This window comes from Cetorhinus maximus, chromosome 5, assembly GCF_964194155.1.
Source record: "Cetorhinus maximus chromosome 5, sCetMax3.hap1.1, whole genome shotgun sequence".
Taxonomy (NCBI): domain Eukaryota; kingdom Metazoa; phylum Chordata; class Chondrichthyes; order Lamniformes; family Cetorhinidae; genus Cetorhinus; species Cetorhinus maximus.
In genome coordinates, this window is record NC_135883.1 from 5,442,194 (window position 1) to 5,563,204 (window position 121,011).

General features: G+C 45.0%; 1 protein-coding gene across 1 annotated transcript; it reads right to left on the bottom strand.

Moving 5' to 3' along the window:
* Positions 1-23,778: 23,778 nt before the first annotated feature.
* Positions 23,779-108,882, bottom strand: LOC144680475 (sterile alpha motif domain-containing protein 12-like). The gene is made up of 5 exons (XM_078541475.1): positions 108,818-108,882; positions 100,972-101,112; positions 98,100-98,292; positions 58,712-58,852; positions 23,779-24,493 (listed from the first exon to the last, which is right to left on the bottom strand). Exons 2-5 carry the CDS (start codon positions 101,050-101,052, stop codon positions 24,483-24,485), a joined length of 426 nt encoding a protein of 141 aa, XP_078397601.1. The 5' UTR covers positions 101,053-101,112; positions 108,818-108,882; the 3' UTR covers positions 23,779-24,482.
* Positions 108,883-121,011: the final 12,129 nt, after the last annotated feature.

Below are 121,011 nucleotides of genomic sequence, written 5' to 3' on the forward strand. Positions count from 1 at the left end.
GCAGCTGCCAGGAAAGTGAGTACAAAAATAGAGGAAGCTCCTGTTGTGATCACAGACCAGCTGAACAGTGAGGGAATGGGAGCCCTTCCTGTTAATGAACCTGAATGGTCAGTCACCGGGTGCCCTGATGACTACATTGGCTGCAATAAGTGATGCCTTGTACCTGGGGGATTCCAGTATTGGTGGTGAAACCCAGTGCTCTCCGTGCTTGAAAGGCCCTATCTGTCTGGAATTGAATGTACTCTCTAATTCTCACAAATAGGGCATCATTGACCAGTGAGGTACAAATGGTGTGCAGCTGTTAGTGAGGTGCCACCAAGGTCTGCAACTGATCCTTGAAAGGCACCAGAAGTGAAGAAGTTGAAGGCCACAGTGACTTTGACAGCTACTGGCAGGGAATGTTGACCAGTGCTGTGAGGTTGAAGTCCTCATTGACAAGGGCACAGAAGTCTGGGACCAATTGCTTGCAGAGTCACAGTCGCCTGTAGCGCTGGTTCTATGCCATCTCCAAATAGTTCAATCTTCACCGGTAGATCCTGCACTGAGGTCATGGCCTCCATGTCCTTGCTACTCTTTGTCCCTCTTCCCTGCCCTCTGGATGTCCAGTGCTCTGTCCTTCCTGTGGAGGGTGTTGTTCCTTATTGCCACCTGGCCCAAAACCTGTAAGTCATGCATTGCCCCATTGCCAGCTGCAGACTTCCTGGTGCTCGGGTGCTCCCCCTCCCCCAATTGCTTGTCTACCTTGGCCTCTCCCCTTATGCCCCCACAATGCCAATAGGGCGACAACCCATTATCTGAACGCTTATTGCCCAATTCTCCCTGCCACCTGTGCCAATGGTACCTGTCTCCTAATGGACAAGTCTCCCTCTGCACCATTCACCCTTTTATGTGGCCCAGTTAATTCCCAATGGCCATGACTGGCTCTCTGCTGTGTACCTGCCTCCATTCAGCTCGTCTGCCTCAGACAGAGCGTGAAAATGGTGCACTCCGTGAAAACCACAACATCACCCTTAACAAGCTCTCTGTGAGCTCTTCAACCATCTTACCTGGCCTTCATAATGAATCGGCCAGGATCACAGGTTCTCCCCACCCTCCCATTCCCACCCTGGTGAAAATGGCTGGCGCGGGAATGGCTGTTATTTCTGACCCCTGCCCACCTTGGCTCTCACCCTGAAAATTCAGGGGTAAGATTTAAGCCCAAAAATCAAAGCTGACACTCATGTGCCTTATCGAGGAAGCGCTGAACTGTCAGAAGTGCCATCTTTCCAATGTGATGTTAACCTGAAGCCTGACTTGCTATGTCTATTATCAGAATGCTCTTTGTGGGATCTTGCTGTGCCAAAATTGGATGTTGCACTCCCTACGTTACAACAGCGACTACACTTCAAAATTATTTCATTGCCGGAAAGTACTTTGGGATATCCTGTGTTTGGGAAAGGTGCTATTTAAAGGCAAGTCTTTTTTACTTCTTGAGCTGTGTTAAAATGGTATTATTTATCACATACTTAGCCGGGATCAATCGGTTCAGAAAATCATATTCCGGCACAAACACAGTAGGCTACCGAGGCAGTTCCACAACAAAACAGGATATTTAAGCAAGTGAGTCAAAGTTCATAGTGGATTTGGTCAAAAATAAAGCCCAAGAAGAAGGTATGCACTAAGATTAAGGTCAGTGATATATTTAAAAAAACCTGAAAGCAATACCAAAAGTAATGATGAGAATCAAAAATAGTAGATAGACAAAGAAGAGGCATGGTCACTATAAAAGGTATTAATTATTTCGAAAGGACTAGAATATAAAAGCAGGGATGTGCTGCTGAGGCTTTATAAGGCTCTGGTCAGACCACATTTAGAATATTGTGAGCAATTTTGGGCCCCGTATCTCAGGAAGGATGTGCTGGCCCTGGAGAGGGTCCAGAGGAGTTCACGAGAACGATCCCAGGAATGAAAGGCTTAACATATGTTTGAGGACTCTGGGTCTATACTCGATGGAGTTTAGAAGGATGAGGGGGGATCTGATTGAAACTTACAGAATACTGAAAGGCCTGGATAGAGTGGACGTGGGGAAGATGTTTCCATTAGTAGGAGAGACTAGGACCCGAGGGCACAGCCTCAGAGTAAACAGAGATGAGGAGAAAACTCTTTAGCCAGAGAGTGGTGAATCTATGGAATTCATTGCCACAGAAGGCTGTGGAGGCCAGGTCATTGAGTGTATTTAAGACCAAGATAGGTAGGTTCTTGATTGGTAAGGGGATCAAAGGTTACGGGGAGAAGGCGGGAGAATGGGGTTGAAAAACTTATCAGCCATGATTGAATGGTTTAGCAGACTCGATGGGCCGAATGGCCTAATTTCTGCTCCTATGTCTTATGGTCTTATAATAAAGGCTTTTATAATCACATCAAAAGAAGAGCATAGTCAAATGGAATAAAGGCAGCAATTTTTCAGCAAAGAATAAAAGAATGGCCGAGGTGCAGAACAAGAATTTTGCCTCTGCACCTATAGATGAAGGTGAAGGTGAAGGTGAAGGTGAACAGTTGGTTTAGCCATTCCCCACGAGATCTGGCTGGACCACATAGAGCACTATCGGTTCCTGCTCTTATCTTCCAAAACTGCTCATCATACCAGTGAAATGCAAAAGAAATTCCAGCCTTCTTTTCTCTCCTGTAATATTAAATGCAGTGAGCTCATGGACTTTTTTGTCACAAAGATTGAGACCATCCAATCAGCTGCCTCTGCTGCTTCCCCCCACTCTGAGGTGTCAGACTGCTCATTTGACATCCTTTACAGAAGAAGCAGAAATGTCCCCGAACTAAATATTGGGAAGGCGAAAACAATTTTCTTCAGTCCGCACCACAAACTCTGTTCCCTAGCTATTGACTCCATCCCTCTGCCTGGCGACTATATGAATCTGAACCAGACTCTTCACAAACTTTGTATTATACTCACCAAGTCTCCTTCAACAGCACCTTCCAAACCCGCGATCACTGCCAGTTAGAAGGATAAAAGCAGCAGATGAATGGGAACACCACCACCTGCAAGTTCCCTTCCAAGTCACTCACCATCCTGACTTGGAACATGATTGCCGTTCCTTCACTGTTATTGGGTCAAAATCCTGGAACTCCCTCCCTAACGGCACTGTGGGTGTACCTGCACCACTTGGACTGCAGCGGTTCAAGAAGGCAGCTCACCGCCACCTTCTCAGGGGCAATTAGAGAAGGGCAATAAATACTGGCCCAGCCAGCGAAGCTCACGTCCTGTGAAAGGATAATAAAAAAAAATTTGACTCCAAGGTGAGCTTCTGAAAACATATCCACGCCATCACTAAGACCACCTATTTCCACCTCAGTAGCATTGCCCAACTCTGCCCCTGCCTCAGCACAGCTGCTGCTGAAACCCTCATTCATGGGCAGAATTTTTAGGTCTGCGCCCGGGCGTGCGCCCGACCCAATTGGACATGAAATCGCGCGAGATGATGTCGGGTGAGCGTCCCGACATCATCCCACGCTCGAGTGATATTTCAGTCGGCGGGCACACGCGAAATTCGGAAGCGCGCCCACCAACAATTAAGAGGCCCTATTAAGGTCATTAAAGTTGGAATTGTCTCCGATTTTTCCTGGTCCATCCAACTTTAGCAGACAGGCGAATCGGCCGGGCGGGCTTTGCATTTTTCATGAGACCTCATCCAAGGGCAGGATGGGGTTTCCGTTATTAAATAATAAAAAAAGATCTTTGGACAGCATTTTTATCATGGATATGTTCAGGTGACTGATTCTGATGCTTGGACATTTTTTTTCCTGATTTTAAAAACTTTATTTAATTGTTTTCAAGTCTTCAAATCCCTGAGGCAGCTCTCTGCCTTCAGGGGGTTTTCATTCAGTGCTCGCTCTTACCTCTGCCCTCCTCCCACCCTCGCCCTGGCAGCGCTGAGTATTTCAGCGCGCACTTCACGCTGGATGGCCGTTAATTGACCAGCCAGCATGAAATCAAAGACGGGGGCCGATTGCAATCAGCGGTCTGTTCCCTGGCTGATCCTGGACCCGCCGATCGCGCCCACCCGCCTGCCGACCTCAAAATTCTGCCCCATGTGTTTGTTACCGCGAGACTTGACTATTCCAGCAGACTCCTGGCCAGCATCCCATGTCTTACCATCTCTAAACCTGAGGTTATCAAAACATCTGCTGCTCATGTCCTAACTCACACCAAGCTCTGCTCACTCATCACCCAATGTTCACTGACCAACATTGACTCCTTGGCTAAGGAAAGCCTTGGTTTTAAAATTCTCATCCTTGTTTTCAATCCCTCTATGCTCCCTACCTGTGTAATCTCCTCCAGCCCCACAGCTCTCTGAGATATCTGTGCTCCTCTAGCTCTGGGGTTTTGAGCATCTCCAATTTATGGCCAAGCCTTCAGCTGCCGAGGTCCTAAGCTCTGGAATTCCTTCCCTAACTGCTTGACCTCTTTTTTCTCCTTTAAGACGCTCCTTAAAACTTATCCCTCTGAACAAGTATCTGCCCAAATAAACTCCTCATGTGGCTCAGTGTCAAAATTGATTTTATAATGCTCCTGTGAAATGCCTTGGGACATTTTACTACATAAGGTTTAAACATGTTATTGCTGTTGTGTGAAAGCAGGGCTCAAAAATAAGCAGAGAAGGCATTGAGGAACAATTAATAAATATTAACATTTTCCAAAATACTTTGGAGGCAGGAATTGTAACAAAAGAACAGAGTGGCAACCATTACACTCTTGTTGAAAAAGGGGAAAGTAACAATAGACTAATATCCCCATATCAAAAGCTAGAGATCATAATAAGAAATATTTAGGTAAACGCTTAGAAATATATGGCTAATCATCAGCAGTCAACATAAATTTGTAAAAGGCAAATCATGTTTAAAGACTTTAATAACATGCATGATGGGAATTACTGAGCTTCAAGCCAAGAGAATGCAATGTATTTAGATGTTTGACAAGCATTTGATAAAGCTTCTCAGTAGTGACCTGTTGCAAATATTAAGGCCCCCAGTGTTAAAAGTAATGTTGCATCAAAATAGGGAGATAGCTGAAGGACAGAGAGCAGAGAATGGGAGTAAATGGGTGTTCCACAGATTGGCAAAATGTAGCTACCGGCTTGGCCAAGAGATATCTGTTAGGACAAATGTTTTGATATGAGCTGCAGACAGTATTTACATTTGCTAATAATACTGAATTAAAGGTACAGCTAACTGTCAGGAAGAAAGTTGAAGACTATAGGACAAAGGGAATTGCCAAATACTTGGCAATTAGAGCTTGATGTAAGTGAAAGTGAATCAGTTTTTTTTATATAGTCTTTCACAGAATGACGCCATCGTTGAATAGGCCAGCATTTGTTGCCCATCGCTAACTATCCTTGATATGGTGGTGGTGAGCTACCTTCTTGAACTGCTGCAGTCCATGTGATGTAGGTACATGCACACTGCTGTTAGGAAGGGAATTCCAGGATTTTGACTCAGCGACAGTGAAGGAATGGTGATATAGTTCCAAGTCAGGATGGTGAGTGGCTTGGATGGGAACTTGGAGGTGGTGGTGTTCCCATCTATCTGCTGCTCTAGTCCTCCTAAGTGGTAGAGGTCATGGGTTTGGAAGGAGCCTTGGATTTTGCTGCAGTGTATCTTGTAGATGGTACAGACTGCTGCCATGGTGGTGCTGATGGTGGAGGGAATGAATGTTTAAGGTGGTGGATGGGGTATCAATCAAGCGGGCTGCTTTGTCCGGGATGGTGTTGAACTTCCTGAGTGTTGCTGGAGCTGTACTCATCTAGGCAATTGGGCAATATTCCGTTTCACTCCTGACTTGTGCCTTATAGATAGTGGACAGATTCTGGGGAGTCAGACGGTGAGTTACTCTCCACAGAATTCCAGCCTCTGACCTGTTCTTGTAGCTACAGTATTTATAAGACTGGTTCAGTTTCTGGCCATTGGTACCCGTCAGGCTGTTGATAGTGACAATGCCATTGAATATAAACGGGAAATGCTTATATTCTCTCTTTTTGGAGATGGTCATTGCCTGGCACTTGTGTGGTGCAAATGTTACTTGCCGCTCACCAGCCCAAACCTGAATGTTGTGCATGTCTTGCTGCATAAGGACAGGGACTGCTCCTGTATCTGAGGAGTCGCAAGTGGTGCTGAACATTGTGCAATCATCAGTGAACATCCCCACTTCTGAGCTTATGTTACATAGGAACATTGAAAATAGGAGCAGAAGGAGGTTATTCAGCCCTTTGAGCCTGCTCCGCCATTTCCCAATCTATCACCATTTAAGTAATACTCTGACATTCTGTTTTTCCTACCTTAAAGTGGATATTTGCCCACTCACCCAACCTGTCCAAATCACACTGAAGCCTCTTAACACCCTCCTCATCGCTCACATTCCCACCGAGTTTCATGTCATCAGCAAACTTGGAAATATTACATTTGGTTCCCTCATCCAAATCATTGATATATATTGTAAATAGGTGGGGCCCAAGCACTAATCCCTGCGGTACCCCACTAGTCACCACCTGCCACTCTGAAAAAGACCCATTTATTCCTACTCCCTGTTTCCCTGTCTGCTAACAAATTCTCAATCCATGCCAATATATTACCCCCAATCCCATGTGCATTAATTTTACACTCTGACCTCTTGTGTGGCACTTCATCAAAAGTTTTCTGAAAATCCAAATACATCACATCCACTGGTTCTCCCTTATCTATTCTGCTAGTTATGCCCTCAAAAACTCCAGTAGGTTTGTCAAACATGATTTCCCTTTCGTAAATCCATGTTGACTTTGTTTAACCCCGTTGATATTTTCTAACTGTCCTGTTGTCACAACCTTTACAATAGATTCTAGCATTTTCCCTACTACTGATATGAGGCTAACTCGTCTGTAATTCCCTGTTTTCTCCCTCCCTCCTTTTTTAAATAGTGGGGTTACATTTGCCACCCTCTGATCTGCCGGGACTGTTCCGGAATTTTGGAGGATGACAATCAATGCAACAACTATTTCCAAGGCCAACTCCTTCAGTACCCGGGGATGTAGATTATCCGGCCTTGGGGATTTATCGGCTTTCAGTCCCATTAATTTCTCCAGCACTATTTTTTTAGTAATACTAATTTCCTTCAATTCCTCCTTCTCACTTGACCCTTGGTTCCCTAGTATTTCTGAGAAGTTATTTGTGTCTTCCTCGGTGAAGACAGAGCTAAAGTACTTGTTTACTTGCTCTGCCATTTGCCTGTTCTCTATTATAAATTCTCCCATTTCAGGCTGTAAGGGACCTACATTTGTCTTCGCTAATCTTTTTATTTTTACATACTTGCCAAAGGGCAGGTCATTAATGAATCAGCTGAAGATGATTGGACCTAGGACACCACCCTGAGGAACTCCTGCTGCGATAACCTGAGACTGAGAAGATTGACCTTCAACAACCACAACCATCTTTCTTTGTGCTAGGTATGACTCCAGCCAATGGAGAGTTTACCCCCTGAATCCCATTGACTTTGGTTTTGCTAGGGCTCCTTAATGCCACACTGGGTCAAATGCTTGATGTCAAGGGCAATCACTCTCAACTACTGCAGGAAAAAGGGAAGAGAAGGCAATTTACCTAACTGGGGCAGTTCTCAATAGAGTGGGGGGATCAGAGAGTTCCTGGTATGCAGGTACTAGAGCTTTGAAAGTATAATTCTAAGTGTAAATAGCCATTAAAGGAGTAAATGGGTTTTTTCATTAAGATGCACTGACTACATAATAAGCGGCATAAAAACAGAAAATGCTGGAAATGCTCAGAAGTCATACATCATCTGTGGGGAGAAACAGAGTTAACATTTCAGGTCATGATGATCCTTTACTAGAACTTTTGTAGTAATAAATGATGTTGGATCATTGCTGTTGAATGTTTAGCTTCTGAGAACGTTAAGAAGACACTGGGTGGGATTTCCCAGCCCCAGGGATCGTCCGGTTCCCTCCGAAAGTCAATAGACTTTTGACTGGGCTGCCAAATCTCCCAGGGCAGGTCCTGCCACGATGGGGCCAAAAGATTCTGGCCATAGGAAATGAAACCAAAGCCAAGCTCACCAGAACGAAAACAAGGTATCACCAATGCCAAGATCAATTCATTAACTATTGAAGAAGGGTTGAAATATTCCTCACCTGGATCCCTAAGGATTGGAAATTGGTTGCCCACAATACAGCAGCGATTACCATTCACAAACGCATAATTGGCTGTGAAGCACTTTGCCCCGAGGTCACGAAAGGCGCTATATAAATGCAATTTATACTTTTATACTTTCTCTTATTTCTCCATCTCTTCAGATGGTATGGATTGCATTCAACTTACTTTCCAGTCTCAGGAACTAGTCCTATGAACGGAGATTCCCTGCTTAACTCTGGGAAAATGAAGAAAGTTAATGCCAAGGTTCCATGGATGCTTCAGTTGGCAGTCTGAAGAGGATTGTCAAAGGGATTTTTGACAAGCAGGTTCAGTTGTCAAAATATGTCAAGAGTAGCTCATGAGAATGCCACCTCCATCTGACATATAGTTTCATCATCTCTCAGAAAATTATGAGGCATTGGGGATTTGTCAACCAGCTAGTTTACCGAGCTTTTGTTAAAGATCTCTATTTTGTTTTATGATTAATATTAGTGCAGCATAAGTCCTTGGGTGGAATTTTCCAGGCCCACTGATGGCGGGTGTGATAGGTGGGCGTGCGCAGAAAATATGGCGGGACCCACTTCACGACAGCGTGAAGGTAGGTCACGATCTTCCGTTCAGCCCACCGATGGTGGGCCGCATTTCCCCCCGATCGGTCGGCGGGGAGCTAATTATAATACATTGGCAAATAATTAAAAGACCATCCCACCAGGCTCTTAGAATCCCACCTTATCATCCGTCCACATCGGCGGGAAAGCACATCGATGTGTTTCACACCAGCACAGAGGAGGCGTGCACTTGGCGGCCTTCACTTTGGGGGAACTGAGGTGAGTGAGCAGGAGCGTTGTTTACAGGCCTCAGGGGCGCCAGGGGGATATGGGGGAAACTGATGCCTGGCCCCGCAGGCGACTGCTGAGGGGTGGGAGGTGCCCAGGGGCAAGTGCTGACCAGCCTCGGAGGTTACTGCTGAGGGGTGGGGGGTTCAAGTGCTGCCCTGGCGCTGCATCCCGCACAGGTGGGGGTCAGGGTAAGTGAGGGACGTAGTCACACATTATGGACACCTGTATAAACTGACCAGGCCTCAGCAACTGAGACAGATCAGGCGCAGCCACAGTGATATGATTAGGGTCAGTCTCCGAGCCTGCCTGCCCATACTAGCATCGCGGAGGCAACAAAGGGCCACCAAGTGCTCCATACCATACCCCCCACCCCCAGCCCCCACCCCGGCACAGACTGCGAGTCCGCCACCACTTTATTGGACCGTGGAGCAGTTGGATTGCACACATTGTACAATCTCCTCACTAACACTGGCCATGTAACAGTCACTGCTGGAGGTGTTCACAACCCCTTGCAACCTCAGCATCCTGGTTTGGACCAGTGTCCCCCATGTCGCAGGTTGACAGGGCAGCCATGCAGAGCACTCATCTGTGGCCATCCGAGGGGTGACCAGCACTCTCCGGGAAGCATCAAGGGGCGGTCACACAGGGCCAAGAAAGGCGCTAAGTACAGCCATGATAACCACGTCTCTCTCTCTTTCATGCTGCAGGAGGACCACATCAGGATCATGGATGCTGGTGACATAGCTGTGTGCCTGATGGTCTACAGAGAGCATAGAAGATGGAGAGAGAGCGACTGAGGCTTCTGGCCGCACAAAGGCAGGAGCAGCAACCTCATGAAGGGGCAGCAGGGGCTCCCACACACTCTGCCCAGGAGTGACAGTGAGCCGTGGCTGGTCAGCACCTAGCGACACCCAGGGTCTATAGACACCGCCTGCCATTCCTGCAGATGACTGAGAACCAGTGTCACCGATGACTGCGCATGTCTAGGGACCTGGTGGCTCACACCTGCCACTTACTGCAGGACTTGTCGCCAAGGGGACATGGAGGGCATCCACTGCCAGTGTCTGTGAAAGTGATTGTGGTGCTCAATTTCTACACCAGTGGCTCCTTTCAGGGCTCCACAGGTGACCTCTGTGGGATTTCACAATCCGCCACCCACAAATGCATCTATGAGGTCACGGATGTCACCTTCTCCATTGCAACAACTTTGTGCATTTCGCCCGGGACCGGGACAGCCAGGATACCAGGGCCATTGGATTCACCCTGATCTCAGGATTCCCACAGGTGCAGGGTGCGATTGACTGCACTCATGTGGTGCTCAGGTCTCCATCACTACACTCGATGGACTTCATCAACCGCAAGGGCTTCCACTCACTGAACGTGCAGCTGGTGTGCGACATCCTGTGGGTGTGCGCACGGTTTCCAGGGAGTGTGCACGGTGGCTACATCCTGAGTCACTCGAGATCCCTGCAGTCTTCCAGGGTCCACAGAAGCTGCAGGGTTGGCTCCTTGGGGACAAGGGCTACCCACAGAGGCCGTGGCTGATGATACCCGTGTGGCGGCCTCAGACTGCAGCAGGGTGACGCTATAATGAGGCTCATGCAGCAGCTCGTAACTTGGTGGAGTAGACCATCGGGATGCTGAAGATGCGGTTCCGGTGCCTGGACCGGTCTGGTGGAGCCCTGCAATACAGTCCACAGAGAGTGTCACACATCGTCACCGTCTGCTGCGCCCTTTACAACCTGGCGCTGCAACGAGGAGAGGAGCTGGCTGAGGAGGAGATAGAGGAGCTGCATGTCTCCTCCGATGAGGAGGATGCTGACCGGGATCAGGGTGAGGGGGTCCTCGGTGGTAACGACAACAGGGATGAGGCTCTCGCACTGGCTAGACCAGGCAGGAACACCCAGGAGGCCCTCATAGCTGCCAGATTTGTCGAGGATGATGACGACATGCAGTGAGGTGTCCCCATAGATCCTCACATCACAGTTGTGAATGTTTGACTCCAGTCTGGCTTATCACAGCACAAATACCCTCCGTGAGAATGCTCATGTCTTGGAGATGCAGCTGAGGCCCTAGTAGTCGCTCGATTGCAGGAGGATGATGACAACATGCAGTGAGGACACTCCATAGATCTTCACTTAGCTTCTGAGAATGTCTGACTCCTGTCTGGCCGAGGGCAGCTCGCTTGCGCTCCATGATCAGGACCATCTCAGAGACGCAGCCATGAAACTTTAGATGCATCTGATGCTGTGTCCGCCTTCAGAACCTCAGCCCTTCAGGAGCTGGCGCACAGCATCACTGGTCACAGATGCTGGTGTGATGGGGGTCAGCCCCACCTTAAAGGTGCTGAGAGCACAGAGAGTATGAGGGAACTCTGTGGTGCCTGCCCACTACATTCTGGCAGCAAGGACCAGCACTGCCAAGGTGCAGGCATCAGTAATGTTTTCAGGGAGTGTGAGGCTGGACCAACACTGTGGTCTGAAGGCCGCACAGAGCACAGGGAAGAAACTGGACTGAGACATCTGCCTTTTATCTTGTGCAGAAAGGTTTCACATCTGAGTGACAAGAACACTGTTCATCAGAACAAGGAGCCATAGGCAGGAAGACATTCTTGGGGGTTTATTGACAATAGTGAACATTATGTACAAGTGATTTATACCCATGCCCAGGCTGTGCAACTACATCTTCTTAACTTCCTAACCCTGCTGCTACATCTTGGTGCTCCCCGGACATCCACAGGGGAGGTGGAGGCAGCCTGCTGACTGTCATGCCCTGTCTGTGATGACTTTGGTAAACATCCTCTGGTGGGCCAAGACTTGGAGGGCCCTGGCCTGCTTTCGGGGTCCTGCTGTGTGGCAGTGTCACCCTCCTCAGCCTGCGGAGCCGGAGCTGCTGAGGTCACAGGAAGAGAGGTTTCAGATGGACCGGTCACTCCCTGAGTCACCTGGATGGATGGCCCCAGAGCATGAACCTGCTGATCCTCATCCCTATGGGTGCCTGAGGGCCCCTGGCTGACTCCGTGAGCGGAAGGAGTAGCTGGAGTGAGATAAAACTGCCCAGCGCCCCTCTCATGTACACACTGTTGGAAGCCAACTATGGCATCAGCGATGGAGTTAAGCCCACGCAGCAGTGCAGCAGTGACCAAGGTCTCCATGGCGGCCACCCTGCCAGTGTTGACCTCGGTGCATTGCAATGCCAATGCTATCACCTTAGCCTGAAGATGGATGGACTCCTCCATCATGCTTTGCAATCTGAGGAGTGCAGTGGACAACCCTTCCTGATGTTCCCGAGCTTGTCTTTGCAACTCCAGCAACTGTGACACGACTGAGTCCAGAGGCTCATCATCTGACTCGGACTCAGCAATGTTTTGGCCTCCAACAGTCCTCCGAGTGCCGGGGACCTGGGAAGTCCCTGCCTCTGCCTGCTGTGGATCAGACAGTGCGATGTGCTCACCAGATTGTGATCCTGAGGCTATTCTAAAGCTAGGCCCCACCGAGGTGTGTGTCTCTGCGCTGGCGGAGGGTGTGGGTGAGCGCTGTGATGGGACTTCAGGGAGGGTGCCTTCAGATTCCTCTTTTGGGGTTTCTTCGGAGCTTGCTTGGAGGCCCTGGGTCATGGACTCTGTCAGCTGTTTCCCAGATGTGCCTGTGAAAGCAAGGGGAGATAATTAGTGCATGGCAGTGGCCTGTGAAACAGGACACATCACTCACAGCAATGGTTGTCTGATGGATGTTGCACTTGGTAAAGCAGCGCCGACCTCACCATCAGCACAAGACTGGTCCCGGTCATCGGCAGCCAGCTGGATGGCTCTGTTTTCAAATTCTGTCAGAACTTTGAATTCCAGCATCCCTCCTCCTGTCTGTGACCTCTCCCTCCTGTTGTGGGCCAGTTTGTCCTGCATGGATAGAGATGGGAGAGTGTATCAGGACACCTGCCGGGCCAGATGATAAGTATGCCTGGCCTGTGTGGGTGGTGAGTGGTCCCATGGATGGGATGAGGACAATGATGGTGAGTGTGAGAGGGTGAATGGTGATGACCCTCGCACTGGCAGTGAGTGAGGGCCCTGTGGGTGTGTGATGGGTTTGTGAGTGTGTGAGTTGGGAGTGATGAAAAGTGTGACTTACCCTGGCGGAATGGAGGAGATCATTCATCCTCTTGTGGCACTGGGTGGCTGTCCTCCTCTGCAGGGCGTTGGCACTGACCACCGCCTCCCAAGCCAGGTTGGTGATTTTGCTGCCCATCCTGCAGCCAGAGCGGAGGTACAGCACATCCGGGCGGCCTCCACGGCATCCAGCAGTCGCTTAAGGGACCTGTTGTTGAAGCCGGGAGGCGGGGCTGCAGTCATTTTGCCTTTACTGGTCATGTCTCCCAGGCAGCGGTGGTGAGTTGGTGGCGATGAACGCTTTGCTGGTGGCTGCATTTTAAAGATGGCGGCAGGTGTGATGCAACAGCGGGGCAATGGCGAGCGGGCGAATGAGAGCCAGCCCACCGTGGAAACAGCGTGTTTCACGGGAGTGAATATATAATAAGACGGGCTCGGGAATATACGGTGTGAAAACCCACCATTTTCATTGGTGGGTAGGGCCCCACTTTACCCGCCCACTACCGCATTTAGTGCAATTCTTGGAAAATTCAGCCCCTTGAGTGCTTAGTGACATTTAAAAGTTTAAGCCTTTGCAGTAACAAGCATCATACCAATTTTTACTTTTGAAAATTAAATGCATAAAAGATAAAAATGCCTGTTTTTAAAAATGGACAAAGGCTAACTCATCAACCACCTGGAATGTGACATCCCTTGCATTGCATGTACATTCCAGCCAAGCCAACACAAAGGACTAGTAGACGAGATGTCTGTACTAGCCAGCTCTGGACAAAGACTATTGATTCATCATCTCCAACATTGTGCTAATAGTTCCACAGTTACCTGCTCAAAGTACAGTGGGTTTTAACAAGGGTCCTTAAAGTACACCATTAGCTGAATGGCTCGATCCTGTCACATGACCGAGACTTGAGTTGTTTGAATTCAATTAACTATACAGCTTTTGGATTCTGTCTTCTGTTGTGGTTTAACCTCAGAATGACAATATTTACTAGTGTACAAGGTGGATCTACCAGGAAAGACAGAGGACACAAGAGGGAATGGATAATTACACATGGGTGTTCCCCATTCTGCTACACTAGTCTAACGCTAGTGACCAGAGACATGATGTTGTACAGGTACTGGCTTGGGATCTAGGCCTAGCACATGCTTATAATACATAAAATAAAGTATGAAAAATAAAGAATATGGGGGTTTTATTCAAATTGCTACCCAGGGTACCAGCTCCAAATGTAGTCAGTTGTCGGGTCCTTCTGGATTTTGGGACACCGGATAAGGGGTCCAGTACCAGTATAGCATTGAGGAATTATACTGCTTATACTGTAAGTTTACAAGCAAATTGTTGAATTTTAACATGCTAAGTTCTGAAGGTGTGCAATCTGCCTTTTAACCTAAAGTGTATTAATGTAATCAGTATATTGCACCTGATTGATTAATGTTTAGTATTAAAATGTCACTAATAGTGTTACAAGTGTTAATAAAGAAAATTAGTTCATTTTTTTGCCTGACTGTTAGTGTAACACGACAGGTTATATAAGACAGTTCAAGCAAGCAAGATCTCTGCTAATTAGCAGACTTGGATAGTAAATTCCCCAACAATTTCTTGTTGAGTTAAGGAAAAAGAGTTAATGATTCATCTATGCCTTTTAATTCCGGTTCCTTTATAAGTTTACTGACCACAGCACTCTTCTTATTTGCTGATTAACAAAGTGACCTCATGCATAATATGCGATAAGTGATAGGTACAGTGGGAGTGCACTGGGACACAGATTTATTGTGACTTAAGCTGCAGTAGCACCAAATATCTCATCAGATTATCAGAGGGAGAAAGAAATCCAATTACAGAAATGTTAAATTTTAGAGTTAGAAATTTTTGAAGGAGGAAATGCAAATATAGGGCCAAATCTCCTGTGGAATGGCAATCGCTGTCGGACTGCAACTCTGCTCCTGTTTTCTTACCTCCGACTGGAGCTCCACGTTTCGAGCCAAGTCTTCGGAAAGGACCTGCTGGGAAACGAGGAGCGCAGCTCCTCCTGGATTATTTCAGTTTGTGCAGAGTGACAGAGGAAATGAAGCCACATAACCGTTTTGTGGCACTGGCTGCCGCATACCGGTAAGTTTAAACGTCCCTTTGTTTAAAAGCCACTTTGACAAGCTACAGAGAGAAGGTAAGTGGGCGAGGGAGTAGGATGGATCCGGGCCAGGGGTGAGGGGTGGGGGGTGGGGGGAGGGGGCAGGGGTGGGGGGAGGGGGCAGGGGCAGGTGGAGGGGGCAGGGGCGGGGTTTGCATCTGGTGGTCGGGACAACGTTGGGAGGTCAGGGGGTTTGGGGTGGTCAGTGGGGTGGGGTGTGTTAAGCGGTAGTCAGGGGTTGGAGTTAGTGAGGGTGGGGCAGGGGGTAGTCGGGTTGTCAGAAGGGGTCAGTGGGTGAGGGGTAGTTGAGGGGTGGGGTTAGTTGGTGGCTGGGGGGGCAGTAGTTGTGGGGTCGGAGAATAGATGGGGAGTGGGGGCACTGGGGAGGTAGTCAGGGGTAGGGGGTGGTCAGATGGTCAGCAGAGGCCAGGGGTTGGCGGTGTAATCGGGGGCTGGGGGTAGTCGGGGAGTCTAGTAGGGTGTCCGGGGGGTGGGTGGGGGGGGATGTCAGTAGTATAGTTAACCAGGAATTAGAACTGGTTTAATGGGTCGTAGCCTCCAAGCTCCCTAGTGTCAGATTTGGGGGAACCCCAAAGATGCATGCTAACATTCTCTGGATAATTGCCATGCGCTGGAAACCATTGAAAATGTGGTTTAAATCACACACTTCGGATGCCAGGGTTACACCAATAGTTACCCAGAAAAGGTTTGAAGAATTAAAACCTCTTCTTACTTCTGGGTAACTATTGTAAAGACCCAGACCGATCCCCCCATAGCCCCCTGGCCCCAGGGGACTCCCCCCACCCTTCGCTAACCACCTACCATCCCCCTCCCACAGCATTTCCCACCTGCCAACCTCCCCATGGGATTCCCCCCACCCACATGGGACTCCACACCTGACAACACCAAACCCCACCCCACCGCAGGCCAGACTCTTACTCCCTGACCCGACCCCCCAAACTTCCAACACCCTCCAGCCCCTCGAATATCCAACCCCCCCAACCCCTTCCGATGTCCGACCCCCCCACAGCCCCCACCCCACCGAATGTCCGGCCTGCTCCACCCCGTCCCGATATCAGACACCCAGCGCATCCCTCCCGGATATCCGGCCAAGCCAGCCCCTCCCAATGTCCTAACCCCTCCCCCACCCCCTCCCAATGTCCTAACCCCTCCCCCACCCCCTCCCAATGCCCCAACCCCTCCCCCATCCCCTCCCAATGCCCCAACCCCTCCCCCACCCCCTCCCAATGTCCTAACCCCTCCCCCACCCCCTCCCAATGTCCTAACCCCTCCCCCACCCCCTCCCAATGTCCTAACCCCTCCCCCACCCCCTCCCAATGTCCTAACCCCTCCCCCACCCCCTCCCAATGTCCTAACCCCTCCTCCACCCCCTCCCAATATCCTAACCCCTCCCCACCCCCTCCCAATGTCCTAACCCCTCCTCCACCCCCTCCCAATATCCTAACCCCTCCTCCACCCCCTCCCAATATCCTAACCCCTCCCCCACCCCCTCCCAATGCCCCAACCCCTCTCCCACCCCCTCCCAATGTCCTTACCCCTCTCCCACCCCCTCCCAATGTCCTAACCCCTCCCCCACCCCCTCCCAATGCCCCAACCCCTCCCCCACCCCCTCCCAATGCCCCAACCCCTCTCCCACCCCCTCCCAATGCCCAACCCCTCTCCCACCCCCTCCCAATGCCCCAACCCTCCCCCACCCCCTCCCAATGCCCCAACCCCTCTCCCACCCCCTCCCAATGCCCCAACCCCTCTCCCACCCCCTCCCAATGCCCCAACCCCTCCCCCACCCCCTCCCAATGCCCCAACCCCTCCCCCACCCCCTCCCAATGCCCCAACCCCTCCCCCACCCCCTCCCAATGCCCCAACCCCTCCCCACCCCCTCCCAATATCCTAACCCCTCCCCCACCCCCTCCCAATGCCCCAACCCCTCCCCCACCCCCTCCCAATGCCCCAACCCCTCCCCCACCCCCTCCCAATGCCCCAACCCCTCCCCCCCCCCCTCCCAATATCCTAACCCCTCCCCCACCCCCTCCCAATATCCTAACCCCTCCCCCACCCCCTCCCAATATCCTAACCCCTCCCCCACCCCCTCCCAATGCCCCAACCCCTCCCCAACCCCTCCCAATGCCCCAACCCCTCCCCCACCCCCTCCCACCCAACCCCTCCCCCACCCCCTCCCAATATCCTAACCCCTCCCCCACCCCCTCCCAATGCCCCAACCCCTCCCCCACCCCCTCCCAATGCCCCAACCCCTCCCCCACCCCCTCCCAATGCCCCAACCCCTCCCCCACCCCCTCCCAATATCCTAACCCCTCCCCCACCCCCTCCCAATATCCTAACCCCTCCCCCACCCCCTCCCAATATCCTAACCCCTCCCCCACCCCCTCCCAATGTCCTAACCCACCACCCCCCCACAGCCCTGCCGATGTCCGAAACCCCCCAGCACCCCCCAATGTCCGACCCCCTAGCCCTCCTGATGCCCTACCCACCAACCCCCATGATTGTCCAGCCCACTGCATCGCCTCCCAATGTCCGACACCCCCAGCACCCCCCGAATGTCTGACCCCACCACCCCGCCAACCCCCCAAAATGTTCAGCTCGCTGCACCCCCATCCAATGTCCGAATCACCCCAAAACCGCCCCCAATGTCCAACCCGCTCCCCCCATCCCAGCCGGACCTCTGAACACCCCCGAAATTCCTTCTAACTTACCTCAGGCACTTACCTTCTCCCTGGCCTGTCGGTTTCTGTGGGATCTTCAGGCCAGGATTTTTACCTTGTCGGGCGGGCGTGGTGGGCGTGGTGGGCACGAGAGCGGGCACGAAGCTGACCACGGCCTGCGGTCAGGCCCCCAACACCGATTTCACGCCGGCTAGCTAATTAACGACCAACCAGCGTGAAACGCCCGCTGCAGCACTCAGCGCTTCCAGGGCTGGGGCGGGAGGAGGGCAAGCGCGAGGAAGTTCACGCAACGAAAGAAGACTTCTTTTTATTTAAATTTTTATTTAACTTTTAATTGCTGTTGGAAAACCTCAACCCGCCCATGGACGAGGTTTCCTAAAAGAAAGTCCAAAGGCCACTTGGTCTTCTCGCCTGCTCACCAGCCATAGGGTTGGACGGGCAGCGAAAAATTTCATTCAGTTAGAGCTTTAAAGGCCTGAATATGCCTGTTAATTGTCGACGGGTTCGCTGCCGATTCCAGCGCACGCCTGTCGGCCAAAATATCGCGCGGGATTTTATGCTCGAACGGCTCAGTGCAAATTCCTGCCCTTAAGCTTACCTGCTTTACAGCAACTAGTGCCGTAAGAAAGGGGGCGGGTCCTCCTTCAATTCGACAGTGGTAGGCTTCGGCGCTGGACTTTGGAGACAGGTGCACTGCCTGGATCTCCCCCGGCCTGCGGTGGTGATATTATCTCAGGAATGTACAACGCTTAATATCATTAAAACTCAACCACAAAACAAATAAGGGTAGCAAGCGGGACAAGCTAGTGGGAAAAGAAAAATATATTTGTAAAAAAATTATAAATTATTGGAAAAGGGGGGATTGGAAAGGGGGTGGGGATGAAGTTCATGGTCTGAAGTTGTTGAACTTAATATTCAGTCCGGAAGGCTGTAAAGTGCCTAAACGGAAGATGAGGTGCTGTTCCTCCAGTTTGCGTTGAGCTTCACTGGAACAATGCAGCAGGCCAAGGACGGACATGTGGGTAAGAGAGCAGGGTGGAGTGTTGAAATGGCAAGCGACAGGGAGGTCTGGGTCGTGCTTGCGGACAGACCGAAGGTGTTCTGCAAAGCGGTCACCCAGTCTGCGTTTGGTCTCTCCAATGTAGAGGAGACCGCATTGGGAGCAGCGAATGCAGTAGACTAAATTGAGAGAAGTGCAAGTGAAGTGCTGTTTCACTTGAAAGGAGTGTTTGTCCCTCCGGGACACCCTGGTCCACTCCTCCATCACCCCCTACACCTCAACCCCCTCCCACAGCACCTTCCCATGTAACCGCAGAAGGTGCAACACCTGACCCTTTACTTCCCATCTCCTCACCATCCAAAGGCCCAAACACCAGCTCAATGGTGGTTCTTACAAGCAGATTGCTTCAGCCTCTGTGCCTCTGTTTTGGGGTCACATATAGGTGTGATTAGCCACCTCTTAAAGGATCTACTTTGTGCCCTAGAAGCCATCCACAAAGTCTTGGTGGAGACTGCCAGAGGATGAAGGAAACATGGCATCTGCCAGGATAGCGAGCACACACTGTATAAAACGCTGGTTAGGCCACAGCTAGAGTACTGCGTGCGGTTCTGGAATCCGCATTATAGGAAGGATGTGATTGCACTAGAGAGAGTGCGGAGGAGATTTACCAGGATATTGCCTGGGCTGGAGAGTTTTAGTTATGAGGAGAGATTGGATAGACTGGGGTTATTTTGCCTGGAGCAGAGGAGATTGAGGGGGGACATGATTGAGATGCATAAAATGATGAGGGGTGTAGATAGGGTAGACAGGAAGGAACTTTTCCCCTTGGTGGAGGGATCAAAAACTAGGGGGCATAGATTTAAGGTAAGGGGCAGGAGGTTTAGAGGGGATGTGAGGAAGAATTTTTTCACCCAGAGGGTGGTGGGAATCTGGAACTCACTGCCTGAAAGGGTGGTAGAGGCAGAAACCCTCATAACATTTAAGAAGTATTTGGATGTGCACTTGTGATGCCATGGCATACATGGCTATGGGCCTAGTGCTGGAAAATGGGATTAGAATAGTTAGGTACTTGTTTGACCGGTGCCGAAGGGCCTTTTTCTGTGCTGTAGACCTCTATGACCCTATGACACATGCTTAAAGCATTTGTTGCCATCACATGCAGCTGAACACTTTAGGCTGTAGAGCCCTTCCTGTTGATGAATCTCACTGACTGCTCATTTGGCACCTTGATGGCCACACGGGCGCAATTGATGATGTATTGAATCTGTGGGAATCCAGCAATAGAGATGAATCACATTGCCCTTTGTGCCTGTGAGGTCCTATCTAAAATTGTACATTCTACCCTGCATTCGTAAATATAGCGTCAGCGACTGCGATATGCAATGACATACTGCCTCATAAGAGCTACCACTAAGATCTACTGCCAATCCAGATCCAACATGGATCCCATGTCTTCCCTCAAAAATTGCAGGCTAACCTATAATGTGCTGGCAAGCTCGTTACCAGGCTTAATTGGACATATGCTCAGAATTAGTTGGGTTGCCAGGTCCCATCTTCCTCCCTCGTCATAAGAAATGCTGACTATAAGGACAGCTTCAAAAGTTGGCACTGTAGTATATAGGGTTAACAGATGGGGTATGCTAATGTAAAATGTAGATGATGATGTGCTACTGACACTAGTCAGTCATGTGTTAGGCTCTCAAGGGAGAGTATGGAATCATGCCTAAGAGCTACTTGCCTACTCTGTAACCTGTTTGGAAGTAGTACTAATAAACAAGTGTTAAGCAGATACCAAAGTATGCCTACAGTGTGTTTAAGAGCCAACTCCCATGCTTAGAGTCCAAGGCACATCTCAGAACATGGTGGCAGCTCAGAGCAGGCACAACAGCCAGAAATTATACACACGCCGACCAGATCTGGCCACCAAAATCCTGCCCCATATAGTTCTAAATGTTACATGCAGCATCTTTTTTACCTACTTTGGTCATTGACTTGTGTAATTTTGCCTGTCTGAGGTTCAGACAGGAGTGTAAGAACAATTTCACACAGTTAAAAGTGGTTTCTTCCAACACTTGATTTATTTTGAAACCTTTAACATTTCTATTATAATGATCCATGAATAAAACACAAACAGACAACACTTAAGAATGGAAATTCCATCATATCCTACAACGCTTAATATCATTAAAACTCAACCACAAAACAAATGCTCCATTCTTCAGTAGGTCAGTATGCAAAAGAGCATAGGAAACATAACTTTTCATTCCATCAGCATGCCTGACCTCCTTTGACAAATGTACGTCAGGAGTAGGGGGACATGACTATATTTCCATAGTATGGTAAAGCCGATAAATCTAAACCTTTTGCTGTGCTTTATTTACAAGACAGTTTTATTGATTTCTTCGTTCAGCCAGAGCTATGAATAAATTATGAGGCAGTGACAAACAACTTACATGTGTTGATGAATGAGGAGGGAAGAAACTGGTTTTATGTGCAATTCATTTAATCTTACATTGGAAATTCTTATGGCAAGTTGGTCATTGCTTTCTGTAAACAATGCACCTCCTTCATCTCTCAGCTGCAAGATCAACAACCTCGGCAAGTTTTCCTTCTTAAAATAGATTTGATTAAACTTCTTCCTCAAGAAAAAATGCAAGTCACAAAATAGGTTATTTTTTTGAAGTATATATTTTCATCCTTTCTTGAATAAGAGTTGCTTAAGCCCTATGTTCCCCTCTGTCTATGGAAGGGGAATAAATACATCTGCTCTGGAGAAGTCACGCGGATTTGAAACATTAACTCTCCACAGATGCTGTCAAACCTGCTGAGATTTTCCAGCATTTTCTGTTTTTATTTCAGAATTCCAGAATCCGCAATACTTTGCTTTTATATTACAATAAACACATGTGGCTTGGTTCCCTCAGTATTTCTTAAACCAAGGCAACTGGATGATGGATGGAGTTCAAGTTTAAAACCTAGTAACAAATGTGAATGGAGAGTCTCATCAATTTAATTCACGTCTATAGCTAACGGAATAACTGATAACCAATAGATTAGGGCCATCCAATGGCTAGAATTTACATCAGTTTTCTGAAGGCATTTGATAAAATTTCAGAAGAATTCAAGGAGTTTGTGAAATTAATAGCAATTTGGCTGGCTGGATCAAAATGGATAAAGTGTGTCCAGTGACCAGTGATCCATGGAGGCCTACAAAGGTTCCTTGCTGTGCACATTATTTATATATTAATTGAAGGTAAGCATGTCTTTTCCGAGAATGCCAAGCTATAGGACATGGATAAACATAAAGGAAAGCAACAACATGCAACTGGATATTAATGCAAATTAATTAGATTCCATGGCTCAATTCTTCCCACTAAACATGAGGTGGTGAATATTGTAGCCACTGATGGGTACACAATGTATAAATACTACTGAACAACCTAGTGAAACTGCAAAAAAAAATGATTTGGATATAATCATTGATCGTTTGACTAAACAAATGCGGTAACTTTGCTTGATTACCAATGAGGCTACGTGTAGAATATTATACACAAGTTTAGACAGCCTTTCATCAAGAGGATTTCAGCATTAGAGGTGGTTGAGAAAAGAGTGACAAGGATGATTCCAGGATATAGAATTGTACTTGACAAATAATGGGTCAGTATGGTGGGAAAATTCAGCCTGAGTCCCACAGCAAGATACTCCAATGTGCTTGCATCATTGTGTTAACTAACACATACACATTTTTAACATCTGTCCATTGCATTTCCAAAGGGAGTATGTTGTCCTCAGGCTGGATTTTATGTGCCCCCGCTGATGAGTTTGAAGGTGGTGGGGCAAGTAAATCCACCAGGTGGCCTTCCCGCCTCCAATCTTCCACCCCTGATCTGTCTGAAATTTTACAGGGGGCTGGGGGACTGCCTGCCCACACTTGAGCCTTTTGAGGTCCTTACATGACCAATTAATAGCCACTTAAAGTTCTCATCCTGCTACCAGTAGTATTTAGTTGCACAGGCTGGTTTTAGGCTGGGTAGGAATCTCCTTTGCAGGCCCCTTGGGCCCAGTGGAAGCACCCTTGTCCAAAACCCCATTCCCCCTTTAAAAAAACGCATGGCAGATGCAGTATAATGTGGATAAATGTGAGGTTATTCACTTTGGTAGTAAAAACAGGAAGGCAGATTATTATCTGAATGGCTATAAATTGAGAGAGGGGAATGTGCACAAAGACCTGGGTGTCCTTGTACACCATTCGCTGAAGATAAGCATGCAGGTGCAGCAGGCGGTAAAGAAGGCAAATGGTATGTTGGCCTTCATAGCCAGAGGATTCGAGTATAGGAACAGGGATGTCTTACTGCAATTATACAGGGCGTTGGTGAGACCACACCTGGAATGTTGTGTGCAGTTTTGGTCTCCTTATCTGAGGAAGGATGTACTTGCTACAGAGGGAGTGCAGCGAAGGTTTACCCGACTGATTCCTGGGATGGCGGGACTGACATATGAGGAGAGATTGAGTCGGTTAGGATTATATTCGCTAGAGTTCAGAAGAATGAGGGGGGATCTCACAGAAACCTTTAAAATTCTAACAGGACTAGACAGGGTAGATGCAGGAAGGCTGTTCCTGATGGTGGGGGAGTCCAGAACCAGGGGTCTCAGTCTGAGGATACGGGGTAGACCATTTAGGACTGAGATTAGGAGAAATTTCTTCACCCAGAGAGTGGTGAGCCTGTGGAATTCGTTACCACAGAAAGTAGTTGAGGCCAAAACATTGTATGTTTTCAAGAAGGAGTTAGATATAGCTCTTGGGGCAAAAGGGATCGAAGGGTTTGGGGAGAAAGCGGAAGCAGGCTATTGAGTTGGATGATCAGCCATGATCATAATGAATAGCAGAGCAGGCTCGAAGGGCCAAATGGCCTACTCCTGCTCCTAGTTTCTATGTTTCTATGTTAACCCTCCACTCTGGCCTCTTGAGCCCAGCCCCCATGCACCTCACCATGGACCTCCATCCCCAGGTTTACCTGGGCTCCTCAGTGTGGTGGAACTGCCTGTAGTCTCAGCAGTGGGCACCGCTACTGACTGGCACTGCTGGGACTACAGAGCTGCCATCCAATCTGATTGGCTGGCCGGTCTCCAAGGCAGAACTCCCTGCCAAGAAACAGGTATGAGTCTCACCGTGAATCAATTAACGCTGCTCCCAGCATTGGGGAGGACTCCCCATCCAACTTTTTAGCCGGTGTGTTGGAGATCAGGGCATCCTTTAAAATCCAGCCCCTTGCCATGATAGTCAAGTGGAAAGTTTTATTCTAGATTGAAACCAAAACCGAAAACCTGGTCAGCGAAGGCTGTAGGTACTGATAAATCAGATTGGGAAGAAAGGAAGAGAACTGCATCTCAAAGTACTTCACAATGAATGAATGAATTTGCTTTGTAGGCAATCTGGCAGACAGTTTGTAACCAAAAATGTCCCACAGACAGTAAATGAGATGAATTACATTTTTATGTTGAGAGTCCAGGGAGAAAAGTTGGCCAGAACAGCTCCCAGGCATTGAGTCTTTAATGTCCATCTGAAAAGGCAAACAGGGATGTAGTTTAAGATTACATGTAAACTTGAAAACTTACAAAGCAATGGACCCCCCAGTATTGTACGGAAGTGGCTAGGTTAGGTAAGCAAGGCCTGAAATATAATAGTGGGTATAATACATAATATAATACATTCTGGCTGAAATAGCCTATCAAAATCTTTGTGTACATTAAAATCAAGGATATACTTATGAACCATTATATACCATTATGAACAATGGATGCATTTACTTTACTGGTTTAGTGAGGCATAATAGATACCAATTCCTATCTCATTAAAAGTTTCAAGGTAAAAAAGCTGCTAAAGCTGGAGCGATGAACACTAATTTATCCGATTGCAAATGGTGTGAAGGGTTAGTCTAGTGTTTAATATGAGCAAACGTTTAGAATGCACACGTGGAGATAAAATTACTGAACATTTGGAAATGCATGAGTTAATCAAGAGGAGCCAACAAAGATTTGTTAAATGTGTGTCATGTTTAATTACATAATGGAGATTTTTGGAAGTGACTGAATGGGCAGGTAGAAAAATTGCAGTGAGTATGGTATGTTTGCTTGTTTATGTATATATCAAATATCTTGCAACATTTTTCTATGTTAAAAATGCTATGGAAAGACAAAACACAAAGTATAGTAGGCTCTACTTATGGTTTATTCGATGCAGGAGGTGGAAGGCTAGCTCAGTCTGGATTTTGTCAACAGTGTGCTGTTCCTAAAGTCCTAACCAGAATTGCGCGCCACTTCTGCGCTCTCTCTTTCTGCTGTTTCCCACACGATTATAAATAAAATTCTAAGTGCCAATGCATGCGTTTGAAACATGTGCAATTAGATGGCAGGATAAGCTTTTCATTGGTGAAACCCACCATCAGCTGATAATGCCACATCTATGGGCATGCTAATTAAAGAGCCTGCTGTTGAAACAGGGATGCTTTGCATCACAGCCAGGACACGGCAGTGCTGGAGACTGACATATTCACCTGAGTTTGATCCCAAGACCCCATCAGACCCAATGTCTGACCATCGAACCAGACGAGTCCCAAAGTTCAGGCGATGTCTCCCTGCAGGTTCTCCTCCAGGCTGTCAGGGAAAGGCAGGGGCTGCTCTTTCCTGAAGATGGCATCAGAAGGCCCACCCGCCAGACCAAGGCGGTCTGAACAGAGGCGGCGGAGATAGGTGAGCAACTGTGGGATGACAAATCAAACCTGGGTCCAGTGCAGGAAACAGGTCAACAACCTGCTCCGAACTGCAAGGGTAAGTGCCAGTGTCTCAGGCGTCACCAGGTGTCTCCTGTGTGGTCATTAATAATATATATGTGTAAGTGGACAGCTATGCCAGAAAAGTGATTGTGTGATTAGCCTTAGTGCCACATGGCAACTGAAGCCAAAATATGTGGAAACATGTCTTTTGTATGCACTTGGATGTAATGTGTGAATGTCAGGCCAGCATGTATGATGAGGATGTATGCAGACAGATGACATTTGTTACATGTCGCTAACTCTGCACTTTGTCATACAGACCAAGCAGACCCACAATTCCCAGGAGAGGAGACGGACAGGGACAGGAGGAGGAGCTCCTCCCGTGGCTGTGGCCTGGTCCTTGGATGATGATGACCTGTAGTGGAGAAAAAAAAACACAGATGGTGAGGCTGGACAGGCCAGGTATAATGAAGACAGGCAACCATCCTGTTGTTAGCAAATGGGCACACAGAATGGATGCAATGAAATGTAAAGTGCTCAAATGGTAATCGATTCTTAATGTGACTCTTTTTGTTCTCCACTACAGGTCATCATGAATCGAAGACCAGGCAACAGCCAAGGGAGGAGCCTGAAGACTCCACCTCTGGGGACAAAGCAGCCACTGCCCCAGAGGATGCTCAGTTATCTTCCTCATCATCAACCTCCACCAGCACAATGACACCCACACAGTCTGTAGAGGGTTCACATGTAGATTGGGGAGCACAATCTGGTAAGTATACCACAGACACGTCTCAGCAGGTGCAGGGGGATGTGACAGCTGGATCCCCAGAGGATCAGTGGACTGCTGGGGACCAGGCCCCTACTGAGGCCCATGCTGACAACTGACCTCTAGTCGTGGCCACAAGAAGCCTGCTGGACATGCAGCGGAGGCTAGGGGAAAATATGTCAGATGCTAGGGATCCCGTGCAGCTATGCGTGGGTATGGACGAGTCCATTCACGTCATGAGTTCTGCCAGGCTTCAGGCATTTGAATGTATGGCTTCATCCATGGAGAGGATGTCATGGAGAGCCATGTAGCATAAAGGGTTAATGTTAAATACGTAAATAGAGCATCTAAATCATCAGTGATGTAAGATCATGTGGCAGCAGAGCATGGAGAGAGATAGTTCTATGTAGAGCCTTGTGCAGAGTCTGTTTTGAGCATAGTTAGTATAATGTTCAATAAAAAAGGTAGAATTAACCACCAGCCTTGCCTCCAGCATTATCTGTAAGTGTAGCTCATGAACAACCCCATCTGAGACCCCACAATGATGACAACAGATGGTAGCAGTGGAAAACATGAAAAAAGAAGTAACCAGTGAAGAACGCAGTGACTGGAAGAAGCAACAAGAAAAATGACTGCAGGACAAGGACAGCACAGGAAATTCTTGAACGAAACTCAAAAAAAGGTTACAGTGAAGGGAAACCATGGAGAAAATCCTACCTTTACCAGAGTGCTTTGATCACATGGAAGCCCCGATCAAGCCGAGAAGTGCACTGGCATTGTAGGTTTACTAGGTATGGAACAGCTTTGGAGCTGTTCAGAGAAGACTAGCAAGGAACAGGTCAGTGCTTTACTCTACACCATAGGCAGTAGTGCAGATGATGTAATTATCAGACAGGGCATAAAGGAAGAAAGAAGCAACATATGAAGAAGGTTTCAAAGCCTTTGATACCTATTATAGTTTTTGGAGAAACGGCATTACAAAGAGGGCAAAATTCAATAGACGCATCCAAAGACCAGGAGCGAGCGTAGATTCTTTAATTAATGATTTAGATTGATCAGCTGAGAATTCTGAATGTGGAGCCCTGAAAGTTAATTCAGGTTCTCATTGTTGTGGATGTCTTAGAAGAGGCTTCATCAGATTTCCCACGGCTGAGGGAAGATTTGACCCTATCGAAGGCTGAGCAGATAATGAGGCAAGCGGAAGAAAGATGTCAAAACCAAATTTTCATTTAAGCCACAAAAGAAATTTCGTAGACAAAAACAGCTGAGACAGTGCACTTTTCAGCACATAGAAGTGGCTGGGAACCAAAACGAAAGCCAGGAAAAAATGAAGAGGGCGAAGTAGCCCCATTATTCAGTATTCGCGTTGTGGCGGGAAGAGGCTGCATCGGTGCAAAGAATGTCCCACCAAAAATGCAGAGTGCCATTCCTGCACAATGGGCCATTTTAAATTGATATGCCACAACAAAAAGCTCTTAACACGAAAATTAAAGGAGAAGAAACTAAAATCATGTACCATCCAAGAAGTTAAAGAAGAAAAAGATAATGATGTGCCATTCATGGAAGAAATTAAGGATCCAATGGGAGCGATTGGAGCACAGATATTATGGTCAATGAACATAAAACAAATGTCTAATTAGACACTGGAACAGGTGTTTATATTCTCTCAGCACTGATCAGTGGCTAAAACAAAACTCCTTCCAGCTATTGACCATATGACTCCATGGCCTAGGAGGCATTCAACTGTGAATCAAGGGACAGTTGACTACTATACTCCAGTGCAGATCCACCACAAAGAATGATCACTGTTAAGTCAAAAAGCTTGCATAGATCTACAAGTCATCTTTTATCTTTATTCATTCATGCGATGTGGGCATCACTGGCTAGGCCAACATTTATTGCCCATCCCTAATTGCTCTTGAGGAGATGGTGGTGAGCTACCTTCTTGAAATGCTGAAGTCCATGTGGTGTAGGTACACCCAGTGCTGTTAGGGAGGGAGTTCCATGAGTTTGACCCAGCACCAGTGAAGGAACGGTGATATATTACCAAGTCAGGATGATCTGCGGCTTGGAGGGGAACTTCCAAGTGGTGGTGTTCCCATGCATCTGCTGCCCTTGTCCTTCTAGATGGTAGTGGCTGTGGGTTTGGAAGGTGCTGTCTAAGGAGCTTTGGTGAATTCCTGCACTGCATCTTGTAGACGGTACACACTGCTGCTACTGTGTTGGTGGTGGAGGGAGTGAATGTTTGTGGATGTGGTGCCAATCAAATGGGCTGCTTTGTCCTGGATGGTGTCGAGCTTCATGAGTGTTGTTGGAGCTGCGCTCATCCAGGCAAGTGGGGAGTATTCCATCACACTCCTGACTTGTGCCCTGTAGATGGTGGGCAGGCTTTGGGGAGCCAGGAGGTGAGTTAATCATCATAGGATTCCTAGCCTCTGACCTGCTCTTATAGACATAGTACTTATATGGCTAGTCCAGTTCAGTTTCTGGTCAATGGTAACCCCCAGGATGTTGATAGTGGGGGGATTCAGTGATGGTAATGCCATTGAATGTCAAGGGGCGATGGTTAAATTCTCTCTTGTTGGATGGTCATTACGTGGCACTTGTGTGGCATGAATGTTACTTGTCAGCCCAAGCCTGGATATTATCCAGGTCTTGCTGCATTTGGACATAGACTGCTTCAGTATCTGAAGAGTCATGACTAGTGCTGAACATTGTGCAATCATCAGTGAATATCACCACTTCTGACCTTATGATGGAAGGAAGGTCATTGATGAAGCAGCTGAAGATGGTTGGGCCAAGGACGCTACCCTGAGGAACTCCTACAGTGATGTCCTGAAACTGAGATGATTGACTTCCACAATCACAACCATCTTGCTTTGTGCTAGGTATAAGTCCAACCAGTGGAGAGTTTTCCCCCTGATTCCCATTAAACCCAGTTTTACTAGGGCTTCTTGATGCCATACACAGTCAAATGCTACCTTGATGTCAAGGGCAGTCACTTTCACCTCAGCTCTTGAGTTCAGTTCTTTTGTCCATGTTTGAATCAAGGCTGTAATGAGGTCAGGAGCTGTGTGACCCTGGCGGAACCCAAACTGAGTGTCAGTAAGCAGGTTATTTCTAAGCAAGTGCTGCTTGATAGCACTGTTGATGAATCCCTTCCACCGCTTTACAGATGATCAAGAGTAGACTGATGGGGCAATAACTGGCCAGGTTGGATTTGTCCTGCTTTTTGCGTGCAGGATATACGTGGGCAATTTTCCACATTGCCGGGTAGATGTCAGTGTTGTAGCTGTACTGGAACAGCTTGGCTAGGGTCGTGGCAAGTTCTGGAGCACAAGTCTTCAGTACTATAGCTGGAATATTGTCAGGGCCCATAGCCTTTGCAGTATCCAGTGCCTTTAGCCGTTTCTTGATATCACGTGGAGTGAATTGAATTGGCTGAAGCCTTGCATCTGTGATGCTGAGACCTTCGGAGGAGGCTGAGATTGATCATCCACTCAGCAATTCTGGCTGAAGATTGTTGCAAATGCTTCAGCCTTATCTTTTGCATTGATATTCTGGGCTCCCTCATTATTGAGGATGGGGATATTTGTGGAGCATCCTCCTCCAGTGAGTTGTTTAATATTCTACCACGATTCATGACTGGATCTGGCAGGACTACAGAGCTTAAATCTAATCCATTGGTTGTGGTATTGCTTAGCTCTGTCTATTGCATGATGTTTGTGTGGTTTGGCACACAAATAGTCCTGAGTTGTAGCTTCACCTGGTTGACAACTCATTTTTAGGTATGCCTGGTGTTGCTCCTGGCATGCCCTCCTGTACTCTTCTTTGAACCAACTGATTCAATGCAGAGTACAGCCAACACTAAGTGGTGTTCTACAGTTAAACACCACTTGGAGGAAGCACTGAGGGTAGCAAGGGCGCAGAACGTACTCCGGGTGGGGGATTTCAATGTCCATCACCAAGAGTGGCCCAGTAGTACCACTACGGACTGAGCTGGCCGAATCCTAAAGGACATAAATGCTAGACTGTGTCTGCGGCAAGTGGTGAGGGAGCCAACAAGAAGGAAAAACATACTTGACCTCATCCTCATCAACCTGCCTGCCGCAGATGCATCTGTCCATGACAGTATCGATAGGAGTGACCACCGCACAGTCGCTTTGGAGATGAATTCCTGCCTTCATGTTGAGAATATCCTCCATCGTGTTGTGTGGCTCTACCACCATGCTAAATGGGATAGATTTCGAACAGATCTAGCAACTCAAGACTGGGCATTCATGAGGCGCTCAAACACAATCTGTACCTCTTGGCCTGGCATATCCTCCACTCTACAATTAGCACCAAGCCAGGGGATCGACTCTGGTTCAATGAAGAGTACAGGAGGGCATGCCAGGAGCAGCACCAGACATACCTAAAAATGAGGCGTCAATCTGGTGAAGCTACAACTCAGGATTATTGCATGCCAAACACCATAAACAGCAAGTGATAGACACAGCTAAGCGATCCCATAACCAACAGATCAGATCTAAGCTCTGCAGTCCTGCCACATTCTCTGGAGGAGGAAGCTCCACAAATATCCCCATCCTCAATGATGGAGGAGCCCAGCACATCAGTGTAAATGATAAGGCTGAAGCATTTGTTACAATCTTCAGCCAGAAGTGCCGAATGGATGATCCAACTCAGCCTTCTCCGGAGGTCCGCAGCATCACAGATGCCAGTCTTCAGACAATTCGATTCACTCCACATAATATCAAGAAATGGCTGAAGGCACTGGATGCTGCAAAGGTTATGGGCCCTGACAATATTCCGGCAATAGTACTGAAGATCTGTGCTCCAGAACTTGCTGCTCCCCTAGCCAAGCTGTTCCAGTGCAGCTACAACACTAGCATCTACCCAGCTATGTGGAAAACTGCCCAGGTATGTCCTGTACACAGAGAAACAGGAAAAATCCAACCCGGCCAATTACAGTCCCATCAGCCTACTCTCGATCATCAGTAAAGTAATGGAAGGGGTCATCAAGAGTGCTATCAAGTGGCACTTGCTTATCAATAATCTGCTCACTGATGCCCAGTTTGGATTCCGCCAGGGGCACTCAGCTCCTGACTTGATTACAGCCTTGGTTTAAACATGGACAATAGAGCTGAACTCCAGAGGTGAGGCGAGAGTGACTACCCTTGATATCAAGGCAGTATTTGACCGAGTGTGGCATCAAGCAGCCCTAGCAAAACTGGAGTCAATGGGAATCAGGGGGAAAATTCTCCGCTGGTTGGAGTCATTCCTAGAACAAAGGAAGATGGTTGTGGTTGTTGGAGATCACTCATCTCAGCTGCAGGACATCACTGCAGGAGTTCCTCAGGATAGTGTCCTCGGCCTGACCATCTTCAGTTGCTTCATCAATGACCTTTCTTTCATCATAAGGTAAGATATGGGGGTGTTCGCTAGTGATTGCACAATGTTCACAAGTCCTCAGTTACTGAAGCAGTCCATGTCCCAATGCAGCAAGACCTGGACAATATCCAGGCTTGGGCTGACAAGTAGCAAGGAACATTCGCACCACACAACTGCCAGGCAATGACCATTTCCAACAAGAGAGAATCTAACTTGATGTCCCTTGATGTTCAATGTCATTGCCATCACTGAATCCCCCACTATCAACATCCTGGGGGTTACCATTGACCAGAAACTGAACTGGGCTAGCCATATAAATGCTGTGTCTATAAGAGCAGGTCAGAGGCTAGGGATCCTATGATGATTAACTCACCTCCTGGCTCCCCAAAGCCTGCCCACCATCTTCAAGGCATAAGTCAGGAGCATGATGGGATACTCCCCACTTGCCAGGATGAGTGCAGCTCCCACAACAGTCAAGAAGCTTGACACCATCCAGGACAAGCAGACCACTTGAATGGCATCACATCCACAAACATTCACTCGCTCCACAATCAACGCACAGTAGTAGCAGTGTGTACCATCTACAAGATGCACTGCAGGAATTCATCAAGGCTCCTTCGGCAGCACCTTCCAAACCCACGACCACTACCATCTAGAAGGACAAGGGCAGCAAGTAGATGGGAACACCACCATCTGGAAGTTCCCCTCCAAGTCACTCACCATCCTGACTTGGAAATATATCGCCATTCCTTCACTGTCGCTGGGTCAAAATCCTGGAACTCCTTCCTGACAGCACGGTGGGTGTATCTACACCACATGGACTACAGCGGTTCAAGAAGGCAGCTCACCACCACCTTCTCAAGGGCATTTAGGGATGGGCAATAAATGCTGGCCCAGCCAGCGAAACCCATGTCCTGTAAATGAATATATAAAAAAAGATAAAAGCAAAATACTGCGGATGCTGGAAATCTGAAACAAAAACAGAAAATACTGAAAAACTCAGCAGGTCTGACAGCATCTGTGGAGGGGAAAAAAACAGAGTTAATGTTTCGAGTCCTTACGACTCTTCTTCAGATATCCTGGCTTGCTGGTAATGGTAGAGTGGGGGATATGCTGGGCCATGAGGTTACGGATTGTTTTTGAGTACAATTCTGCTGCTGCTGATGGCCCAGAGTGCCTCATGGATGCCCAGTCTTGCGTTGCGAGATCTGTTTGAAATCTATCCCATTTAGCATGGTGGTAGTGCCACACAACAGGATGGAGGGTATCCTCAATGTGAAGACGGGACTTTGTCTCCACAACGACTGTGCGGTGGTCACTCCTACCGATGCTGTCATGGACAGATGCATCTGCGGCAGGCAGATTGGTGAGGATGTCAAGTATGTTTTTCCTTCTAGTTGGTTCCCTCACCACCTGCCACAGACCCAGTCTAGCAGCTATGTCCTTTAGGACTCAGCCAACTTGGTTATTATTGGTGCTACCGAGCCACTCTTGGCAATGGACATTGAAGTCCTCACCCAGAGTACATTCTGTGCCCTTGCCACCCTCAGTGCTTCCTCCAAGTGATGTTCAACATGGAGGAGCACCGATTCATCAGCTTTTGAATTGGAACACCTTGGGCAAACCAGGAAAGAATTCCCAAAACGCTTGAGGACTCTTCTGAAAACTGAAAACGGCCTATTGCATCACATTGAGACCAGATGCAAAACCAGTGTGCTTGTTCACCCCAAGGAAGGTTCCACACCCACTTTTACAGAAGGTGAAACAAGGAATTGAGTCAATGCTGCATCAGGGAGTCATCTCACCTGTAACCAAACCCACAAGCTGGTGTTCCGGCATGGTTCCAGGACTGAAGATTAATGGCTCAATACAAACCTGTGTTGACCTCACACAGTTAAATAAGGCAGGGAAAGGGAAATCCACCCACTGATATCTGTGGACAAGAGTCTGGCAAAGCGAGCATTTTTACAAAGTTGGATGCAAACAGTGGCTTCTGGCAACTACCTTTAGATGAGCAATCCAAACCACTGACTACATTTATTGCACACCTTGGGAGATATTGCTTCAATTGCCTACTCCTTCGAATCGCATCGGCACAAGAGGTTCATCAGAGAACAATGGCTGGCATTTTGGCAGGATTAGAAGGGGTCATCTTCCACAAAATGACATACTGATCCACGGGTCTACCACATTGGAGCAGAGTGCAAGAGTGGGAACAGTGCTGCAATGCTTGCAAGAAGCAATGAGTGTGAGTCCTCACAACTGACTATTCAATTTCTGGGATACATCGTACATACATCAGGCATCAGGGCTGATCCCCAAATGACCAAGGCAAGTTTTCCACCATCTGGCAACATTACAGAGCTCCGGCCTTTCAAACTGGCACATGTGAACAACCCACTATGATAATTGCTCAAGGACCAAGAATAGTGTTGGGAAGAACATCAACAGCTCTCATTCCAAAAATTGAAAGAGCTGCTCATTTCACCAGACATATAAGACCATCAGATGTAGGAGCAGAAATAGGCCATTCTGCCCATCGAGTCTGCTCTGCCAATCCATGAAATCATGGCTGATATGGTAATTCCTCAACTCCACTTTCCTGCCTTTGCCCCATAACCCTTCATTCCCTTACTGATTAAAAATCTGTCTATCTCAGCCTTGAATATACTTAACCACCCAGCCTCTACAGTCCTCTGTGGTAAAGAATTCCACAAATTGACTATCCTCTGAGAGATTATATAAACGACATAGAGGACTACGTGGGGGGTAGGATTAGTAAGTTTGCGGATGACACAAAGATTGGCCGGGTGGTTAACAGTGAGGTTGAGATTCTTGGGCTACAGGAAGATGTAGACGGGATGGTCAAATGGGCAGATAAGCGACAGATGGAAATTAACCCTGAAAAGTGTGAGGTGATACACTTTGGAAGGAGTAATTTGACAAGGAAGTATTCAATGAACGGCATGACACTAGGAAGTTCTGAGGAACAAAGGGACCTCGGCGTGTGTGTCCATAGATCTCTGAAGGCGGAGGGGCATGTTAGTGGGGTGGTGAAAAAGGCATATGGGACACTTACCTTTATCAATCAAGGCATAGATTACAAAAGTAGGGAGGTCATGTTGGAGTTGTATAAAACCTTGGTGAGGCCACAGCTGGAGTAGTGTGTGCAGTTCTGATCGCCACATTATAGGAAGGATGTGATTGCACTGGAGGGGGTGCAGAGGAGATTCACCAGGATGTTGCCTGGGATGAAACATTTAAGTTATGAAGAGAGGTTGGATAGACTTGGGTTGTTTTCGTTGGAGCAGAGAAGACTGAGGGGTGACCTGATTGAGGTGTACAAGATTATGAGGGGCATGAACAGGGTGGATAGGGAGCAGCTGTTCCCCTAAGTTGAAGGGTCAGTCACAAGCGGACATAAGTTCAAGGTGAGGGGCAGGAGGTTTAGGGGGGACGTGAGGAAAAACTTTTTTACCCAGAGGGTGGTGACGGTCTGGAATGCACTGCGTGGGAGGGTGGTAGAGGCGGGTTGCCTCACATCCTTTAAAAAGTACCTGGATGAGCACTTGGCACGTCATAACATTCAAGGCTATTGGCCAAGTGCTGATAAATGGGATTAAGTAGGTAGGTCAGGTGTTTCTCACGTGTCGGTGCAGACTCGATGGGCCGAAGGGCCTCTTCTGCTCATTTCCACCTCTGCCAATTTGATTTTCCCAATCTGCATGAAGATTAAAGTCACCCATGATTAATATACTGCCTTTTTTACATGCCTTCACTATCTCCTGATTTATTCTCTGTCCTACAATATAGCTACTGTTAGGGGGCCTATAGACTACTCCCACCAGTGTCTTCTTCCTCTTGTTATTCCTTACCTCCACCCATATGGATTCCACATCTTCTGATCCAAGATCCTTTCTTGCTATCGTACTTAGTCCATCTCATACTAACAAAGCTACCCCACCACCCTTTCCTTCCTGCCTGTCCTTAAAAAAGCCGCATACCCCTGAATATTTAGTTCCCAGCTTTGATCTCCTTGTAACCATGTCTCCGTAATGGCTATAAGATCATACCCATTAACCTCTATTTGTGCTGTTAATTCATTTATTTTGTTCCAAATACTACGTGCATTTAAGTAAAGAGTCATTAATTTTGCCTTTATACCATTTTTTTCCCCTTTTGACCATATTTGCTGTTTTCTAATGTTTGTACACTCTGTCCCTTCCTGTCACACTCTGGGTAACATTACCTAAATAGCTGCCCTGCAGAGCTGCCATATCCTTTTGCTTTGTAATCCTAAGTATCTCCTCTCCAGAACCCTCCACACCTCTATTTAGTTTAAAGCTCTCTCTACAGCTCTAGTTATTCAATTCACCAGGACAATGATCCCAGCATGGTTCAAGTGAAGCCCGTCCCTCCGGAACAGCTCCCTTCTACCCCAGTACTGGTGCCAATGCCACAAAAACTGAAACCCGTTCCTCCCACACCAATCTCTGAGCCATGCACTTAACCCCTCGACTTTATTTACCCTATGCCAGTTTGCCCATGGTTCAGGTGATAATCCCGAGATTATTACCTTGGAGGTTCTGGTTTTTAATTTAGCTCCTAACTGTTTAAATTCTTTCAGCAGAGCCTCCTTTCTAGTCCTATCAATGTCATTGGTACCAACGTGGATGGTCACATCTGGATCCCTCCCCTCCCACTCCAAGTTCCTCTCCAGCCCTGAGGAGATGTCCTTAACCCTGGCACCGGGCAGGCAACACAGCCTTCGGGACTCATGCTTACTGCTGCAGAGAACAGTATCTATCGCCCTAATTATACTGTCCCCTACCACTACTATATTCCCATTTTCTCCCCCCACTTGAATGGTTCCCTGTTCCATGGTACCGTGGTCAGTTCGCTCATCCTCCCTGCAGTCCCCGCTCTTGTCCACACAGCTCGCAAGAACCTAGTTGGACAGGGGCCAAGGATCTTCGAACACTACCCCCTGGGTCCCCAAACCTGTTTCACCTGCAGTCACACCCTCCTGTCCCTGATCACAGGCCAAATTTGAATGACCTAATCTGAGGGGTGTGACCACCTCCTGGAGCAAAGTGTCCAGGTAACTTTCCCCCTCCCTGATGTGGTGAAATGTCTGCAGCTCAGACTCCAGCTCCTCAACTCGGATCCGAAGTCCCTCGAGCTGCAAACACTTGGTACAGATGTGTTCACTCTGGATCACCTTGATGTCCAGCAGCGCCCACATGCTGCAGCAGCAACACATCACCCATCCTGCCATTGCTTACATATTTTATTTGCTTTATTAATTAATTACGCCAGTATCCCTACTCTTTAGACTTTATTATAATTATTTATTAAACACAGCAGTATCAATCTTATACTTAACAAGCTATCTTTAAGAAAAAGAGAAAAAAAAGACCAGTGATATTGTCACACTATGACCCAAAACTGCCCACAACAGTTGTTGCGGATGTATCAGCAACTGGAATAGGAGCAGTACTCTTTCAAATCCAGAAAGATAGAGCATGCAGACCAGTATATTATGCTTCTTGGTCATTGACTGAAATGGAACAAAGTAACTTTGTAACCGAAAAAGAGGCATTAACAGCCACATAGGTTATGAGAAGTTTACTGACTTTGTTTTAGGCCTGCAGTTCACCATCAAAGTAGACAATAAGCCATTGGTCACCTTATTAAATACCAAAGAACTAGCAAATATGACACCTAGGGTCCAGAAATTTTGGCTGAGACTCATGAGGTTCAATGCCACAACCAATTATATGCAAGGCAAACAACAAAACATCAGATGCATTGTCACGCATTCCTGTTATGAAGACTGAACAGGAGGACATAAATCTTGTTGAGGATGTAGAGTCGTTGACTACAAAACTCTTACCAGCAACAACACAGAGGTTGAATGAAATCCAACAAACACAAAAAGCGGATAAAGAATGTTAAAATTACAGAATACTGCAAAAATGGATGGCCAGAATATGTTCCAAACAATCTCATCTTGAAACAATACTTCACTCAAAGCAAATATCTGTGTCATGTATGACCTACTAGTTTATGTTGAGAGGATTGTCATACCATAGTTCTCAGACTTGAAATCCTTCAGAGAATACTCCAGGGACACTGAGGCATTATAGAAGTATGAAATTCAGTCAGGGTGCCAGGAATCTCAAAAATCACTAGAGGAAATGATTTTGAGCTGCATCACCTGTGCAATCCATCCAGCCAAGAACAAAAAGAACTATTGATGGTAGCCTCATTTCCATCTAGACCATGGGAACATCTCGGAATGGATCTATTTAACACTTAAGGGGAAGACATTCCTTGTAGTTGTTGAAAAAAACTTTTTGCCCCAAATGGCATTCCAGATCTTGTCATTTCAGGCAATGGCCCACAGTTTGCGAATGAATAGTTCAAGAAACTTACAGAAGACTATGGATTTGTCCATTCAACTAGTTCACCCAGGTACTCACAAGCAAATGGAGAGGCCGAAAGAGGAGTAAGAACAGCAAAAGCTTGTTAAGAAAGAACGATGATGTCAACTTAAACTGTTGAGCAACTCTTCCACACCACTTCAGAAGGGTTTGGCCCTGTCAGAACTTCTGATGGAATGAAACCTACAGAATCAACTTCCTATCCTTCCACATATGCTCATGTCATGTCTAAAAGCAACTGATGCAGAAAGAGTAAGGGACAAGGAGGATGAGTATTGTGAAAATTATATCAGAGACTACAATCAATGCCATTGAGTACATGATTTATCAGAACTCCAACCAGGTGAATCAGCCTGGATTAGAGACCAGAATCAAGGTCAAGTATCGGAAAAAACACAAAATCCAAGATCTTATCTTGTTGAGACTGAAAGTGGAAAAGTGAGAAGAAATAGAAGTGCACTTATCTCTACAAAAAGAAAACCATCGATGAAATGGACTTACTACCCATATGATCAGGAAGACAACCTGAGCAAAGAACTAATAGAGTCTGAAGATTCACATACTACTCTACAGAGTTCAAGTGAGAACGTAGAGAACTTGAATCCTATGCAACCTCCAAGAGAACAGAGAACAAAGGTGGGGAGATTGGTGAAACCATTACAACGCTTATCTCTGTGAGCCAGGGATGAAGGCAGAGACTTGCGGGGAGATGCAGTATAAAGGGTTAATGTTAAATATGTAAATATAGAATCTACATCATCAGGGATGTAAGATCACATGACAACAGAGCATGGAGAGAAGATAGTTTTATGTAGAGCCTCATGCCGAGTCTGTATTGTACATAGTTAGCATAATGTTCAATAAAAAAGGTAGAGCTTACCAACAGCCTTGCCTCCAGCATTATCTGTAAACCCAGAACATGAACACCCCCATCCAAGACCCACAACGACGATTACAGAAGCCAGGTCGAGCATTCAACCCATTTGTGCTCTAAACTACAATCCATTACTCCAGCCATGGGCTCAGTGCAACAATGCCTGGGCAAGAAAGGGATGAGGCCCCTGGACCTCCCTCCAGGAGCACCTTCCCCTCAGGGAAACAGGAAGGTACCATTGCGCACCGAGACGGAGGAGGAGCAATGGAGGAGTGCCAGCTGCCTCAGGGCCTTCCTCTCAGGACATCCCCAAGGTTAGCAACATCTCCTCATCCCCTCCACCATGGACCCCAATAGCTCCAGTAGGTGAGGCCAAGGGGGATGCCCCTGCACCAGTGTAGAAGACTCCAGAAAGCTGGAGCCCTCAAGGCCCCAAACATCAAGAGGACACCCGCCATGGTCATCCAAGGCAATGGGATGTCACAATGAGCAGAGAGCGTACATCTCAGCTGCTGATGTCAGGGTTGCACCTAAATATAGTGACAACAAAAGAAGTGAAAAAGTGTGAGCACAAAGGTGGCATGGGTGATTTCTCTATGTGTTTATCATTCCTAAAAATATGCACAATATAATTTATTTTCTGTAATCGCTCAGAATTATTGAAAAGTGTTGGCGCCTGTCATAGTATCAGATGTAGCAGTTGTGTCCCGCCCCATAGTTCTCATAATTTGATGGCTGGAAGGGAGATAAGAACACAGGCTTTATTCCTGAAAGAGATGTATTGCTATATTTGGATATGGACTGCTTCAGTATCTGAGGCGTCGCAAATGGTGCTGAACATTGTGCAATCATCAGCGAACATCCCCACTTCTGACCTTATGATGGAAGGAAGGTCATTGATGAAGCAGCTGAAGATGGTTGGGCCTAGGACACTACCCTGAGGAATTCCTTCAGTGATGTCCTGGAGCTGAGATGACTGACCCCCAACAACCACAACTATCTTCCTTTGTGTTAGGACTCTAAACAGTGGAGAATTTTACCCCTGATTCCCATTGACTCCAGTTTTGCTAGGGCACTGTTTCCTGATATCACGTGGCGTGAATTGAATTGGCTAAAGACTGGTATCTGTGATGATGGGGACCTCCGGAGGAGACCGAGATGGATCACCCACTCGGCACTTCTGGCTGAAGATTGTAGCAAATGTTTCAGCTTTATCTTTTGCACAGATATTCTGGGCTCCCCCATCATTGAAGATCAGGATATTTGTGAAGCCTCCTCCTCCAGTGAGTTTTTAATTGTCCACCACCATTCATGACTGGATGTAACAGGACTGGTTGGATCCCATAATCTTGGTTATGGGATCGCTTAGCTCTATCTATCACTGGAGCCCCAGGGCAACTCCCTCCCGACTGTATACCACTGTGCTGCCACCTCTGCTGGGTCTGTCCTGTCGGTGGGACAGGACATACCCAGGGATGGTGATGGTGGTGTCTGGGACATTATCTGTAACATATGATTCCATGAGCATGACTATGTCAGGCTGTTGCTTGGCTAGTCTGTGAGACAGCTCTTCCAATTTTGGCACTAGCCCCCAGATGTTAGTATAGAGGACTTTGCAGGGTCGACAAGTCTGAGTTTGCCATTGTCGCTTCCGGTGCCTAGTTTGATGCTGGGTGTACCGTCCGGTTTCATTCATCCTTGCTCCTGTACTCAAGTCCTCTTGCAATGAAGGCCAACATACCATTTGCCTTCCTAACTGCTTGCTGAACTTGCATACTTGCTTTCAGTGATTGGTGTACAAGGACATCCAGGTCCCTTTCTACATCAACATTTCCCAATCTATCACCATTTCAATAATACTCTGCCATTCTGTTTTTCCTACTGAAGTGGATAACTTCACACTTATCCAGGTTATACTGCATCTGCCATTTGTTTGCCCACTCACTTAACCTGTCCAAATCACATTGAAGCCTCTTAACACCCTCCTCATCGCTCACATTCCCACCAAGTTTCGAACTGTCAGCAAACTTGGAAATATTACATTTGGTTCCCTCATCCAAACCATTGATATGTATCAAAATAGCTGGGGCCCAAGCACTGATCCCTGGGGTACCCCACTAGTCACTGCCTGCCACTCCGAAAAAGACCCATTTATTCCTACTCTCTGTTTCCTGTCTGCTAACCAATTCTCAATCCATGCCAATATATTACCCCCAATCCCATGTGCATTAATTTTGCACACTAACCTCTTATGTGGGACTTTATCAAAACCTTTCTGAAAATCCAAATACGCCACATCCACTCATTCGTCCTTATCTATTCTGCTAGTTACGTCCTCATAAAACTCCAGTAGGATTGTCAAACATGATTTCCCTTTCATAAATCCGTATTGACTTTGTCTATTCCCATCGAAATTTTCTAAATGTTCTGTTATCACATGCTTTATAATAGACTAGCATTTTCCCTACCACTGATGTGAGGCTAACTGGTCTGTAATTCCCTGGCTTTTCCATCCCTCCTTTTTTAAATAGTGAGGTTACATTTGCCGCCCTCCAATCTGCCTGGACTATTCCAGAACCTACAGAATTTTGGAAGATGACGACCAACACATCCATTATTTCCATAGCCACCTGCTTCAGTGCCCTGGGAGGTAGTTTATCAGGCCCCCGGGGATTTATCGGATTTCAGTCCCATTAATTTCTCCAGCACTGTTTTTTCAGTAATACTAATTTCCTTCAATTCCTCCTGCTCACTAGACCCTTGGTTCCTTAGTATTTCTGGGAAGTTATTTGTGTCTTCCTCGGTGAAGACAGAACTAAAGTACTTGTTTAAGTGCTCTACCATCTCCGCCCTATATATCTTTTCCTCTTCCCTCCATTACCCTGGACTCTATTACCATTTCCTGGACATTCCATCCACCCCCCCCCCGTGCCTACACCCATGACGATCCAAATGCCCACTCTGACCTGGAATGGTCCTTCTCATTGCTTTTGTCTGTTCTGTGACCCGCCCCATGAGATCTTTGATTACCCAAACCTGAATTTGGATCTGACCCAATACCGAAAACAACTCGACCCTCTGACTGTGACTGTTCTCTCCGCCAACCAGCAACCTCACTTCAACCCTCAGGACCCCTAATTTGACGGGGTTGACCCCACCCTTTAGGCCCATCATCTATCATACAATTCCTGCCTGGAATCCTGGAACCTCGCCCCCCCTGCCAACCCCTAACCCCCCTTACAGGAACACCACGCCCAGGAGGTGAGGCCCTTTCCTTCATCACAACTCCCTGCATCCGAATACCACTCTCGGTCCACCCTCCCTTCTCTCCACCGCATCTCCCTGCACACAAACATTAAACCTTTCAACACCCACCACCTTATGCAACAGAGTTCAACATGGACAATCGTTTACCTTAGACACAACTGCACAAAGCAACGAAGGTGCATGCCACCTTTAAACGATTGTGAACCAGGTGAAACAAGATTATTGTGCACTGCTAACTTCATCTTGAGGGTAGGGCTTTATCAAAAACTGTTTCGCATAAATGAGTATTCATGGCATGCAAATATGTTACAACTATGAACCTGCAACATGCTGCAAACATACCGCTGACTTTATTCCTGCATCTCAACTTGTTGGGAAATCAAAATTTTGCATCCAGCCTAATTAAACCACCCTGCATGCCTTGTTTCTCACTCTCGTGGACTCCACAAAATACCCCACTTCCCCGTCACTCAAATATGAAATAGTTTCAGGTTTTCTTAACATGTAATCATGTTACTCATTTCAGCTCCTAAGCTGGCCGAGCCCTAAGGGACATAATTGCTAGACTGGGCAAGCCGGCCAAGCCTTAAATGACATAGCAGCTAGACGGGGTCTGAGGCAGGTGGTGAGGGAACCAACAAGAGGGAAAAGCATAACTGACCTCATCCTCACCAACCTGCCTGCCGCAGATGCATCTGTCCATGGCAGTGTTGCTAGGAGTGGTGGTGGACAATTAAACAACATACTGGAGGAGGAGGCTCCATAAATATCCCCATCCTCAATGGTGGAGGAGCCCAGCACATCAGTGCAAAAGATAAACTGAAGCATTTGCAACAATCTTCGGCCAGAAGTTCCAAGTGGATGATTCATTTCAGCCTCCTCCAGAGCTCCCCAGCTCAGATGCCAGTTCTCAGCCAACTGAATTCACTCCACGTGATGTCAAAAAATGGCTTAAGGCACTGTATACTGCAAAGGCTTTGGGTCCTGACAATATTCTGGCAATAATACTGAATATTTCCACTCCAGAACTTGCCTCGCCCCTAGCCAAGCTGTTCCAATACAGCTATTGACTACATGGCAATTGGAAAATTGCCCAGGTATGTCCTACACAGAAAAAGCAGAACAAGTCCAACCCAGTCAATTGCCGCCACATCAGTCTACTCTCAATCATCAGTAGAGTGATGGAAGGGGTCATCAACAGTGCTATCAAGCAGCACTTGCTTAGCAATAACTTGCTCATTGATGCTCAGTTTGGGTTCCGCCAGGGCCACTCAGTTCCTGGCCTCATTACAGCCTTGGTTCAAAGATGATCAAATGCTGCCTTAATGTCAAGGGCAGTCACTCTCGCCTCACCTCTTGAGTTCAGCCCTTTTGCCCGAGTGTGGCATCAAGGAGCCCTAGCAAAACTGGAGTCAATGGGAATCAGGGGGAAAACTCTCCACTGATTGGAGTCATACCCAGCACAAAGGAAGATGATTGTGGGTGGAGGTCAATCATCTCAGTTCCAGGACATCACTGCAGGAGTTCCTCAGGGTAGTGTCCTAGGCCCAGCCACCTTCAGTTTCTTCATCAATGACCTCCCTTCCATCTTAAGGTCAGTCAGAATGTTCGCTGATGATTGCACAATGTTCAGCACCATTCATGACTCCTCAGATACTGAAGCAGTCCATGTCCAAATGCAGTAAGACCTGGGCAATATCCAGGCTTGGGCTGACAAGTGGCAAATAACATGCACACCGCACAAATGCCAGGCAATGAACATCTCCAACAAGTGAGAATCTAACCATTGCCCCTTGATGTTCAATGGCATTACCATCGCTGAATCCCCCACTATCAACATCCTGGGGGGGTTACCATTGACCAGAAACTCAACTAGACTAGTAAATGCTGTGGCTACAAGAGCAGGCCAGAGGCTGGGAATCCTGTGGCGAGTAACTCATCTCCTGGCTCCCCAAAGCCTGTCTACCATCTACAAGGCACAAGTCAGAACTGTGATAGAATACTTGCCTGGATGAGTGCAGCTCTAACAACACTCAAGTACTCGACACCATCCAGGACAAAGCAACGTACTTGATTGGCACTACATCCACAAACAATCACTTACTCCACCACCAACGTACAGTGGCAGCAGTGTATACCATCCACAAAGGTGCACTGCAGGAACTCAACAAGACGGCACCTTCCACGACCACTACCATCTAGAAGGACAAGGGCAGCAGACACATGGGAACACCACCACCTGGAAGTTCCCCTCCAAGTCACTCACCATTCTCGTTTGGAAATATATCCCCATTCCTTCACTGTCACTGAGTCAAAATCCTGGAACTCCCCCTCTAGCAGCACTGTGAGTGTACCAATACCACATGGACGACAGCAGTTCAAGAAGGCAGCTCACCGTCACTTTCTCAAGGGCAATTATGGATGGGCAATAACTGCCTGCCTAGCCAGCAATGCACACATCCCATGAATGAATGTTAAAAAAAAGCTGTTCAACATTCTTTGGATAAATTTTTCAAGGTTATTGACGATCTTGCCCCTTCATCCCAATAACTCCACCAGGACTTGACTGTTCAATTTACACCGCCTTCAATCCAAAACAAAATCAATCCAACTTCAGTCATTGAGCTTCTGTATGCAGAAAATGCTTTTGTGTACGCTCACTCAGAAACCATATGAGAAAATGGGTCTTTCACTAAACACCCAGAAAACAAATGTCTCCTTCCAGCCAGCTACATATCTTGTGAGGCTCCTCTTGACAAAGTCAGACATGGACGATGAAATTCATCATCGCCTCCAATGTGTCAGTCCAGCTTTTGGCCGAGTGAGGATAAAAGCATTTGAGGACCAGGATCTCAAACCTGAGTCTAAAGTCATGGCTTACCAGGCAGCAGTGATTCCCACTCTCCAAATTATGCTTCGGAGATTTGGACGACCTACAGTTGGCAGCTCAAAGCACTGGAGAAGTACAGAAGATCCTCCAAAACCCATTGGCAAGAAGGCATTCAACACCAGCATCCTCTCCGAAGCCAACATGCCATGGACTGAGGCACTAATCACACAAAGGCAGCTTCAATGAAATGCTTTAGAGGTGCCCTCAGAGCATCCCTGAAGAGGTCAAACATCACCACTGACTCATGGGAGTCCTGTCTTGTGACTGACCAAAATGGAGAAGGCTCATTTAGAAAGGCACCAAGCACATTGAGAGACTTTGTCAGGAGCACATAGAGATGAAGTTAGGGCATTGGAGAGAGTGCACAAACACCCAAACGATTCATCTAGCTAACCTTCCAAGCACCACCCACCCTGCACGAGGCAGAGTCTACAGATCACACATTGGACTTATCAGCCATCTCAGAACCCATCCAACCAGACTGGAAACAAGACCCTAAGGGACTGCCTAAGGAGAAAGAGAGACTGATGAGTGCTGTCTAATTTAAAAGTATACAATTTTTATTTTATATTTAGTTATTTATTTTACTTTACAAGTTATTTCATTTAGTGATGTTCAGTACTGTACCAGTTTTGCACTTTGGAGGTTCTTTTGGACATTCCTTGTCTAGATAAACAGTTTATACATTGAATCCCATTGGAACTCTGATACGCTTAAATTTGCTTCACTTAAAGTCACCCCCATCCACCCCTTATGATCCCTCATACCGTCCATGCCAACTCATGCCCCTCACCCAACCCCCAATGGCGCCTCATATCCTCCATTCCAACTCTATAGCCATTCAGCCAGTATCCACCATGGGCAGGCCTCAGGAGCCATGTGGAAATGAAATTAAATACACATATAAAAATCTAAAACAGCTCTCATCATGCAGACTTAATGGTGAAAAAAGCTTCCATTCATGGAAGTATCAAAGCTTTTAAATCTCAAGCGGTTAATCTCTTTTAAAAACAAACATATGTTCGTGCCTCTAATCCTTTAATAGCCTCTTTAAGCTGTCATTCAAACTTTGAACTCAGAAACCCCTGTTGGGATAGTTGTAGCTTTTGAAACTAAGCTAAGCATGATGAAAAGCCCTTGGGGAAATATCAACAAAGGACCCCATTGAAACTGCTCAAACAGATGTTATATCAGTTAGCCTGTCAATCAAAGCAGTCTAGCAAAGAGTTTTTAACAATCCCTGATAGCTGCAACCATTTGTTTTACAGTTTAAAGCACAGAGGATTAAAAAAAAAAATCACATCATGATAGTTAAACATTAATCAGTTTTCTGCCCTTCAAGAGGATTGATATCTACTCCATAAATGTATTAATCCTGCACTGCAGGTAAGGCTCTTGCAACAGACAAAAGGGGGTCTGTTTGAACTCAACACTAATTTCAAATTATCCTGATGAATTCAGATTTCCCTCGTGTGTGAACCATTCCCCACACCCTGCCTCCTACAAGCAAAAACGGGATCTGTCGGAAATGGGAGTGGGGCTTCTGTATCTGAGTCTTGGAGTATTCCCAGCCTCACAAAGATCCAGCCCTTAACGTTATTAATGACAATATAAAAGAGCAATTTGTAGGGGGTCTTTCCCAAGGTTATCACAATTAGATTTGGAGAAGGAAAGTGAACCATAAAATACCAGGACCTGGCTGTTTACCTGGCCAAGTTACATAGGCAAGGAATGTGAGAGGGGTGGTTGGGGATTTTTATTTAGTTCTTCATAGGATGTGGGCTTCGCTGGCAGGGTCAGCATTTATTGCCCATCCCTAGTTACCCTTGAGAAGGTGGTGGTGAGCTGCCTTCTTGAACCGCTGCAGTCCCTGTGGTGTAGGTTCACCCACAGTGCTGTTAGGAAGGGAGTTCCAGGATTTTGACCCAGCGCCAGTGAAGGAACGGCGATATATTTCCAAGTCAGGATGGTGAGTGACTTGGAATGGAACTTCCAGGTGGTGGTGTTCCCATCTATCTGCTGCCCTTGTCCTTCCAGGTTGGAAGGTGCTGTCTAAGAAGCCTTGGTGAATTCCTGCAGATCATCTTGTAGATGGTACACACTGCTGCTACTGTGCATCGGTGGTGGAGCGAGTGAATGCTTGTGGATGTGGTGCCAATTAAGCGGACTGCTTTGACCTGGACGGTATCAAGATTTTTGAGTGTGGTGGGAGCTGCACTCATCCAGGCAAGTGGAGAGTATTCCATCACACTCCTGACTTGTGCCTTGTAGAGTGTGGACAGGCTTTGATGAGTCAGGAGGTGAGTTACTCATCGCAGGATTCCTAACCTCTGACCTGCTCTTGTAGCCACAGTATTTATATCGCTAGTCAAGATGTTGATAGTGGGGGATTCAGTGATGGGAATGCCATTGAACATCAAGGGCCGATGTTCTCGGTTGTAGGTTCTCTCTTGTTAGAGATGGTCATTGCCTCGCATTTGTTTGGCAGAAATGTTACTTGCCACTTGTCAGCCCAAGCCTGGATATTGTCCATGTCTTGCTGCATCTGGATATGGACTGCTTCAGTATCTGAGGAGTTGCAAATGGTGCTGAACATTGTGCAATCACCAGTAAACATCCCCACTGACCTTATGATGGAAGGAAGGTCATTAATGAAGCAGCTGAAGATGGTTGGGCCTAGGACACTACCCTGAGGGATTACTGCAGCAATGTCCTGGAGCTGAGATGACTGACCTCCAACAACCACAACAATCTTCCTTTGTGCTAGGTATGACTCCAACCAGTGGAGAGTTTTCCCCCTGATTCTCATTGACTCCAGTTTTGCTAGGGCCACATTCAGTCAAATGCAGCCTTGATGTCAAGGGCAGTCACTTTCATCTCACCTCAGGAGTTCAGCTCTTTTGCCCATGTTTAATCCAAGGCCATAATGAGGTCAGGAGCTGAGTAGCCCTGGCAGAACCCAAACTGGGCGTCACTGGACTGGAGGACGCTCACTAGAGGAGGACGTTGCACAAATATCCCCATCCTCAATGATGGAGGAGCCCAGCACATCAGTGAAAAAGATAAGGCTGAAGCATTTGCTATAATCTTCAGCCAGAAGTGCCAAGTGGATGATCCAACTCAGCCTCCTCCGGAGGTCCACAGCATCACAGATGCCAGTCTTCAGCCAATTCGATTCACTCCACGTTACATCAAGAAACAGCTAAATGCACTGGATGCTGCAAAGGCTATGGGCCCTGACAATATTCTGGCAATAGTACTGAGGACTTGTGCTCCAGAACTAGCCGCACCCCTAGCCAAGCTGTTCCAGTACAGCTACAACACTGGCTTCTACTCAGCTATATGGAAAATTGCCCAGGTATGTCCTGTACACAAAAGGCAGGATAAATCCAACCCGGCCAATTACCGCCCCATCAGTCTACACTCAATCATCAGTAAAGTAATGGAAGGGGTCATCTACAGTGCTATCAAGTGACATTTGCTTAGCAATACCTGCCCACTGATGCCCACTTTGGGTTCCGCCAGGGCCACTCACCTCTGACCTGATTACAGCCTTGGTTCAAACATGGACAAAAGAGCTGAACTCTCGAGGTGAGGTGAGAGTGGCTGCCCTTGATAGTCACTCTCGAGGCAGCATTTGACCAAGTGTGGCATCAAGGAGCCCTACCAAAACTGGAGTCAATGAGAATCAGGGGGAAAACCCTTCGCTGGTTGGAGTCATACCCAGCATAAAAGAGGATGGTTGTGGTTGTTGGAAGTCAATCATCTCAGCTCCAGGACATCACTGCAGGAGTTCCTGAGGTTAGTGTCCTAGGCCCAACCATCTTCAGCTGCTTCATCAATGACCTTCCTCCCATTATAAGGTCAGAAGTGGGGGTGTTCGCTGATGATTGCACAATGTGCAGCACCATTCGCGACTCCTCAGATACTGAAGCACTCCATGTCCAAATGGATCAAGGCCTGGACAATATCCAGGCTTGGGCTGACAAATGGCAAGTAACATTCGCACCACACAAGTGTCAGGCAATGACCAAATGTCAGGCTAGGAATCATGCAATGAGTAGCTCACCTCCATATTCTTAAAAGAGGTGACTAATGAGGTAGTCGCTACGCTGGTATTAATTTTCCAAAATTCGCTAGATTCCTGAAAGGTTCCATCAGACTGGAAAGTAGCAAATATAACCCCTCTGTTCAAAAAGGGAGGGAGGCAGAAAACATGAAACTATAGACCAGTTAACTTGCCATCTGTCTTGGTGAAGTTGTTAGAATCGATCATTAAGGAGGTTATAACTGGGCACTTAGAAGAGCTCAAGGCAATCGGAAAGGATCAGCATGGCTTTGTAAAAGGAAAATCATGTTTAACCAATTTATTGGAGTTTTTTGAAGGAGTAACATGCTCAGTGGATAAAAGGGAGCCTGTAGATGCACTGTACTTGGATTTCTAGAAGGTATGTGATCAGGTGCAACATCAAAGGTTTTAACGAAAAATAAAAGCACATGTGTAGGGAGTAACATATTAACATGGACAGAAGATTGGTTAGCCGGCAGAAAGCAGAGAGTATGCATAAATGGGTCTTTATCGGATTGGCAGGATGTGACGAGTGGAGTCCCACAGGGGTCTGTACTGGTGCCTCAACTTTTTACAATTTACATCAATGACTTAGATGAGGGGAGCGAAGACATGGTGGCTAAATTTGCAGATGACACAAAGAAAGGAAGGAAAGTATGTTGTGAAGAGGACATGAGGAGGTTGCAGATGGATATAGATAGGTTGAGTGTCATGAAGCTATTAATGTACATAATATTATTGGAAAATATTTTTCTTTTAAAATAGAGGTTTAGGCTGTGGGTGTGTTTTGATTGGATTAAAACCAGCTAGTCTGAGTGCTTTAATGTATACTAGTTTTGAGATGTAAACAGGGAGGTAGAGTGCATTTGTATTTTTTGAATAGAGCATTCAAGAAGACAAGTGAAATCTGGCACCTAGCTAGCAGAGACCAAGCAATATGTTTATATTACTCATAAAATTGGTAGAATGAAAGGGGTTTTATTGTTAGAAGAGGCTGGTGATATAATGAGAATTTACATTCAATGAGCTGTGCTAGGGTGGTCCGTCTGGTTCTATTCCTTTTAGGCTTTTTAGCATATTGATATGACTGAGTGGCTTGCTAGGCCATTTCAGAGTCAACCACATTGCTATGGGTCTGGAGTCACGTGTAGGCCAGACCGGGTAAGGACAGCAAATTTCCTTCCCTAAAGGGCATTAGTGAACCAGGTGGGTTTTTACAACAATTGCTTCATGGTCATCATTATACTTTTCATCTGCCATGGTGGGATTCGAACCCAGGCCCCTAGATCATTACCCTGGGCCTCTGGATTACTAGCCCAGAGACAATACCACTATGGCACCGCCTCTTGTCCCATTGTGATATCATGGCATCATTGAGATATAATTAGCAACCCTTGGACAATAAGGATGCTACATGAAGAGGGAGAGAGGGAGAGAGGGAAAGAGAGAGAGTGTGTGTGTGAGAGAGAGAGAGAGAGAGAGAGAGAGGGAGAAGGAGAGAGAGGGTGAGAGAAATGCTTTCCTCAATTGCAGACAGTGAAAAATGAGCATGCTTGAACTTGAAGACCTAAAGTACAGTTTTTCTTAAAATATATGTTGGCGTTCAGAATCTGTCTTTCATAGAATTGCAGCATATTAACATGGCCATCCTGAAGTTGCAATCTGTCATTCATTGCTCCAACACAGGCTGCGATGTGGAACCACACCATTCCCCCATCCCCCCCACCATCCAGAGCTTACAATCAGAAAAATCAATTGATATGGTGAAAACCTTCCCTTTTCTGCTCTCAAATCAAGTTGAAAACCCCTAAAAAGTTATTCCTTGTTCAATCACCTATCACTGGGTTTTTAATAGTGAGCTATCGACAACTAGTGCTGAACAACTGATCCAGTCCTGAAGAAATGATTTTGTATTTATGTTAAATGTCTCCATTATGATTAATTCTGGATTTTCTGAAGTAGGTTTTTAAAAAGGTTTGCTGATATTTTAGTCTCTATCGTAAACCCATGTGTATAACCCAAACATGATTTCACACTCTGTAACATTTTTAAAAGGTGGTTTAATTATTAGTGCTTTTCATTTCCTGGTTGGCAATCTGTGAGAGTTTTTTAATATAATTGACTGCTTGGACAGCTTGATGATGTCACTGCAGCTCGATGATGAGAATCCCCCTTAAACTATGTTACAATCAATTATATGGCAAGGGCAAAAGCTCTTGTCACAGAGATCACAAGGTCTCTCCATGCAGCGTTCTTCAAGGTCCATGGCAAGCTACTTTGCTTCGTCACTGACCACAGAATCCAGGGCAAAATTTCCATCTCTGCGAGCAAAGCTTTAACAATTTCATGTCAAAAAACATAACGTTAGAAACACAAAATGGTATTGTAGACAAAACAGTTTTGATCTACTGTCTTCTAACATATTGTACATCTTTCAAATGTACCTGGAAGGCCAGACAGCAGTTCCTAATTAAATATTTTACTGAATGGACTAAAGGTTTTAACAGTTTATTTATGCCTCTTTGGAGAATATATTTAGCAGATGCTTTCACTGATTAATTTTAGCAAAACCTGAAAATACTGCATTCCAGACTTCCTGCGTACACAACAGCAGTATGCTACTAATGATAATATATGAAACTCCTATGAAGATGCCTTTCCATTAGTTATTTTATCTTACAGTTCAGTCATGAATTGACTAACTCAAAGCATGACTTCTTACACATTTACCATCATCTATGTGAACTCCTGAGAGGTCAGACAGAAAATGCTCCCACCTTATGACTGTAATTATATGCCAGCAAATTAATTAACTTCCCAAGAGCTAACTTTTATAACTTTCTTCCAAGATACGCCATATATTTTCATATAGATTATACATCAAACTTAGCTAACATGCACAGTAGCAGTTTATAGTTAAAATAATATTGTTGCAAAGTCAATAATGTAATAAGTCACTCCACATTGCTAATGGATGAACTTTTCTCTTTAAAATTACTGTTAACAATGTACCAAGCATTGAAACAATTAGTACAGAACACTAGAGAACATTTACTTTTTTACCTTACCTGTAATTTAGATCTGATCTCTGTTACATACTATTAGCATGTTGATGCAAATGTTCATCAATAATGTCAAGCGCTTTATATTCTCACCCCCAGTAACATGAGGTAAAAGCACACAGGTTTATAAATCCCCAAAATTTTAATTTTATTTTCGAAAGCAAAATCCAATTAACTTGAAATTCTAACTGTTCTTCAGAGTTACTGTGTAAAATGTGTTGCTATATATATACACAAAAGTGAAATAAGTGAATTCTAATTGTACATTTGACACCTTTCATCAACCTGGATAACATATGGGAGCACTTTGCAGTTACACTGTTAATTATAAGTCACTGACAATGTTTCATTATCTTTATACATCTAAAGCTCCAATCCAACATCTGTGAGTGGATTTACTTCCCACTGACAGGTTAGCAACAGTGCAGGACTTCCTCGTGCCCATATCAATCCATCTCCAATGTGCTGAAGTTTCCTCTTCGGGCCATAATTTTACATGCAGAATGGGGTGGCAGTCATATTAATACCTTTCCCCATTGGGTTACTGCTGCTGGGAAAGGAAGCAATTCGAGTGCAGTTGCCACCTTTAAAAGGCTGCAGCCAATCAAAAGGTGGACATGGCTTTTTGCATAATAGCAGCCTTAAAGCCTCATCAGCAAGAATCACTAATACATTTATGGATATCATAAGCGCTATAGAGAATGACTATTGAGGGTTCAGGGCAGACGGCATTCAAAGGAGGAAGCTGAAGTAGTTGGTCCAACCTCCACTACCCCGCAGTCCTCACACAGCTTTAAAAGAGGTTCATTGTCTTCAAAAGAGTAGCCAAGGGAAGTCACTGTTCTCAATATACATCCTGTGCTGGTAGCAGAAGCTTCATATACCCCTTCTTTGTGCCATCAGTTTTGTGCCAGAGAAACTGACTTATTCAATGGGAATCTCTGAAAACATTAAAGGACCTCTGTAACTCAAAAGAAATCCATGACGCACACTGCCTGCCACAAGGGGTTTGTAGGGCAATTGATTTAAAGGGATAATGCAGTTAAAGAGATAATGCAATTCTCATCATGGGACGCATGTGAGGTGATGCATTTTGGTGGGAAGAACATGAACAGGTAATATAAAGTAAGGGGTGAAATTTTGAAGGGTGTGCGGGAGCAGAAAGACTTGGGTGTGAATGTGCATTGATCATTGAAGGTGGCAGGACAGGTGGCAAGAGCAGTTAATAAAGCATATGGTATCCTGGGCTTTGTTAATAGGGGCATGGAGTACAAGAGCAGGGAGGTTATGCTGAATTTATATAAGACACTTTTTAGACCTCAGCTGGAATATTGTGTACAGTTCTGGGCAGCACATTATAGGAAGGATGTGAACACATTGGAGAGAGTGCAGACGAGGTTTACAAGAATGGTTCCGGGGATGAGAGTCTTCAGGATAGATTGGAGAGGTTGGGACTGTTCTCCTTGGAGAGAAAAAGGCTGAGAGGGGATTTGATAGAGACGTTCAAAATCATGAGGGGGATGGACAGAGTGGATAGGGAGAAGCTGTTCCCACTCATAAAAGGATAAAGAACGAGGGGGCACAGATTTAAAGTGACTTGCAAAAAAAGCAAGTGTGACGTGAGAAAAAACTTTTTCACAAGGCAAGTAGTTTGGGTTTGGAATGCACGGCCTGGAAGTGTGGTGGAGGCAGGTTCAATTGAGGCATTGAAGAGGACATTAGATGATTATTTGAATAGAAACAATGTGCAGGGGTACATGGAAAAGGCAGGGCAATGGCGCTAGGTCATAATGCTCATTTGGAGAGCTGGTGCAGACATGATGGGCCACATAGCCTACTTCTGTGCTGTTAAGATTCTGTGATTGTGATTCTGTGTGTTTATAAGGGAGAAAGCAAGTGTCCTCCCACTCGCATTCCTTGAACACTGGCCAGAAGTTTTCGAATGCCAGAGTTTCCCTTCCCAACACCCAATGAGTCGGCGGCAAACACACTGTCACCAATTCTGGCTGCCTGCAGCCATTTAATGCTCCAAAGAGCATTAATTGGCTTGAGGAGGGATTTCCACCTCTCACTCGCGAGGAAGTCACACTTCAGGGAATTGCGGCCAATCTGATTGGCTGGTAGCTCTCCAATCCCAACAGTGTCGCAGATCCTGCAATGGACAGAACTGGAACTGCAAGCAGTACACAGAGTATAAGTCCTGGGAGTTCTTGACCGGGTAAGTTTGGGGTCTCAGGGTGGGGAGGGGAGGTGAAACCCGGGGGGGGTGTTGGACCGTGGGGTTGGAGTGTTGGTGAGAGGTCTGTGGTTGGGGGGGGGGGGAGGAAGCACCCTGAGGAGCCAGACATTTTGGGGCAGCACCCGAAGTTGAAAGGAGGTTGTTGATGGACGTGGCCCCCCTACTTCCTGCTCAAGGCTGGAGCAGAGTCATTTTTCGGGCATCCCCCCTGCCCTGAACTCCTCCCAGCGGCCTGAAAATTGAGTTGATTAATTGGCCAATTAAGGGCATCAATTGGGACAAGGGCAGGGGAGCCTCCCTCACCGTAAAATTGTGGAGAGGTCGGGAAGTGGGAGAAGCCCAGTGAAAAGGTCATCCGAAGATTTTTAAGGCCACCTCCCACACCCTCAAACCCATCAGCAGGGGAAGGTAAAATTACGCCAACTGTGTTTGTTGCCTGCAAAAGAAAGATGGAGAAAAGGAAGGGGAGGTTGAGAAGTGGAGACAGTAGCAACCAAGCAAATAACCATGATTTTGTTGATATCATTCACAAGCTCCTCTCTGTTAGTGTTCAAGATGAAGGTAGAAGTTGCAAGGGAGGGAAGTCTGATGAGATGGTTGTTAATGCTGAAGAGAAGTTTGGAGACACATTTTCTAAAAGGTCCTGGAATAAGAAGAATTGATGGTGTTGAGGGAGCAGCAGTATTGCTGGAGGCAGTCAGGCCAGATTGGGAGGTAAGTAGCCAAGGCAGTTGATTCCCAACAAGCTCTGTAGTCTGTAACCCAAAGACTTAAGTAGCACAGCTGTAACAAATAGCGAGGGTGCGAGACCATTACGGATATGATGGGGACAAGAATATAGATGGAAGGAAATCTTGGAAATAGCAATATTAATATGGATGTTGGCCCAGAGAGAATGTCAGAAACTTGCGGGATTGAGGATATTTTCCACCGCACAAGGGAAAAAACACGAGAGAAATGGGATTTGGAATAGGCAACAAGAAGAATCTGAGGAATGTCTGAGTGTCTGAGGAATTAGTTGCAAATTGCCTGATCACTGACTGAAAACTGCAGACAACTCAGCACTCTTGATTGGAGATTGGAGGAATTAAGTGGCAAAGTGTGTACTGTGGGACATTTAGTGAGAAGTTTGGGATTGAAAGGGAAAAGAAGGGGAGCATGAGAGAAGATGGGTCAGGGTAGAATCCTAGTGCAGGTTGTGGTCTCCACAAATGAAGATTTGTGAACGCCGAGGCTGTGTGAAAATAAGAAGGATGCTCCCAAAGGCCGGAGAAGAGTTATAGATGATTAAGGATCATGAAGGAAACAAGTCTCAGTCTTGTTTGTGAAGGAGAAGATGTTTTACAAAGTGTTTTTTTCTCACAATCTGGGACAATCCATTTCCTAAACTGCGTGATCCTAATTTTTGTGAACAAAATGATGGGCAGAATCTTCTGTGGAGATGCAATCACCGTCAGATTGCCACTCCGCTCCTTTTTACTTACATTAAACTAGAGCTTCACATTTCTCACTCGGACATCTGACCCGGGGCTACTGGGAAATGTGCAGTGTAGTTATTCGAGGAGGCCTTCAGTGCAGTGCAGGACTGTCAGAGGAAACAAAGCCACATCACCTTTTTATGGCATTACCAGTGGGTTTCAATGGCCCAGCCACTTTGACAAGCTAGGGGAGAAGGTGAGTGCTTGGGGTAAGTGGTTGAGTGGTAAGGTGGGTGGGGGTGTTGGTTATTGGCGGTCAGGTGGAAGTGGGGGGCTAGTCGGGTTGTGAGGGGCTAGTGAGGTGGTGGGGGTAAGGATCTAGTCGAGGGTATAGTCGGGGGTGCAGGGGATAGTTGGGCGGTGGTCGGGGGGAGTGGGGAGTTAGTTGGGAGGTTGGGGGTAGTTAGGGGTGGGTGGATGGGGTAAGTCAAGGGTGCAGTCAAGGCGGCAGGGGATAGTCGAGGGTTCAGGGGCGGTTAGTCGAGGGGTGGAGTTTAGTTTGGAGGGCCCAGCGGGGAAGGGGAGGGTCAGAGGGATCAGCACCATGGTTACCCAGGAATTGGAACTGGTTTTAATCCTTCTGGTAACTATTCTGCTAAGAGAGACGGAACCAGTTGAAGTCTTTGACTTTAAATCAGAGTTTCGGAGGGTTCCAGGTTTAGGGTAATTGCCCAAAGGAAGTTGAAACTTCCCGGGCAATTCCCGTGCAGTCCTTGTGTGGGGGCTTCTGAGGGATCCCCCAGCGCAGATTACGGGTACCTCCGGGCTACAACCCTCCAGAGAATGGAAGATCTGGGCCAACGTATTTTTCTTTTGTAAAATAACAACGTTGAATTAACTATTCTTATATTTTGTAAAGGAAAATAACATATTTGTGCCAATTGTATCAGCCAGAGGTGACGCAATTTCCTCAAGCAGACGGCTGTTCTCTATTGTCTAGTGTTATTCCATGCTGTTAGTGAAAGTTTAACAATTGAAGAAGGCCAAATCTAAACGAAAAAAAAGAAAACATATTAAAACTATTTCGATTTTAAAGTGTTTGGTGCTGATTACTGTGCTGATAGGTTACAAATTACATTCACCAGGTTAAAGGTATCTGTGTTTTATCAATAATAATGTTCATTTGCCTACAAAAAAATGCAACACTTCCGTAAAAAAATTAAAAGCAAGCACTTATAAGCTGCAGCACATTCTCTAAGTCCTCTTTCTGTCAGCTTTGATTAAGTGTTTCCCCCTGAGGTATATTTCCTTTTACTGCAAGTCAGCAGTTCTTTGATGCATTATTGCACCATCATGGAAAATCAAGTGCCAAGAGTTTCTGAAACAAGTTATTAATCACAATCTTTAATTCAATATCAGGTTACAAAATCCCCTCAAGATACACAATAGCTACAGCTCCAGCAATTAGTTCTGTTCATAGAGGAGAAAATGCATATATATTACACACATATAATTTAAAAAGTGTGAAACAAGTGGATTGACCTGTTAACATGAGTCACAGCTAAATGTCACCAATCATAATCATTAGTCCGAACCTTTGGTAACTTTTAAAGGAATAGTTAGAAAAACTGAAGTACATTTCCAAGTGCTTTTGTTTATATTTTGTATATTGCTGGACTACCATTATGTGCATTTAAGCTGAAAAACAGTTTTTAAAATATTAAAATTCATTGCAGAAGGATACCTCTACCTCTTCTTTGCTCCTGTCCCACCATCCACTCCAGTGTAAATTAACTTTGAACACAGGACCAAACAAGTTATATCAGCCGCTAAACCTGCAATGGTCCCAAAGCGCTGGTTCCTCAGGCAGCAATGTGTTCGTCCCAAAGACAAAATGCAGACAGGACACACAGGGCTGGATTTTACAGGGTGCTATGTTCTCTATCCCTGGCTAAAAAGTCGGTGGGGAGCCTGCCCATGGCAAGAATAGCTGCCCTGCTGTCATTTAACAGTCACTTGGCCATTAATAAGCTGGAGGACGGATTTCTGCCCCTCAGGAATAGGAAGTCATGCCTCAAAGAGTTTTTTTTTAATTCCTTCACGCGATGTGGGTGTCTCTGGCTAGGCAAGCATTTATTGCCCATCCCTAATTGCCCTTGAAATTCTCCATGGCAATGCCTTGGCCAATTAGACTTGCCTGGTTTGAGTTTAAACAAAAACTTGGTAGTTAACTGTTCCCTGGTGCATTCTCCACAACAACACCTCTATCAATCAGAGTCCACTTGCCAACCAGTCAGCGCCCTCTTCTCCTGCAGTATAAACTGCTGATGGTATTCTGTCCTAATGAGCGCAAGACGAAAAGCTTCAACAACATCTCTTTTTTCAGCAATACTCAAATACTGTACCACCAAAGGACTATTCATATTATTTTTAAAGTCCTCGCACAGATGTGATCCAAAGCATCAGCAAGCCGTGTTCATTTAACCTCATTCCTAAACCCACAAGCAGTTTGTTGGTGGTGCTTTAATTTATTTCAATAAAGAAAGAGCAATTATTTGTGCCCAGAATCCTGATTTATTCCTACCTGCAAAAGCAGCACTAAGGCTTTCCACATCATCTTGTATACGCAGTTGCAATATTTCCTTAAGCAATGATTGACGATGGTTCTCCTGGGCAATGCCCATTTGTTCCAACTTTCTAGCAGTGAGCCTCAACAAAGCACGTCCTGTTGATTATAAATTTTATAAATAAGCACTTGCTCATTGGGATGGGTTTACTTATTTATAATGGCAACTTCTGAAGAGCAATATGGAAAACTAATTCTGATTATAGTTTAATCACTGCCTTGCAGAATTAGAATTTTCATTAACTAGAAGCAAACTTAACACCAGTTTAAGAAACATCTCCATAATTTTATTTTTTTTACAAACTATGATACCAATTCCAACTTTTTCTTAAAAACTTACATGTAAAGTAAAAACAACTTTAGCCAATAATTAGCAACTATCAATTTTAATATTTGCTTTAACCAGGATTCTAGTGTGTGTGCTGTTCGAGGTCTTTTTTTTAAAAAAAAAACTTAGCTGTAAGAAAATGTGAACTTTTGGCAACGAACTGCTTATAAACAAGGAAAACGCAAATCTCATTTTCAATTTGCAGAGAAGAAAACTACACCATCTGTATCCTGACCTATTTCGGAGAATGATGTTGCAATTTCAACAAAGCAGGTAATGAACTTTCGGCCTTTCCACTTTAAAGAGCTCTGATTACATAGATCGCTCAGTTCCACACTGAAAGCTGAAAAACAAGTTAAATTCTGCAGAGTGTCAAGAAGACACATTACTCAGACAGAACGCAGTTTATGAGGGTCAATAATTGCTATCAGTGTCACTGTCAGCTCCAGTTGTAATTCAGGACAGCAAAGCATATCAAGTTAAATTACTTATCTTCCATATGGCTTTCGTCTGAATGTGGTTTATCACTCACATTCAGCCAAAATAGGCTGGATAGGATGTTAATCATAGGTAAATGCCCTTTGACTTGCACTTGCAGTAGCCTTGCATGAACTATATGATCATCTTGTGCTTTGTAACAGCCCCAAATCATTCAGCTCTCTTCAACCTTAACTCTTAGCACCAGATAGAGAAGGAAATACACACACATTCATTAATGCATTTCCTGTGATATTGTTCATGCTAAATTGGATGATCTGCTGTATTATAAAGGGCAGAGACGCAATACAGAATGTATTTCCTTCTGAGATGCAGCTGTGTCCGTTTAAGAGCACAATGTCAAGTTACGTATTGAAGTAAATGGGGACTCAGGTTATGCTGAGTTTATCTGTATGTTTGGCAATGCACTGTGGATACCTGTTTTGTTTAAAATAAAGACTCGACTGCTGTCCCCTCCACCCATGTGACTAGGACCCTTCCCCCATTGCTACTGGGACCATCCTCCCAGCTCCATTGCACGCACCACCATTCAAACCCACCCCAGGGGCTGAGGTACCAGAGGTCTCAGAAAATGTGTTGGCTATATCATTTCTAAATCTACTGTTATGTTGTTTTCCTATGCATTAATTATCTGAGCCTCCAAAAGTCAGTAACATGATGCTTTTTAAGTGAAAAATATTAGTGCCGGTAGGCATTTTACTTCACCAGCCTTTGGCATAGCTAGAATTTTATTATGCAACAGTTTAATTATTTAATGCAAGCCTATTAAAAAGATGAATTACAGAAAACTTTACTTACTTCTGACTGGGGAATGGTATATGGAGGGACCACTGCTTTTCTTGATTTATATTAATGACCTAGACCTGAGGTACAGGGCACAATTTCAAAATTTGCAGATGATGTATGACTTGGAAGTATTGTGAACTGTGAGGAGTATAGTAATAGACATCAAGAGGATATAGACAGGCTGGTGGAATGGGCAGACACATGGCAGATGAAATTTAATGTAGAGAAGTGTGACAGAAGAATGAGGAGAGGTGACATAAAATAAAGGTACAACTCTAAAGGAAATTAAGGAGCAGAGGGACCTGGGTGTATATATGCATAAATCACTGACGATGGCAGGACAGGTGGCAGTTAATGAATTATACTGAATCCTGGGTTTTATAAATAGGGGCACAAGGTATCAAAGTAAGTAAGTTATGAACCTTCATAAAACACTGGTTCTGCCTCAACAGGAAGGATGTGAAGGTTTTAAAAAGGGTGCAGAAAAGATTTACGAGAATAGTTCTGGATGGCTTCAGTCACATGGACAGATTGACGAAACAGGGCCTGTTCTTCTTGGTAGACAGAAGGTTGAGAGGAGATTTGTTAGACATGTTCAAAATCATGGGGGGTCTGGATAAAATAAACGGGGAGAAACTGTTCCCATCAACAGAAGGTCGAGAACCTTGAGGTGATTAACGAAAGAACCAGAGGCAGCATGAGGAAAAACTTCTTTGTGCAATAAGGGGTTTAGATCTGGAATGCACTGCCTGAGAGTGTGGTGGAGACAGATTCGATTGTGGTTTTCAAAAGGGAACTGGATTATTATCTGAAGAGAAAAGGTTTTCCAGGGCTACATGGAAAAGGTGGTGGAGTGGGACTAGCTGAGATGCTGTTGCAGAGAACAAACATGGAGACAATGTGCTGAGTGGCCTCCTACTGTTCTGTAACCATTCTATGATTCTAGTATAGATATATATTCAAGGAACTTGATAAACATACGAGGAAGAAAGAAGCTGAAGGTTACCCTGATAGTGTGATCAAGAAGGGTAGAGGAGGCTTGTGTGGAACGTAAGCAGCAACATAGATGGGGTGGGCCGAATGGCCTACTTCTGTGCTGTAAATTCCATGTCAAGCTGCCAGCAGGGAATACTCTGCATCACATATCACGCAGCTCCACTTGCGATATAACGGATAGCCAATTAGCAAGGAGATCTTACTATCCAGCGATGAATATTAAAGCCTTTAAATAGAAGGTGCCAGAGTGGTGCGCTGATGCACTCTGGCAGCACAACACCCCTGGTTCCAGCCCCACTCCAGAGACTTCGGCACAACAACACAAGACCACATCCCCGTTTCGCATCCTCAGGCCATCACAGCCAAGGAATTAATGTTCAGTTGGCAAACTCAGGAGGGCGTTTGGGGATATCAATGTTACTTTAGACCCTGGGAACCTTGAGCCTCACAGACCCTGAAATTCCTGTTTATGAGACAGCTGTGTGCAGGGAGTTGTAAGGTCTGTATTTTTTTCACACAGTCAGGGAGCTGTACAAGAGGGTTACTGCTGTCACTGCCGCTGTACATTGACTCAGAGACATTCAGCAGTAGCAGAGAGGGGGCCAGGACCCTGGGCTCAGCCTTCCCTCCACCACCTCCCAACCAACCCAGGCTCCGGATTCACAGCCACACTGCGAGCACCAGTCAACTCTTACCATCCAGCCTGAAGTCAAACTCCAGGAACTTGTGGCCAAACTTACCCTTATACCCCACATAAAAACGCAGACAGAAATCACTTGACATGATTCCCACGCCAGTCATCCCTGCATCGCAAGTCATGCAGCCCCACGTGGTTGCGATATAACGGATAGCTGATCAGCAAAGGAGAGGTTACCATCCAGCGGTGAATATTAAAGCCTTTTTAAATAGAAGGTGCCAGAGTGGTGCTCTGGTGCGCTCTGACAGCACTACACCCCTGGTTCCAGGCCCACTCCAGAGACTTCAGCACAAAAATACAGGATCACATTCCCAGTGCGTTACTGAGGGAGTGGCACACTGTCGGAGGGTCAGCAATGAGAGACCACTGCCATGTCAGACGGTCAGTGCAGAGGGAGCACCGCACTGTCGGAGGGTCAGTACTAAGGGAGCGCCGCACTGTCGGAGGGTAAGTAATGAGAGACCAAGGCCATGTCAGACGGTCAGTGCAGAAGGAGCACCGCACTGCCGGAGAGTCAGTACTGAGGGAGCGCCGCACTGTCGGAGGGTCAGTACTGAGGGAGCGCCGCACTGTCGGAGGGTCAGTACTGAGGGAGCGCCGCACTGTCGGAGGGTCAGTACTGAGGGAGCGCCGCACTGTTAGAGGTTCAGAACTGAGGCAGCAACAGTAAAACAACTTTTCATATGTCTTCCAAAGATACCACAGCCACAATTTTAAAGGAAAACACTGAGTGCTCCCACTGCGTCCAGGCTAATATTTATCATTCAACAATTAAGACAGATTTTCTGGCTAATATCTCATTGCTGTTTGTGAGGGCTCACTGTGCACAATTTGGTTGTCTTGTTTTGAATATATTTCAAAAGTGCTTCATTCATTTAAAACAGAAACCGGGTGAGTGTGTGGACTTCATATAAAACAGAGAGTGGGTGAGCGTGTGGACTTTATTTTAAACAAAGAGTGGGGGGGACTTAATTTAAAAAGAGCATGGAGAGCAGCTGATTGGTGAGTTGGATTGGTGAATATTTCTCAGTTTTAGATTAAAATTAAGGTCTACAGTTAGTATCTAGATCTCTAGTCTTTACTTTCTCTTTCTTAAAAATAGCTTGTTAAGTATAAAATAGATACTGGTATGAATAATTAATTTCAATAAAGTATAAAGAGCAGGGATATGAGGATAATTAATTAATAAATTAAATAAAAGAAGATAGCGATGGCAGGACGGGTGATGTGTTGCTGCTGCAGACTGTGGGGTGGCTGGACACCAAGGTGATCTGGAGCAAACACATCTGTAGTAAGTGTTTGCAGCTCGAGGAACTTCGAATCCGTGTTAAGGAGCTGGAGTCCGAGCTGCAGACATTGCGCCACATCAGGGAGGGGGAAAGTTACCTAGACACTTTGCTCCCTGAGGCGCTCACACCCCATAGGTTAGATCATTCAAATTTGGCCTGTGATCAGCGACAGGAGGGTGAGACTGCAGGTGAGGCAGGTATGGGGACCCAGGGGCTAGTGTTCAAAGAGCCTCAACCCCTGCATTTGCCCAAAAGTTATGAGGTTCTTGTAAGCTGTGTGGACGAGTGCAGGGACTGCGGGGAGGATGAGTGAACTGACCACAGCACCATGGTACAGGGAGCCATTCAAGTGGAGGGAGGAAGTAGGAACGTAGTGCTGATAGGAGGATATAATTAGGGGGATAAATACTGTTCTCTGCAGCCAAGAGTGTGAGTCCCAAAGGCTGTGTTGCCTGTCCGGTGCCAGGGTTAAGGCCATCTCCTCAGGGCTGGAATGGAACTTGGCATGGGAGGGGAGGGATCCACTTGTCGTTTTCTACGCTGGTACCAACGACACTGATAGGACTAGAAAGGAGGTTCTGCTGAAAGAATTTGAATAGTTAGGAGCTAAATTAAAAAAAACAGAACCTCCAAAGTAATAATCTCGGGATTGCTACCTGAACCATGGGCAAACTGGCATAGAGTAAATAAAGCCAAGGGGTTAAATGCATGGCTCAAAGATTAGTGTGGGAGGAATGGGTTTCAGTTCATGGGGCACTGACACCAGTACTGGGGTAGAAGGGAGCTGTTCCAGTGGGACGGGCTTCACTTGAACCGTGCTGGGACCAGTGTCCTGGCGGATCGAATAACTAGAGCTGTAGAGAGGGCTTTAAAATTAATAAAGATGGGGAGGGTTCTGGAGAGGGGATACATAGGCTTACAAAGCAAAAGGATATGGCGGCATTGCAGGGCAACTACTTAGGTAATGATACCCAGAGTGTGACAAGAAGGGACAGAGTGTACAAACATAAAAAAACATGAGCAAATAGGGTCAAAGGGGAAAAAAATGGTAAAAAGGCAAAGTTAATGGCTCTTTACTCAAATGCACGTAGTATTTGGAACAAATTTAATTAATTAACAGCGCAAATAGAGGTTAATGGGTATGATATTATAGCCATTACAGAGACATGGGGCAGAATTTAGCCCTCGATGGGCGGGCAGGCAGCTGAACTCCGACACCGAAACGGGCCCCACCGCCATTTTGAGTGGGCGGGCCAATTAAGGCCCATGCAGTGGCCTGCCCGACGAGAAACGCTATGCGCTTCCTGTGCGGAAGGGGAGGGATTCCCCATCTGTCAGATTGCGCTCTTTCACGCATGCGCACGGAAGAGCGCACTGCTCCCTGAGACTAAGTGCTGTCTCAGAGAGATTGGTAACAGTTTAAAAAACATCAAGAATAGCAAAATAAAAAAATTATTAACATATCCCCCTCATGTGACAATGTCACGCGAGATGGGACATGTTAATAAATATGACATAAACTTTATTAAAGATTTTTAAAACAGACATGAAACCTCATGCCGCCAATGGATGAGGTTTCATGTTTTCTCAGAAGCCCCCTGGGGCGCCTGGCCTGCACACCAGCCTTAAGGTTGAACGGGCAGGGCCTTTAATTACCTTAATTATCCTGTCAATGGCCTCAATTGGCCATTGACAGGTCGGCGGGCAGACAGCTGATTTCGCTGTCCACCCGCCTCCCTGAATATTTAAATGGGGCGGGATGACGTTGGGGGTTCCTCCCAACGTCATCCCGCGTCAATTTCCCGTCGGCGAGCGGGCCCCGCCCCCAAATCGCCAACGTAAATATTCTGGCCATGGTTACAAGGAGATCAAAGCTGGGAGCTAAATATTCAGGGGTATGTGACTTTTCAAAAGGACAGGCAGGAAGGAAAGGGTGGTGGGGTAGCTTTGTTAGTATGAGATGGACTAAGTACGATAGCTAGAAATGATCTTGAATCGGAAGATGTGGAATCCATATGGGTGGAGGTAAGAAATAACAAGGGGAAGAAGACACTGGTGGGAGTAGTCTATAGGCCCCCTAACAGTAGATATGCTATAGGACAGAGAATAAATCAGGAGATAATGAAGGCATGTAAAAAAGGCAGTATATTAATCATGGGTGACTTTAATCTTCATGCAGATTGGGAAAATCAAATTGGCAGAGGTAACCATGAGAAAGAATTTATAGAGTGTATTCAGGACTGTTTCCTGGAACAATATCTTGTGGATCCGACCAAAGGTCAGGCTATTTTGGATCTGGTAATGTGTAATGAGGCAGGTTTAATAAATGATCTCAGAGTAAAAGATACCCTAGGAAACAGTGACCATAACATGGTGGAATTTAGCATTTAGTTTGAGAGTGAGAAACTTAGTTCAGAAGCAACTGTGCCAAATTAAAAAAGGGTAATTACAAAGGAATGAGGGCAGAGTCGGCTGGAGTGGACTGGGAAAGGAGTTTAGCAGAGATGACCGTTTAAGGAAATAGTTCATGACTCACAACAAAGATATATCCCAGTGAAGAAGAATGATTATAGGAAGGGGATAAACCAACCATGGTTAACCAATGAAGTGAAGGATGGTATCAAATTGAAAGAAGAAACATACAATGGGGCAAAGATTAGTAGTAAGCCAGAGGATTGAGAAAGTTTTAAAAACCAACAGAAGATGACCAAAAAAAAAAATAAAGAGGGAGAAAATAAACTTTGAGGGTAAACTAGCAAGTAATATAAAAATGGACAATAAGAGCTTCTTTAAAGACATAAAAAGGCAGAGAGAGGCCAAAGTCATTTTTAGTCCCTTAGAGAATGAGGCTGGGGAAATAATAATGGGAAACAGAAAATGGCAGAGGAGTTGAATAAATACTTTGCATCGGTCTTCACGGTAGAAGACACTAATAGCTTTCCAAAAATACTAAAGAACCAAAAGTGGTGGAGGAAATAAATACAATAACTATCACTAGAGAAAAAGCACTAGGGAAACTAATGGGGCTAAAGGCTAATAAGTCACTAGGACTGATGGGTTGCATCCTAGGATATTAAAGGAAATAGCTGCAGAGATAGTGGATGCACTGGTAGCAATCGTCCAGGTATCCTTAGATTCTGGAAGAGCTCCAGAGATTGGAAAACTGCCAATGTAACACCCTTATTCAAAAAGGAAGGGAGACAAAAAATAGGTAACTATAGACCAGTTAGCTTAACACCTGCCACTGGGAAAATGTTAGAATCTATTATAAAAGGTGTAATAGCAGAGCATTTAGAAATGCATAACCTAATCAAGCAGAGTCAGCATGGCTTCATGAAGGGGAAATCATGCCTGACAAATTTATTAGAATTCTTTGAGGAGGTAACAAGCAGGATAGATAAAGGGGAACCAGTAGATGTAATTTTTTGGATTTCCAAAAGGCATTCGATAAGGTACCACACATAGGCTACTTAATAAGGTAAGAGCCCATGGTGTTAGGGATAGTATATTAGCATGGATAGAGGATTGGCTAACTAACAGAAGATAGAGAGCTGGGATACGGGGGACATTTTTGGGATGGCAACCTCTAAGTAGTAGAGTGCCACAGGGATCAGTGCTGGGGCCACAATTATTTACAATACATATTAATGACTTGGATGAGGGAAGTGAATGTATTATCACCAAGTCTGCGGATGACACAAAAATAGTTGGGAAGACAAATGGTGAGGATGACACCAAGAGTCTACAGAGGGATATAGACAGGTTAAGTGAGTGGGCGAAAGCTTGGTAGATGGAATATAATGTGGGAAAATGTGAGGTTATGCACTTTGGCAGGAAGATTAGAGGAGCTGAATATTACTTAAATAGAGAAAGACTGCAGAGAGCTGCAGCACAGAGGGATTTGGGGGCCCTCGTGCATGAATCCCAAAAAGCTAGCATACAAGTTCAGCAGGTAATAGGGAAGGCAAATGGAATGTTGGCCTTTATTTCAAAGGGAATGGAGTATAAAAGTAGGGAAGTCTTGCTAAAACTATACAAGGCACTAGTTAGACCACACCTAGAATACTGTGAATAGTTTTGGTTCCCTTATCTAAGGAAAGATATACTGGCATTGGAGGCAGTCCAGAGAAGGTTCACTAGGCTGATCCTGAGTATGGAGGGATTTTCTTATGAGGAGAGGTTGAGTAGGTTGGGCCTGTACTTATTGGAGTTTAGAAGAATGAGAGGTGACCTTATTGAAACATGTCAGATTCTTAGGGGGCTTGACAGGGTAGATGCTGAGATGTTGCTTCCCCTTGTGGGAGAGTCTAGGACCAGAGGATATAATCTCAGAGTAAGGGGGCGCCCATTTAAGACAGAGATGAGGAGGAATTTCTTCTCTCAGAGGGTAGTCAACCTGTGGAATTCTTTACCGCAGAGAGCTTTAGAGGCTGGGTCGTTAAATATATTCAAGGCTGAGATAGACATAGTTTTAATCAGTAAGGGAATCATGGGTTATGGGGAAAAGGCAGGAAAGTGGAGTTGAGGATTATCAGATCAGCAATGATTTCATGGAATGGTGGTACAGACTCGATGGGCCAAATGGCCTACTTCTGTTCCTACGTCTTATGGTCATTCATTTTGGAACAATTTGAGTTGCTGAAAGATGCTACATAAATGGAAATCTTTCCTTTGAGAGGCAGAGAACACTATTACATCCTACAATCAATGGCACTGTTCACTCTTCACTGTTGATAGCACAATGCATTCTGTTTAGTCCCAGTCACCCAAACCAGGCTAAATATTCCTGTGAAAGTAAAGATAATTTTACAAAGTTCAAGATGGTAAAGGATGAAGATGACTTACCCTCATGTGGGATCTAATTTCCCTCTCTCAGCACCATCAGTCCCAACAGAAGCACAGCCCAAGTGCTTAGAGACAGCTGCTTGGGGTTGTCCATGCTGCTGGGAGCTAAGTGTCTCTCTGTTATCTTCCTCTGCAGTGAAATCCCTGCAGGCCGGAAAGGCTTTTAAAGCGCCAAGTCTGGTTGAATTCGATGAGATGAAGTGATGTGGTTTAAATCCATGAAATATATCAGTTTACATGCTAACTCACTGCTAACTTACTGTACACCTCTTACTCACCCCACTGGGCATCCAGTTTATTAGTTTCAGTTTCGAGGCTGAAGATTTGATGATGCATAATTGGAAAAGTGGCAGAGAGGAGTCAGCTTAAAATGAAAATGTCACTGTTCAGTCAAATGTCAGAACGGACGGGTGGATGAAAGTGACGACCTGGTCCCCTTGAACTGAACCAACCAGTGGTGACTATTAAAGCCTTTAAATAGAAAGTGCCGGAGCAGCGCTCCAGTGTGTTTGGAAGGTTGGGCACGAGGAGAGGCTGCGAGTCAGAGGATCGGGGAGGGGGAGAAGCTGCAAGTTAGAGGGTCAGGGATGGGGAGAGGCCTCAAGTCGGAGGGTCAGGGAGGGGAAAGATTTGCAGCAACCAGGAGTATCAGGGAGTGGGAGCTTCGGGAAGCAGGGTCAGCAGCAAATAGGAGATACTATAAGAAGATTTTTCTTTTATACTTATTTTATTTTATTTTGAAAGTTATTTCATTTACCAATGTAGGAATTTAGCAATGTAAAGTATTTCAACCTAGAGGATGTAATGTTTTCATGTTTGCTTCTGTTGAGGAAGGTCCTACAGAACCTAACCCTGGCTTTAACATTGATTCCTATGGGAACCGAAATTTTACTTAAAGTCGCAATTTTTAGTGAGGACTTACTGTACCTGTTTGACCAAGCTTTTGGCCCTCTGCTCTTATAGCTCCTTACATGGCTCAGTGTCAAATTTTGATCGATAACACTGTTGTAAAGTGCCGTGAAACACTTGGCTATGTTAAAGGTGCTATATAAATGCAAGTTATTGTTGCAGTGACCTTTTCCACCTTATTTGTATGTAATGTTCCTTTGTTACATTTACTTTTTAAGTTCCTAATTATATTTATTATGCTTACCTATTCCCAAATTTGATCTTTCAAGTTCCCATTTTGCAATTGCCAAGGAGTCACTGAGAAGCAAATCAGTTTCCCGGGGAACATTGAAGAAGACTTATTCACATAGTGGAAAATTCTGGCTTGCCTAAGGGTTGCACTCTTTCTCAGACCCTTCACGTTCAGATGCTTGATATGATGGACATTGATGGAATCTATCCCTCATACCCGAGAGATTAACAGCACAACTTTTTCCTGACAAGAACTCCCCACGATCTGTCAAGCTGCCCAGGGTTGGGCATATTTCACTGAGGAAGCATTTGGGAAACAGTGATCACAATATTATATGAAGTCTAGCTATTGAAAAGGACGAGGAAAAATCAAATGTGAAAATATTTAACTGGAGGTGTCAGAGGGTAGGAGGTTTGCAAAGGTTAAGCCTCATTCAAAAATGGGGAGATAAACCTGCAACTATAGACCAATCAGGTCTGGAGGGGAAACGTTTGAGAGACATTAATCCATGACAAAATTTATTGGCAGTTGGAAAAATATGGGTTAATAAATAAAAGTTAGCATGCATTTGTGAAAGTCAAATAGCTTTGTTTAAGTAACTTGATTGAGGCCTTTGAAGTAATAGAGGGATAAGTGTAGTGTGATTGATGCTGTGTATATGGGCTTTCAAAAGGCATTTGATAAAGTACCATATAATAAACTTATTAGCAAAAATGAAGCCCATTTATCCACTGTAAGTCCTACTGCTGACTGGAAAGGCATTAGAAACAGTTGCATATGTGCACTTGGGCCCAAACTGCGGCTGTTGGCACAGATTCACTCATGGAGCTGCCATTGTACTCCAAAACATTGAAGTATATTTCACAAACTACTAATTACGTTGGGATAACCTCAAAATGCTTGCAAACATTAGAATGAGATGCTGTCCTTTTATATAAACGTAAGCACTTAAAAGATGCAACATTGTACTAGAAGACTCCTAATTATAATATATCGGGATTAGCTACTGGAATACATTAAAAGGCAAGAAACTAAGTGAAATTGCAGTTATACAGAAAGAAGGACAGTGTAAGGCCGCAACTTTAACCACTAAACAATATTTTTCTTTTGAAGTTGGAAAGGCTTTGTGCAGGGAGTTACTACACAGCCCAGTTAGCTCCGTAGGTAGGTAATGAGACTCCTAAGCCCAGGGCCATGGTTTTAAGCCCCACATTGGGTTAAGTTTTTTTAAAAACGTTTTATTCAAAATACTTTTTATTGATTTTAACCAGTGGTGAAACTCCACAGTTAAGAGCATATAGTTTTGATTTCCAAGAATGGATCTCATCCAAACTAACTGATTGCTGGGGAAAAAGATAGCTATTTTTGCCATAACAATTAAAATGGTTGCTCTCTGAGTAGCTGCAATATTTTCCATTAACTGGCTTTTTTGTAAGATAGACAGTTATAAGACACCAGCTTGCCAAAAAATGCATAATTCAGTGACAGAAAGCAGAGCTGCACTTAAAAACATCTCTCATGTTGAACAGCCTGACACTGCATCTGCACATGTGCAGGAAATGCTCCCCCTAGTGTTGTGGCATGAATAAACACAGCCATATTAATTACATGGAATTGCCTATTCAAGGCCTAATTTCAAAGCTGGCGGACAAATTGTAGCTCAGAAATGTAGGCCCAGATTTTCACTCCCGGGTCGGGAGTGCAGAAACGGGAGAATTTCCAGCTCATGGCATCAGGTCAAGCAGGGGCAAGAAAACATCCTGCTGATTACCACATACCACCCTCCCTCAGCTGATTGATCAGTGCTCCTCCATGTTGAACATCACTTGGAGGAAGCACTGAGGGTGGCAAGGGCACAGAATGTACTCTGGGTGAGGGACTTCAATGTCACACCACCAAGAGTGGCTCGGTAGCACCACTACTGACAGAGCTTTGAGCCTTGGCTCAAACATGGACAAAAGAGCGGAACTCCCGAGGTGAGGTGAGAGTGAGTGCCCTTGACATCAAGGCAGCATTTGACCGAGTGTGGCATCAAGGAGCCCTAGCAAAACTGGAGTAAATGGGAATCAGGGGGAAAACTCTCCGCTGGTTGTAGTCATACCTAGCACAAAGGAAGATGGTTGTGGTTGTTGGAGGTCAGTCATCTCAGCTCCAGGACATCACCGCAGATGTTCCTCAGGATAGTGTCCTCAGCCCAACCATCTTCAGCTGCTTCATCAATGACCTTCCTTCCATCATAAGGTCAGAAGTGGGGATGTTCACTGATGATTGCACAATGTTCAGCACCAATCGCGACTCCACAGATATTGAAGCAGTTCATGTCCAAATGCAGCGAGACCTGGACAATATCCAGGCTTGGGCTGACAAGTGGCAAGTAACATTTGGACCACACAAGTGTCAGGCAATGACCATCTCCAACAAGAGAGAATCTAACCATCGCCCCTTGACATTCAATGGCAATACCATCACTGAATCCCCCCACTATCAACATCCTAGGGGTTACCATTGACCAGAAACTGAACTGGACTAGCCATATAAATACTGTGGCTACAAGAGCAGGTCAGAGGCTAGGAATCATGTGATGAGTAACCCACCTCCTGACTCCCCAAAGCCTGTCCACCATCGACAAGGCACAAGTCAGGAGTGTGATGGAATCCTCCCCACTTGCCTGGATGAGTGCAGCTCCCAGAACACTCAAGAAGCTTGACACTGTCCAGGACAAAGCAGCCCACATGTTTGGCACCACACCCACAAACATTCACTCCCTCCACCACCGACGCACAGTAGCAGCAGTGTGTACCGTCTACATGATGCATTGCAGGAATTCACCAAGGCTCCTTTGACAGCACCTTCTAAACCCACGATCATTACCATCTAAAAGGACAAGGGCAGCAGATAGATGGGAACACCACCACCTAGAAATTCCCCTCCAAGTCACTCACCACCCTGACTTGGAAATATATCGACGTTCCTTCACCGTCGCTGGGTCAAAATCGTGGAACTCCCTTCCTAACAGCACTGTGGGTGTACCTACACCACATGGACTGCAGCAGTTCAAGAAGGCAGCTCACCACCACCTTCTCTAGGGCAACTAGGGATGGGCAATAAATGCTGGCCCAGCCAGCGAAGCTCACATCCCGTGAATGAATTTTAAAAAAAGAAACCCAAGGAGACTCTGCTGAATGACAGAATTCAAGATGAAGTGAGTGAGCCTCACAAAGAAAAGGGAAACCTGTTGAAAAACCTTCACACACGGCAAGGATCCTCCGGTTAAAGTTTGTGCCTCTGAAAAGTCACAAAGAGAAAGGGGAAGAATTTAACATCTCTCTGAACAAACTGAAGAACCAGTTGGCAGAGAAGATGCAGCAGTGTTCAAGTTTCCAGGGGGAAGCCAACAGGTATAAGAAGAAGGAGACAGAAGAGCTGAAGGATCAGCTGAATGAAGTTAAAGAAGCTTTGAAAGCAAAAGTCGGAGAACTTTTCCAAGATGCAAGTGGATAATGAAGTCATGGGTAGCTCAACTACTGAACTAAGACAGGTGGAGATTGCATCTGGCCAACAGTGAAGCCAAACAGAAGGCCAAGACTAAACTCTGTGGTAAAAAGAAGACGACACATAGAAAGAGGATACAGAATTAATGATGAGGCACCGTCTTTGGACAAGGCAAAGCCTAATACTTCCCAATTTGGAGGGGAAGGTGAAGAAAAGTCCAGGGAACCAAAAAGCAACTCATGATTTTGCATAGTTGTGAGCGTCAATTTACTATTGGAGAAGCAATTTCGGCGAAGGGCTGAAGTGGTTACCCGGTAAAGTAAGCTCTGTGACCAGACCTTTGTCATACCACGTGGAAGTGGAGGGCTGGATTACCCGTAAGCATGTGGATCATTTAAGGAAAAAGGAGATACCCCAACAAAATGATGTTCCACCTGTAACCATTGTTGAACCTGTGGTTCCTACTGAAGTTGCTCAACCAAGGACAGGCATGTCCGATGTCCCTGTCAGAGTGGAAGACACGGAACTGCCTGTGTCTAATGAGGTACCTGAAGTTAATGCGGTTCCAGAGAATGTGTTTCCTACAAAAGAATCAAATGTCATGGAGCTACAACGTTCCACACGGATCAGGAAACCACCTGCAAGACTGAACTTGTAATTTCATGACCTGTGTAAATATTGTAATGTCATGAGATAAATATCCTTGTATATACAAAATGTACAGAAAAGTTAAGAGGAATATAGTAATTATAGTTTGGATAAACATAGGACTGTAGCTTTAAGAATAATCCTGCGTTGTAAGATCACATGATCTGTGTAAACCAATGTGTTAGCAGTGCGGGGCACCTTTAGGAGAGAGTGCTTCTTTCATTATGGAGTTTGATACACACGTGTAGTTGCTGCTACTGTCTTGTAAATAAAGTTAAACGTGTCCACGAAGAAAAGTTGTCTGGTATATGTTATAGAGTTGATCTTCCAAAGTGATAATTCTATTTCCCTATATCAAGAGTTCCAAAATTGTGGGTCGTGACCCCCAGTGAGGTCACACAATGAGCCTTTGGAGTCACGAGCTTCCTCTGTGAGGTGGCAGCAATGGTGGCCATGGAGCAGAGACTCAGATGGGACAGTCCTGGGTTCAGCTCCAAGGCCCTTAACATGCACACGCATGATTCTTTTCTTAGCAAGGTTTGGTGGGCATCACCTAATGAAATGAGCTCCAAGGCCCAATCGCTGCCTCCAACAGAGTCTGCAAAACTGTGGGAAAGATAAGCATTTCTGCCTGTTCTCCAACTTCAATCCTGCTTTCCCCCTCACCACTCCAGCCCCGCCCTCACCACTCCAGCCCCGCCCTCACCACTCCAGCCCCGCCCTCACCACTCCAGCCCCGCCCTCACCACTCCAGCCCCGCCCTCACCACTCCAGCCCCGCCCTCACCACTCCACCCTAGCATCTCCACTCTTACTCTAGCGACATAGTGGGAAAGAGTTTGGGAAGCACTGCCCTACATTAGCTACTTATGACTTGAGTAATATTGCTATTTGGAGTCCTATTTGGGATAGCTTTCAGTTGTTTTTTTTAAATTCATTCACGGGATGTGGGCTTTGCTGGCTGGGCCATCCTTTGTTTAATGCCCATCCCTAGTTGCCCTTGAGAAGGTGGTGGTGAGCTGCCTTCTTGAACTGCTGCAGTCCTTGTGGTGTAGGTACACCCACAGTGCTGTTAGGGAGGGAGTTCCAGGATTTTGACCCAGCGACAGTGAAGGAACGGCGATATATTTCCAAGTCAGGATAGTGAGTGACTTGGAGGGGAACTTCCAGGTGGTGGTGTTCCCACCTATCTGCTGTCCTTGTCCTTCTAGATGGTAATAATCATGGGTTTGGAAGGAGCCTTGGTGAATTCCTGTGAGCTGTGTTCATTAGGAACAGAATTGAAATTGTACAGATTATGAGGATTCTTTAAAAAATCTATAATTAAAACTCTTAAAAAGGACACTGCATCTGTAATTCTCTTCTATAAACAAGAAAACAGTATGTCATTAGATCAATGATTTTATAAACTTATTCAAATAACTTCTGCTATTTAGGTTAATGAGAACTTAGTAAGATGGGTAAGAGAGAAAAGGTTGTCTACAAAGGCAGTAGTCAGTAAATTACCTTGGGCCTTTTCCATGCACCCATAATTGGCAAATGTCAGCATTGGCATTGAAGGGAGAGCAGATTGCTTGCCCTCCATCTTGGTTAAGGAGCTAAATAGAAAATAATTTAAATATGAAACAGGGTAGAAAGGATAATCAAAGAAAATTAACATGCTGTTACTGATTATGGTACTCAGTAAAAATGCAAATTCAGACTTGAAGATTGCACCATCTGAGGCCAGGAATTCAGTATGTCAACAAATATAGCCTTTAATTTAATTTTGTTTGTCCCATTCCGCCATATAGCATATTAGTATGCATGAATGGCTTCCACAATAAAGTTATATAGACTTTAAATCTAAGACAGTTTTGTTCAGTTCTTGCCAAACAAGACAATTCAATATCCAGAAAGAGATCTGAAGAATTTCCACATCAAACAGATGCATTCTTAAAATGGATTTATTGTAACCGACTGAAAGATCACACTTTAAACTTTATATTAGTGACAGGAAATCAATTTTGAAGAATGATCCCAAATGTGTGCCTTCTTAAATCTCTGCTGTGTTTCATGCTAAACTGAATTGTGAAGTTGTAGTGATTGAAGCTATAGCCTTTCCTACTGCCCATCAGGGGTCACGTGATTGTTCTTGGAGACTCCGACCAATGAGCTCTAAGTGTGGGTATTCCAGGGGACGTGGCTTTCTAGTCGAGGATCAGGTTCAAGAGTGTAGCTTTTGAAAAGCTCTCTGTAATTGAGTTACTGTTTCAAGCAGAAACCTGTCCAGTACGTCAAGCCATTGCAAGCATTGCTTAAAAGGCTGAAGATCAGTTGAAGGTTTTAAACAAGCCAATTGAGGCACATAGCAATGTTGTCTCATCAACACCTGAAGTAGAGTCTTCAAGTGAGGAGTGTGCAAAACCATACCTCAGCCCCTACAAGCCATGGTTGTGATGGTGATCACATGCCATCATTTCTAACTGGGAGGAAACAGCTCACGTTCCTATGACCCGGGTATTCTGCTGCGGGGAGGCAACTTCGCCATCTCCAAAGTTAAGGAGGTGGTGGGCAGGCGCCTTCTCATAGCAGACCTATTGGACAATAATGCTCGGGTCCAGTTAATCAGTGTGTATGCCCCAGCTCAAAGTAGCAAGTGGTTGGCCGTCCTTCAGCAGCTCCCACTGCTGCTGGTGACGTCCAGGCCAGTCATTCTAGGTGGTGACTTCAACTGCATCACCAATGCGGCTGGACGATAGGGCAGGGCCAACCACAGGCTGGGTGACACGTCCAGGTTCCTGATGGAAACAGTAAAAGATTCCAAGCTGCACGATGTCTTCAGCAACCCTGCGGATGGAGTGCAGCGGAGATACACCTGGTCACAGCCAGACGGGTTCATCTGTTCCAAGATAGGCTTCCTGTTTGTGTCCCGAGTGTTTACAGTCAGAGCCAGTGTTCTTCTCAGACCACTGCCTCTTACTGGCTGACGGTCACTTACAGGAAGGCCAGAGTGTTGGCAGAAGAACATGGAAGCTGAATGTGAAACTGTTGACCCCAGAAAATATTGAGGAACTCAAAAGGGATTACAAAGGTTTCAGAAACATGAAACCCCTATTTGAGTCCCCGGCACACTGGTGGGAAATGATCAAGGTGAACATCGAGGTTTTTCATCCTCAGTGAGGTTCAGAAGGATAGAAAGGAACAGAAGGAAATATCCCGACGCGTACAGAAACTGCCCCATGAGGTGATGGGCGTCGATGTCAAGGAGGAACTCCAAGAGGTGAAGAGCCAGCAAGCTTTGCTGTTTGCCTCAGAGTCCTTCACGATCATCTTCCAGTCTAGAGTCCACTCTGTGGAGCGGGGTGAGATGTGTTTGTATTTATTCTTCCAAAAGGTAAAGACAGAGAGCTCTGTGATCAGCAGCCAGAAGGAAGAAGACAGCTCATTAAAGTCATCGCAGTCTGACATTTTGAAGATCAGCAAATCCTTTTATGCCAGGCTGTATGACATGAAGCCCACAGATGGCACAGCCTCCCAGTCCTTCCTGTCCTCTACCACAGAGGTCTTAGATAACAGTACGTGGGACAGTCTGGATAAACTGCTAACTCTGGATGAGCTGACTAAGGCCCTCAAGTCCTTGGAGAAGAGTAAAACTCCCGGAAGCGACGGCTTACCAGCTGAATTCTATTCGGCTCTGTGGTATTGGATTGGCGGAGACCTGCGAGAAGTGTACGAGAGTATGGCAGCATATCAGAATCCATGAGGAAAGGCATTATCACCCTCATCTACAAGTGGAAGGGGGAAAGGGAGGAAATTATAAATTGGCGACCCATCTCACTGTTGAATGTGGACTATAAAATTCTGTCCAAGGTCATTGCCAATCGAATCAAGTCTGCTCTGAAGTTGGTGATCCACCCTGACCGATAGTCACATGCTACTCAGGGATACGATTGCCTATGTACAGGACAAGGGTGAGGACACCAGCCTCATCAGCCTGGACCAGGAGAAGCCCTTTGACAGAATATCACACAGCTACGTAGATGTGCTTTCTAATATGGGGTTTGGGGAGGGAATCTGCAGCTGGATTCAACTGCTCTATGCAACCACCATCTGGAAGTTCCACTCCAAGCCATTTACCATTCTGACTTGAAAATATATCACCGTTCCTTCACTGTCACTGGGTCAAAATCCTGGAACTCTCTCCATAACAGCACTGTTAATGTACCTACACCACAGGGACTGCAGCGTTTCAAGAAGGCGGCTCACAATCTCCTTCTCAAGGGGCAATGAATGCTGGCCTAGGCAGCGATGGCCACATCCCGTGAATGAGTTAAAAAGAACATCAGTAGTGCAAAATCTGTGGGTACGAATTGGAAAGCTTTCCAAATAAATCTAGAGTCAAGCAGGGATGTCCACTCTTCCCAGTCCTGTTCATGTGTTGCACAGAACCTTTCGTTGAGTCAATCAGGAAGGATTCGGGCATAAGGGGAGTGATAATCCCAGGTAGTGGAAGCACTCAGGTCAAAGGCTCCCTGTACGTGGATGATATCGCAATCCTCTGCTCAGATCCACTGTCGGTGGGCAAACTGATGAGCATGTTCAGTTCAACCAGTTCGATCTGGCCTTGGGAACCAAGATAAATTGTGGCAAGAGTGAAGCCGTGTTCTTTGGGAACTGGCTTTACCGATCCTTTGTCTCCTTCACCGTCAGGTCAGGCTGCTTGAAGGTGCTGGGCATATGGTTCAGAGGGACCAGGACATGCGCTAGAAACTGGAAGGAAGGAGTAGCTATGGTCAGAAAAAAACTGGGCATATGGGACCTCGTTCCCTCCCCATTGCAGGTAAGAGCCTGGTCATCAGGTGTGAGGCACTCTCGGTGTTGCTGTACATGCTGAGGTCTGGCCCACTCCTCACCCCTGCGCTGTGGTGATCAGCTGAACCATTTTCTGCTTTATCTGGAGGTCAAAAATGGACCATGTTCACGGGGACATGATGTACAAACCTCTAGATAAAGGGGGAAAAGCGTACCCAACATCGCTCTCATCCTGATGGTCACCTTTGTGTGTGGCTGTACGTTGACCCTCGGTACACAGTGTCACTACATGCTAAGGTCCTATCTGTCCCTGGTGTTGCAATGGATGGGTCTGGCCATGCTGCCGCAGATCGCCCCAAGTAGTATCACCTATCCTTCGTGGAAAAATGTATGCAGAGAAACACCTTTGACCGCAAGGCCATCAGGCAGTGGTCTGCACTTAATATCCTAGGGGCCCTGTGGGAAAAGGAGATGGTGGATCCTGTTGGATAATTCCCTGAGCAGCCTGTCAAAGTCATTTGGCAGGACGCCTCATCGCCAGAACTTTCCAACAAGCACCAAGACGTAGTTTGGCTGTTGGTGAGGAAGGCCCACCCTGTCAGATCCTTCCTACATGCCCGGAGTCTCACCCCCTCCACAAGTTGCCCTCAAGATGGCTGCGGTGGGGAAGAGACCATTGTTCACCTCCTTCTGGAATGTGCCTTTGCAAAGAAGGTCTGGAGAAGGGTGCAGTGATTTTTGTTGAGGTTCATCCCGAGCAGTTCTGTGACACAGGACTCTGTGCTCTACGGGCTATTCCCAGTAATGCACACTGAGACAAACATCAACTGCAGCTGGAGGATCATCAACTCGGTAAAAGACGCTCTTTGATCTGCCCAAAACTTCTTGGTCTTCCAGTGCAAAGAGTTGTCCTCGACCAAATGTTGCAGGCTGGCACATCCCAAGGTCCAGGACTATGTGCTGATGGATGCACTAAAACTTGGGTCAGCCATCACAAGGGGTGCAATGGGGGAAAGGTTGCTGTCTAGGACCGTTCAGCCATTGTGCACTGAGGGGCTGGAAATTGTATAAAAGCCTTCGAGCTGTATGACTAACACTGAATGTATACAGTGAATATTACATACATTATAATTATATTGAAGCAAATCAAAGTTCAACATGATCTATGTAGAAAAATTGAATACAACTGCACTTTCAGTCATGACTGTTTTGAAATGTTTTGTTATGTTCTTTTAGATATTTTATGAATGAAGTATATTTTTGCAAAACAAAAACCAAATGTTTAATAGATCAACTAATTTTTTTGTAATAATAGCGGGGTTAACTGTTACTAAAAGATAAACCTGACAACAACTTCTGACAACACACATGCGCAGTTAAACATGGAAATCCAGGAATTGCTGTCTGAGATACCTTGCTCTTCCACAGGGTGCACTGTCGCAGGTTTTTTTAAAAAATAAATATTAATTGTTTCGTTTGTGTATTTCTCATATCTCTTTTCGTTAATTTTATCTGTATGTCACAACCTTTATTTAGCTTCCTCAATGATTTAAATGTAATTTATATTTCCTGATTTTATTTATTCTTTAAAAAACCTGCAACTTTCTGACTCCTGCTACCTACCTCTGGAATGAAAATCCCAGCCCCGCCTTTCAGGTCGATGACCAATTTTTAGTTGCACTTCGAGACTCTAAACCATGAAGGAATATTTTAAACACATCGGCCCAGAGTTTCCTGGAGCTGTGAGCTCCAGTAGATTCCTTTCCCCCTCACTCCACAGCTCAAAGACATTTTCCCTGCAAGTGTTTGCTAATAATAGCACGGTGAGGGCAATGGGGCAATTTGGGACCCTCGTGAAGGATGAGGTCAACAGATTACCTCCTTAATCAATCAGATTTAAAGATTGAGAAAGAAACTGAGGGTCAACAGAGAAAGGAGGGTGAATTAGTTCCAGAAATGAGAATGGTTGCATTATGTTTAAAAAGGGAAAAGCATTTCTTTACTTTTAAAAAAATGTGTAGGAACAATTTACTATTTGTGGGGGAGAGATTCCAAGTTCAAACGCTTCCCTCTCTGGGTGGATAGTTTGTTCGGCATTGCCGAAACATAAATATCCTCATTAAAAGGTATTTACCTACTGTTAAGTATCGGCCCTAACTTTCTGCTGTGAGTTTAATGGACAATGAATATGCAACTGCTGCAATTTTGTGAGATTTATGATGAGGTTAAGGCATGTTGCTGTTTCCCCAAGGTTACAGCCTGAGCTGTGTAAATCACCCAGCCACTTGTGGTGATTCATATTCCACAAAATATCTCTTCTTTGCCACTCGTTTCTGGATGATTTACATATGAATAGTAGCAAGCGCCAATAAACTCGCTGTTATTTTGGCTGCAAATTCTGGGGCATTTTATGTGCATTGAGACTTAGCATTTATTGACAAAACACTGTTGAGCAGTCAGGTCTTTCAAATTATTTTACAGAATCCTGGGAAATCTGGAGGGTCCTTGCTGAATTTGAGAAACGCAGCCCCTGAAAACTAGGACAAATAATACCACCTCATATACATACAATTAGGTAGCATTATTGGGTATCTTAGTGCCAACTAACATTATAAATCAGACAACTTGGTCAGCCTGGAAGTTAATGGATAAGATCATTTGTATAGAAAACATGCGATTCAAACTGGAGAAATGGCTCTTAGGGAAATATCAAAATATGATTTATGGGTCTAACTGCACCCAAAGCACTATAAAAGTTAAGGATATAAACATTACCAGGGATATAGACTCTCATCAGGATATTTGAAAATTGATGTGTTTCAGCTTCAATTGTGTCAGCATCTAAATTGTGCCAACATTTACGAATGTAGTCAACCAGATAACCAGATGTGATAATAACCAGATAAGCTACTTTGTGATGTTGATTGAGGGATAGATATTGGCCAGGACACTGAAGATAACTCCATGACCATAATAAAATTAACTGGCTTATCAGGTTCACAGGGCCCAGTTAACTCTCCACTATTAAATTATTCTTAACCAGATGTGTAAAGCAGCAGAGGGACAAGCTGCATTGCAATGGCGTTTAATAAATCTCAGGCGTAAACAGTAAAAATCCAACTTTGTCTGTATATATGTGTGAGGGGAGAGAATGATTACTCAGGTTCTTCTGATCCACTTAGACCAGTTGTGTCCAATGCATTAGCTTCTCGCCTCATGAGGCTAATTGGGGACACACGTGACTACTTACATTTTCCTTGAGGAAATAAAAGAGTAATAGACACCACTGTTTGGCGTGTGAGCTGAATATTCTTATTTGAAAGGTATTTTCAAATGCGCTTTAAATTTACTGTGTGTTTGTTGGCAAAATGGCAAGACAAAAAAGCAGAATGTGCAAGTTATCATCCTACGTGCTTTGCTTCCTCGGTTGCTCCCCACAGGCTATCTGCTAAAATAACGCATAACATGGGGCCAGATCTTCCGAGGGGTGCCAATCACAGTCAGAGTGCCAATCCTCTCCTTTTAACTTCCCCCCAAGTCAGGAGCTGCATATTTTTTGCTCACTCTTCCAACCTGGGCCTGGTGAGAAATGTGAGGTGTACTTGCCCCCACCCCCGAGTCCTCTTCTACTGCAGGGCAACAGCATTAGGGCAAGTGAAGCCCCCCCTTCCTTTTACAGCACTAGCCATAAGACAGGTCAGGCGCCGTATGATGGATCGGGAGGGTTGGATGGTCAGTCAGGGGATGGGGGGGCTTAGTAGGGTGGTCGGGGGTCATAATTGGGGGAGAGGGTGTCAGGAGGTCAGGTGGTTGGGGGTTGTCGGGATGTCGTGAAGGTCCGTTTGGGGGTGGGGGGGGGGCGCCCGCACCATAGTTAGCCAGGACTTGGTTTTAATCTTTCTAACTTTTCCTGGTTAAAGAGTCCGAACCATCAGAAGCCTCGGATTTAAATCAGAGTTTTGATTGTTCCCAGAGCAGGGTAATTACCCACTGGGAGTTTAAACTTCCCGGACAATTCCTGTGCAATCCTTGTGAAAGGACTTCCAGGGGACCCCCCCCCAGCTCATCTTCTGGGGTACCTCAGGGAATGACCTGCCGGGGAACAGGTATTCTGGGCCATGGTGAAAACGCCAGAGGTCAGGATCTTGGAAACACCAGCATTATGTGTACTTCTAACTTTCTGAAAAAAATATCAGTCATCATGGTCAGCTCAAGCAATCTGAATAATTGCACCAAAAGAATTCAGGCCCATCCAATACAGGCAACTGCTACAGGGCATGTCCTGGCCATGGGTAAGCAATATCCAACCATTCCCTGAACGAAGAGCACGGGCAGACCTGGTGTGTCTTGTTGTGCAAATCAATATTCTCAATAATCACTGATGAACTCAAAGTTTCGCCTGCAAAAGCCTAGAACCTACAATAAGTTATGTTGTTGTTGACAAATTGATGCCAGAATTCCTAGCATTAGTGAAAGAGAAGGACTTGCAATGTTTCAAACTGAGTGGTATTAGAGGTTTGTTAAATAAATATAGATGAAGTACATACAATGCCAGCAAATGCAAGGAATTTTTCTTTTAAAACTAACATTAGTGCAAGTGGCCAAAATGGTGCCACGGCTTAGACCAAATATCAGACATTCCAAGAGTCTATTCCATATTGACCAGATGCACTCTATTACCCACATTTATTTATAAATTGTCCCTTGGCAGGAACTGACTGTAGGTGTCTCCTCTAGGAGTTGGAACTGGATATCCAGTAAAAACGCATTTAACAAAACACAGACTCACAAACCATCACTGTTTAAACTCTAGTGCCGCCTAGTGTCATCAAAGCAGAATTGTGTCAAAGCAACAGCAATAAAAGTGATCAGATTAAAAGTAATATTTTTTTTGCACAGGCAGATTTCAAGTCCTTGGGTTTAGGATTAAATAAAAATACAGTTCTTGCTCAAATACTCCTGCTGTGACAAACTGATGTACACTGGTTTACAGTGAGATTTCCATAACAAAAACAGAATTACCTGGAAAAACTCAGCAGGTCTGGCAGCATCGGTGGAGAAGAAAAGAGTTGACGTTTCGGGTCCACACGACCCTTCAACAGAACTGAAGTATAGTTAGGAGAGGGGTGAAATATAAGCTGGTTTAAGGTGGGGGGCGGGGGGAGAGAAGTTGAGGGCGGGGTGGTTGTAGGGACAAGCAAGCAGTGATAGGAGCAGATAATCAAAAGATGTCACTGACAAAAGGATCAAAGAGGTGTTGAAAGTGGTGATATTAATAAGAAAAGTGCTAATTAAGAATGGATGGCAGGACACGCAAGGTACAACTCTAGTGGGGGTGGGGTGGAAAGATTGACAAGGTATTAGTTGTAGATTTAAAAATAATGGAAATAGGTGGGAAAAGAAAAATCTATATAAATTATTGAAATCAAAAAAAAAAGGAGGGGGAGGAAATGGGGTGGGGATGGGGGGAGGGGGAGTTTAAGATCTAAAGTTGTTGAATTCAATATTCAGCTCAGAAGGCTGTAAACTGCCTAGTCGGAAGATGAGGTGCTGTTCCTCCAGTTTGCGTTGGGTTTCACTGGAACAATGCAGCAAGCCAAGGACAGACATGTGGGCAAGAGAGCAGGGTGGAGTGTTAAAATGGCAAGCGACAGGGAGGTTTGGGTCTTTCTTGCGGACAGACCGCAGGTGTTCTGCAAAGCGGTCGCCCAGTTTGCGTTTGGTCTCTCCAATGTAGAGGAGACCGCATTGGGAGCAACGAATGCAGTAGACTAAGTTAGGGGAAATGCAAGTGAAATGCAGCTTCACTTGAAAGGAGTGTTTGGGCCCTTGGACGGTGAGGAGAGAGGAAGTGAAGGGGCAGGTGTTGCATCTTCTGCGTGGGCATGGGGAGGTGCCATAGGTGGGGGTTGAGGAGTAGGGGGTGATGGAGGAGTGGACCAGGATGTCCCGGAGGGAACGATCCCTGTGGAATGCCGCCGGGGGGGTGAAGGGAAGATGTGTTTGCTGGTGGCATCATGCTGGAGTTGGCGGAAATGGCGGAGGATGATCCTTTGAATGCGGAGGCTGGTGGGGTGATAAGTGAGGACAAGGGGGACCCTATCATGTTTCTGGGAGGGAGGAGAAGGCATGAGGGTGGATGCGCGGGAGATGGGCCGGACACGGTTGAGGGCCCTGTCAACAACCGTGGGTGGAAAACCTCGGTTAAGGAAGAAGGAGGACATGTCAGAGGAACTGTTTTTGAAGGTAGCGTCATCAGAACAGATGAGATGGAGGCGAAGGAACTGAGAGAATGGGATGGAGTCCTTACAGGAAGCGGGGTGTGAGGAGCTGTAGTCGAGGTAGCTGTGGGAGTCGGTAGGCTTGTAATGGATATTGGTGGACAGTCTATCATCAGAAATTGAGACAGAGAGATCAAGGAAGGGAAAAGAAGTGTCAGAGACGGACCATGTGAAAATGATGGAGGTGTGGAAATTGGAAGCAAAATTAATAAATTTCTCCAGGTCCCGACGAGAGCATGAAGCAGCACCGAAGTAATCATCGATGTACCGGAGAAAGAGTTGTGGGAGGGGGCCGGAGTAGGACTGGAACAAGGAATGTTCCACATACCCCATAAAGGGACAGACATAGCTGGGGCCCATGCGGGTACCCATAGCCACATCTTTTATTTGGAGGAAGTGAGAGGAGTTAAAGGAGAAATTGTTCAGTGTGAGAACAAGTTCAGCCAGACGGAGGAGAGTAGTGGTGGATGGGGATTGTTCAGGCCTCTGTTCAAGGAAGAAGCTAAGGGCCTTCAGACCATCCTGGTGGGGGATGGAGGTGTAGAGGGATTGGACATCCATGGTGAAGAGGAAGTGGTTGGGGCCAGGGAACTGGAAATTGTTGATGTGAAGTACGGTGTCAGAGGAATCACGGATGTAGGTGGGAAGGGACTGGACAAGGGGAGAGAGAAGGGAGTCAAGATGATGAGAAATGAGTTCTGTGGGGCAGGAACAGGCTGACACGATCGGTCTGCCAGGACAGTTCCGTTTGTGGATTTTGGGTAGGAAGTAGAAGCGGGCCGTCCGAGGTTGGGCAACTATCAGGTTGGAAGCTGTGGGAGGAAGATCTCCAGAGGAGATGAGGTCAGTGACAGTCCTGGAAACAATGTCTTGATGTTCCGTGGTGGGGTCATGGTCCAGGGAGAGGTAGGAGGAAGTGTCTGCGAGTTGACGCTCAGCCTCCGCAAGGTAGAGGTCAGTGCGCCAGACAACAACAGCACCACCCTTGTCAGCGGGTTTGATGACAATGTTGGGGTTGGACCTGAGAGAACGGAGTGCAGTAAGTTCAGAGAGAGACAGATTAGAATGGGTGAGAGGAGCAGAGAAATTGAGACGGCTAATGTCAAATGGCCCAAACACTCCTTTCAAGTGAAGCAGCATTTCACTTGCATTTCCCCTAACTTAGTCTACTGCATTCGTTGCTCCCAATGCGGTCTCCTCTACATTGGAGAGACCAAACGCAAACTGGGCGACCGCTTTGCAGAACACCTGCGGTCTGTCCGCAAGAAAGACCCAAACCTCCCTGTCGCTTGCCATTTTAACACTCCACCCTGCTCTCTTGCCCACATGTCTGTCCTTGGCTTGCTGCATTGTTCCAGTGAAGCCCAACGCAAACTGGAGGAACAGCACTTCATCTTCCGACTAGGCACTTTACAGCCTTCCGAGCTGAATATTGAATTCAACAACTTTAGATCTTAAACTCCCCCTCCCCCCATCCCCACCCCGTTTCCTCCCCCTCCTTTTTTTTTTTGTTTTCAATAATTTATATAGATTTTTCTTTTCCCACCTATTTCCATTATTTTTAAATCTACAACTAATACCTTGTCAATCTTTCCACCTCACCCCCACTAGAGCTGTACCTTGAGTGTCCTGCCATCCATTCTTAATTAGCACTTTTCTTAGATAATATCACCACCTTCAACACCTCTTTGATCCTTTTGTCTGTGACATCTTTTGATTATCTGCTCCTATCACTGCTTGCTTGTCCCTACAACCACCCCACCCTCAACTTCTCTCCCCCCGCCCCCCACCTTAAACCAGCTTATATTTCACCCTTCTCCTAACTACACTCAGTTCTGCTGAAGGGTCATGTGGACCCAAACGTCAACTCTTTTCTTCTCCACCGATGCTGCCAGACCTGCTGAGTTTTTCCAGGTAATTCTGTTTTTGTTTTGGATTTCCAGCATCCGCAGTAGTTTTTTGTTTTTATCTCTGTGAGATTTCCATGTTTGCTTCATCAATGGCACTCGGAGCATTCCTGGTAATTTCAAAACCAGTATTTTAATAGACATCCATTGCGAAAAGAACCAACTTGCTGCCATATGGGAAATACTCTGCTTTGAGTTTACCTGTTTCAGAGAATGTTCCAGAAGAAACCAAAAGTTTAGAAAGATTAACTAGCTCATTCTTTGTCACTGTGGGGGTCAGTTGTGACAATGAAAAATTACACATTCAGTAATTTAATGTTAGGCAAAGACCATACCATCGCTGAATGATATAACTCTGTTGAGCCTACAATAAGCTCTCTCTAAAAATGGTTTGCACTGTTAGATATACCCCATGCTAGAACAGAATTGAAATACAAAACTTAAAAAATTAATTTTAAGCATTTAAAAAGCCAGAATAGTCTGGATTTTAAACTGATTTGTTTTTCTGTTGATTCAAAACTTAACTAAAATATTATCCCCAGCTAAGGCATTGCAGCTGAGTTCATCTATAACTCATACATCATGGGCTGAATTTTCCGCTCTGCATTCTGGCATGCGCCCGACATGCTCGAGCGTGAAATAACACGCGATGATGTCAGGCGAGCATCTGACATCATCGCGCACTCGCACAACATTTCGGTCGGCGGGCGCGCCCGAGAGTCGGCAGTGCTCCCGCCGACAATTAAGAGGCCTATTAAGGTCATTAAAGTATCAATTAAGGGCGATTTTTCGCTGCCCGTTCAACCTTACAGTTGGCGGGCGAGCAAATCAGTCAGGCGGCCTTTGTATTTTTCAGGAAACGTCATCCAAGGGCGGGATTGTGGTTGGGGAGGGTTTAAACTAAAATGGCAAGGGGGATGGGAAACTGGGCAAGGAGTCAGAGGAGGGGGGAAAAAAAAGGAAAAGGCGGTGGAGTTGCATTGCTGGTTAAAGAGGAAATTAACGCAATAGCGAGGAAAGATATTAGCTCTGACGATGTGGAATCTGTATGGGTAGAGCTGAGAAACACTAAGGTGCAAAAAACGTTAGTGCGAGTTGTATATAGACCCCCTAACTGTAGTGGTGGTGTTGGGAATGGCATTGAACAGGAAATTAGAGACACATGCAATAAAGGAACATCTGTAATTATGGGGTGACTTTAATATGCATAAAGATTGGGCAAATCAAATTAGTAACACTACCAAAGAGGAGGAATTCCTGGAGTGTTTACGGGATGTTTTTCTGGACAAATACATTGAGGAACCAACTAGAGAACAGGCCATCCTCGACTGGGTATTGTGTAATGAGAAAGGAATAATTGGCAATCTAGTTGTGCGAGGCCCCTTGGGGATGAGCGACCATAATATGATAGAATTCTTCATCAAGATGGAGAGTGATGTAGTTGATTCTGAGACTAGGATCCTGGATCTTAATAAAGGAAACTATGATGGTATGAGGCGCGAGTTGGCTATGATGGATTGGGAAACGTTACTTAAAGGGATGATGGTGGATAGGCAATGGCAAACATTCAAAGAGCGCATGGGTGAACTGCAACAATTGTTTATTCCTGTCTGGCGCAAAAGTCAAACAGGAAAGGTGGCCAAACCATGGCTTACAAGGGAAATTAGAGACAGTATTAGATCCAAGGAAGAGGCATACAAATTGGTCAGAAAAAACAACAGACCTGAGGATTGGGAGCAGTTTAGAATTCAGCAAAGGAGGGCCAAGGGATTGATTAAGAAGGGGAAAATGGAGTACGAGAGTAAACTTGCGGGGAACATAAAAACTGACTGTAAAAGTTTCTTTTGGTATGTGAAGAGAAAAAGATTGGTGAAGACAAATGTAGGCCCCTTACAGTCAGAAACAGGGGAATTTATAATGGGGAACAAAGAAATGGCTGACCAACTAAATACATACTTTGGTTCTGTCTTCATAAAGGAGGACCCAAATGTTGGAGAGGAAAGGGTTTAGTGAGAGGGAGGAATGGAAGGAAATCAGTATTAGTAGGGAAATGGTGTTGGAGAAATTGATGGGATTGAAGGCCAATAAATCCCCGGGGCCTGATAATCTGCATCCCAGAGTACTTAAGGAAGTGGCCCTAGAAATAGTGGATGCATTGGTGGTCATCTTCCGAGATTCTGTAGACTCTGGAGCAGTTCCTACAGATCGGAGGATAGCTAATGTAAACCCACTATTTAAAAAGGGAGGTAGAGAGAAAACACGGAATTATAGACCAGTCAGCCTAACATTGGTAGTGGGGAAAATTCTAGAGTCCATTATAAAAAATTTAATAGCTGAGCACGTGGAAAACAGTGGCAGAATCGGGCAGAGTCAGCATGGATTTACGAAAGGGAAATCATGCTTGACAAATCTACTGGAATTTTTCGAGGATGTAACTAGTAGAATTGATGAGGGGGAGCCAGTGGATGTGGTTTATTTGGACTTCCAGAAGGCTTTCGACAAAGTACCACATGAGAGATTAGTGTGTAAAATTAAAGCAGATGGGATTGGAGGTAGTGTATTGGGATGGATAGAAAACTGGTTGGGATACAGGAAACAAAGAGTAGGAATAAACGGGTCTTTTTCTGAATGGCAGGCAGTGACTAGTGGGGTACCGCAGGGATTGGTGCTGGGACCCCAGCTATTCACAATATATATATTAATGATTTAGATGAGGGAACCAAATATAATATCTCCAAATTTGCAGATGACACAAAGCTGGGTGGGAGGGTGAGCTGTGAGGAGGATGCAGAGATGCTTCAGTGTGATTTGGACAATCTGAGTGAGTGGGCAAATGCATGGCAGATGCAGTATAATGTGGATAAATGTGAAACAAAAACAAAAATATCTGGAAAAACTCAGCAGGTCTGACAGCATCTGCGGAGAGGAACACAGTTAACGTTTCGAGTCCGAATGACTCTTCATCAGAACTAAGGAAAAATAGAAAAGAGGTGAAATATAAGCTGGTTTAAGGAGGGGGGGGTAGGACAGGTAGAGCTGGATAGAGGGCTAGTGATAGGTGGAGATAACCAAAAGATGCCATAGACAAAGGACATAGAGGTGTTGACGGTGGTGATATTATCTAAAAAATGTGCTAATGGGGCTAATTTTTAAATGTATTTCCATCTATTGTTTTATCTTTGCCTTTTAGCCTATTTCGATGCACCCCCCCCCCCCCCCCCCCCCCACCCCACCCCCACTAGGACTATCTGTACCTTGCTTGTCCTGCTTTCTACCCTTAATTAGCACATTCCTCAGATAATATCACCACCTTCAACACCTCTTTGTCCTTTTGTCTATGACATCTTTTGGCTATCTCCACCTATCACTGGCCCTCTATTCAGCTCTACCTGTCCCACCCCCCCTTAAACCAGCTTATATTTCACCTCTTTTCTATTTTTCCTTAGTTCTGATGAAGAGTCATTCGGACTCGAAATGTTAACTGTGTTCCTCTCCGCAGATGCTCCCAGACCTGCTGAGTTTTTCCAGGTATTTTTGTTTTTGTTCTAGATTTCCAGCATCCGCAGTATTTTGCTTTTATCTTAGTGGATAAATGTGAGGTTATCGATTTTTATCTGAATGGCTATAAATTGAGAGAGGGGAATGTGCAACGAGACCTGGGTGTCCTCGTATACCAGTCGCTGAAGGTAAGCATGCAGGTGCAGCAGGCGGCAAATGGTATGTTGGTCTCCTCATAGCCAGAGGATTTGAGTACAGGAGCAGGGATGTCTTGCTGCAATTGTACAGGGCCTTGGTGAGACCACACCTGGAATATTGTGTGCAGTTTTGGTCTCCTTATCTGAGGAAGGATGTTCTTGCTATAGAGGGAGTGCAGCGAAGGTTTACCAGACTGATTCTTGGGATGGCGGGACTGACATATGAGGAGAGATTGAGTTGGTTAGGATTATATTCGCTGGAGTTCAGAAGAATGAGGGGGGATCTCATAGAAACCTATAAAATTCTAACAGGACTAGACAGGGTAGATGCAGGAAGGATGTTCCTGATGGTGGGGGAGTCCAGAACCAGGGGTCACAGTCTGAGGATACAGGGTAGACCATTTAGGACTGAGATGAGAAGAAATTTCTTCACCCAGAGAGTGCTGAGCCTGTGGAATTCGCTACCACAGAAAGTAGTTGAGGCCAACACGTTGTTTTCAAGAAGGAGTTAGATATAGCTCTTGGGGTGAAAGGGATCAAAGGGTATGGGGAGAAAGCGGGAGCAGGCTATTGAGTTGGATGATCAGCCATGATCATAATGAATGGCGGAGCAGGCTTGAAGGGCCAAATGGCCTACTCCTGCTCCTAGTTTCTATGTTTCTACGGGATGAGGTTTCTGAAATTAAATTTTTTAAAAATCTATGCACAGAATTTTTATAACGCCCACACACAGGTGACTCATTCTGACGCATGGACATTTTTTCTGGATTTTAACTTCCGTCTTTATTGATTTTAAATTTGTCAGCTCCCTGGGGGCAGCTCTCTGCCCTTCAGGGAGCTTTCCTTCCACGCTCCCTCGCGCCCACCCTGACTTCAGCACTCACCCTCTTCCCAACCCCCACCCCAGTAGCGCTGAGGTTTGCAGCGCACCCTTCACGCTGGCCGGCCGTTAATCGGTCAGGCAGCATGTAATCACGGTCAGGGAACAATCGTGATTGGCGGCCTGTTCCCGATTGCAGCTGCCTGCTAACCCAAACATTCTCCCCCATGGCTGTGAACAATTACAGGCACTATTACAAATAAAGACAACAAAGAACACCACATATTTAGAGCCATTTGCAGCCTCACTGGTAAGGACCATTAAAGTATTTGACTACAACATGAATATTTGAAGATGTGGTCGCTTAAATTTAGTTATAAGCAGTACTTGTAACTACTTTTCAATGGACTATCACTCCCCCCATCATTTTACTTTTCTTCTACCTATAATTATATTCAAAACAATTAAAAAGGGTCTACTTTTAAAGGTAGACATATGCCTCAAGATGCTTCACAAGAGGGAGGGAGGGTACACCAATCAGCACTTGGAGAGAAGAGTTAGGAAAGGTGACTAAAAAGTTGTGGTGATTTGGGAAGCATCCTGGAGATAAAGATGAAGTTAAGACAGAAGGATTTAGAAAAAGAATACTAGAGTGCAGGTGTGCCACGGCTGTAGGCTCTGGTACTGATGATGGAATGAAAGTGCAAAGGGAGGGGAAATATACAGTTCATAAGTCAGAAAAGCAGAGGGTGCAAGTTGGCATATGGAAGGTTGCAACAGTGCGATAAAGTGAGGCCTTGGAGGGAATTCTAAATGTGCAGATTCTGAAATGGATGTATTGTGGAATGGAGGATCAAGAGAAGTCAGTGAGGACAGGGACTTAGTACAACACAGATGCCAGCACAGAACTCTAGACGTGTTGGAATTTTGGGCGGGGAGAATCTAAGGAGGCTCATGCTAGTAACGAAGAATAAGATGAGTAATGAGATGAGAGTTTTAATGATGGCTGGGAGAGAGGTAGGGAATGCTGAAGTGGAAATAAGCAGTAAAGCCTTGCCAATCAAACATGCAATGCCCTGAAATTATAATTGTTCATTGTGCTTGAATAACTTGGTCTTCTACAAGTATCTTAAAAAGTCCAAAAATTATTGAAAATATTGTTGTATTTCCACATTTGGTTTTTTTCCACAAACAATCCTAGTCACAGCCAGGCAAATTGCCATTTTGAAGGAGAATTGAAAGGCCTGAGATTATGATAAAAATGTTTTGCAGAGAAGGACACCATAGGCCCAAAGATAAGGGGACCAACATCTAGGACCTTTGACGATCCTACCAAACAGGTGAATGTTTATGAAGCAATGGCAGGATGTTCTATAGAGCTATATTTGTACAAGTCATACATGCCATGAGAACTATTTCAAAATACTAGCCTGTGATTCATAGGTCAATGTGCCATCCACATGCCAAGGCAATTACTGTGCTACCATGCAGATTATCACCAAGGTGCGCAACAAACTGCTAAAGTTGCATATGAGGTTAGGATAATTGGTTAAAAAGCTTAACACTTCAGTTAATCTTCTAATAATGCTGGCGAGAAACTAACAATCTTCATCACAGCTCTGTGGATATTGACATTCACAGCTGCCTCCAGCATTCTGAAGCACAGTCTTCTGGAACCATGAGACAAGCATCATGTTGTTCTTAGGCTGATGAGCTACTTTCAACTCCCATCTGCATACCAAAACAGCACTTACTCAATTTGTCAGGCCATATAGCTGATTACAAATATGTACTAGATTATCAGAAACTTCAACTACCAGCTCCTTTTGTGACTCATTATTTTCAATTATTATGAACGTATGAAAGCTACCCAACGCTGATTTCATCTTAACATTAAACATTAATAAAAAAATCAGCCTCCAGGGAGTTTCTAAACATTTTATAATAATTAACTTCCTGCGCAATCACATGGTAATTGATTGCCATTTAACAGGCTTCTGCATTAAACAATGAAGCACCAATCTAAATTTAAAAGCAGTCCCGACATTACTACACCATTAGAACCAAAACAGCTCATGTTTCAGAATTTAGTTTTGTTTGATCCAAATTGCAAATCTAATCCTGAAGCCACTAAAGGGTCAATCTTCTCTCAAATGAATGGAAGTGGAAATAAATTGTCCCTTATTTATCTGACAGTAGCGCACTAAATATCAAAATGCTATTTTAACTGCTATGATTATGGATGGCCTCTCCAGTTTGTAATTTTTCACGATTTCCATAAATTTTGGATTCTTTAAAGCTTTTGCAGATGGATTTTGGAGGAAAAGCCAATTGACTTTTGATGGAAACAGCCTGAATACCTACTGTCAAAAAATAAAGCTGCATCAGGGTCTTTCTTTAGGAATTAATTGGTACCTTTCAAAGGAGTTCAACAAGGTACAAGATGTATGTCTTTATATTCTGAGCCAGAAGAGCAAGAAGTTTGCTTTACAGAGCTTTTTAAATGGTAAGTACAGAAGATTAAAGTAATCACACTTTAACAAGGTGTAAACAGCTTATTGAGCAACTGAGCTCACCAAAAAAAAACCTACACACCAGATGATGATGGAAATTGGTTATTATCAACGGCGCGCTATAGGTTGTTGCCCATTCTAAGCACGGGCTGTATAGTGATACAGACTGTTCTCCACAAGTCGAGGCACATCATCATCATCCCTAAAATGCGATACTTGAGCCAGGAACACCAATGATCAAATAGATTATTTTAATTCAGAGAGAAAACATATTTAATGCATTTCCCTCAGCAACCAAAAAAGAAGAGGCAAGAGCACATGACATATAGCGTGTGCTAGCTTTGACTGGCTTAATAAACATTGAACTAAATTATTTACATATTTGCCAGCATTAACAATGCACACACAAGTGAGACAAATAATGGCACAAAGACAATAACTTGTTCCCTGCATGTACAAGTTTTTGCAATTTCAAAGTAATCTTCAAGTAACAATGCAGCTAAGAAAGATTACGATACAAGTTATATCCCAGTTGATACTTTGCCCCTCTTGTAGTCAGTGAAAGTATTTCAAGGTCATGTTACCAATCAATAATAAGGCTAGCTTCAAATTTGGCTTGTGAACAGAGCCTTGCTTTCAAGTTGCCTTTCCTTAGTTCTGATGAAGAGTCCTATGGACTCAAAACATTAACTGTGTTCCTCTCCGCAGATGCTGTCAGACCGGCTGAGTTTTTCCAGCTATTTTTGTTTTTGTTTGGGAAGTCTCTAGCTCCTTTCTGTTTGTGAATAGAGGAATATTTTTTTAAAAAGCAAAAGGAGGTAACGACAGTCAGGTCTACCAACAGGAAGCTCCAACAGAAAGCTGTGGCCAGGTTCAAAAGTTGTAGGCAGGCGAAGTTATTTTATTTGTTAAGTAAGTCAAATCTTCTCGGCCTTTTGTCTAAGATCAAGTGTAGCATCCGTCCTTATCAGTTACTTCTGCACATGCCTAAAATCAGGAGCTTAAAGAGGTGATGGCTGCAACCAGTCAAGCCCCCAAACAGGGGGTACGGAATACCATCAGGGTGGCAGTGAAGGACAGTGAAGGAGGTACACCCATTGACCATGCCTTCTTCATTGAGAGAATCCTTTTGGAGTCCTGTGGATTTGAAGCTGCAGAGATCCACTGCCTGCAAGACATACCCAGTGCTGGATACTTCGATGCAACCTTCAAGAATGTTGCTGCCTGCGTCAAGTTCCTGAAGGTGTTCAAGGAGAAGAGAGACCAGCCACAGATGAGAATCCTCATGGTGGAGCCACTCTTTGCTCTGCCGTCGCAATGGGACCGTGTGGTGACTGTGCAGCTCTACAACCCCCACGTCCCTGTCGCCGATGTGCTCACCTTCCTTGCCAGGTACGTCGACAGGGTTGGGAACTGCATCGAGGTCAAAGACTTCAGGATTTGGACCAAAAAATGCCAGGTCAAGGTCATACTCAAGATGGATGGTAAGGGAGCAATCCTTCCAGCTTCATTATCAGGGGAAGCTGTGGCTACCTTATCTATGCTGGGCAGCCCAAACTTTGTCGCTAATGTGACAAATCTGGTCATGTGGCAGCCAATTGCAGCGCCGCCCTCTGCAAGAATTGCAAACAGGAAGGGCACCAGACAAAGGACTGCAAACAGACTAAGTGCTGCAACCTGTGTGGCGAGGCAGGCCACCTCTACAAGCCCTGCCCCAAACACTGCCTCACCTATGCAGAGGTGGCCAAAACCAATGAGGGGCAAGTAGACGAAATGGTCAGTGTCATTAATACCAAGGACACTTGCAAACCCCCACCCACCAAGGCCTCCAGTGAGCACAATGGGACAAAGGAGGACACAGAGAGAGACAAGACGAAGGAAAAGATTGAGGCAGCTGATGGCCAAACAACTGCTCTGCCCCCTGAACCTCCCAATCTTCAGCAGAGCGAATCAATGGAGGAGGAACCAACAGAGGATCAACCAGGGGAGTGGCAGCTGGTGAAGAGGACCAAAAAGAAGAAGGGCCTAAGAATGCACCTTGCCATTTCCCAGACCAGTGGCAAGAGGCGCAGTTTCAATCAATAGGTAGGGATCAGAAAGCTTTCCAATTAAATCTGGAGTCAGGCAGGGCTGCCCTCTCTCCCCTATCCTGTTCATGTGTTGCATAAAACCCTTTGCTGCATCCATCAGGAAGGATACGGGCATAAGAGGAGTGATGATCCCAGGCAGTGGAGGCACTCAGGTTAAAGCCTCTCTGTACATGGACAATGTCACTATCTTCTGCTTGGATCCGCTGTCGGTGCGCAGACTGATCCACATCTGCAACCAGTTCGAACTGGCCTCAGGAACCAAGGTAAATAGTGTCAAGAGCGAGGCCATGTTCTTTGGGAACTAGGCTGACCGATCCTTTGTCCCCTTCACCATCAGGGCTGACGGCCTGAAGGTGCTGGGGGTATGGTTCAGAGGGACCGGGGCATGCGTTAGAAACTGGAAGGAGCGAGTGGCTCTGGTGAAAAGAAAACTGGGCATGTGGGAGCGACATTCCCTCTCCATTGCGGGTAAGAACCTGGTCATCAGGTGTGAGGCACTCTCGGTGTTGCTGTAGGTCTGGCCGATTCCTCGTTCCTGCGCAGTGATGGTCACCCAAGCCTATTCACTTTATCTGGAGGTCGAAAATGAATCGTGTTCACAGGAACACCATATACAACACTCTAGGTAAAGGAGGAAAAAACATGCCCAACATTGCCCTCATCCTGATGGCCACCTTTGCGTGTGGCTGCATCAATCTGTGCATAGATCCTTGGTAAACAAAGTGTCACTATGTGCTGATGTTCTATCTGTCCCCGGTGTTGCGAAGGATGGGTCTGGCCACGCTGCCGCGGAACGCTCCAAGTAGTTGGACCGTGCCGCATCACCTGTCCTTCATGGCAAAATTTATGCAGAGAAACACCCTTGACCACAAGTCCATCAGGCAGTCATCAGCACGTAATGTCCTAGAGGCCCTGTGGGAAAAGGAGAGGGTGGATCCTGTGGGATGGTTCCCCGAGCAGACTGTTAAAGTCAATTGGCAGAATGCCTCATTGCCGGAACTTTCCAAAAAGCACCAAGACATAGCTTGGCTGGTGGTGAGAAAGGCCCTCCCCATCAGATCCTTCCTACACACCTGGAATCTCACCCCCTCTGCATGTTGCCCTCGAGGTGGCTGTGGTGGGGAAGAGACCATTGTTCACCTCCTTGGGGGATGTGCCTTTGCAAAGAAGGTTTGGAGAGGGATGCAGTGATTCTTGTCAAGGTTCATCCTGAGCAGTTCTGTGACACAGGATCTGCTCTGCAGGCTATTCCCAGGGATGCACACTGAGATAAACATCAACTGCAGCTGGAGGATCATTAACTCGGTGAAAGACGCTCTTTGGTCTGCCCGAAACTTGTTGGTCTTCCAGTGCAAAGAGTTGTCCCCGACCGAGTGTTGCAGACTGGCACATTCCAAAGTCTAGGACTATGTGCTGAGGGACGTCAGCTGCCGCAAAGGCGCAATGGGGAAAGGTCGCTGTCTAAGAACTTTCTGCCACAGTGCACCGAGGGACTGGGAATTGTATAGATCCCTCGGGCTGTATGACTCACAATGAATGTATACAGTGAATACTACATGTGTCACAATTGTATTGTAGCACCTCAGAGTGCAACATGATCTATGTAGATAACTTTAATAGCATTGCACTGTCTGACTGTCTGTAATGACCATGTTGAAATGTCTGTAATGTTCATTGATTGTATTGAAGCACCTCATGATCTATGTGGAAAACTTGAATCTGATTGCACTTTTTGTGATGGCCATTTTGAAATATTTTGTAATATTCTTTCAGATATTTTATGAATAAAGTCTATTTTTCAAAAAAAAATTTTTGTATTATAAAATGAAGACACGCTGTACTGATTTAGGGGAGACAGTGGCATTGTGGTAATGATGCTGGACTAGTAATCCAGAGACCCAGGCTAATGCCTGGGGATATGGGTTCAAACCCCACCATGACAGCTGGTGGAATTTGAATTCAGTTAATAGATCTGGATTATAATGATAGTCTCAGTAATGGTGATAATGAAACTATCATCAATTGCTGTAAAAACCCATCTGATACACAATGTCCTTTAGGGAAGGAAATCTGCCATCCTTACCTGGTCTGGCCTATATGTGATTCCAGACCCACAGCAATGTGGTTGACTCTTAACTGCTGAGCAAGGTCAGTTCAAGGGTGATTAGGGCTGGGCAACAAATGCTGGCCTTGCCAATGATGCCCACATCCCATGAAAGAATAATAAAAAAAGATTAAAGTAAGTGAATCTGGTCATTGCTCTGTATTAAACACAAAACACTTGTGCTGTTTACAGGCTGACATAGCACTACGATATGACAATATCCAAGGTGAGGCCTTAAACTACAAACCTTACATTTTCACATTCACAATTCCCTTCACGGTATGATGTCTAGAAACTTGAGGGATGGCAGGGGTGAAATAGAGAAAATCTTAAATCAAAGCAAAACTTTTGCTATATTCACTCACGAAATGGGTCTGTGCGAAGAAAAAGGTCACTTCTGATTGGCTTATTCTAAACTCTTACCTGAGATTGCATGTTCAGATATTGCTTCTACAAAAATGGAGCTTTGACTTGGATATTGGCTTCTTATCCAATTGCACACTTCATCCTCTGTCCACAAGGCAACAGGCTTATTTTGCATTGATCTATTTTGCACTACTCGAATCTTACATTCTTCAAGTTCAAGCTGATTCCCAGAGTTACTAAGAGGTAAAGTCTGTCAGATTAAAATAAAAGTTAGAAAATACCTCCTGCATCCCACATCCAGTTAAAGAATTAACTGCTGAAGCAATTAAGTAACTACTTTGGCTGACCTTAAACACCAATTTCTGAAAATGTGTAACTTTGTTATGTTGGCTGTTGCAGTCAAGTATTTAGAACAATGTAACCTCTCCCCAAAATTGTCATAAAAATATATAGTCACACAAATGGCAAGGTTTTTAAATATATATATAACACACAATTTATCAAAATCTGGCTTTACTGTACAGAAACAAATATTTTGTCATGGTTAATATTTAAAGAAGTACTGAATTAGATTGGACAAGGATCAGTAATTAAGTTAATTAGCACCAGCTCAGTAGTTCTGAATATTGACAAGCTTTTCCCTTGTTGATTATAATGTTTAGAAAAAAATTTTAAATCAAGAATTCATAATGTTCAATGTTTAATACGTAAATAGTAAAACCTCAAGCTCATGAATACTGAATTACAAATTGCACTACAAATGTTGCCATTTTTCAATTCATATCACGTGCCATGATGGTCATTTTAAAAATAAACCTCTGAAATAAGTAGCTCCTTGTTCATTTCCAAATATCAAAATTAAAAAGTGACTTAACTCTGCTAAGAATATTGTGGTGATCAATGCCAGAGAAAGAGGGCAGCATTAATTCCCTCGTCTCAGTATCTGATTGGTTCCTTGAGAGCCATTTCATCAGTTTAATCAAGGTGAAATGTTTCTGTCACAGTATAAGAGTTGACATGAGAACAATATTGTGTGTCAAGGTACACTGCAATAGAGACAGTGAGCAATATCTCACTATTGTGAATCTGAAAAGCAAATTGGTATTTCATTTAAAAATCATCATTCAGGTCAAATAAAGCAATTCAAAATTACTTTTCCCAAGTTCACATTTTATGATAGAGATAAATAACTTAGAAGGATTTGGCTTCATTTTCAGAGGATGACAGTGAGGCTGCTTCAAACTGTTATCTCATGAATGGCAGAACATAAGCTTAAATCTCTAATGTAGCTGATGCTCAGCAAAGGCAAAATATTTCCTCAAAAAGAGGAGGAACAGTCACCCTGAGCTACTTTGTCATGCACATTGGCTGATAATAGATTGCCAAAGACAGAAGCCTCAGGGGAGTCTGGCTAGGGAAGGTGTATAAAGCAAAGCTGACTTTGGGAAGTGAAAAGAGTAGAAGAGAAAAAAACCATGAACTCCAAAGTCAATGCTTTTAAGTTAGTAAAGTTGTACAGTACACGATGTTTACAGATACTCAACTTAATACACTAATCCACAATTTCCATATTTAAAAACAACCTAATGAAGATGACAGGAAAAGTCACAAATTTGTTTGAAAATTTTAAAGATCAATGTGTTGAACTGAATTAATTGTCATGAATACAAAAATTGGAATTCCATCTGCAACCATTTTCAAAATGGATAAAAAGAACATCTATATGTGAACTTCATTTAAAACCAAGCTACAATTTTCAACTTCTTACTGACTCCTTTTTTTTTAAACATCTCTTGCACCCCACACAAATCATTGACCAGGAAATCAATGAGTCAATTTGTTCTATGGTTTATAACTTTGACTATTATAGAACGTAACAAACTGCTGAGAAATTGCTGAGAGGAGCTCAGGTTGAATGGAGTTACAATTCACCATTCCTATAGGGATTGGGATCACCCCGCAGAAGTATCCCACATGGTCTCGCTGAGATTAGAAACATTATTCTAGGAGAGTACCGCATCCCTCATTTAGCACGCCTAATGTGTTCCTAAAAAAAGTGGGCTAAATGGAAATGTGCTAAAAGAAAAGCACTTTCCTATAAGAAAATTATGTAATAAGGATGGATTATGTTCCTGACCTGTAATTTTTATATTTAAAAACCTAATGGCTGCCTTGAATATAACTGGCCCAAAAATCCTCTGACTAACTCCTTCTGGTACCATGCCCATGGTGTGGACAGCTATGGTCTTCCATTGGATTGATCCATGATTATGCTTGGCAAAGTACTGCAGTGGCTTGCCATTGCCTTCTGCAGAACTCTTCTGTTCTTACCAACTGCCCTCGGGCATTTGGAAGGATTTTGGTCTCATTATGAACACACCTTTTATGGCCAGCAAGTCCTGGAGTGCGACATGAACCTGAAGCTTCTGGCCCTGAGACACTACCACTGCACCACAAGGCCTCCTAAATAACTTACTAACGCTCAATAACTTACAGTATTAACTCTTTCCCTTCTGCTCACCACTTTCCACCTCCAGCTCACTGCCTCTCCTACTCCTTGCTCCCTGCCCCCCAAAAGTCTCCAGCTCACTCCCTCTCCCCGACCCTTTTGCTCGCCACCTCCCTGCCCGACCCTCATACTCGTCGTCTCTCCTGCTCGCCGACCACCCCTGCCGGGTCGGGGAGGGAAGTGGCGAGAAGGAGTGTCGGCAAGTGGGAGAGGAGGTGAGTGGGAGGGTTGAGGAGGGAGTCGCAAAGCGGCAGTTTGCTTTTAAAAAAGACTCAGGAACCACACCAAAACAAAAATGGCAGAAGCACTAGTTGGGGGACATCCCTAGTTTACCAAGCACACTAAAACAAAAATGTGTGATTAGATCGTGCTTTAAATGAGGGACACATGTACCTAAAATGCTAACCGGTGGTTACTGACCTGTAAATGGTGGTCATGGTGATGCACTGGTTTTATTTGGCAGGGTTCAAAATGTGGCTCTGGGGCATCTTCACAGTCCATTACTGAATGACGAATATGTAGTTCTGAAATAAAGTCCCAAGACCAATAACAGGCTGTAACCTATTTGCAAAACAAAAAGCATTTAGTCCACTGAATACCAAAGCAGTTTTCAAAATACAGTTTGAAAACCCTAAACTAGTAGACAGATGATCCACGAAATTGCGTTTTTAAATCAAGTTCTAAGACATCTTACAGGCCAGTTAAACTGTGTTGTTTCTGGGGTTAGCACAGCTAATTTTCTTGGTGCAAAGTCCCGAAACTCAGGAACAGAATTTTGTTTTTAAACCTGCTTTTGCACACAAGAACACAAGAGGTAGGAGCAGGAGTAAACCATATGGCATGTTGAGCCTGCTTCACCTTTCAATATGATCCAGGCTGATCTTGGGTTTCAACTCCATTTTCCCATCTGTTCGCCATATTCCTTAAATCCCTGAGACACCAAAAATCTGTCTATTCCAGCCTTAAATGTATTCAACAATGGAGCATCCATAACCCTCTGGGGTAGAGAATTCCAAAGATTCACAACTCTTTGAGTGGGGTAATTTCTCCTCGTCTCAATTCTAAATGATCAGCCCCCTTATCCTGAGACTGTGCCCCTGTGTTTTAGATTCCCCGACCAGTGGAAACAATATCTCAGCGTCTACCCAATCAAATCCATTCAGAATGTTGTAGGTTTCAATCAGATCACCTCTCATTCTTCTAAACTCTAGAGAATATAAGCCCAATTTACTTAGCCACTCATCACAGGACAACCCCCTCCATCCCAGCCTTAGATTACAGGATGATATAGATGGGCTGGTAAGATGGGCAGAGCAGTGACAAATGGAGTTTAATCCTGAAAAGTGTGACGTGATGCAATTTGGGAGGACTAACATGGCAAGGGGATACACAATGAATGGTAGGACCCTAGAAAGTACAAAGGATCAGAGGGGCCTTGGTGTACATGTACATAGATCCTTGAAGGCAGCAGCACAGGCAGATAAGGTGGTTAAGAAGGCATATGGGATACTTGCCTTTATTAGCCAGGGCATAGAAGATAAGAGCAGGGAGGGTATGTTGGAGCTGTATAAAATGCTAGTTAGGCCACAGCTGGAGCACTGTGTACAGTTTTGGTCGCCACACTATGGGAAGGATGTGATTGCATTGGAGAGGGTACAGAGGAGATTCACCAGGATGTTGCCTGGGCTGGAGCGTTTCAGCTATGAAGCGACACTGGATAGGCTAGGGTTGTTTTCATTAGAGCATAGAAGGCTGAGGGGGAACCTGATAGAGGTATACAAAATTATATGGAACATAGATAGGGGAGATAGGAAGAAACTTATCCCCTTAGCGGAGGTGTCAATAACCAGGGGGCATAGATTTAAGATAAGGGGCAGGAGGTTTAGAGGGGATTTGAGGAAAAGTTTTTTCACCCAGAGGGTGGTTGGAATCTGGAACACTGCCTGAGGGGGTGGTAGAGGCAGGAACCTCACAACGTTTAAGAAGTATTTAGATGTGCACTTGAAACGCTATAGCATACAGGGCCACGGGCCAAATGCTGGAAAATGGGATTAGAATAGATAGGTGCTTGATGGCCAGCACGGACATGATTGGCCAAAGGGCCTTTCTCTATGCTGTATAACTTTATGATTCTATGAGAATCAAGGCTTGGAAAAGTTCGAGTGGATCAGTAAACCGACGATACGGAGATCCGGGCTATTGACCAGGGTTTTGCTGTCAGTGACAAAGCAAGTGCACTTGCCATTGCCCTCAGAGAAAGCTTCAGGGAGATCCAATGAGCACTGTGTGGAAGCCTTTCCTCTCTCAACATGCAATTGATTGTAGCGTTCTCTAATGGGGATTCCAGGCATGGAGCAGCAGTGATGTCATCAAGCTGTACAAGCAGCCAATCACATTAAAGAATTCTCAGACAGCTAACCAGGAATTGAAAAGCACTACAATCAAATCACTTGTTAAAAAATTTACACAGAGCAAAATAAAGATTGGGCGGTATGCATGGCTGAAGGTAGAAGTTGAATTATCATGGAAAAAGCCTTTTAAAAGTTATGTCAAAACTGTATTTAAAAAGTCTAGTCATGAACCTTAATGGAGACATTTACTAACATTCCATAAATATAAAATTATTTTAAAAGCAAAATACTGCAGATGCTGGGTATCTGAAACAAAAGCAGAAAATGCTGGAAAAAAATCAGCAGGTCTAACAGCATCTGTGGAGAGAAAAACAGAGTTAACGTTTCAAGTCTGTATGACTCTTCTTCAGAGCTAAAGAGATGTAAAAATGTGATGAAATTTATACTGTTTAAGGGGGGGTGGAGCACATGAAGCTGGATAGAAGGCCAGCGATAGGTGGGGGCAAAGCAGAGGTCGACAAAGATGTCATGAACAAAAGGACAAAGGGGGTATTAATGGTAGTGGTAAGGGCTAAAGGAGGTGCTGAAGGTGGCATTAAGGTAAAAAAGCAGAATGTGATAATAGCAGGACAAGGGTAAGCACTCTGGAAAGAACAACATGAACAAGTGACAGATGGCCATTGTGGGGATGGGGTGGGGAGGAGGGGACGGTGCTGGGGAAAAAGAATGAAAATAGGATAAAAGGGGGATAAAACAATGAGTAAAAATGAAAATAAGTTTTTTAAAAAGTGGATAAAAAATTAAAATTAAAAAATAAGAATGAATATTGAAAAAAGGGATTTAAAAAAGGGGTGAGGATGGAGGAGAGAGTTCATTGGAACATTGCAGCAGGCCAAGGGCGGATGTGTGGCCATGAGAGCAGGGTGGAGTGTTGAAATGGCAAGCGACAGGGAGGTCTGGGTCATGCTTGCGGACAGACCGAGGGTGTTCCGAAAATGTCACCCAGCCTGTGTTTGATCTCTCCAATGTAGGAGAGACCAAACGCAGACTGGGTGACCGCTTTGTGGAACACCTTCGGTCTGTCCACAAGCATGACCCAGACTTTCCTGTCGCTTGCCATTTTAACACTCCACCCTGCTCTCATGCCCACATGTCCATCCTTGGCCTGTTGCATTGTTCCAGTGAAGCCCAACGCAAACTGGAGAAACAGCACCTCATCTTCCGATGAGGCACTTTACAGCCTTCCGGACTTAACATTGACTTCAACAACTTCAGATCATGAACTCTCTCTCCATCCCGATCCCCTTTTCTATCCCCTTTTTCAATATTCATTTTCATTTTTAAATTTTTATTTTTTATCCACTTATTTTTATTTATTTTCATTGTTTTATCCCCACCTTTTATCCTATTTTCGATCTTTTGTCCCCACCACCGTCCCCTCCCCCCACCCCACCCCCACAAGGTCCATCTGTCACTTGTTCATGTTGCTCCTTCCAGAGAGCTTACCCTTGTCCTGCTATTATCACATTCTGCTTTCTCACCTTAATGCCACCATCAGCACCTCCTTTAGCCCATACCACTATCATTAACACCCCTTTGACCTTTTGTTCATGACATCTTTGTCAATCTCTCCTTTGCCGCCACCTATCGCTGGCCTTCTATCCAGCTTCACCTGCTCCACCTCCCTTAAACAGCGTAAATTTCATCACATTTTTACTTCTCTTTAGCTCCGAAGAAGTCATACGGACTCGAAACGTTAACTCTGTTTTTCTCTCCATAGATGCTGTTGGACCTGCTGAGTTTTTCCAGCATTTTCTGTTTTTGAATAAACTTATTTTTTCAGGACCAGATCATTTGTTCAGCAATAGTTATTCCTCAGATTGCCATTAAAAACCCTATTACACCTGATTGAAAATGGTGTCACTTTAAAATAGAGTTTCTAACAATCTTGCAAGAACAGAAAAGGGGAAGTTCTCACCACATCAACTGATTTCAGTGATTGCTGGGTCTGGGTGGCAGTGGGCGAGGAGGCAGGGTGAAATGGGTCCACAGCACAGCCTGTGACAGTCCTCGCTTTCAGGATTTCTGTGTTAATCTGCGCATGTGCTAAATCCAGAATTTGCAGTCAGTTTCAGAGGATTAATGATTGCAAAAATATTGTTCCGAGTTCACCATGAAAAACTATTGCAAAATCCAGGCCATTATGTTTTATTAATGTATAAACACTTTGGATGAATAAATTTATAATAAGATTAATCATCCAAAATCATTGAATCAATTTATTGCACAATGTCCACAATAATTCACTGATCCACCCATCCCCTTTCTGCAGAGAGAGTTCATTCATCAAAATTTCCTGCTTCTCCACCAGTTCCTTATTGCAAGTCTGTATGTGATGAACTTCAACATGCTCTGTCCCCAAACAGACCTACTGTAAGAAGCAGCTTCTCCTCTCACCCTCCTCATTATGTACCTAATGCATCCACTTTTCTGCTTTCAGGAAGATTATTCAATTAGGAACATCTCATCAGACCATCAAGTTACGGTCAGTTCTTCTCCTAGCAACAGCCCAGGCAATGCCATTCACATCTCAAGGAGACAACACATCAAATAAATTAATTCACTTTGCAGATATTCCTAAAGAAATTCAAAGCATATTTGGCACCCGATATTTATTTCAACACATCAGCAGCTTTTCCTGAAGTATTACCCACTCTGGCCGTTTGACTCGTAACCTTGGAACTTAACCTGGGTGAAAGGTAACGCTTTCCCGACACTAAAGGAAGTGGTAATATTTCCATAAAGGCCCGAGTCGCTCAAATACTGTTGACTGCTCTCTCTAGTTTTAAATTTAAACAGGAGAACACAAATAAAACAAAAGCTAATTTGGTTGTGACCTGGTAGCGCTCGAACATTAAACTTCAATTTCACAGGCGATCGATCATATTACTCCCGAACAAAGTAGACGATTTAACTGTTCGGTATGAGTATACACATTGCACACACCTGGCTCTGCACCCGCAGGTAACACACCTGGCTCTGCACCCGGAGCTCACACAACTGGCTCGGCACCCGGAGCTCACACACCTGGCTCTCTAGCCGGAGCTCACACACCTGGCTCTGCACCCGGAGCTCACACACCTGGCTCTCTACCCGGAGCTCACACACCTGGCTCTGCACCCGGAGCTCACACACCTGGCTCTGCACCCGGAGCTCGCGGTGCTGCACACACCTGGCTCTGCACCCGGAGCTCACACACCTGGCTCTGCACCCGGAGCTCACACACCTGGCTCCGCGCCCAGAGCTCACACACCTGGCTCTGCACCCGGAGCTCACACACCTGGCTCTGCACCCGGAGCTCACACACCTGGCTCTGCACCCGGAGCTCACACACCTGGCTCTGCACCCGGAGCTCACACACCTGGCTCTGCACCCGGAGCTCACACACCTGGCTCTGCACCCGGAGCTCACACACCTGGCTCTGCACCCGGAGCTCACACACCTGGCTCTGCACCCGGAGCTCACACACCTGGCTCTGCACCCGGAGCTCGCGGTGCTGCACACACCTGGCTCTGTACCCGGAGCTCACACACCTGGCTCTGCATCCGGAGCTCACACACCTGGCTCGGCACCCGGAGCTCACACACCTGGCTCTGCACCCGGAGCTCACACACCTGGCTCTGTACCCGGAGCTCACACACCTGGCTCTGCATCCGGAGCTCACACACCTGGCTCTGCATCCGGAGCTCACACACCTGGCTCGGCACCCGGAGCTCACACACCTGGCTCTGTACCCAGAGCTCACACACCTGGCTCTCTACCCGGAGCTCACACACCTGGCTCTGTACCTGAAGCTCGCGGTGCTCACACACCTGGCTCTGCACCCGGAGCTCACACACCTGGCTCTGCACCCGGAGCTCACACACCTGGCTCTGTACCTGAAGCTCGCGGTGCTCACACACCTGGCTCTGTACCTGAAGCTCGCGGTGCTCACACACCTGGCTCTGCACCCGGAGCTCACACACCTGGCTCTGCACCCGGAGCTCACACACCTGGCTCTGCACCCGGAGCTCACACACCTGGCTCTGCACCCGGAGCTCACACACCTGGCTCTGCACCCGGAGCTCACAAATCTGGCTCTGCACCTGGAGCTCACACACCTGGCTCGGCACCCGGAGCTCACACACCTAGCTCTGCACCCGGAGCTCACACACCTGGCTCTGTACCTGAAGCTCGCACACCTGGCTCTGCACCCAGAGCTCACACACCTGGCTCTGCACCCAGAGCTCACGGTGCTCACACACCTGGCTCTGCATCTGGAGATCACGGTGCTCACACACCTGGCTCTGTACCCGGAGCTCACACAACTGGCTCTGTACCCGGAGCTCACACACCTGGCTCTGCACCTGGAGCTCACACACCTGGCTCTGCACCCGGAGCTCACACACCTGGCTCTGCACCCGGAGCTCACACACCTGGCTCTGCACCTGGAGCTCACACACCTGGCTCTGCACCCGGAGATCACACACCTGGCTCTGTACCCGGAGCTTACACACCTGGCTCTGTACCCGGAGCTTACACACCTGGCTCTGTACCTGAAGCTCGCGGTGCTCACACACCTGGCTCTATACCCGGAGCTCACACACCTGGCTCTGCACCCGGAGCTCACGGTGCTCACACACCTGGCTCTGCACCCGGAGCTCACACACCTGGCTCTGCACCCGGAGCTCACACACCTGGCTCTGCACCTGGAGCTCACACACCTGGCTCTGCACCCGGAGCTCACACACCTGGCTCTGCACCCGGAGCTCACACACCTGGCTCTGTACCCAGAGCTCACACACCTGGCTCTGTACCCGGAGCTCACAGACCTGGCTCTGCACCTGGAGCTCACGGTGCTCACACACCTGGCTCTGCATCTGGAGCTCACGGTGCTCACACACCTGGCTCTGTACCCGGAGCTCACACACCTGGCTCTGCACCCGGAGCTCACACACCTGGCTCTGCACCTGGAGCTCACACACCTGGCTCTGCACCTGGAGCTCACACACCTGGCTCTGCACCCGGAGCTCACACACCTGGCTCTGCACTCGGAGCTCACACACCTGGCTCTGCACCCGGAGTTCGCGGTGCTCACACACCTGGCTCTGCACCCAGAGCTCACACACCTGGCTCTGCACCTGGAGCTCACACACCTGGCTCTGCACCCGGAGCTCACACATCTGGCTCTGCACCTGGAGCTCACACACCTGGCTCTGCACCCGGAGCTCACACACCTGGCTCTGCACCCGGAGCTCACACACCTGGCTCTGCACCTGGAGCTCACACACCTGGCTCTGCACCCGGAGCTCACACATCTGGCTCTGCACCTGGAGCTCACACATCTGGCTCTGCACCCGGAGCTCACACACCTGGCTCTGCAGCCGGAGCTCACACACCTGGCTCTGCACCCGGAGCTCACACACCTGGCTCTGCACCCGGAGCTCACACACCTGGCTCTGCACCCGGAGCTCACACACCTGGCTCTGCACCCGGAGCTCACACACCTGGCTCTGCACCCGGAGCTCACACACCTGGCTCTGCACCCGGAGCTCACACACCTGGCTCGGCACCCGGAGCTCACACACCTGGCTCTGCACTCGGAGCTCACACACCTGGCTCTGCACCCGGAGTTCGCGGTGCTCACACACCTGGCTCTGCACCCAGAGCTCACACACCTGGCTCTGCACCCGGAGCTCACACACCTGGCTCTGCACCCGGAGCTCACACACCTGGCTCTGCACCCGGAGCTCACACACCTGGCTCAGCACCCGGAGCTCACACACCTGGCTCAGCACCCGGAGCTCACACACCTGGCTCAGCACCCGGAGCTCACACACCTGGCTCTGCACCCGGAGCTCGCGGTGCTCACACACCTGGCTCTGCAGCCGGAGCTCGCGCCGCTCCCAGGTAGTCGGCAGGTGCTGCACACACCTGAACCCGGCTCTGTCACTCACGCCAAACCTGCGCGCGCAACCGGCATATTGTGCAGCCTGATTAGTTCATTGGGACCGCAAATCAATCCTTCTGGGTTGAAAGCTGCGATGTGGAGACTCGGATACCTGTCACTCGAGAGAAATAGCTCCATAATTCTGGAGTGAGTTACTCTGTGTATTATATTGATGACTGTGATGTTTATGTGCGGTTGCCAACTCGGGTTTGACGTATTCCAGGGGATTTGAACGTGTAAAATATTTAACTTTTTGCTTCACAGTGAAATGATTAACATAATTTCTAAATCAAAGAAAGAACACAAAAGGATAGAAAGATTTAAGGACGAATGCGTTTAAATAAAAAGCACTTTTGTGACGTTTCTACAGTATTGACCGCAACGCGAAACAGAGGATTCAGGATAAGTAACTTTAACTACAATTTTCATGCAATGTTATTAGTTTTTACAGTATATAAAATAATACATAAATGAAACAAACCTAACTGAATTCACTGACTCTCGCCACTAAATTGCACCTACAGAGAGGCGAGGCTCAATCCTCAGAGAGAAGCTGCCTGACTCCCAGTGTAACCCATCAAACCACAGTGCACACCACAACCTGCCCTCACTCCAGTCTGTGCCTCCCTGTCCCTCACTCCCTGAGTTTGTGTTTCTCTCTCTCTCGCCTCTCCCCTTCCCCAGGCTGTGTTCTCTCTCCCTGCTCCTTTCCCTGGCCCAACCTGTCTCAGAATCACCGAATTTTAACGGCACAGAAGAAGGCTGTTCAGCCCATCATGCCTGCACCGTCTCTCCAAATGAACATTATGACCTAGTGCCATTGCCCTGCCTTTTCCTGTACCCTTGCACATTGTTTCTATTCAAATAACCATGCAAGCCCTCTTGAATGCCTCGATTGAACGTGCCTCCACCGCACTTCCAGGCAGCGGATTCCAGACCCAAACCACTCATTGCGTGAAAAAGTTTTTTTTTTTCTCATTGTCTTTATGTTTCTCAGTTTCTCCCCCTCACAGTTTCTTTCTCAGAACTCTCAAGAGTTTCCAGGCAATTGATTTCTTTTGGCTCACATGCTTCATCCACACTCCCACACTCTCGGCAACGGAAGACTGTGTTCCCATTAGCTGGTTGACCAGCAAGGCTCAGACAACTCAGTTTGGTTGCAAGCCTGGACTGCCGGGGTGCTGCATGAACCCTGCAAAGAGGAACTGTTTCTCCCTTGTCGCCATGTCAAGATAAATATTCATCCAACACTTCAGTGCAGCATTGAGGGAGGTGCCATTTTTTGGTTGAGATGTTAAACCAAGGTTCAGTCTCCCTCTCCACGATTACTATTTTGAAGAAGGGCATGCAAGAGAGTTCTCCCAGTGCCTTGACCAGTTTTATCTTTCAATCAATTATCTGGTCGTAAATACTTTTGGAAACCCCGAGGACATGAAAGGCACTAATCATAAGACCATAGACCACAAGACATAGGAGCAGAAATTAGGCCAATCGGCCCATCGAGTCTGCTCCGCCATTCAATCATGGCTGATAAGTTTCTCAACCCCATTCTCCCGTCTTCTCCCCGTAACCTTTGATCCCCTTACCAATCAAGAACCTATCTATCCCGGTCTTAAATACACTCAATGACCTGGCCTCCACAGCCTTCTGTGGCAATGAATTCCATAGATTCACCACTCTCTGGCTAAAGAAGTTTCTCCTCATCTCTGTTCTAAAAGGTCTTCCCTTTACTCTGAGGCTGTGCCCTCGGGTCCTAGTCTCTCCTACTAATGGAAACATCTTCCCCACGTCCACTCTATCCAGGCCTTTCAGTATTCTGTAAGTTTCAATCAGATCCCCCCTCATCCTTCTAAACTCCATCGAGTATAGACCCAGAGTCCTTAAATGTTCCTCATATGTTAAGCCTTTCATTCCTGGGATCATTCTCGTGAACCTCCTCTGGACCTTCTCCAGGGCCAGCACATCCTTCCTGAGATATGGGGCCCAAAATTGCTCACAATATTCTAAATGTGGTTTGACCAGAGCCTTATAAAGCCTCAGCAACACATCCCCGCTTTTATATTCTAGTCCTCTCGAAATAAATGCCAACATTGCATTTGCCTTCCTAACTACCGACTCAACCTGCAAGTTAACCTTAAGAGAATCCTGGACTAGGACTCCCAAGTCCCTTTGCACTCCAGATTTCTGAATTCTCTCCCCATTTAGAAAATAGTCTATGCCTCTATTCTTCCTACCAAAATGCATGACCTCACACTTCCCCACGTTGTATTCCATCTGCCACTTCTTTGCCCATTCTCCTAAGCTGTCCAAATCCTTCTGCAGCCTACCCGCCTCTTCAATACTACCTGTCCCTCCACCTATCTTTGTATCATCTGCAAACTTAGCCAGGATGCCCTCAGTTCCTTCATCTAGATCATTAATGTATAAAGTGAAAAGTTGTGGTCCCAACACTGACCCCTGCGGAACTCCACTATAATCAATACAAGTTCTTTCTTTCTTGCATTGTTCTGCTATTGGGAGTTCTGTAGGTATTAATCAAATGTGCATTATGCAAACATTCAATCTGATTTTCATGTGGACCCAAGTTTATTGTGCTTGCAATCCTGAAGCACCAGCCAACTTAGATTCCCAACTTTAATGTTGAATCTGTAATGTGCAATAGTGAATCACTTTAAAACAAGATGCAAAATGAAGCAGTAAATGTTGAAAAACATGAATGTGAGCTACTCTATTAACACACGTGAAATTATTCCCCTATCCTTAAATACCAGTACAGTATTGGAGAAAAATAAGGAAGTCATTGGATTTGTTGTTTTTATGTGGGTTCTTGTACATGACTGGTAGCTGTCCACATTAATGCAAATTAACATGTCTAAATGTGCATGTATGCCAAGCAAAATGAATGATCTTGTGTGCTACGGATACAGTTAACATATCCCGCTACAGATTTTATGTGATGCTATCACATATCATTTATCATTTATGATTAATCCAAGTTATCTTATGCACTAAAAGTTGAATTATCCAGCTATTTGAATTAAGCTATGTAAATAACACAGCAAAGTTGGAATATTGTTCTAATGTTTCAAATTATTAAATAAGTTGATTTTTTAACATTTGATATAAGAGGATTAGCGTATGCAAATAATCGTTTGGTGATACAGAACTTGAGTCTTGCTGAAAAAAGAGATAAGCTGTTGAGGCTTTTTGTCTTGCACTCATCAGATTCGCAAGAACAATTGTAAAGCGAACAACAAGTTTTACTGCATGAGAAGAGAGTGCTGATTATTTAGCAATTGGACTCTGATTGGTAGAGGCATTGCCAAGGAGAATGCACCAGGGAACAGTTAACTGCCAAGCTTTTGTATAAATTCAAACCAGGCAGCTTGTAAATCTTTCCAATTCACCTGATGGCAGGCAATAAAAACGGGAGAGTTTTTTGGTCAGGCATATGCAGAAGGCAATGGCAATTCACTGCAGTAATTTGCCAAGCATAATCATGGACCAATCCAATGGACATCCAGGGTTACCAATGCCCTCTCAGGTCACAGTACCTGAAGGAGGAGGAGGATTGCTAATATGGAGCGAAATAAGTGATAATTCAGCAGGTTAAAGTCCAGTGACACAAATGTAAAGTACAGCTGTAATTATTAAATGTTCTGCTGTTACTTAAAAGAATTACGCATAAATGAGAGTTGGTAGCATGAGGCAAAATACTTCATTCAATTTGAGATTGTTAGTTGTGTTGGCCAGACGGAGTATTTTCTAACAACAGTGGTGTATGACTGATTCTGTTGCAATGTACAATCATAAATATTTTCTTGAAAAAGTAGAGATTTATGGAAATTGTGATTTTGATACATTTCTTTGAAACAATATTTTACAGGGGCTTAGAAATAATAATGAGTGGGTAATAAACTTATTTCAAGTTTAGATCATTTGTTGTTAAGATTTCTGGAATTTTTGCATATCTGTTCTTACCTGTTCAAACACAGCCCAGGCTAATATGGAAATCTTTCCTTACATAAGAATGTTCCTTCAGCATAGACATGTTGCAACATTGCTGAGTGTGGTTAGCTAATAAAAAGTTTAGTAAAGCATTTCTTCAGTACTGGGGGGAACAAGTAGAAATGAAACATCCCTGCTACATTTTAAAATACATTTTTCTTTTATTTCAATTTACCATTTACTAACCTGGGACATCTCACAAGTTATGGTTAGAAATTTGTTACTAAACCCCCGAGAATAGTAGTGGCGTTCTTGAGTATAAACAAATATAAGATGGCCAGTGAGATTTAAGGCCAAAATCAAACTTAAGGTATCAGTCACTACAAAATAGAAGTTTCAGAGTTTTTGAAAGTCATTCACATTCCAATTCAATTACTGTTTTAGATCCCTGCCAGACATTGCTTTTACACATAATAGGGTAGTGTTAATAATTATTGCTACAACTTGTTTGAGTTATTTCCTGAAGCTATCTTCTATGTTTGTCTAGTATTGTTCAGCTGCTGGCTGGCAAAACACGCCTATGTTACGGTAATAGGGTTTATCCATTATGACAGATTGAATCTATACAGAATTATATGCTTATCGTTAAAGCGATGTGTATAGGTTATTTTGGGACAGCAGACCTCAGGCCTTATGTAATGGTATCTGGTGATTTGGAGTTGTACTACTGAACAGTAAATTGGGATGGGGTGTTGGAGAGCAGTGCACATGACTGCTGAAAGGATTTGGAAAGAAGTTTGAGAGAGATGTTTAATAATTGCTTCCTGGAACATAAATACATTAAAATGGATTTTTCTTGATGCTGAGTCAGCTGTACAGTGTTATAGTCTGAACTCCAAGCTGCACTCTCTTCCAATTAAACATTTCACATGCCACAGCTGTAAGTAAAAAAATAGATGTGCACATAGCTTGGAAAAGAACAGTGGCTTAGCGTGGAGAAGGGATGTAGAGTTATGTAGGCTATGAGCCAAAGTTCCAGATGGGGTCGAGATGCAAATGTATTGAATCTCCGGTCAGTGCAATGAAAAAATGAGAAAAAATCTGATTACATTGGGATGTGTGTGTCTGTGTGTATGTTACTGTCCATGTGTAAGATGAAAGGAAAATAAGAATTTTTTTTCAAACAGCTAAAGTGCAATTTCATCTTGTGCTTTTGAGTAAAAATAGCAATTGTACTTCTTCTTCAGTTCTTTGCCTAAAGGCAGATCTGACCCACAGTGCCACCATCTCTCGCACAGGTACTACACACAGTGCTACGATCTCTGGCACAGGTAGGCAGGTCCCGAATCTACTTCAGCTAGAATGGAGATCAAAACCATTCTGTTGGCACCAATCTGATCCACACTGGCTGTCCAGCTAACTGCACCCGCCCCCGCAAGGAGTCCAAGTTGCTGTGGCAGCCGGCACTTTTACATGCATGTTGCAGTCCAGAACTATGAATAGTGATGGCAAAGACTCTAATTTTCTCTCTATCAGATGGCTGACTGGAAATCTCTCCCACTCTTACCATTGGCATAATTTGGAATGATTTGCAGATTGATACTCAACCTGTTTGTCCGAGTTAAGAATGCACCTTCCTTAACCATCAAGCCCTGGAGTGATCAAGTACCGGAGAACCCGGAGCATCTGGCTCAGAGGCAGTGACACTATCCAATGTGCCACAAGACCTCTCCAATTAGCAATTGTGCTAAAGCCCACTAATAAAAAAACTCCTCCTGTGTCCTCTGCACTATTGAAACAAGTTTTAAACTACAGAGGAGTGGACTAACCATTACTAAATTCAGGAGAGCGCACCAGACTACGTAGCTGCATATAGAAATAAATGCACAAGTAATGTCTAATAATAACAAGTGCTTATGTTTTTCTAAACTCCTGTATCTTTCTGGACCTTGGAAGCTTGAAAAAGATTTTTATTCAAACAAACCCTTGGCAGTAAGGTAACTAAAGATAGCTGACACTATCAGCTATATAGCCTTTTACCTTTCATTGATCCATCCATTATTTTTGTCCAGTGAAAAATTAATTGCTAACACAAGGCTAGACACTTCCTCATACAATTTGAAGATTACATCTGTATTTAGTAGTGCAAATATAACTTGTGTATAGTTCTTACACTACAGTCATCCTCTGCATATCTTTTCTTGTGCCATGCACAGAAGTCCACTTCCACAGACAAACACATACTCCCTGTGATCTGAAATGTGATCCTTTGTGCAAAGTAATCTGGGTTAGTGGGCTCCAGGATGAACAGTGTACAATCTCACCAATGAGGTATTCAGTGGTAATAGCACTGGCTATCACCATGTGTTCTTGGTATCTCTAACTGGTAGACAACTAATATGCTGACAGACCGTTTATCTCAGGATACAAACAACAGATCAGCTTCATCAGGAAACAAAATTAAGCAGAAAAACAAGAGCAAACACAGCAGATTTTACTAGGGTACAATACTTAAAAAGCCAAATGTGTTCGCATTTTGAGAGTAATATTCTTTGTTTAGACCAGACGTTCACAGTGAAGGTAAAAGCAAAAAACTGCGGATGCTGGAAATTCACAGTGAAGGGGTTTCTCATGGCACTGAACTAGTCAATTCATTGCCATGTGGCAAAGTAAAATAAAGAAAAAAATAAAAACAAAAAACTGCGAATGCTGGAAATCCAAAACAAAAACAGAACAGAAATACCTGGAAAAACTCAGCAGGTCTGGCAGCATCAATAATGCTGCCAGACCTGCTGAGTTTTTCCAGATATTTCTGTTCTGTTTTTGTTGTGTAAAATAAAGAAAAGATGTGAACTATTAACTTGAGTTAAGTAATTTGCTGCCTTTAATAAACCTGTTATAAAAAAACACTAAAAGGCTATAATAATTCAAACTGTCAATCACAGTAGTGTTCAAATACACAAAGATCGACACGTTCCCTAACTCTTTTTGTAATACCTGTAGAACGAATGCAACATTGTCACTGTGGGCGAGATATTGCTGCTCCCCTTAGTGGAGCTGCCACGATACAGCTGCAATATTTGTTAACATGAATTGCAGCTACATATTAAATGGAATAGGTATGTGTATTTCACATACATATAAACAGATAGGAAACTGTACAATGGACGTTAAAAATATTTTAGTTAATCTTAGTACAAAAGTATAATCTGTCACAGCACACTACAAATAGCCATGCACATAAATGCTTTTAATGCTTAGGGAAATCTTGTCTGGATGGACATAGCGTATCTAAAAAAAATAGTTTCGTGATTGTAAACACTGTTAATTTATTCACCTAAGTTATTTGTTTTCTGAAATAAATGGCTTTTCAAATTGACTCTTTGGACAAACCCATCCACTGTTATGGTATCAAGATACACAGGCCAAGAAGCTCTCCAGTTCAATCACCGTTTTGTGTTGAGTAACTGGTCTCATCTAACAGTAGGGCTAATACTAAAACAAAAACAGAAACAGAAATACCTGGAAAAACTCATCAGGTCTGGCAGCATCGGCGGAGAAGAGCACAGTTGACGTTTTGAGTCCTCATGACCCTTCAACAGAACAGAACTATTATAGTAGGGCTAATACTGTTGACCTCAGAGTCCACAAGGTAGTAAAGGGATGACAGGATATTAAACTAAATGTTAACTCTTGTTTTTCTCACTACAGATTCTGCCTGACTGCTCAGTATTTTCGGCATTTTCTGTTTTTATTTCAGATTTCCAGCATCCACAGGATTTTGTTTTTTTTTATGCGGCTAAATTATGTTTATTTTATACTTGATGGAAAATGTATGTGTAATCGAACAAAGACTTTTGCAGGTTTTGTTCCCGTCAGAGTTCTTTGCTTCCTTCCTTTTCAGAGGACATGCGTGTAGGAAATTGGTACTAGCAGCCTCAATTGCTTCACTCAATTCACAATTCCTTGCAAGAAATTTTTAAATTTCCTATGTTTTATGAATGGCAGAATACATCAATAAAGAGCAATATAATAATTTTGGTGATTTAAAAAGAGTTCAGTTACTACAATATAAAGAAGATGGTTATGCTAGACCATCTGGAGATTCCGCAGTACAATGTCTACCTTCACTACATGCTCCAACTTTTTAATATTGTTAAAAATAATATACTCAGTCAAGTCTGCACCAACCTTTCAAAGCTTGGTGAACTTTATCAATAATAACCCTTAACATTTGGTTATTGAAAAAAACAAGTGTTATGGATGGGAGAGGAGAGATAAACTGAAACCCTCAATTCCCTTCCTTTTTGTCCATAATTAGTGTGATTTATTTTTGAAAAAGATATGTGCTTCTAAACCCCTATTAGTGTGTGGTCAATTTAAAAAGTGCCAGCAAGAGACTTTCGTGGGTTCCAGCAGCAGACTTTTGTGAGTTTAAATAAAGAGGATTACTCATTCACATGCTGATCCCAAAAATTCTAAATACTATGTCAGTCACACACAATACACTCAAGGAAGATAATTAAATAAGATAATGCATTTCTACAATTAACAAACCAAAAGTATAGTTAACGGTTTATGTATCTTTGCTTCTCCAGTGGAGAAGGAAGATTTCTCACACTCATGAATTTGTAGTTCAGATAGCTAGGATATTATAGGGTATCTTCAAAAATAAGACTGTTCAACAGGTCATGAAGTCGAAGTAAGCCAGCACAAAGACAGCAGTTCATCATAGTGCAGCTTGTCACAGAGTGTGAACTTGGGAATTTGGTGAGTAAGGGAATTTTAAGGATTAAATTTAAGGATTAAACTCTTTCTAAAATTTAGTCTAGTTTGCATTCAGAATTTAACCACAATTTACTGTTAAAGTTAAGTTTCTTTCAGTGTTAGTCAGGGATAAAAAAGCTTCCTACAGGAGACGTAGCTGCAGTTAGTTAATTTGATAGCCAGTTTGAACTAGTTTCTCTAGCCAGCAGTGCTAGCTCATCTCTGTAAGATTTCAGTCAGCATAAATAGAGGTGGTCTTGCTAAGTGCACAAAGTAAGCCAGCTCGAAGACAGCAGCTCATCATTGAGTGCAGCTAGTCACAGAGTGCGACCTTGGGAATTTAGTGACTAAGGGAATTGTGTGCAGTGAGGGAAGAGGGAAGCAGGTAAGTGGTTGGTTGTTGAGTATTTTGCTCATTTAGCTTTCAAAACTTGGGCAATTCAGTAACAATTGTAAGGTTTCATTAGTAGTAAGGTTTACTAGCATTAATAAAGCTCACTGGGTGAAGTGTGGTTTATTATAAATTAATTTTAAAATAGTAATTAATTAAAACATAATAAAGATGGCAGGGCAGGTGATGTGTTGCAACTGCAGAATGAGTGTTCCTGAACACGAGTGTGATCCAGGGTAAACACATCTGTGGTGTCAGCAGTTTGAGGATCTTCAGCTCAGAGTCATCTAGCTGGAGGCTGAGCTACAGACACTGCGGATCATTAAGGAGGGGAAAGTTACTTGGACACTATGATCCAGGAGGTGGTCACACCCCTAAGGTTAAGATCTTCTGATTTGGTCAGTGATCAGAGACAGGAGTGTGTAACTGCAAGTGATGCAGGTAAGAGGATCGAGAAAGTAGAAGTGGAGAGCCTCAGCCCTCGCAATTGTCCAATAAGTTTGAGTTTCTCGCATTTTGTGGGGATGAAAGCTGGGGCTGCAGAGTGGTTGAGTGAACTGATCATGACGCTGTGATACAGGAAGCTTTTCAAGTGGGACAAATTAATAGAAATGTAGTGGTAATCGAGGACAGTATAGGCAGAGGCCAAATGGTCTCCTTCAATGCTCTAAGATTCCTACAAAGTATAGCCACGCAAACCTAAAATTACAGGAATGAGTTATTTGTAGCTTCTGAACGTCCTTGTAGTTTTGGTATTTCTACCTTGGGCACTCTTTTTGGTCCAGTGGTATTTTTAATACTTCTTTTGTCCTGTAACTATTAGCATAGAATTGATTTCCATAATGTATTATACGTATTGGCTTCAAGTTGAGAAACTCGTCATAACTTCCGTTCTTTTCAAGAACTTTGAGACTCTTCTTCTATTTAATTAGATCATAGCCACTGTGATTGTAATCCAACATTTTCTCCACTTTCTAATTCTTATTTCCCGTATGGATAGAATGAGCATGGCCTTTTCAGGCCACCCAGCCATTCCACTCTACATGCTTTTAGAGGAGGGGAGCAAAACAAACTTAAAAAAGGAGAACAATGTGCTTTAATGGGCCAACCTAATGATCTGGATATGAACGAAAATCCATCCTCCATGTGGTTGATATTAGAATTCACCACCAGAGATTTAAAGAACATCTTTGCTACTTTTTCATAACAAACTGGGTTATGGCAATTATATATCTTATAAAGGTAAGAACAATTTGTGAATGATCTACTTTAGAGTGCATTGTAATTAAGTATTGACACACTTGCTTCCTCTAAGGGTTTCTTATTTTTAACTGAACAGTTGCGTCAAGGATAAAACCAGGGTATGACTGCACAAATAAAAACAGAAAATGCTGGAAAAAACTCAGCAGGTCTGGCTGCATCCACGGAGAGAGAAACAGAGTTAACGTTTCGAGTCCGTAAGGCTCTTCAGAACTGGTGTTACTGCACAAGTTTGTTTTTCTAAACAAGTGCCTTCATATGTTTCTTTCCTAACCAGTGGATGTGTGATGCAATCTTTAAAATAATTCCCAAATTCACTCCATCAAGGACTTGAATGTCATATTTGTTACTTAATTGGTCAATGAATTTTTTCCATAATGAAAAACCTGCAAAGTAGTTCATTAGATGGAAAGATTTCTCAATATTTTGTCCTAAATACATTCATCCTCAATCAAAATAACCACAGAAGTTTCACTTCAATATTTCAAAAGACTAGTGTCACATGAAACATTAAAACCAATTTAAGTTTATCTGTTAACATATTGCAAACGGCTGATGACTTTACATTTTGAAACTCTTAACAGTGCATTACTCACTCATCTAATACTAATCCAATGTTGCTTCTTAGCCCACAATTGGAATTGTTTTTAAATAAGAGACCATTTGTAGTTTTTCGATTTTTATTAATACAGTTTAACCTCATTTCATTTACCATACATAGGTAGTCCTGGTGAATATATTCCAACAATAGCATTATTATAGGATCAAAATTAATTATAAACCAAATATGCAATATTGAAGATGAAAATTACTGTAGTATCAATGTTCGTGATCAATAATCAAGTTCATTTTTGCAATATGTAGCTCTCATCCGTATCACTAGGAGAAAAGCAGGGCATAATTTGAATATTTATTGGGGTGATGGTAATTACACACCTGCTCTGCTGTAACCCCATATCAAATACAAGCAAACACCAATACAGCCAATAGTTTAAATTGTTCGATGATGAACTTAAGACCAAGTTACTTTTTCAATATTGACGACACTGGGGTAAACATTTACATCAGAACAGTGTGTTCCTCAAAATGCTATTGATCTGTGTTGCTTATTTCATAAACAATGGTAGACTTTAATAATGGAGACTACAGTTTCTAATTTATGTAACAATGGTGGAAATCTAATGTACAACAAACCTTCACACAAGTTTTATGCCTATATACAGTGGGTGAAGCATTTGTTAGCACCACTCCTTAGAGGTCTTTTAAAATGTAAAGTAACTTTTAAATGGGGAGGTCAGGAAATCAACATACTTTTTAGCAAAGTTGACATTTAGGTAACAGCTTTTCGATGTGGTCACTGATGGAAATACTTAACAAAACTTTAAATAAAGTTTCAGGGTCCCCCTGCTTCCCAAGACCCCACCCTCCCATTATACATGATATACATGTTTGATCCATTACTAGGTAGTTTTTAATAACCTGTCAACTGAAAGTCATAATATCTTGCAATCACATTGAGGCTTTCAGCAGATGAAACATCGATATCGTTGTTACCCTTAAACATGACTATTCCAACACACCCCTGGCTAACCTCCCAGGTGCAATCCTCTGTAAACTTGTCATCCAAAATTCAGCTGTCCATGTCATAACTTGCATTTAAGATCTGTTCACCCATCACTCTGATGCTTGTCAATCTGTATCGGCTTCTGGTTAAGCAGCACATTGATTTTAAAATCTTTACGTTACTTTTCAAA

Excerpts from the sequence above, each read along its gene's own strand:
- LOC144680475 (XM_078541475.1), bottom strand. The coding sequence starts at position 101,052 with ATGGACTGTGAAGATGCCCCAGAGCCACATTTTGAACCCTGCCAAATA. Across the intron at positions 98,293-100,971 it reads ACCATGACCACCATTTACAG|ACTTTACCTCTTAGTAACTC; the intron begins GTCAGTAACCAC and ends TTAATCTGACAG. Across the intron at positions 58,853-98,099 it reads ATCTGAACATGCAATCTCAG|GACGTGCTTTGTTGAGGCTC; the intron begins GTAAGAGTTTAG and ends TATAATCAACAG.